This window comes from Bolinopsis microptera, chromosome 5, assembly GCF_026151205.1.
Source record: "Bolinopsis microptera isolate Bmic1 chromosome 5, MBARI_Bmic_1.0, whole genome shotgun sequence".
In the NCBI taxonomy this organism is placed as follows: Eukaryota; Metazoa; Ctenophora; class Tentaculata; order Lobata; family Bolinopsidae; genus Bolinopsis; species Bolinopsis microptera.
The window spans coordinates 18,544,722-18,650,918 of NC_087076.1; the positions used below are offsets into that span (position 1 = coordinate 18,544,722).

At 37.8% G+C, this 106,197-nt stretch overlaps 9 protein-coding genes across 10 annotated transcripts; 3 read left to right on the forward strand and 6 right to left on the reverse strand.

Moving 5' to 3' along the window:
- The first annotated feature begins 1,980 nt into the window (after positions 1-1,980).
- On the forward strand, positions 1,981-8,071 carry LOC134815279 (uncharacterized). Of its 2 annotated transcripts, none has more exons than XM_063823790.1 (3): positions 1,981-2,141; positions 3,602-3,671; positions 4,298-8,071. In XM_063823790.1, the coding sequence occupies exons 1-3, from the start codon at positions 2,034-2,036 to the stop codon at positions 5,164-5,166; spliced, it is 1,047 nt and encodes a 348-aa protein (XP_063679860.1). In that variant the 5' UTR covers positions 1,981-2,033; the 3' UTR covers positions 5,167-8,071. The 2 variants fall into 2 exon arrangements, with proteins under 2 accessions (XP_063679860.1, XP_063679861.1); XM_063823791.1 differs by having other exon boundaries at positions 1,986-2,141; positions 5,689-8,071.
- A 54-nt stretch (positions 8,072-8,125) lies between these two features.
- Positions 8,126-91,861, reverse strand: LOC134814757 (uncharacterized). Its single transcript, XM_063822963.1, has 15 exons — positions 91,843-91,861; positions 22,051-22,088; positions 21,557-21,666; positions 21,206-21,280; positions 20,847-20,985; positions 20,279-20,347; positions 19,899-19,941; positions 19,722-19,753; positions 19,403-19,501; positions 15,525-15,666; positions 14,656-14,777; positions 14,177-14,354; positions 13,875-13,949; positions 13,233-13,573; positions 8,126-9,085 (listed from the first exon to the last, which is right to left on the reverse strand). Exons 2-14 carry the CDS (start codon positions 22,084-22,086, stop codon positions 13,497-13,499), a joined length of 1,197 nt encoding a protein of 398 aa, XP_063679033.1. The 5' UTR covers positions 22,087-22,088; positions 91,843-91,861; the 3' UTR covers positions 8,126-9,085; positions 13,233-13,496.
- LOC134814758 (uncharacterized) lies at positions 10,430-12,884 on the forward strand. The gene is made up of 2 exons (XM_063822964.1): positions 10,430-10,575; positions 11,476-12,884. Exons 1-2 carry the CDS (start codon positions 10,492-10,494, stop codon positions 12,541-12,543), a joined length of 1,152 nt encoding a protein of 383 aa, XP_063679034.1. The 5' UTR covers positions 10,430-10,491; the 3' UTR covers positions 12,544-12,884.
- On the reverse strand, positions 34,298-35,309 carry LOC134814759 (lipid droplet localized protein-like). The gene is made up of 4 exons (XM_063822965.1): positions 35,126-35,309; positions 34,914-34,965; positions 34,623-34,715; positions 34,298-34,384 (listed from the first exon to the last, which is right to left on the reverse strand). The coding sequence occupies exons 1-3, from the start codon at positions 35,307-35,309 to the stop codon at positions 34,676-34,678; spliced, it is 276 nt and encodes a 91-aa protein (XP_063679035.1). The 3' UTR covers positions 34,298-34,384; positions 34,623-34,675.
- On the forward strand, positions 51,716-57,497 carry LOC134815239 (uncharacterized). The gene is made up of 8 exons (XM_063823753.1): positions 51,716-51,915; positions 52,499-52,596; positions 52,696-52,790; positions 52,907-53,052; positions 53,160-53,269; positions 53,686-54,359; positions 55,392-55,466; positions 55,765-57,497. Exons 1-8 carry the CDS (start codon positions 51,720-51,722, stop codon positions 55,823-55,825), a joined length of 1,455 nt encoding a protein of 484 aa, XP_063679823.1. The 5' UTR covers positions 51,716-51,719; the 3' UTR covers positions 55,826-57,497.
- On the reverse strand, positions 59,330-63,185 carry LOC134815678 (uncharacterized). Its single transcript, XM_063824239.1, has 4 exons — positions 62,132-63,185; positions 60,632-61,980; positions 60,301-60,461; positions 59,330-60,101 (listed from the first exon to the last, which is right to left on the reverse strand). The coding sequence occupies exons 1-4, from the start codon at positions 63,161-63,163 to the stop codon at positions 59,926-59,928; spliced, it is 2,718 nt and encodes a 905-aa protein (XP_063680309.1). The 5' UTR covers positions 63,164-63,185; the 3' UTR covers positions 59,330-59,925.
- On the reverse strand, positions 62,132-68,507 carry LOC134815679 (uncharacterized). Its single transcript, XM_063824240.1, has 4 exons — positions 67,480-68,507; positions 65,986-67,331; positions 65,687-65,847; positions 62,132-65,551 (listed from the first exon to the last, which is right to left on the reverse strand). The coding sequence occupies exons 1-4, from the start codon at positions 68,299-68,301 to the stop codon at positions 65,358-65,360; spliced, it is 2,523 nt and encodes an 840-aa protein (XP_063680310.1). The 5' UTR covers positions 68,302-68,507; the 3' UTR covers positions 62,132-65,357.
- Positions 69,359-72,320, reverse strand: LOC134815125 (uncharacterized). Its single transcript, XM_063823617.1, has 3 exons — positions 71,320-72,320; positions 71,021-71,181; positions 69,359-70,884 (listed from the first exon to the last, which is right to left on the reverse strand). The coding sequence occupies exons 1-3, from the start codon at positions 72,258-72,260 to the stop codon at positions 70,691-70,693; spliced, it is 1,296 nt and encodes a 431-aa protein (XP_063679687.1). The 5' UTR covers positions 72,261-72,320; the 3' UTR covers positions 69,359-70,690.
- Positions 91,862-97,889: 6,028 nt separating the features above from the next.
- LOC134815629 (pyruvate dehydrogenase (acetyl-transferring) kinase, mitochondrial-like) lies at positions 97,890-103,992 on the reverse strand. Its single transcript, XM_063824178.1, has 4 exons — positions 103,965-103,992; positions 99,954-100,127; positions 99,660-99,803; positions 97,890-99,432 (listed from the first exon to the last, which is right to left on the reverse strand). Exons 1-4 carry the CDS (start codon positions 103,983-103,985, stop codon positions 99,307-99,309), a joined length of 465 nt encoding a protein of 154 aa, XP_063680248.1. The 5' UTR covers positions 103,986-103,992; the 3' UTR covers positions 97,890-99,306.
- Between the last annotated feature and the right edge of the window lie 2,205 nt (positions 103,993-106,197).

The following is a 106,197-nucleotide window of genomic DNA, read 5'->3' on the forward strand; positions in this document are numbered from 1 at the left end:
CAGCTGTAGTATTATTCGTTTGATCACCTTGAATTGAGGTCACTTTTAAGCATGTTATACAAGCACTGATGTGATCGTCATGCATTATGAGTACCATATGCATTTGTCACGCGCCGTTCTAGTATCAATTTAAACACTTTTCACAAGTTGCTGCTACTGCTGCTACTTAACTTTGACCACTGAAAATATGATGATATGCGCCTTTTAAAGAGCGATCTTTTAAAAGGTAGACGTCAGTCAAGATCTCGTATTAATTATTCGGTCAATAGTTTTAGCAGAGCTACCAACATGATAGTGTTCAGTCTCTCGGAGTAGGAGAGTACATCAAGCACCGCCATTCTAATTCAATACTTCATGTTGATTAAATTGTACTTAGTCTTCAAAGATTAATCGTGTAGATATTTGCTCTTTTAAAAGTCTGCCGAGAAATACGGCACAGTTTTTGCTGCTTTTCGTTTGATGTAGTATGTCGTCTAAACAGAGTTTGATTTATTACAGCACTTGATTCACGATTCTAGATCAATTTCAAGATGACCCATTTTCTGTATTTAGTCGTTAGATCAAATCATTTTAAAATTTGGTAACTCTTGAGGACATGCTTCATTTCCGCATTCTAAAATATCGTGTTGGTGTTACCTAATACTCCATTTTTCGAAGGTATGCCTGCTATGCCAGGACGCAGGGTTTTGGATTTCCTTATCATACTGATTGGATCCTTAAATTGGATTTTATGGTCACGTTATGTTTTTTGCACCTTTAAGGAAGAAATTTTTCATTCCTAAGAATAGCTGACTCTCATTCGTAATTGTATTATTTCATATATTGCAAAGAGTTTTACAAGAATTTTCTTTTTTTGCGAGATTTGATCCTAAAACTTTCAGCTCGCTTTATAGCTTTGAATATTTTTATATTACGATTCACAAATACCTAAAACAAATACCTAAAAAAACGATTATAGTTAATCCGATCCAAACAGACACAATATAGTCAGGCAATTCCTGGTTTAAATTTACATTGTCACTCCCAACAAATTGCATTTTAAGACAGACAAGCTTTGTTCAGGGCTCCATTTCTCAACTTTATCTCCATTACCGTGCGTGATCCTGTAAGATTTTCTGCGTTTAGAATCAGGTATTATTTTATTCATGCAACAGTCTCATCCGTCCACGTAATTATTGTACAGCTAACCTGAAACCTTGCTGCAATCCCAAATCTCTGGTTACAATACATTACAAGTGTCTGCCAGCAGCGGTTCATGCTCAGCTAGATACTTGTTCCGGAAAACAATGTAAATGTAGGTTCCGACTATACTACCGCCCTATTCAGAGAGCTGCTCTAATGACTAATTTGAGTGTGTGGAGAGAGTGAGAGGACGGGAGAAGTGCCCCCAATTAGGGGTATTGGGGACTCGGAAATATTTCGAACAGATTATCGGCTATCATTACATTGTGTTCACTTGAAAAGAAACAATTGTCATGTTAATGACAGGAAAGGAGGATGGACCTAGTAGAACGGGGGTTAGGGGGTCCCTCTCCTCCAACTATCCACTCCTCCATTTAATTGTGAGTTTGTATGTGTGTGACCATATGTTCGGGTAATTTGATTCACCCGGAATCATCGTCATCGTCCTGGTCGCGGCAGCAGCAGCCGATATTAAATTGTATTTATAGTACTCGGACCTCTAATTATGTGTATTTTATGTTTGTTATTAGTGAACCGAACGTTGTTTAGGGTTCACCTTATTTTAGTATTAATCTTCGACATTTCATCAGACGGTTAGATCATGTTAACCTTTGGTTGTGCGCTGTGGGAAGGGTGGTGACTTATGGTTATTGTACTTGTAGGAGTAAGGGTTGGCAGGATTTTAGGATGTTTGTTAGGCATTGAGGAGGGTAAGATATCGGAGTTAAGATAAAGGGTAAGAGAGGGTAAATGTAAGAATTGTTGAACTTGATGCTTACCCATTCATGTTTAATCGAACTTGTCATTCCTGACGACTAACCAAAATTGATTTTACCAGCAATTGCGATGGAATGCATGGAAGACACGTGACTAACTATAAGATGTTCTACCTGATACTACTCCTGCCCCTTCTCCCTCGTCCCGCCTACCAAGTCTGCTTACCCCAGTACGATTACATGGTAAGTACAACATCTACCACTTTGGCCATTTGGCTTATTCTCTACATGATTCTTTACACTTTACTCCGACAAATACTTCCCCACCAAACCCTCACGCTCAACTCAAGTTCACCCCTTTTACCTTTACCACTTTACAGCACAACCCAATATAGATTATAGAACTCAATATTATCCTTCACTCACATCTCCACCTCGATCCTCGGCACGATTACCCGATCAGTACAACCCCCTACAGATCAGTACTTTACATCCTTCCCCTCTCATCTCCCTCGTGGTCGACCTGTCCGTACCAACCGCAAATGGTTGGGTTTAATCCCAGGATGAATTTTTAACTATTTATGATTTAAGACAAATTATGCAAATTTGAGGGCGTTTTTGTTCGCTCCGTTCTGTCGCTCCCAAAAGAAAGTTCTAGGAATGGGAAACATTTTTTCACACTTAAAAAGCGTTCAGAGACAAAATCACCGGAAGGGTCCCACCGGAAGATGAGTAATTGAGGTTTAATTCTGCAAAGAACCAGCTGCCGGTTGGCAACGGTCCCTCATTCAAATAATGACGTTTATTACCTTCCTAACACCCAGACGTAGGACAAGCTCACAGGGGCAGGGAGGGAGGGAGGCGGAAGCGACTTAGTCTACTAGTCTACAGTCAATTACCCTTCACCCGCTCCACCCAGCTCTACCACAACTATTTTGTGCATCTCTTCATTAGCCGGGAGGCGGTAGAAATACCAGGAATATGCTGTGACACCAGGAGCCATGAAACGGCTTTAAGGGTTTGAAGGGACAAGCAGAGGGTAGGAAATTTGCTGGTAGATGGGATTTGTGGTCATTTTCTGGGATGTTGTGGACCCTGCCCAGTGCGCAAATGTTGCCAAATGGAGAGGTCATTGGGGATTCGTGATCTAATTTCAGAGTAGGTTGACCCTGTAAAGATGATGAAGTAACCAATTGGGGCTAGTCAATCAAAGTACCGTAGTTCTTAGTTTGGGGTATGAATAGCAAACGCGTTGCGAGTAGCTGAGTAGATTGCCAAACAACTATTAGCCGCCCTTATAAGTTTATATGTGATTCCATCCAAAATTTATTCGATCACAAAGCTGCTGGAGCATAGAAACTACTATGTTTTCTGGTATCCAATTTCACAAATTTCTAATTTTCTTAGGCCTCTGACCTAATATTAATATAAAATCATGCCTTTTAAGTGAATAATCAAAATTATTTTCATCCATCAAAATCATATACCATTATTATTCATGATCCGACACAGATTTCTTCTTTTATACCGACATGGCGAAACTGCAATATGACCGTAAAATCTAGCTGTTTATTTGCCAGTACGTGGATACGTGATATATAGCTATTAATTTGTCATCACTATTACGACTTGGATATAACAACTAAATTAACTTCTAATTTACTATATACAACGACATTTTCTCACACAATCTCCCTTTTCAGGTTAACCTTTACGAAGAATCCCAAGACAACACCTCCTCAAAGACCAAAGTCCACAGTTTTGCCAGCAACGGTAAGTGCACACTTTTACCCGTTTCACTTGTACATCATGCATGGCGTGTCGTCAGTGTTTTGTAGTATATCTCGCAATGATGACGTCATTTGACCCTGTATTCTCTAAATGATGACGTCACAGATCGTGGGTTCCTCCCTTGTACTATATTTGACAACTCTATGATCGTTTGAACTATTTCTACTGATGATCGTTTTAAACTCAGAGCTGGCCAATCCTCACGTGCGATTTTTATTCAAACAATTATTGAACATACTGATACATGGTCTTAAAACTTCATTGAATAAGATCGCATTTAAAACAACCACAGCTTTTGAATCGCGAAGCTCTCTCCGCATAATAAAACTATAGATTAATATTATGTCGTCGGCACTGGGGAGGAACCTGCGATTCTTATATTAGCGGGTGTATTGTGATGTAGCATGCTGCACGCTTGTGCTGATGAATACAACTTAATAGTTTAACTTAGATTTAAAGACTGTGAAAATGACCTCAGATTTTATGTCACACCATCTCTAAATCTCTTGAGGACATTTTATCCCACGAGAAATTGTAAGAGTAAAAGTAGGGGGAAACTGTGCCGGGGTCCGATTGTGCGATTTTTCAACCCCGACCCGCACTTTCAGGCAAGAGTCGCAATAAAAACAACATAATATTCTCGTTTGAGAACGACTGGAAGATTCCCATGAGCTCGATGGTGGGTGCGGATCTGCACGTCATCTCAGTTTCAGATCTCCGGAGTAAGCTAGCCCAGTATCAGCTCCCTGAACCAGAGTTCGTCGTGGTGGAACTCTTCTTCAAGAAACGGGGCTTCAGGACCTTCCCCCGCCGAATATCCTCCACTGTGGTGGATCTAAGGAACTCTAGTACTATCAGTGTGAACGTGATGGACTATTTGTCCCGGGTCATGAACCGACCCTACCCTCAACCCAAGCTCATCCTCTCCCTGGCTTTTATGGGAGGAGACGCTCTTCCTTCAAAGTTCCTCATAAACCGGGGCTGTGTGACACCCTTCCTGATCGTCCGAACCAGGGAGAATCTCGACACAGACGTGGTGAACGAGATCCAGAAACCCTTCATCACTACTGGAGACAGACCCTGGGTTGGAGACAACAAGAGGACCAAGAGACGGGCCAAGAACTGGGCCACACCTCTCCTTTACCGAGACGTGACAGAGCTGGAGAAAGTCAACTACCACTGCAGGAGACAGGACCTGTGGATCAACTTCGACGAGATAGGCTGGGACTTTGTGATCACGCCTAAAGACGTAAACATAGGGGACTGTGGCGGGCAGTGTCTGGACGCTGATAACAATATTGCTCATGCAGTGGTCAAGCAGCTCCTTCAGAAAATGCACCCTGCTAGAAACGCGGGCATCTTGTGCTGCCAGGGGGCCAATTACAAGGAAATATCGGCCCTGTATTTCAAGAGCAAACACGAAATCGTTATTGGGAGCATGCCTAAAATAATTGTAAAGGAATGTAGATGCCGCTGAAAACTTTCTTTTTACATTATGAGTTTATACTATTCCTAACACTAGAGAATATTTATTGTATATTTGTGTAAAATACTAGTTGGATGTGAGCAGTGCATGTCACGTGGGACCACCCATTATTGACTTATGTTGAAAACAATGAATAGCTTTTGTCAGATGTTAGTGGATTTAAATATTTACATCGAGATCTTATAAGATGTTGCGTAAAATGTTTGTTATATTACTTCACGTGACATAAAACTGTTTCTTTGAAAGTACCTTTGAATATATATACGCTACTCAGATATGTTGGGTTCTTTGAGAAATATCGAGATCTTTATGTCACACAACTCACCCACATACCTTTGTAATACTACCCGAACACTCCCAGTCTCTTAAAATCTTAAATGTGGAGGCGGGTGGCATGTTCTAGTTCTGCATGATACGTGCGATGACGTCACGTGACATTCCAGCAGTCCCCACGTGACGTCATCATCCCAAATACAAGGTGAGGCATGTTTTGATCCCTACCTCTCCTCTCAGGGCAGCATTGGACGGGGAACTCACTGGACTTCACCTTCTACATCGGCTCCAAGGAAAGCGACCTGACAGTTCTGAAGGCGGAGCTGGTGGTCATATCCCATGAGAAGTTGAAGGAAGTCCTGATGCTGAGTGCTGGAGAAAGGGTCAGGGTAACGGTAATTATACACTTCCTTAGGAGGGGTCACCAGCAGGAGTTCAAGTTCCCGATCTTTAACGAGACCTTCATGGTGTCCGGAGAGGACTCCACCATGCCGTCCGGGTACATCAGTGCCAATCTGACCCCGTACATGAGACGAGAGTCTCTGGATTTCCCGCGGTTCCGGGTCAAAGTGCTGGTCCACGACGTGTCCAGACAGAGACTACCGTACACAGCCCAGGATATCCTACAGGAGGACACCAGCTGTACCACGCCCTTCATTGTTATCACTACTAGCAAGAAACAGGAACTAGCTTACGTAACCAACATCATCGAGAGGAAGAAAAGAGGTGCTACCGGCTTCACTCCTGACTCTCAGCGTACCATCCAATACAAGGACGTCACTCCTCTGGAAATACCGGCTTTCCCCTGTCAGAAAGTTAAGTTTGACCTGAACCTGGCTGACATAGGCTGGGACTCCTGGATGTTGATACCTAAGATGGTGGATATTGGAGTGTGTCAAGGGACCTGCACCAACATGGACATGCTCATCCCTCACGCTCTAGCCAAACACAAGATCGCCCAGATGATGCCCAATGAGAAGATAGGTAAGATTTGCTGTCAGGAGGCCTCTTACAAGGAGATTGTGGCGCTCTACCAGATAGACGGCTCCCTGGTAAAGTCCATCCTGCCCCAGTTTGTGGTAAATGCCTGCAGATGCAGGTAAACTTTCTAACATCGGGTGATACGTAGAATGTACCTGATAAGGACTGATTGAAGCTTGAGAAAGATGGAAGCTGGAGTGGCTGAGCGGCTAGCCAGGACGAGAAGTTGGTGCTGGCAGATTGAAAAGAGAGAGATGGAGAGCGATACGGCAGATTTATAGGACTAGGACTACACTACATTACTTGACGCAGAATATCCGAAAAGACTTGAATTACAACAACTACGGCATGAGCTCTATTTATCGAGAAAATGTCTGCTGGAATCACATGATAAACGATTGTTAATGACTGTATGGTGATTTTCACGCGTAATAATATGATTGCTGCACCCCGAACATGCCACCTTGCCCCATAAACATTTCCTTTTTTAATCGATTCCAAATTCTTGGACCCTAAAATTCGGTTCCCAAAGTACACCCTTTTAAAAATTGCGTTTCATTACGTCAATAATAAGTTTGTTTTTTTCTGAGTCAGATAGGTTTGTGAAAGGCGTATTACTATTCGCGTGATTTGTGATGTAACATTTTGTTGATTTGAAAATATGTTTTTGAGTTAGGAACATTCGATATGTTATTCAAATGCTGATGAACGGCTGATTACTAGTCTAGCTTTGAAAACTCGAAGGAAAAATAAGCAACAAATTTAATTTTAACGAGATATTTTAGTCAACATTTGATTAAAAAATTCCATATGACGTTGCTCCTTTTTCCTTCTCGCTTCAAATAGTCAAACTTTAATTCAATATTCATGTTCACTAAATTGTTAACTAAAACTAAACAGTGGTTTACTAATTTTATACGTTTTTAGGCGGGAGTTTGATAAAGCTGAATTGCATAACTTAAGATGCAATCAAGAGGATTTTTCATGGTTTATAATCGCATTTCCATCTTTCATTTCTTAAATAAAACCGAGAGAACATTCGAGATTCGGTCCAACATTACCATATTTAGTATTACCGGATGCTTGAGTTACTATTTTGAGCTGTACATGTACGCAACAATTTACACACTAAAATTTATATTCGTCACGATGCCGTGAAATTCGTCACATCCCTATTGATATCCAGTTCCAAGGATTCCGCGTACATTCAGAGATTAATTTAAACGCATATTATACTTGGGTAACGAGTAGTAATTTAATCCTATTTGTAGATTAGATTAGCTGATGTCACCCTCCTAAATAGTGGCTATGATGATGATATGTCGTGTATACCTAGAATCTGAAAACCGATGCGGACTTGGAAAATTATTTGTTCACACACAGATGGACAATGTCATTATATAACGAGGAAGGGGATTATTATACCGTAATATTTGAAATTTAAGACGGTAGTGTTACTGTAAACCGCGTGCCATGAGCTGTTGTGTCCTTAGTTTTTGTTTGAATGGTCGCTCACACATCAGGCCAGGATATGGATATTTCAGATTCTTTGAATTAATGCATTTAAACAGTCACTGGAGAGGACTATTTGGAATGTTAATTCAAATATTTTTTTTCAAAATTGTTGTTTTTTCTCATTTAACTTCGCGTGTTTTACTTTGTGTCAGGAGAAGAAATCAAGGAAAATACATGGAATTATAACAAACGCTAAAAAATTATCGCTTACAGCATAATTTCACAAATTTAATCCTTATTACATCACTAAAATATTAATAAAGCTCCAGCAAATACATCACAGATGTCTAAATCATTATCAACGCTATATATACATGCAATTTTATATTTCCATCCATCTAAACCAGATATAATACTGTACTAAGCTACAAAAACGTCCTCACGCAGCTATCAAATTTGTATAATTTAACTCTTAATTTACACACACATTGGTGGTCAAATACTGCAAAACGGAAAGATTTTGTGCGATCATCACTTAATTTGTACGGGTTAAAATGTCATAATTATACAGAAAGAATTGCAACAAAATGGAACGGGGGGTTCCTTCTTAAAGTCTGTCATCACATTATGTTGGGGAGGATTTGTTATTTAACCGGTGCTCTAAAATTCTTACGTCTTATTAGGAATGCCGTGGATCCAATTATTGAGTCCCCAGACGGCGCCACAATAATTTTCTCTTTAAAAAATCTCTTGAGTTCCGGTAGCCGTTAGGCTTTATAATTTATATGTCAGAGAGAAAAACTCACTGTCACACTACAGTAGAGTTGTTACTGTCACACTACAGTAGAGTTGTTACTGTCACACTACAGTAGAGTAGTTACTGTCACACTACAGTATAGTTGTTAATAACAAGATAAATACTCTTTATTCTTACCTTTCTGAGATCATAAACAAACAATAATATTAAAATCTTTATTAGTTTTGCTCAGAAAATGTCTTTGTTATATCAAACGTCAAGAAAATTAACTGCACCAGCAGCGTCACATGGGCTCTTAAAGTTCGCTACTTGATGACTGGAAAGTGGAAATCCAGTTCTTACTCCGCAAGCTTTCAACTTGTTACTCCGCAATTATTCTACTTCGTAATCCGCATATATTTTGGAGATTTCACTCGTTTACCACCACGTACTCGTCAGCTGCATCTAGAAAATGGTAGAAATATAGTCAAAATTGACAGTTCACACTGAAAGACCATAAGATGTTAAAATAATGAAATTCATAACCTTGGTAGGATATCTGATATGATTGTCACATGATAGTCGACCAGTAGGAAAGTGCCAAGTGTGATATTTCAGATAATGCTATAGAAATATGTTGATAAATCGAGAAGCACATTGCACATAGAGCAATAAATATCTTGTTATTTTCAGATCTCCCAATTTCTGGGGAATTATCGATCTGTAGTTAGACTGATTTGGAGTTTAAAATTTCACTAAATTTTACGCTTGTGAATGTGAACTATTTAATACGGTCAAACTTGAAGGATCTGTTTAAGATGAAAGTTTCTATTTGAACTTATTATCAAGACTTTTAAACTTTTGCCTGTTTTGATACTTTCAATACTGGCTCAAAACAAATAGTCTAAATCTTTGTGCCAGGATGCATTAAAAATCAAATACTTGTCGTATCATCCCACGCCAACAAATTCTAGATTTTAAACTCATCTTCATCTGTTAAACAACAGATTTAAATAACTTCTGACAAATGCACGTACAGCATCTTGGTAACAATTCTGTAATTCTCAATTGGAAATAACACGAAATGAGACTAATAAGTAATATTATATATGATAACATGATTTTTTCACGCTTTTTTCTTGTATGAAATTCACGGACAAGTGAACACGTTCAATATTACCTTTTACTTTGACAAACCCAACCCACAAATAACATTTTTGGATTATCTTTATCGGGTTTAAGAAATTTACATTTTCTCACATTCAAGCTGCAACCCTCATCTTCAACTAAAGACGATTATTTCAAACATTTTTCACCAAACATCTAGATATGTAATATTACTTCTATCTCTAATATACCCTCGAACATGTATATGCATTGTTTAAAACACTTGAACTAGATTATGCAGCATTAGAAAGTTAGAATGTATACTGTATGTATATCGAGAGAGTAGTAAATGTAACAGAAGACGGTACAATCCCCGGCAACCTGGATCAACTGCACACCATACCATGATGAACACACCCCCACATCAACCATTTCACCTCTCTTTAAAAGGTTTTAATCCACTGTAGTGTGTCCCACCCTAAGTGTAAATCTAACCCAGAATACCCCCGTATCTCCCACCTTACATCTTGTTTGAAAGAAGCCTGCCAGTACAATTATATTCTATATCCCCAATCTCCAGCACAGTATCTATACACAACACATTACACAGTACCACGTGACAGTACCACATGACTAATACACTCGGATAAAGAGCGAGCAGGACCACACCAAGTAACGTAGGTTTAGCTCCCCGAGCTCGCACCTCCCCACCGGTCAGGGGGTGTTGCTAGTTAATTACTGTAGTAGTCTCTGAGTGTACAAACATGTTGTTGTCGGCGGTTTTATTGGTGTTTTGTAGTGTGGCCATCACAGGTTCGGAGGCCAATACTGAAGAGATCTTCAATCAGGTTTGTGCGGTTTTACATATTTCCACAAAACTTCCAGACCACAGTCGAATTTGTTCATACTTCACAGTTCACCGCAAATTTTGGAAAATATTTTGACATGAAAAGAACGACTTTCATCAGAAATTTTCAGCCAACCTGAAATGGGCAGCACATAGGAAGTACCTAAAGAGCGAGGGAGGACAGCGCTCTAAAATTGCATGTCTGTGAAAAATTAAAATGTTAAAACTGCCCCGGCCTCGCTAGCTGTTCCTCATGACATACAAGTCTTCAGTGTTTGCCCTAAACACGAGTGACCCGTGACGAGCACGCCGGACTATTCCTGCCACATTCTCACTACGTTGCTTGTTGCTCGCAAACTTGAAACATCTTTGCTACTTAAAAACGTTAAAACACTGTGAACTAACTGACACCGTACATCGCAACTTAGACCGGATGGGGTGGTGGGAATTTATCAGTGTGGTGGCAAATATTCGGTTCTAAATTCCAGTTTAATTTGAGAGAACACTTTTGGGGCAGGTGGCCACTGAAAAGTCATGAGTTGAAATTATAATAGTAGCGACCAAAACACAAATACCGGCCCTAAGTTTGCCGCCTTTTAGTTCTCCGTTTCTGACTTCAGTGGAAACAGTCGACGAAAAACAAAAGGCTGCAAGAAATCAAACCATGCTTACAAAAATAGAATTTTGTAAAGATATTGTATCCATGCACAGGAGTCCATAATTAAATCACCCGGTTCTTCATCAAAATATAATTTGTCAAATTTCTGCAGATTTGGAAAACATAATATTTTTTTGAGTGCATCTAAAGCCTATAATATAAGCCTATTTCAGTATTTCTAGCAGAAATCAAGATCATATTTCCAAAACCAATTTAAGTCCATAACCCATCAAATTACTACAGATTCAAGAGTTGCTGCGAACAAGGCGGTCAGTTTTAGGAGAAAGCGACTACCAGTGCTTTACCTCGGGAGAATGTGTATCCGAATACCAAATGGAAGGTCTGGTGACCTACAAAGAGGAAGCTTTGTGTACCCGAAGTGAGGAGGGCTGTGGAGAAGGAGTCATGGTTCTGGAACGAGCCAAGAGGGAGGAAATGTGCATGAACATGGATGAGGATATGGAGTTGTGCAAGAGATCAGTTGAACCACAACCAGCCTGCGGTATGGTTATGGAGAAGATCGAGGAGATGGGTTGTGGAGAGATTATTGTGGAGAGAAAAGTGAGGAGGAAGAGAGATATGTGTGTTGCTTTAAAGAAGAGGTTCTCTGGACTCTGTAGTGGACGGAGAAAGAGAGCTATCAGTGATGGGTGTAATAGAGTCATGGAAGCAATGGAAAGTAGTGACTGTGCCAGTGAAGTTGAGTTTCTCAGTAAGAGACAGTCAGGATGTCCAGATGGGTGGACAGCAAGACAAGGTGTATGTTACAAGTACTTCAAGGACCCACTGAACTTTGCAAAGGCCAACAACTTATGTAAAGGAGCAGCTGCGGACTCGAGCTCTAGGTTGGCTACAATCCAGTCAATGTCGGTGGACACACTGGAAGACAGGAAGTTCTTTGACTCTCTGATTGAGAGTTCCGGAGCAGTGGAGCACATCGATTCTGTCCTCTCCACAATGGACGACATGTTCGAGGGTAAGAACTGGAAGGAAGTGATTGAGTATTATGATAACTGGGCTTGGATTGGAGTGAAGAGCTCAGGGGACGACTGGAAATGGGCGGTACCCAGTCAGAAAGAGGCTGATTGGTCCCCAGTTAAGATAGGTCAAGATGATTGGAGGAAGAGCGAACCTTCTCAAGACCATGACCTGAGAATGGATAACGGAAACTGTGGGGTTTACTTCCACAACCGTAAGGAAAGGATAGACAGCTCTTTATCGGACAAAACAGACGAGGGAGAAGTCAAGGCCTGGTGGAACGCTAACTGTGAACTGGAGCTGCCTTTCCTCTGTGAAGTCAGAGCTAACTAATTGGTTGTCAATTAATTAGTTGATAATTTGACGAACAGCAGTCAACAGACATGGTAGAAGTTTTGTTTATTTCACAGAATATTACCAAATTTTGTCCGTGTTCTTGTGTTTACACTTTAAATTCAGTTTCACTTTATTACTACTAAAAAACTTTTAGTTGCACGAGTAATTTCTTTAGCAATAGAAAAATAAATTGAGAATTTCTGAAGAAACTTTTAAAAATGTTGTTATTCTAAAATTATTATTTCGTATTTATAACTTTTTGGAGACGATTTAAAGAATTTAACCCAGATGACAACATGTAATATAGATACTAAAATAGACATGCTCAGAATAGTAAATATTGTTTAACGTGCAGTTTACTAGCTATAAGTAAATTGTATGATAACATTAACATATAAGGCGCCGATTTTTATTATTTTCAACTTGAGCTTGAGTCATTTTAAACACTAAGCGGTAAAGCCATAATACCTAAGATGCAGATGAATGAATACGGAACCGTTTTTGAGAACTAATTCTTCTAGCTTAATCGAATAATGATAGGATAAAAATAAAAAACCCGCTACAGCTAGCCGTAAAGTCTATAGAGAAGTCGGACAGAATCTCTTGCACATTAAACCGACCCGGCTTATCAAAATCTGCTAACATGAGTCGTTACATATTATATTATGGAGATATATCACGCTAACCTGGGTCATTAGATATAGATATTATCTGAATATCTCGTTCGTTGAGCACTTCACCTCTCTCTGCCGGCACATGTTCGAGGCTGATATCCACCAATTCCTCTTTTTCTGATGTACTTTCTTCCGGAGACGATATAAGGTCCACTTCAGGCGAGTTAATTTCCTCGGGGGACGATATAACGTACACTTCTGCTAGCGTTACGTCTACTTCTGTCTGTGTAACGTTTACTAGAGAAGGTGTCAGGTCCACTTGTGGTGGTTTGGATTCTATGACTGGGGTAGGATATTCTCCAGCGGGTCCTGTATCTCGGCCATGCTGTCTTGATCTTCTAATGCTGCAGTTCCTACACGATCTTTATGTTAGTGTGACTAGTTAGTGTGACTAGTGATAACAGATGTAAACACTTAGGCACCACACTGAAACCGTGCAGCTTATAATAATTGTATACGGTAGTGATGTTATTGAGGGAAGGTGAACTTTATCTTTCCGTTAAATTATACACAACAGTTAACCACACATATTACAGAAGGTCTTGAAATGGCAACGCCCAATGATCAAATAAAAATATGAAAGTAAAAGGGCAATTTGACGTGAAGGGTTACAGCTAAGTGTAAAAGTTGAAGTGCTTCTGAAGTTCTGATCACCTTTCACAATTCCCGGGTCCAGGATATCTTCGTCTTCAGGATCAAGCAGGGCATCGTCAGCTGTGTCAAGATCCTCTGGATTAATTACGGATTAGAATTGGAGAGGGAACAACACAATTGAACATTAGGGGCGATACAATTAAACAATTCATTCTAAAAAATGTATACTAATTTGAAATTCCTCCCCGCTACGTCCAGTTTTCGATATTATTTTAAATTCGTTGTGAGTTATGTTAACTTAAGTTGAATACAGGCTACCAAATTCTTTGAAATTCTAGCTGTCTTGAAAAAACTGAAATAACCTTGAGGTGTCTCGATGAGGTTTCCAGATAGAGTTCTAGTCCTAATATTAGACCACATAGTGGCAACCTTCTGTGAAATATCCCTCAGTGGACTGTTGAGATTATCATTATCAGAGCCTACTCTTTCTCTCATCGGGTTCATGTTACCCAACATGTTACCCACAGGAAACACTCTTTCCTGGAGAGAGGAGATTGTTTCTTCTAAAACACACACACACTAGAGACAAGTCGACGAGCGACCTGGTGTCGGGTACAATGGCAATCTAATTTTAAAAGTTTTCCCAGTGCCGTAATGTCGTGAAATCACTAATTCTCACAGGAGCACAGATCACACAAAACTATTTAACATCTCACGTCCACAGTTTGTTACTAATAAAACTGATTTGATGTTGCATTAAAAAACACTAATGCGACTAAGGACACACACACACAGCTGTATTTCTAGCTGTCCAGCACCTCCGGGGCATCATGCTACGCACCTGGATGTTGTTGAAAAACTTCTTGGCTGGCGTTTGACAGTACTGCATCATTTCCGACCGGGACATGTTGAGTCCGAGGTCTCCAGGGGGCTCGGGGGAACTGCATGACATACTGTACCGCACTGAGTTGGAGGGTGGTGTGTTAAATACTGTGGAGGTTGCAGGTAGCACAATGTTTAGAGAATTAGAGGGGTCATGTGCAAATAATGACACTGTTAGAGGGGGAGAGGGGTTTCCGGAGTTGGTGGACTAAGGTTGGAGAGGGGTTCATTTCAAGTGTTAAATCCATCATTTTCTCTCGACTGTGCAGAAGGTGCTATAACAAAATAGCTCTTTTTCGCATTACTAGATGTTACATTGTACAATATAAAATTATTATAATATAATATAGATATATCCGTGGCAGAGTTCATTTGTTGTACTGTGAACGTAGCAAACAAAGAATAGTTTGGGTTGTTGTAACAATATTAGATGAAGAGATGAAGATTATGAAAAGCATTTAAAATGTGGGCGTTATGTCTGACCGCCCCCGAGAGCAGGTAATATTAATTTCTTGTTAAAATATAGCGTATAAATAAATAAATAGGTATAATCTATCGTGTACCGATAAGGTCCTAGCTCAACACTTCCTTGTTCGAAATTTGTCTGACAGACACCGCCTAAATTAAACGTCAGATGGTGTCACGTCATTTAGTCATGTAATTTGTTATGTAATTTGGGAGCAGCCGCTGTATTACGTGATGCACGAGACATTAAATAGTGAATTATTAACCAAGAATAACGCTAAAATATTCAAAGTATTCAGATTTCAGATGACTGCGTGTTGGGGTGGGTTTGCCCAGGAATGTGGGTTATGTCTGAAATGTTACCTGATTCTGCAGCAGACTGAGCGGCGAGGAGGGTGGATGAAGTGGTAGAGAAGGAGGTGGAAGTGGAGGTGATGAGAGAGGTGAAGTGACCCACTGAGTCGCAGACAGCTTCCACTCGCCGTACTGACGTGTTGTTGAGCTCCTGATGAAAGAGGGGGATAAGTTACTGATACAAATAACTGATCGTGTAATTGGACAATTAGTGGAACAAATCTCATTGGTAAATCATATATGAGTGAATTACATTTTTTCAGTTGCTGACCCTGTTTTGGAAAATTATTACTGAACGGATATCAAGCACAGTTTAATTACACGTAAAGTGTGAACGTGGTCCAGTACAGTTCAGAACCAGCGACCAGTGTTAGCACTATGTATCCTAAAAACCTTGTCTGCTCTAACCACCATACCCTAAGTATGTGTTAGGGCAGTACTCGGAGTTCAAAGAGGGTTTATAACTTAACGCTAGGTATGGGGAGACAATGTTGGGAAGTGGGCGAAAAAAAGTGGGATACAAAGTACCAGGCCCGGAGGAGGTAGTTAGGAAAAGGATCTGGGGACCCAAGTACACTGTACAGAAGTACTGGGCCTGAAGGGGATAGTGTATCTAAACCTTTTTACAGTACGTGACAATTAGATTCAAGAAAACTCAGTCATCTGATTGATCTTGTCTGCAGCAGAGGATTTATGATTGATTTGTCCTTGAGAATTATAATTTATTCCATGCTAAAAATGTTTGGTCCCTCGCCGAGTGCATCCACATTCCGATACTTCAAATCAAGATGTAATGATGGTGTGTCTATCCCTGTCTACAGTGTAGCCTCTACTCTGCAATGCAGATTAAATACACTGAATATTAACTTTATTCTTGGTACTCAGATAGCTGGACCAGTAAAGTGTATCTAGCATCATTAGACATGCTGATTGTGCTGTCTGTACGCTTTAATATGCAATCGATCAGACCAGCTTGTAGCTTGCATATCATTATTATATGCCAGCATTCCCAATGATTAGCAAATTATCACAAGCCCTTTTCAATCGACGTGACGATTAAACTGTCGAGTGAGTGCGTGGTGTCCTCAACTTGGCCACTACTGGTTGGTTGGATTTTTGGGCATCTACTTTACCTCCCATGAGAGGATATGTGACGTCTATTGGGATCCCTGGTACTTGGATGAGAGCCAAACCATTTCCTGGGCTAACCTGAAAATCAGCTCCAGAGGCCACTACCGCATTCAATAATCTTCGATAAATTCACAAATTCTCCACATTTGGTATCAAAAGCGGGCGGCATGTGAGAAACAAATATTCTCCTCCCTGCAGCAGCTCCAATACAGTTCTGAGGCAGGAGTCTAGGCTGGATCTCCTTCAAACCCTGCTTGCAATAATATTGCTAACTCTGGTTCTACCCAAAAAGAGGGCAACTACCCTTAAAGAGGGCAACATCTTGTCTGGGCACCAAAACTGACCAGACAGGGTATCCAGACGATTCTCAGGATCTATTCTTGTATTTAGCAGACTCCTCTCGGAGCTCTGTCTGGTCCTGTGGTTTATTCACCAGGTTTTATAGGTATTACAATGCTGACTAGAATGTTGGCTCCGCATGCTAGAACGGAATGCAGGGCTCGACAAACCACATTCTATCAACTTAAAGTTAGGGCATCGGTCAGGGCAGCGAAACAAGGATGTCACTTTCGACTGTAACCTTAGGTTAGCAAGTAAAAGTAAGCAAGATGTCCTGATGTGATAATTAGCAACCACTAATTTTCTTTCTAACTAAAACTCTTCCCAGGCATTGTCCGCAGACACAAAGAGGTGGTCTTAAAATGTAACGGCATATTTTACTTGCGGGGAGGAGTAGTAAGCCATATTTGTTATGACACGTGACAGCTATTAACCAATCAGCTTCCAGCAGTGTCCTATCAAAGAATCAATCCACCACGTGTCAAAACAAATATGGCTTATTTATCACCATTAACCAAGTCTACACTTTCGTCTCTCACGATGGTTAAATGGGTGAAACTTTTAAAACCACAGATGGATTTCAAATACGTGAAAAGAAATCCGTTACAAGCGGAACTAGCAGTTCCAGTGGCGTAACGAAGGGCGCCATTTTGACAATTTTGAAAAACTTAACTGAGGTACTAGCTTTTTCGGCGGGATGCACCAACATGCAACGTTACGCCACTGAGCAGTTCCTGCTAAAGTTTATATCACGAATATTATGTATGTCATGCCCGACCAAAGAAGAGATAAGTTGTTTTCATGACAGGAAGATTATCCACTATATTAGAGAGTGTAAGTAGTAGGGTTCCGAGGATCTCACGTGCTCATGTATTGGAATATACGGGCTAGCCTGTACTCTAGTCCAGACAAGGACTAGTTCCAGTGATTATAATACTAAACTGAGTAGCATCACCCCGTCACGTGATTCATTTCTGTGCAACAGTCCCTGAATGGCAGGAGCAGATAATATGGTGATTTGCGGAACTTTAGAACTTCTGGAATTTTCGATTTGATGATATTGAATTGAGTAGCTGTTGCAGAAAAAGGGATCATTAGGTTATGAACAACTGCTTATGTCGTGGTAGAGGAAGCTGAAAAGGCTACCCTAGATCTTTGAAACTTCAGATATTGACTCTCCCTCGGGTTCACATTTGCTGAGTATTAGAATACTTTACAAATAACAGTCTACCTTTTTTGGACGTCATTTTTTACTATGAAGTCGCTAAAGTATATAAGCCATTCAGATCAGAACAATAAAACATCTAACAACAAGACATGGGATAACACATGACACTGAGCGATAAATTCTAATTCTATGGAGCACTATAGTTCTTCTCATATCTCTAATAGGGGACAGCATAATCCTCATAGCTACCATAAAATACAAGGCTATCAGCGACACAAGGTGATATTAGCCGTGATACAGCACTTGGCAATCTGTGATCTTCTGGAGACTGTTTTCAGAGTGTTTCACTCTAGTGCTGATACATGATGGTTAGGTGATGGGAACACTGTTCTGTCACCTCGGAAGAGATTGTTAGTAATGTGGGTAATATACAGGCACTTCTTCTGCCCTGCACACTTACGACTGTGGTGAAGTTCTCCCTCAGAACCCTAGCTTGGTCTTTTAGGTTCAGACCAGATCACATATCATCAGATCTACAGTGTGGGTTATAACGGTGTGTTGCCCCAACTCTAGTGATGCTCATGATACACGTGATACACACTTAAGTTACCGAGAGTACCAGTGTAACTATGGTTACAGCTCGCACGATCTCATTCTCCCAACATGGTTTCTACGGTTGTTATCGGGTTATCTTATCAGTCCTCCTCTCTTATTCCATACTTCTCATCACATCAATACTCTTGCTAGTGGTAGCAAAGAAGGCACGGTAAGAGACTAAGGTAGGAGGGGATGAGCTGCTAACTGTGGGGGTGCTGTTACTATCCTATCTGCCATGGAGCGTGATACTCTTTACAGGGGTTTACAGTGGGATACAGCACTGTTACCACCCGAGCAGTTCGATACCTGGCTAACTTCTTCGTTTACTCTCTTGCCGTTCGAAGTTTTAGAAAATTTCTTAAACTGAAGATATCCAAACTAGTTCTCATCATGATCCAACAACAACACAGCAGAGACGAGGAACGATTTCAAGACAGAGGTGCCCAGAAGTACAGGATGAAGTTGCCCTGACTGCAGCAGTTTTAAATCAAGCAGACAATCTCGTGTATATACAGGATAAGAAAATAAAGGATAAGAATGTTTATTAATACGTGTTCACAATTTCTGATCAAGATGATGACTCATTCCGAAAATAAACCACTGTACAACATCTTCCAACACACAGAAATGTAATTAATGTAGAAAGTCGTACCTCTAGGATTGAGGGCATGGTAACACTGAAGGCATGAGCGTGACTATCTTTACTTCTGATCCAGAGTTTTTGTAACTGCTTCGTCTTACTTACATTGTCCTGTAACGGTTTATTTTTGTTACTTATAGAAGCAGTTAGTTTCACTTATAATTACTTGAATAAGTCACGGTGTGTTTTACAGAAATGCTTAACGACGCCTGACTGTCGCCTCAAAAATCCATAATTATTAATTATTGTTACTTTTTATTATTAAGTAGTTTAAACAGCAACTTATTGTCGAATCGATACATCTTCTAATTAAATGTTAGGTTTAACATACGTTTACATCGTCGCTTATCTCTTTCATCTCTTCTGAAATTAAATTTTCTATTCATTAACCTTATTTGTGAAGTCGGCGGTAAATAAATTTAGTTACATTAATGCTTCGTAAATCTAACGAAATCTCAATCACAAAAGAATAATGTTTAAAAGCAAATATTTTTCTTAAAATAGTAACCTGCATTTTCGGACAACATCGTTTTATACACTTTCTTTCGTTCCTGGAGAGAGTGTGTGAATTATGGTACACATTTGACATAACACAGGTATATTGTCACTGCACATTGACTTCCTAAATTTAGGTAATTTAAATAACCTCATCAGACTACTATTCAGCACAATGATATTTAAGTTCACATTATGCCTTATGGGAAGGAGTCTCACCTTTGATCCACCTCCCCTCCCCCGACCCCCACAATGGTAGTTTTGACAATTCTGACTTATAACTCTTATAGAATAATTCATGAGCTTAAACGGCCAACTACAGCAACTAGCCAATCATTTATTTTAAATCTGTGTAAAATTTGTCTAAATCAGAAATAAGGAGTTCGTTCTTACCCCGTCAAGTTTGCCCAAGTCGTCTTTAAGACCAGTCATAACCTTCTTACCGTGAACTGCGACCTCAATCTGAAGTTACATTTATTAGGATGTATATTCTTAACTCTCAGTAGGATAGACAAAATTATTGATTTTAATTGACTTACGCTGTTAGAGTCACTCATCAGCAAGGTCGTGATGAGTACAGAAATGTATTTCAATCTCGGTTAATGGTGGTAAATATTAATTGCGCTACGTAAGTCATAAGTGGCCACATGCAATGTCGGCTTTACAATGCATTACATGTTACGGTAGCCAGAATTCGATGATAGGGACAAGATAGACTTCCAAATCTGCCTGTACTCCTCTAGGATTCAAGTCTAGTACACGCCCGCGCGCGCAAAAATAAACACTCGTGTGCGCGAACATATTAATAATTAGTTACACAGCGCCTTCCAAAATTAATTTGAGAAGACTCTCCACAAACGTAAACAATCCGTGTTACAGCCTGAAGAATTATCCGTGTCGACTGTATAATAACCTAATCAGTTATAATGACCTGATAATATTGTTATAACCGTGCATGCACCTGTTTAGCCAAGTCTTCTTGGCTGAATGAGCTGAGAGCAGGCTTCACTTCTCGTTGCAATGTGTATGCCACATTTAGATGAGATTCAGAGTACGTTAACATATCTTCTAGCACTGCACCCCACAGACTTTGCAATGGCCTGAAAATGTTGCAATGCAGATGGTGGCCAGTGAATATTAAAAAACTGTTTTAACAGTTTGCTTAATATATCTGATTACATTATACTAGAAAATGAGAAGATCGACAAATTGCAATTATAACATGTCATAACTACCAGAAAATAATGATTCTTCTAATAACTTGTGTTTTAAACACTATTCGAAGGAAAAAACAAGGTCTAAAACTGATGATAACCTTACCTGAAACACTCAGATGGTTTATCGTTGAACATTTTGAATAGTTTACCCTGTCTACTGTTACACAGTTGAGCAATACTGAAGTGGAAATATTGTTGAGATGTACATTTTAAAAGTGAGCCCTTACTAACGTCGCTGGAATAATGCCAGTAACAAAAAAGTGTCTTTAAAAGTGCTGGGCACTGTTACTGCTATACTAATATCGATATATTCGATAGAAATCCAATTATTTAGCAGTCTGCATGAGATACGTGCATATTTACAGATCATCAAGATTTTTGTGGGTGTACGACCTAATCCGTCAAATAGAGCACTGTAAACTAAAAGTTCAAATAGAGCACATAGTTGCCATACCTTCTTGCATAGTTGTACTCGATGTGGGCAAGCTTATCCCAAAACTCACTGATCATGTCCACTGCATCTTTATCGTTAACAAGTCGCTCGGTCAATATGGAATACTCCGCCTGAGAGAATGGAAATACTGATTCCTTAATTGTCAGGATCCTTCGCACATTACATAAGAGGGGGGGGGGGGGCAGGGGGTCTAAAATGGCTTAAATCTAGCTTCTGTAATATGTAATATGTAAATAATCCCTGAACATCTTTTAGTTCATCTACACTTATGGTAGAGTTCTAGTACCTATCATAATAAATCAGTAGAGAAATTTTGATTCTAATTTTAATGGACTGAATACTGAGAAATGTTATTTAGTACGTACTATACACACATGTATAGGCACACATGTATAGGCACATAAATTTCAAAGTTTATTAAGCCTTTTTTATCACATTTAAGTTATACCAACATTGCATAAGATGTATAATCATTTTGAAACTAAACTACTTACAAAGTATATGCTTGGCTGGTCCATGACCTTCGCCATCCTATAAGGAAAAACGTTTGTTCAACAAAATAAAATACAACACAATATTGGATATTATCGTAAAGTAACTGGTTAAATTCGCACCGATTGCTAAGGGCACTGCTCGTAAAACATTTCATTAGCAAACTGCGTGTAGATTAATACAGGACAAGGAAAGCAGCCTATATAATACTATTATAACAACAATATGTCTCGGATAATAACAGGAGATACTTTAACACAATGTTACTTTACTTTCAGTAGTGTGCAAAGGAAACGTAGTGAATTGCACAATTTGTAGAAATATGATGTACTACCATTATATGCTACCAGCGCTAATATACTATCAATGTATTATTTGAAAGTGAATGCACTCAATGCCTTGATAATTAAGATATGGTCACATTTTATATTATGTAAAGTTGTTATTCATGAGCTATTACTGAATTTAATTGAGATAATTTGTTTCAGGTTCTTTGTTAACTGTTGATAACCTTGATTATTTAGTTCTAAGTTGGCAAAAATAACACTTACAATGATACTCAAATGATACTCAAATGGACGACTCAGAAGTTCAAAATTACTAAAAATTATCACATTAATAATTTAATCAAAAGATTTACACAAAGAAGCTGTAATCAAAAACATCTGTTCAGTACACTTCATTCACATATCCATTATTCAAGAACACCTGGTAAACATGTAAGTAACTGTAGTTAAAACTGATATTATTCTGTGTCTGATCCTCTAATATTATATCAGGATTCAGGATGGTTTGACCGAACTGGTGATCTCGAATGAGATGCCACGCTGTTGTAGCCTGGCAACATACTCGGGAATGTCCAGCATAGCACCGGGTGTTATAACTCCAACATTCCTGACAAAATTGTATTCATTAATACAATTAATTAAAAAGTTAGTAAATTAAAAACTGGTTACACTCGTTGCCATTAATTATATGTTGATTACTAGTTGATAATGTGTATTACTGACTCTTTTCATTATTAAGCTATTAACCTAGGGTATTACATATGTGTACGATGCACTCTAAGTAGAGCTTCAGAGCTTGTAAAGGCTATATTTAATCAGCTATTTGAGACAGTGTTCAGTGAATTTTACAGATAGCCGTGTTGGATAAGTGGTAGAGAAAACCTGTAACTTAAAGAGCAAGTAAGAGCCCCAAACCCAGTGATTTAAATGTGTTTAATTGTTGTATGTAATATCCGGGTAAGGAAATTATTTGTTAGTCGCATTGTTTTGATGTTTCTGATAATTCCGTATTATATGCGACCAAGGGAAAATGCTCTTTTCAGGTAAAGGAAACTGAACTTCAACGTTTCAACACAATCCATATTACCGCTGCAGTCTGCACAATGCATGTCACGTTCATTTTATGTATTCATGCAAAGTATTTCTTAGTCTTGTATTTATTTTGGGTTGCATAATTTTCTAGAAAGGTGTTTAGTCGTATCATGTTCATTGATTGTTCAATGTAAAATCTGGAGTGACCATATCGATGACAATCATAACGCTGTGATTTGTGAAAGGTATGGTTTCGTTAAAATAACTTTTTTGTCTGATCTGTCTGAACCTGTACTGCACTGCTGACTGCATATTTGATCGCATCCTAAAACCGCTGTAAATTCCCAACTATCTGAATAAAAGTTGTAATAAAGCTAAGTTTCTTCCAATTACAGTAAAGGTATCGACCACACGACACCAATAAAACCGCATGCGGTTAAATTCAATTATGCCTCCTCATCCTGGTTGACAGCTAATGAATTGTGCCAACACCTTGAAACTATACCATGTTGGCAGTAGATTGGCAGTCATGAATCAGTATTACAAATACAAGACTCATATAATTTCCAAGAATCGGTCTGCGTCTTCTCATCGTCTCTAGAGATTAAATTGGCAGTTGTTCCTCCAAGGATTTCTGTCTACATATATACATTGTCCGGTTCTTTTTGCTATTGTTAGTTCGTTTAAACAACATTTTGAAAATCATGTATAAGGGCTGATGAAGGTTAGGTTGTTTTCGCTTAAACCCTGGATGAGCTTATAACAATAGCTTCAGCCAAACCCTACATCGACTTTAGTATACGCCGTGTCGTCTTTGATTTCCCAATGAACTGAATTTATAATCAATCAATTGTTCAGTAGTTCGAATTGTGATGTTTTGCGTCCAGAAATTTCTCCCCATCGTGCTGCTAATCTCACATACTGTGGCAGCACCACAAAGCTCCAGAAAGTGCTCGAAAACATTCAATGTCTTCGCAGAACAGGCAAACGCCCGACCCGAGAAAGTGGATGGCTCCCAAGTGTGTGATATGTTCACAAAGAGCTGCTGTAACGAGAATACGGACCAGCTGATGAGAGACCTTGTCTCAACTGATTTCAAGGACCTGCTCCACACAGAGCTTCAGAACACGTTACACGTGCTAGGCAATTTAGTTGAGAGCTCACTAATTCCGACTTTGTTTCGGAAGGAGTTTAATGCTATGCTGAAGAACGACGAAAACCTGACCTACGAGGATCTTGCGAGAGCAGCAATTCCCTTGATGATTCGTGAGTCTTGTCTGGAGAAGCCTCATACGAGCCTGTTTGTAAGGGAACTTGCTCCAAGCATCAGGACAGCAACTGACCGGCTAAAAGTGCTTTACAATGGTCTTGAGGTGATAAAGGAGACTCTTGAAGCTGCCAGAGATATGGACCTTACTGAGGACTGTGTCTTGGCAGTGATGAAAAACGGTCTGTATTCTGGGCAAAACTTTGAGCTAAAGATGTGCCAGGTTTGCTCTAAAGAAACTGCAGGGGCTAAGCCATGTATCAGTACTTGTAAAAATGTGGCACGTGGATGTCTTCACCAGTTTACAGAAATTTCATACCTGTTAAACGAACTGACTTTACGGCTGGACAGACACCGCTCGCATCTCAACAGCGACGTTGAAAGTATCTTTGAAGCGTTGGAGGATTGGAGGACAGATATAAGGAACTCAGCATACCTTAGAGAGTGTTCAACAGGTAGTGAGTTAAGTTTTTATCTCGAGGAGGCAGCTTCCATGGTCTTCTCAGGAAAGCCTCTAGAGCTGAGAGATATCTTTAGAAAGACTGCCGACACTGCCTGCCTGCGCTCTGAAGTTTACGAATTGGTAAACAAAGATTGTTGGACTGCAGAGGGTCTCACTGCAGTGGATACAGGAAATGTGGCCCCATTTACGACCCACGACCAGACCCATGGAAACCTCATTTTTCCCCGACCGGTGAACGTCGGCATGACCGTCACTGTCGCAGTGGAGTCGTTGAGGGATGCTATCGAAATGTCAGACAAAGTGGATCGAGAAAAGAATCTGTTGCTTATAAGGAGATCTGATAACACGGAAATTCCAACAGGAGTAACTGAACGAACATCACAAAGTGCTCAACAGCCTACAATGTCTTTACGAGCACCGCCAGATGTCTCTACGTCTGAAATTGTACCGCCAGATGTCTCTACAACGTCTGAAATCGTACCGCCAGATGTCTCTACAACGTCTGAAATCGTACCGCCAGATGTCTCTACAACGTCTGAAATCGTACCGCCAGATGTCTCTACAACGTCTGAAATCGTACCTCCAGATGTCTCTACAACGTCTGAAATCGTACCTCCAGATGTCTCTACAACGTCTGAAATCGTACCTCCAGATGTCTCTACAACGTCTGAAATCGTACCTCCAGATGTTTCAATAACTTCTTCCAAAGGCATCATCCTTTTTAAAACAACAATAACGCCAGTTTCATCAGTGGACTCTAAACGAGAACGCTTAACTGTCGGACAGACATCTGAGAGTACAGGAGGTACCATTCCTCCGACAACAACATTTAAAGTAGATGTCTCAGAAGAACGGGAAACAACAACAATTCTCCAACCTCCCACCACCAAGGATTCTAAAGACCATCAAAAATCTGATGAGCAGCTCGATATATCAACAACGCAAGCAGTTGAACAGACATCTTCAGAGATTGTGCCTCCCAAAGATTTATCTACTTCTCCAGAAAGACAAGCTTTAACAGAGATTACTGCTCCAGTAACAGAAGATTCAACCGAGATTACTGCTCCAGTAACAGAAGATTCAACCGAGATTACTGCTCCAGTAACAGAAGTTTCAACAGAAGTTTCTAAAGAATTACCGCCAACAGTTGAACAGACTTCTTCTCAATTTGCGCTTGTTACTGCAACTGACCGTTCTACCACTCATGATTCAGCCGAGATTACTGCTCCAGTAACAGAAGATTCAACAGAGATTACTGCTCCAGTAACAGAAGATTCAATAGAGATTACTGCTCCAGTAAAAGAAGATTCAACAGAGATTACTGCTCCAGTAAAAGAAGATTCAACAGAGATTACTGCTCCAGTAACAGAAGATTCAACCGAGATTACTGCTCCAGTAACAGAAGATTCAACAGAGATTACTGCTCCAGTAACAGAAGATTCAACAGAGATTACTGCTCCAGTAAAAGAAGATTCAACACAGATTACTGCTCCAGTAACAGAAGATTCAATAGAGATTACTGCTCCAGTAAAAGAAGATTCAACCGAGATTACTGCTCCAGTAACAGAAGATTCAACAGAGATTACTGCTCCAGTAACAGAAGATTCAATAGAGATTACTGCTCCAGTAACAGAAGATTCAACCGAGATTACTGCTCCAGTAAAAGAAGATTCAGCAGAGATTACTGCTCCAGTAACAAAAGATTCAACAGAGATTACAGCTCCAGTAACAGAAGATTCAACAGAGATTACTGCTCCAGTAACAGAAGATTCAACCGAGATTACTGCTCCAGTAACAGAAGATTCAATAGAGATTACTGATCCAGTAACAGAAGATTCAGCAGAAGTTTCTAAAGAATTACCGCCAACAGTTGAACAGACTTCTTCTCAATTTGCGCTTGTTACTGCAACTGACCATTCTACCACTGATGATTCAGCCGAGATTACTGCTCCAGTAACAGAAGATTCAACAGAGATTACTGCTCCAGTAACAGAAGATTCAACCGAGATTACAGCTCCAGTAACAGAAGATTCAACCGAGATTACTGCTCCAGTAAAAGAAGATTCAACAGAGATTACTGCTCCAGTAAAAGAAGATTCAACCAAGATTACTGCTCCAGTAAGAGAAGATTCAACCGAGATTACTGCTCCAGTAACAGAAGATTCAACAGAGATTACTGCTCCAGTAACAGAAGATTCAACCGAGATTACAGCTCCAGTAACAGAAGATTCAACCGAGATTACTGCTCCAGTAAAAGAAGATTCAACAGAGATTACTGCTCCAGTTAAAGAAGATTCAACCAAGATTACTGCTCCAGTAAGAGAAGATTCAACCGAGATTACTGCTCCAGTAACAAAAGATTCAACAGAGATTACAGCTCCAGTAACAGAAGATTCAACCGAGATTACTGCTCCAGTAACAGAAGATTCAGCAGAAGTTTCTAAAGAATTACCGCCAACAGTTGAACAGACTTCTTCTCAATTTGCGCTTGTTACTGCAACTGACCATTCTACCACTGATGATTCAGCCGAGATTACTGCTCCAGTAACAGAAGATTCAACAGAGATTACTGCTCCAGTAACAGAAGATTCAACCGAGATTACAGCTCCAGTAACAGAAGATTCAACCGAGATTACTGCTCCAGTAAAAGAAGATTCAACAGAGATTACTGCTCCAGTAAAAGAAGATTCAACCAAGATTACTGCTCCAGTAAGAGAAGATTCAACCGAGATTACTGCTCCAGTAACAGAAGATTCAGCAGAAGTTTCTAAAGAATTACCGCCAACAGTTGAACAGACTTCTTCTCAATTTGCGCTTGTTACTGCAACTGTCCATTCTACCACTGATGATTCAACAGAGATTACCGCTCCAGTAAAAGAAGATTCAACAGAGATTACTGCTCCAGTAACAGAAGATTCAACAGAGATTACTGCTCCAGTAAAAGAAGATTCGACAGAGATTACTGCTCCAGTAAAAGAAGATTCAACAGAGATTACTGCTCCAGTAACAGAACATTTAACAGAGATTGCTGCTCCAGTAACAGAAGATTTAACAGAGATTGCTGCTCCAGTAACAGAAGATTCAACCGAGATTACTGCTCCAGTAACAGAAGATTCAACAGAGATTGCTGCTCCAGTAACAGAAGTTTCAGCAGAAGTTTCTAAAGAATTACCGTCAACAGTTGAACAGACTTCTTCTCAATTTGCGCTTGTTACTGCAACTGTCCATTCTACCACCGACGATACTGAAGGTAATCAAGAACCTACTGTACCAGTTACGGAACAAAAAGAAGCAACAACAATGAAAACAGATCCGCAGCCACTAACCACGAAATTCACAAATAAGCAAGAGAAACCTTCAACGGAACAGAAAGAAACTGATCAGATGGCAAAGACAGATCCTCAAGAATCTGAATGATAACTGAAGAAGCTCCAGAGGTACCAGTTGAGGCATCAGAAGGAGATCAAGATGATATTGAGTCGACCGAACAAAGTCTAAACAACCTAATAAGACAGTTCCAAAAGATTCTACTGAGATAAAGGAGGAGTCAACCGCTCAAAAGACTGATAATGAATCAGATGGTTCAACCGAAGGAACTGGTATTTCTGATAATGAGGAAACTGATGAAGAATATAATAATGAATCCACTGAAGTGGATTCTAATGAGACATCCCATTTATCTCCAAAAGAATCTGAAGAAACAACACAAGAATCTTTAGTCGATAAGCAAGAAACAACAACTACAGAAGTACTTGAAGAGTCTGATATGGCAACTGATGAATCTCCTCAGGAAATTGATGAGACATTAAAGACAGTTCAGAAGGATTCTGATGAAATAACGGTTAAATCATCAACTGACAAACCTGATCAAGGATATGATGGTTCAACAGAGGAAACTGATGAATCTGAAAAGAAAACAGAGAAAGCTTCTGAAAAGAACTCCCGATGACGTATCAGAATTAGATGAAAAGAGTGCCGATGAAAAAGCAGATCAGACTCCTGAAGAAACTAGTGGGCCAATTGTAGAAACTGATGAGGGATCTGGTGGATCAACGGATAAAATTGATCACCAAATGAATAAGCCAACTGAAGAAACTGACACAGAATTTGAAACGAAAACTGAAGTAGCTCCAAATGTATCGGATGAAGAATCTGGTATGGCAACTGACGAACCTCCCCAAGAGCTTGATGGTGCATCTGAGACAATTCTTGAAGATTCAGATGAAATAACAGTTGACTCAACCGGCGAAACTGAACGAGGATCTGATGGTTCAATTGAAGAAACTAATGAATCTGAAATGATAACGGAGGAAGCTCCAGATGTAACAGATAAGCCAACTGAGGGAACTTATGAAGAGTCTGAGAAGGAAATGAAAGAAGCTTCAGAGACATCAGATGAAGCGACCGAGTTGGATCAAGAATCCAACGAAACATATGATCTAACGGAATCATATGAGACAACTAAAGAAACTCTGCCCGAATCTACATCAAACACTGTTACTGGCGCCGGGATTGACAACTTAAAGGTAACTTTAGCGCCTGATAATCAAGTTGTGATTGAAACAGAAAAACCTATAATCAAAAAAACGACACATGACTCTGATAAGGCAACAGAGGGCGTTACAGAGAGTTCCGATGTTGAAGATTCTAATGAGACCATTGAGGCGAGTCCAGAAAAATCTAATGAAGCAGCAGTTTTAGTTCCAGACGAATCTGTCCCACATGACGTTGTTCCTGGTGAAACTGTAACAGATGAAACTGTTACAGAAGAGAATGTTACAGAGGAGGCTGTTACAGAGGAGACTGTTACAGAGGAGACTTTTACAGAGAAGACTGTTACAGAGGAGACTGTTACAGAGAAGACTGTTACAGAGAAGACTGTTACAGAGGAGACTGTTCCAGAGGAGACTGTTACAGAGGAGACTGTTACAGAGGAGACTGTTCCAGAGGAGACTGTTCCAGAGGAGACTGTTACAGAGGAGACTGTTACAGAGGAGACTGTTACAGAGGAGACTGTTACAGAGGAGACTGTTACAGAGAAGACTGTTACAGAGGAGACTGTTACAGAGAAGACTGTTCCAGAGGAGACTGTTACAGAGGAGACTGTTCCAGAGGAGACTGTTCCAGAGGAGACTGTTACAGAAGAGACTGTTACAGAGGAGACTGTTCCAGAGGAGACTGTTACAGAGAAGAATGTTACAGAGAAGACTGTTACAGAGGAGACTGTTACAGAGGAGACTGTTACAGAGGAGACTGTTCCAGAGGAGACTGTTACAGAGGAGACTGTTCCAGAGGAGACTGTTACAGAGGAGACTGTTACAGAGGAGACTGTTCCAGAGGAGACTGTTACAGAGAAGAATGTTACAGAGAAGACTGTTACAGAGGAGACTGTTACAGAGAAGACTGTTCCAGAGGAGACTGTTACAGAGGAGACTGTTCCAGAGGAGACTGTTCCAGAGGAGACTGTTCCAGAGGAGACTGTTACAGAAGAGACTGTTCCAGAGGAGACTGTTCCAGAGGAGACTGTTACAGAGAAGAATGTTACAGAGAAGACTGTTACAGAGGAGACTGTTACAGAGAAGACTGTTCCAGAGGAGACTGTTACAGAGGAGACTGTTCCAGAGGAGACTGTTCCAGAGGAGACTGTTCCAGAGGAGACTGTTACAGAAGAGACTGTTCCAGAGGAGACTGTTACAGAGGAGACTGTTGCAGAGGAGACTGCTCCAGAGGAGACTGTTACAAAGGAGACTGTTACAGAAGAGAATGTTACAGAAGAGACTGCTTCAGAGGAGACTGTTACAGAGGAGACTGTTACAGAGGAAACTGTTACAGAGGAGATTGTTACAGAGGAGACTGTTCCAGAGGAGACTGTTACAGAGGAGACTGTTCCAGAGGAGACTGTTCCAGAGGAGACTGTTCCAGAGGAGACTGTTCCAGAGGAGACTGTTCCAGAGGAGACTGTTCCAGAGGAGACTGTTCCAGAGGAGACTGTTCCAGAGGAGACTGTTCCAGAGGAGACTGTTACAGAGGAGACTGTTCCAGAGGAGACTGTTACAGAGGAGACTGTTCCAGAGGAGACTGTTCCAGAGGAGACTGTTACAGAGGAGACTGTTACAGAAGAGACTGTTCCAGAGGAGACTGTTCCAGAGGAGACTGTTCCAGAGGAGACTGTTCCTGAGGAGACTGTTACAGAGGAGACTGTTCCAGAGGAGACTGTTACAAAGGAGACTGCTCCAGAGGAGACTGCTCCAGACGACTCATCATCATTTGGTGTGGCTCATAAACAAAACATTATATTGACAATCTTAAATGTAGTTTTTGTATGTTACTTGTTTAGATTGGTGTAGTAAATTTTTCAGAGTTTCAGGGATTTGAAGGGATTGAAATTGCAAACGGGTCTAAGTATGAAAGCATTATTGCAAGTTTACTTTAAATCTTTTACGTTAAGGGACGTTTTATAGTCCAACATTTGGCAGCTTATGTGTAGTTATACCTAAGTGCATATCTTTCAAGTCGATAAAATATGTATATGTAAGTTATGTTTGTCTTTTGATTAATTCGAAAGTTTTATTCTTATCGGCAGTGACTTACTATTTGCATTCTGATTCCAGACAATTCAAAAATGTATAAATGAATGGGTCCACCAAGCCATACACAAAAGTAAATTTACTAAAATAGAAAAGATATTATATAAAATATCAAATCTGACAACAAAAGTGTATTTCCTCAAACCTAGGGCCGTGTTTTAGAACTGAATAAGCTGCCTGAGCAACAAAGCGACTGCAAGATACGTATCCAGGGTCAGGCCCAGAGACTTGACCCTCCACTGTGATGTCAGGATCTCCCTCTACAGCACCACTGTATCTGCCAAATTAAATCATTAGATCATTGAATTGATGCACATTGAATAATCTGTAGAGGTTTTTACAAGATTCCACTCGGTCCTCGGAAAAAAGCCTTGCTTAATTTTTGTGGTACACTTTTAGGAAGTACGATGGATTGGGTTGGAGTTAGCATTAAAGAGAAAGGGTCTCAGTACAGCCTAAGAACTTTGAATAGAGTGAAATTTTATCGGGTGGGATAATGCTCTTCTGCCCTATCTAGGCAGCAATTTTTGACCTGCACTAACATGAAAATTATAAATTATACAGGGTGGGCCAAAAGTCAGTGGGCATACGTTGGCCTTAATAGCTCAGTCACTGAGTGCCCAATTGAAATGATTCTTTCTGGTATGACTTAGGTTCGAGGAATTTGTTAAATCGAAAAATATTCGAGTTCATTTTTTTCAAATGAAGGTTCATTTTTGCATTTATTTGATAGTTTGGATAGTCGGATCGAGCTAAATTTTATTGAATTGTGTTTGGCCATTCGAATTACGTTTGTCCTGAAAAAATTAGAATTATAGCTTCTTAGATGACCGAGATATGAAGCATAACGACTAACGAGTTTATTCATTACGTGTGATCAGGTGATTGGTTTACCTAATCACGTGATAAGGTGACCCCGTTAAACATTATGGGAATTGTTAAGGGTGCCCAATTAAGGTGTCGTGTCACGGTGTCACATAATAACCTAGTCAATTTTGTTAACGAGATACAGAAAATGCTTGATAACTTCGTCATTTCTAATCCGTTTTGCCTCATGTTTTCAGATCATATGCAACATTTAATAATCTACCGTCTCTAAAAAAAATTAGGCGTTCAGCATGTTCAGAAAAATCAATATAGATGTTTTAATATTGAATGGGCGTGGTCTAAAATATTCGAATTTTCAAATTTTGATGAAGGAATCCCCCCCAATCCTCGAACCAGTAAGTACAGTATGCCATCTGCAAAGCAACAGCTCTCAGATATAAAACACGACGGAGCTGTTAAGACTTAAGGCCAACGTATGCCCACTGACTTTTGGCCCACCCTGTATTATAATTTTACACTCTTTTCACTATTCCTTATTAGAAACTGTATTAAAATCCTGTATAAAATAAAATACCTACCCGCGCCCTTTAAGAGTGATAGAGAAAGAAGCTTGCTCGACTTGTTCAGGAGAGGCTCCTTCTGCAGAAACCAAACCCAAAGTGAAGATTTTAGGGTATTTTAGCAGTAGCTTTCTGGTCAAAATGGAGTGTCAAAAGTCGGTGCTACAAATCATGTGTATGATTGTGCTATACTATATGCATTATGGCTACACATAACCTACCATATCATGATAAAATGACTTCCACTACTATGGAAACACTATTTAAAATTGAAATATCTTCGTATCATAGTACATTTCATCTGCTCCGTGCACGAACCTGCCTAACTTTGTGTGAACCAGAACAATGAAAAATATGCCAAAGACACAAAGGTAAAGGAACAAAGCTGTACTCTGAAATGTCATATACACTCCAGCTTGTACCTGTGGGAATGTTGTGCATTACTTACATTATGCTGGGAAGATTTTTTGGTCTGCCATGTGGGAATATCGAAGATTCAAAATGTGCCGCGCAAGAACAGTCTTTATAGTTATTGCTCATTGGTGGAATAAAATCCTATTTGTAGGGCGTTCCATATTCTATAGGTATAGAATATTATATTACTTCTACGTTCTATTGTACTAGTATTGCGAACTTACAGGTACAACTTGCTCCTTTTCATGAAGATACCTCTGACTCCGAGCAATCACTGATCTATCTGACCCCGCAAACGGTGAACAAAACACCCCATTTTCCCTCCAGACACCGGACTTTGGTCTAAATGGGGCTCCAAACTTGGGTAGCTTCGGTAGGTTACGTTCCTTTCTGAGCTTTATTAATGATGATCGGTCGGAGAAGCCATTAACAACACATTGAAATGTGGGAAGATGAACTGAAAACCCTGCCGAAAATAAACAGTGTCAACTTATTGAACTATTTGAATTTAAAGTGGAACGTTTAATTCTTTAACCTAGTAACAACGCAAACGATTGAAATTGATGGACAAAAAATTTGTTTGCAGATAATGACATTATAACTTGAATGCCAAACATCAGTGCTTTCTCTAGGAAATTAGAAACGCTCATTAGAAACGATGCAACTCGATGCTACATCAATGTAATATTACATAAATTCAGAGTACAACTTAGATCCTCACACTCCTACCTTTCTCTCCAACTTTAGCATTAATATAAGTTTCAATTGAGGTCATGGTTCCAGGGAAGTTGGTCTGAACAAACCTCACACCGATATCAGCCGGAACACTGTCGAACCCACACGCGCTGACTATCACTAAACCTAACTCGGCAGCTTTGTCATGGTAATCAGCTTCCATCTGACAGAGGATACGAAATTAAAGCAATACTAACACCATGTCCTGTAATTAAACTCGCTATGATCTGATTTACACTCAGACATCATCAAAATTATTAGCCATACTGTGTCGTATCAAGTTAGTTTTTGTCCAACCATAGAAAAAGTAACAACATTCAAGGTGGTAAATAAAATTCACGACAAGCATGAAGAATTCAACATGACGAGTATGGCAGAGAACTGTTTGAGTGGTAAGTAACCTGTTCCATGAAGAGTGGCTCCCCACTTATGTCCAGATAGTGAGTATTACCGGCTAGACATCCCTCCACCACTTGGCGTCCCCAAAGGTAGTACTGGAGAAATACACTGTCAACAATTTATACCTTTAAACGTGTGCATAATATATACAGTGGATACTTCTAATGTAGAATTTATTATTATACATATTGTTATATTCTTTTTCACCTAACTGTACACTTTTACTTGGATTAAAAAACCATTAAAAATTCACCGGTCCAACACAGTTTATCAAAAGTTTAGCTTTAACGCACATCTGTTCTATAGAGTCCAAATCGTCCACGTTAGCTATAATAACACCCACTTCTGGAAAAGTCAAATGGTAAGACATCATTATTACAACGAATTCTTGGAAATTTTCCAGGAGCATGGCGAAAATGGCAAAAATTGCGAAACATTTATCTAGGTCTAATTTTTGCCATGACTCCCACCAACAGACAGCCAGATCTTCCTTCTAAACACTTACGAGAGTAATCAGTTACACCTGTTTCTCCGGCTACATCCTGTAGAACTCTCCTCATTTTCTGATCTGACCGGCCAGCCAAGGCCCATGACAATCCCTCCTTCTCAGATGTGAGAAACAGCTCTCTTACAACATGAACCCCAGTGTAACCAGTGCCTCCAAATACTATAATGTCAAATTCTTTCATCCTAGTCAATAATATTGGGTTCAGAACAGGTGATAAATTTTGCAAATCAATCACGTTTTTTATTTTTACAGCACCTACTTAGCATGCAATCCTACATTGCTAACAGAAAAAAGGTTATAATCTAAATGTTCATTGACTTTCAATAGTACAGATAAGCGATTTAGAGATTATAGATTACAATTGGATCATTAATCACTATTAACACAATAAATAGGTTATGGGGGTTTAAACGTTATAAAAAGATACTGATATCTGGATATTATCCGGTTGGAAGAGACAAGGACAAGTGAAACAAGGAAGTTAGGAGTAAGGGCAAATTTTCGGCGTCAACGCCATCTTCAGGCTAAAATTGTTATAAATGTTAGTATATAATAAATGCTTCTATACTAGTTAAAATGCTAAATTAAAATTACACACACTGAATACAGGTTACATCAAATGGTATTGTACATTACATTGAAAATAGTGATGTACACACGTTTTACACTCTGTCCAAGTACATAATATCTACTGAACAGCAGGGTCGTGTGCTATTTGTTTAAATTTGTCTTTGAATATGTTGTAAAAGAAATCCCTTAAGCTTCTCGCACTCTTCTTTGTTATTGATACTAGGTTTAAATAAATTAATGTAGTAAGCTTCTGTCACTTTACGTTTAATGGTGCTATATAAGTTAATTTCTAAAATATCGAAGGAAATATCTGGTTCTATGTTATCGTGAAACTCTGAATAATGAGCAGCCAACGCATTATCAGGATAGGTTAAAGGCCTGTTGACTGCTCTTCGATGCTCTGAAAATCTATCGTGTGCTGTTCTACTCGTTTCCCCTATATATAGCTCTTGACATAATTTACACGTAACTTTGTATATGACACATTTTGGTTTGCAGTCGTGATTTGTTGTGATGAGTGGACATATGATACAGTTTGGTATGGTGCAGTGTGGTTTGTCGTGTGGTCGTGATGAACATAAGATCTCTGAGAGTTTCTTACCTGGTGTGAATATGAATTTGACCGGTAAGTTGTGTGAGAGGGCAAATTGAGTGACTTCTTTGGAAAATGGCTCGTTGATGAATGGTAGAGTGCATGTTACGTGGTCGGTATCTTGTATGTTTGATGATGAAGGGTTATGACGTGTTGTAGGTGAGAGAGGGTGAAGTCGTCCTGTTTTGTTTATACGTCGTGGGTCTTGGTAACCGTTGTTGACCAACAAGTTGTCTACTATCTTCATGGACTCTTCTTTATACTCTGGTGTTGATGAGCAAAAAGCAGCCGTTTTGTAGAAGTTCTTGATGGTTGCTACTTTAGTTCCCTCATTGTGGTGGCTGTTGGCGTGCAGTGTGATATTCTTTTTCTGCTATTAAATTAGTAAATTATGTCAAGAGCTATATATAGGGGAAACGAGTAGAACAGCACACGATAGATTTTCAGAGCATCGAAGAGCAGTCAACAGGCCTTTAACCTATCCTGATAATGCGTTGGCTGCTCATTATTCAGAGTTTCACGATAACATAGAACCAGATATTTCCTTCGATATTTTAGAAATTAACTTATATAGCACCATTAAACGTAAAGTGACAGAAGCTTACTACATTAATTTATTTAAACCTAGTATCAATAACAAAGAAGAGTGCGAGAAGCTTAAGGGATTTCTTTTACAACATATTCAAAGACAAATTTAAACAAATAGCACACGACCCTGCTGTTCAGTAGATATTGTGTACTTGGACAGAGTGTAAAACGTGTGTACATCACTATTTTCAATGTAATGTACAATACCATTTGATGTAACCTGTATTCAGTGTGTGTAATTTTAATTTAGCATTTTAACTAGTATAGAAGCATTTATTATATACTAACATTTATAACAATTTTAGCCTGAAGATGGCGTTGACGCCGAAAATTTGCCCTTACTCCTAACTTCCTTGTTTCACTTGTCCTTGTCTCTTCCAACCGGATAATATCCAGATATCAGTATTTCAATCATGAGACTAATAAACAGCGAACTACTCCGTTATTTGTTATAAAAAGATAGAAGAGATTTAAAAAGTTATAAAAAGGTTGAGTGGAGTTGGGTTAAAAACATATAAGAGATACGATGATTTAACTTGTAGAAGCTTTCAATAAACATGTGTTAATCGTCGTCAGCTGAATGTGATGTGGTGGACAATGCTTATATGTGATTGAGTGGTGTCAGGGATGGAGGGTGGGGGAGGTGTGGGTGGGAAAGTGAAAATTACAGTACAATGTCAATAAAAATTTAGTCTTCTGTTGAGGTTGAGAAGGAAATGCCAGATGGTCTGGACTTTAAGGATTTGGCAATTTTAGGAAGAATGGGGTCCCAGAGGGAACTACATTTGGGTGCGCGGTCTGTTCTGTTCATTAACAGTAAATAAATATCGAATTAATGTTTTACAATATTACTTCAACAGAAATGCCTCCTTCAAAGAAGAAATGAAATTAATCGGAATCGTCCCATGTATCAGGAACATCGTCATCACAAACCTCAAATCCACCTCGATCAATTGAATCACCCTTGAGTTTAATAACGTGTTCAAATTTTTCTGTGATCGCTTTCTTGAACTCACGGTTATTACCGGGGGTTAATCTGATGAAACCATCCCCCACACCAATTAAATTAAACATGGAAGCCTCTTCGCTGTCCAACTTAGATTTTATCCACTCTTCACCACGCTTGTTGCGAACTGTGTTTTTGTTTAGCTTTTCTTTTAACCAGCTCAGGAAGTTGTCCAGAAACGTAAGAATATCGTTGGGTGTCCAATAATTCTTGCCAATCGCAGCTAATTCATCCATGCTGTACTTCTTTACGTCGATCAGCATCCCTTCCACGGTTCTGACTCCACAATAAACGGTATCAACCCCAAGCAAGGCGCAATGTATCCATAATTTGCAAGATTTGTACCTTGCAAATGTCTCCCTTTTCATAGGAAGCATGGTTTTAATTTCTACATAATTCTCTTGTTCGTCAATGGGACCATCAGGAAATTGGCAGCTTATTCTCGTTGCTGTAAAAATAGTGTGACTCTCCAGGGTTGCAAGCTTGATGCACCTTATATCAGTATCCTCGCCTCTGTATAGTGGGTTTCCTGGCCCTCCACTTTTCATTACATCCTCAAACTTCTTCCCGTGTTTCATCAGTTCCTTGTCTTTCAAAGCAGCTGTCTTTAAAGCTACATGAGGAAAAAAACCAAATTTCTTATGAAGCAGTGATAGATCAGTAATAATCTTTCCATGATCAGAATCTGGCTCATGGAAACCTTCTAACCAGTATTTCAACTCCCTTTTCATTTGTCCGCCCATGAATATTTTCCCCTTATAATGCAGTAAAGATATTTTCCATGGTGTGGATTTAGGCTGGTATGCAGCCATAGCAAATGTTCTTAAAACAAGGCCACCTGCAAAGAATTCAACATGACTGAGACTGACTTTCTCCCTCAGTGCCCAAGTGAGACACTTTTCTATGGCAAAAAAGTCGGGCAAAAACGCTGGCATATCCACAGGAGGGATTTTAATGTTGAAATCGTTACGGTGAGGATTTGTTTCATCCGAATAATATTGATTGTCATCCTCGACCCATGTGTCCATTTTAAGGCTTAGTGGTAATGATAAAGGACGAGGAGGTCTAACAAAAGGTATTTGACATTGCTCTGGTATCGGTTGACCTGATTTCTTTGACCATGTTTCTATGTCAACTGGATGAGATTTGAAGGTTCGTCCAATTTCTTGTATATGGAATTTACAGGAACTTCTCTGGTGATCTACTCTCTCAACTGGAAACTTTAAACAGTCCTTGCTATTCATTATATATTGAACTGAAAGTCATGCGACTGGCCTGGGTTGAAATTTGAATTATATGGAAATGAATAGTTCGATAGGAATTAAAGAATTATAAAAGCTGTTAGGGTAATAATTAACCTATCTATTTTAGAAGTTGAAGTTAAAGGTGATCTTAATATTTCATTGATTATGGTTTTTGAATAAACTTTATTATTTATTATATGAATTTAAGAAATTACATCATTACATGGCCTTTTTGGAGTTTTAATCATTTTGACAAGAAATGTTGTAAAACTTTGAGTAGTTGGAACTGAAGATAGCCAACATGATGCAACATTAAAGAAAAAAGTTAAAATATTCGAGAAAAAAGGTGATACAGTTTATTATTATCCAGAGCATTTGACATCATTGCCATTGGGACTCTTTAAACAAGCTAAAACTTTAAATGATTACATTATCATATCGATTATACTTTTATCAATCTCCATATCAATCACTAAAAATGCAGTCACTGCCTTAAGAGCTTATGTTTAGGTCAAAAATTTGTTGAATGTTTTAAATGTAATTGCATTATACATGAAAAATGTTTCAAAAACTCTGAAGCAACCGTGATCAACTCAAATTACTTTTGTAGTCAGTGCAAAGCGCTAATCCTTAAACAGTACAACCCGTTTAAAGATATGATTAGTAAGTCGGATAACAATAACAACGACCCCTTGATTCTGAAAATGTCACAAGTTCTAGAATATTGTAAGCCTTACTCCACCAACAAATTTAATAACGAACTTAGTGCCGATCTTCATAAAAATGGTGGCTCTTTCTTCCTGAATATCGACGGCAACAAAAGCAACTTCGACCATCTCATATCTGAATTAGAGTGCCTCAAACACAATTTCCCTATCATAGGCCTTGCCGAAACCAATATGAGCCCAGAAGAGAGTTCCGTTTACCCTATTAATGGATTCAATAGTTTCTACCAGACTACAATGCATAACAAATCGAAAGGAACGGGCGTTGCAGTTTATGTTCACAATGCTTTTAATGCAGTCGTTAATGTAGATGTATCAAACGTCACCAGTAATTTAGAAAGCCTCTTTGTGACTATTCATCAAGAATCTAAAACTATAAACGTAGGAGTAATCTATAGACCCCCTAGTGGAGACATTGACGAGTTTCTCGCTGAGCTACAAGTAATTATGGGTAAACTCCCAAAGTTAAATGTACATGTAATGGGTGATTTTAATATTAACCTCCATAACGGCAATAGAAGATGCACACAAGAATTAGAAAACATAATGCTCGGATTAGGGTACTCACCAACGATATCTATCCAAACACACGAAAAGCCTGGATGTAAACCATCCTGTATTGATAATATTTTCACTAATGAAATCGAAAGCACGTTGTTTACAGGAACGTTGCAACTCAATGTTTCTCACCACCATGCCATCTTTCAAATCAATAGTTGTCTTAATTTTGTAGCTGATGAACCTAAACTTAAACACGCACAATATTACGACTATAGCACCTCAAATGTAGACGCCTTTCTCACATCAATTAATAATGAACTACATACCAATCCTCCTGAAAACTTCAGTAGTTTCTGCACTACTTTTCAGAAGCACCTAGACGAGGCATTCAAACTTGACAAACCGAAATTATCTAAACGTAACGCTTTGAACAACCCATGGATTACTAGTGGTATTGTTACCTCAATTCGAACGAAAGACTCGCTCTATGATTTGTGGAAAAAGTCTCAGAAGAAAAAATGTTTATTGCTAACTAATAATAATAATATTAAACGCGAGGAGTGTAATTGCCTCACTTGTATGAATATAGCAAAAAGATACCTTGAATATAAGGATTACAGGAAGCATCTCAAGGTACTTATTGACCGTGTCAAGAAGAATCATTATGCAGGTAAATTAACTGACTGCTCTGGTGATAGTAAGAAAACGTGGGAAATCATAAACACTATTCGTGGAAAATCCAGGCGTGAAATAAAGCCATGTTTTATCCTTAACGATCAAAAAATAATAAATCGTAGGATGATTGCTAATGAATTCAATAAATATTTTCAGTCGATTGCATCCAAACTAAATGAAAATTATTCTGAAGATTATATAACCCTGGATGCAATTCCCTCATTCTCAAACTTCTTACCTAAAACCTGTGAGTCAAGTATATATCTTAGTGATTGTACACAGTATGAAATTATAGATATTATTAATGAGTTCACAAATGGTAAATCTAGTGACATTCCAATTCACGTTATAAAAAAGTCTGCTAGAATAATATCTCCCTTTTTAGCCAAGCACTTTAACCATTGCATGCAACAGGGGATATTCCCAGATGAACTTAAATTAGGAAAGATAAGTCCCATCTATAAAAAAGATAATCAGGAACTATTTGAAAACTATAGGCCAATATCAACCTTACCAGTATTTGGAAAAATTTTAGAGAAACTTATTTATAAACGTATGTACAGCTTCCTAATTGCTAAAAGAATCATTTATGAGAACCAATTTGGATTTAGAAAGGGTCACTCAACAAGCCACGCACTGAACTTATCTGTTAGCCATATCGAATCACACTTAAAAGACAGGAAACACGTTCTTGGCATTTTCATTGATTTAAGTAAGGCTTTCGACACGATATCTCACGAGAAGCTTTTATTCAAATTAAATAATTACGGAATTAGGGGCAACGCACTGAATTTGATAAAAAGTTACCTGTCAAACCGGAGCCAATATGTTCACGTCTTAAATGAAAACTCCGATAAACTTCCTGTTGAGTGGGGAGTTCCCCAAGGCTCTGTTCTTGGTCCCTTACTATTCCTCCTGTATATAAATGACCTATGCAACGTATCTAATAAAGGCAAGTTTATCTTATTTGCTGACGACACTAACCTATTCGTTTCTGCAGACTCGAAAAAAGACGTTTATAATGTAGCTAACGATATTCTTTCTTCTATTTCTAGATACATGAAATGTAATCTACTACATATTAACGCTAAGAAGAGCTGTTATATGTATTTCTCCCCAAACAAACGTGTAAATGAATCGTCTACATGCAGTACACCCGATGATTTAAATCTCTCCATAGACGGCTCCATAATAATACGTGTTAAAACAACTAAGTTTCTAGGTGTGCTGATTGATGATAAACTGAACTGGAAACCTCACATCGAATCACTAAATAAGAAACTAAGAAGTGCTTGTGGACGTATTTACCGCATAAAAAACTGTCTACCTATAAAACTGCACAAGCAGATATACCACACACTATTTGAATCACACCTTACGTTCGCCATCTCAGTATGGGGTGGTGTCTCTAACCAAGTTATCAACCCTGTATTCTTAACACAGAAGAGATGTATTAGAATAATTTTTGGAGATGCAAACTCATATCAAAACAAATTCAAAACATGTGCTCGTTCTAGACCTATTCAATGTAAAATACTGGGTAAATATGAGTCTAATGTTAATAACTCTGTTAATCCACGTATTAAACCATGTGCAAAGTGTGTCCGCTCTAAATCGGTAGTTCATAATAAACTTGTTAGACCCTTATGTTGTCAAAAACTAGGAGCTGAATTCTATTCCAAGGAATCAACCAAACCATTATTTAACAGTCATAAACTCCTTACTGTTCATAATCTTTACAAACTTCGTACTATAACTGAACTTTTTAAAATAGTGAAATATAGGGTACCCATATCTCTCTACTCTTTACTTAACATGTCTGAACTGAGGGATGACCGTCTAATACCACCAAAGCCAAGCCATAACTTTATTTATAAATCTTCTTGGCTTTGGAATCAATTCAAGGACTCCAATCCACAGAATAAACCTGACTTTGTGAACACATCCTGTAACTCAATCAAATCAAGGCTAAACCGATCTCTTCTAGATGCCCAAAGCAGGTTCGATAATGAGTGGCATAATGACAACTTTAACAGTTTTGGACCATGCTAGATTATTGATAAAAACGTGGAATTTATGTAAACAAATACTTAATTACTTAAATATTGCCGTTTCCGTACGGCGCTATACGTAATATATGTTAAAAGCGCGCCGCAGCTACTCCCTACCTCAACATTTGCGCGGGTTTCTTAAGCGCGCACGTACGTTTATTCTTGGCCGTTAATCAGACCCATGACATAACGCTATAGGTGGCAGTGACTGTAATTTTCTTCAACAATTACTGAATTATCCATCCATAAAGTGATTTACAAAATGACACCTAAACCTCGTGTTTCGGTGTTCACTTAAACGGTACTTGGCGGCTGAACTGTGGTGTCTGACGTTTGCAGCTAGATCGGACTCTGCATGATATTGTATTAGCAAATTTGTATAGTGTATAATTGTTTAGTGTTTATAATACTCTGCAACCTGGTAGCACGGCTGACACAAAAACAAAATGTTGGCCTGGCTTGTGCATAACCAAGTAAATAACACGCACTCCGATAAAAGCCGTCTGGAGAAACTCCGCAAAATGTTCATTGTAGTCAACGGGCACAAAGAAGCACTACTAGCAATTGTGTCCTTTACCCTCCTACATAATTTGAACATTTTTGTGGCTAACTTATTGAGCGACATCTGAATTAAAATGTGTCTAGTATTAAAAGATTCAGTAAGTAATTTTTTCATGTACGCTGTATTTAGTACACTGTAGTTAGTAAATCAAATCAAACTTTTTCGATCAGCCGCGCGCTGAACCAGTGTTGCACTAGGTAAAAATTGTGTATATTTTGTTCATTTTTGAGTGTAAATTAATTTATTAATTTATCACAAATTATTTTATTATAATATAACCACTTATGTGAAATGGTTATTTTGACTTTAAATATTTGAACTAAATATGAATTGATTGTGGGTATAAAATAAAATTTGTTTTACTAAAATTTGTTTTACACTATGTCAATCAAATTACTAAAAATGTCTACAAATTTACAAAAGATTAAAAGGGTCACCTAAGTTAACGGAATTTTTAAAAAAGGGGATCCCAACCAATGAAGCTGAAACACCTCACAGCAAACAGACGTAGACCAAGGTGGCACTTGTTTGAAGAACGTGCATCAACTACCTTGCTGAATCACAACATTATCAAAATAATTCAAAAGTCTCCCAAAATTGATTTCTAATCAGAATCATCCCAATTATCTGGAACATTGTAATCACTATCCTCAGAAACACTGGTTGATTTCCTATGATCACACTTAATGCTTTCCTGGTTTTTAAGAGCCCAGTCAAATTTTTCAGTTATAACCTTCTTAAACTCTGGATAGTAACCAGGAGTAAGTCTAATGAATCCATCTTCAGCACAGCTGAGGGTAAGAGTACTACCCTCTTCATAATCCAATTCTGATTTCAGCCACTCTTCCCCATGTTTAGTGCGAGTAGAATTTGTATTTAACTTTGTTTTCAGCCAATTTAAAACAGTGGCCAAGTATGTCAAAATTTCATTGGGCTTCCAAAAATCCTTGCCAATCTCAGCCAACTCTTTGGTGGTATATTTCTTTATTTCCTTTAGGATGCCATCAGCTGTTCGGAATCCACAATAAACAGCACTAGCACCAGTTAAGGTACAGTTTAACCAAAGACTGCACGATTTAAACTTCTTAAATTTCTCCCACAAGAGAGGATCCCAAGGATACATTGTTTCAATCTGAACACTGTTATTCTCATATCCATCAGAACAAGGAATGTAACAGCTTCTCTTGGAAGAAGTAAGTACCAACATGTCTTCCAGATTTAACAGAATGACACTGCTGACATCAGTATCTTCTCCATTATACAGGGAGTTTCCAGGATCCCCACATGTCATTAGATCTTCAAACCTTTTATTGTATTTTTCAAGGTCTTGTAGCTGAAGAAAATGCGCACTAAAATGACAGTGTGGAATCGAGCTATCTGATTTAGAATTGTGATAATGAAAGTTGAAGACTGCATTTGAATCAAGAGGGTTGAGAGGTTTCTTACAATTACTAACAATTGCTGACTTGCTCAAACCCTTCAACCAGAATCTGTCATCCTCCTTAATGTATCCGTCATCAATAAAAATCTTGCCCTTGTAAAAAATCACAGACCATTCCCAAGATGAATGTTTACGATGGTAACAACTAGAGGCAATTTTCCTAAGGGCATCATTTGCAATAAAGAATTGAACATGATCCAGATCAATTTTTTCACGCATTGCCCAAGTAAGGGATTTCTCTATGGAAAACAAAGCTGGTAAACATTCAGGAATTTCTTTTGGCGGAAGTTTTACTTCATAGTTGTTTGTGACGTGTAGATTGGTTATGTCAAGACACAGATGTGTATTATTGTTAACCCCCCTATTCAGCTTCAAACTCAGCGGTAAGGAAATGGGAGCATTCACGATGGGCACACTACATTCGTTTGGTAAGCGATCTCCCGATTCTTTTGACCATGTTTCTATGTCGACAAGATTTTTCTTTGAATACCTTCCTATTTCTTTAACCGAACATTTCGTTTGTTTCTTCACTTTGTAGTCCTTTCGCCACTTAATCGTAAAGCAAGCAGAACGATTGAAGTCTGTCATGGTTAGATGATACCATTTACACCTGCAATGTCGAATCGTTGAGAAAAGACAATTTTATTATTTATCACCAATTCAATACATAATCAATAAATATATATCCAAATAAATTTGATTTAAAATTAAATGAAACAAGTATGCTAGCAGCTAGCGCGCTTGTATTTAATAAATATTCACGCTGTTAAAAATGGGTCTTACCACACCGCCACTCACATTAGCACAGTTGGTGAACGGACCCAGGCGCTGTTAAGCTTTTATGAGCCCTGGTTGACTGCTGAGAGTGGCGACGGGTCTGACATTAATTTTATTTTAGTTTTCCCTATATTCCAATAAAATTTTAGTTTTGAGTTAAATGATTTTTATGCGATATTTAAGTTGAAGCTGCTTGCAATACATTATTGCTTGAAAATTGTTTAAATATGCTCGCTATACGCATAATTTTTGATTGAATAGTTTATATTTCTTAGGTTAGGTAACACAATATGACTTGCAGTCATTATATCATATCAGTAACTATAAAAGCCGAAGGGAAATATTAAGCAAATGGATAGCCAGCAGCCACAGATAAGTTAAAAATATTAAATGATAAAAAATAAAAGTCAAAAAGTTAAATATCAAGTTAAATATTAAATTAAATGATAAGTTGATAAATAAATTAAGAATTGTATTAAAAAGATTGATTGTGTTTGATGGGATGACTATGTAAGAAAAAGGAATGAGGAAAAATGTTTTAAAAAGTAATGATGTTTATTGATTGACGATGTCAATCCGTCGAGAGCAACGATGCGACGATGCGACAATGCGACGATGCGACAATGCGACGATGCGACGATGCGACAATGCGACAATGCGACAATGCGACAATGCGACGATGCGACGATGCGACGATGCGAAGCAAGAATGCTAGTTTGCACGGCGCGTCGAAGAGGCGAAGTCCTCCAATGATGTTTAATGTTAATGTTGTTAAGGGTCGTTTTTACATATTACGTAATAACTTTTTGGCTCATTTTAAACTCTTCTCCTTAATATAAGTTTTACCCATACAACATAGGTCATAAGGTCATGTGTAAAATTAACTAGCGCAGTCATTAGCAAGCTCTTTTAGCTGGATGGGGTGTGATTAGGATAATGATTAATCACTCTACACTCGACTGTCACGTGACTTTTTCAACCCGTTCTCTAGCTGACCCTGAACGACTATTTGAAACCCTAACCCTCTAATCTGATCCTAACCCTAACCCAAACTTGTATCACGTTGTGACCCCCACGGTCGTTTCACTATGGCGGGGGCCCTTTTGGAACAATCTTAAAGATCGACTGTAGAGTTCACATAGCCATGTGTTGTCATACGTTGTATGACCCGCCGCGCACGAGTGCGCAGCTCCCGCCTGTATTGTGTATCGTCAAAACTCTATAGGGGTTCACTATAGTGAAGCGACCGTGGGGTCACCACGTGATACAAGCCATGTGTATACGCGTACTGCGTGACGCGCTTGTTTTGGTGGTCGCGCGCTACTGCAAGCGATAGGGCTCTGGTTAGAGCAAACTGTACAGTGCAATTTAGCACGCTCGGTGCGATTCAATTCTGACCGTTCTATAAAAGAAATCGTTCACATATTACGTAATATGTGAACGATTTCTTTTATAGAACGGTCAAAATTTAAAATAAAAACAAAATTTTGCAATACGTAATTTACTGGGCCGCGCTCAGCCTGTCATTCCGCCTAATCGATCTATGTTAACGAACATAATAGCCTGGGGTCCTCAGGTAATACGTACGTATTACCTTATAGTAGAGGCTCTTACGGGCAAAAAGACGTGTTTTCTGCTACGATTTTAGAGACCTAACCGCTAATTGGACACAATAGTATGATGTCTAAGGATCGATAATATGTTAAGAAGTATAAATTTGGCCTTATTAGTCACGTGCTATACCAATGCGCGTTTTAAACTTTGACAGTCTATTACTCTAAGGCAAATAGAGTAATTATATTCATATTTTGTCAGCAATAAGATCACATTATTTTCTAGTTAGTGTGAAAATATGAGCTAGAATGGACATAATCTCGCTGAGTTATAGCTGTTTGAAATTTATGATGAACGCGCAGGTGCCAATTGATAACAACTAAATGCTTTTGCGCGTAGTGCGCGTCGAAAATTTGGCAAAAACGCTTGCGGAGTGACAATATTCAAACTTCGATAAAGTATATGGAGTGGGTACTTCTCGGAAAGGAAAAATTTAGGCAAACACGATGTGACTATTTTTGGGTTGATTTAATACAACTGCAAAAAATTATTCAAACTTCAAGCAAAAAAGTCAAATTTTTACCACTTTTTTGGATTTTTACCCCCAAAAAAATAGAGGGATTTTTCAAATTTTTATATCATCTTGTGCGGCTGTGTTTTAGCTATCTCCATGCAAGTTTTGCCGACATGCCAACAAAATTAACTTGTTCAAAATATCAAAAAACATGGTTTTTTGGCCTATTTTTGGCCCAAAAATCGGTTTTTTGCAATTTTACCCCCAAAAAGTCAGTCCAATCATCTTAAAACTACTTTTAATCGATTCTACGGTCAAAAATACGTTTAGTAAGGTGTATCTGGGGTCTCTAGCGTATCGAGCAGACAATGCCCGTAAGAGCCTCTACTATTAGGACCCCAGGCTATTATGTTCGTTAACATAGAGATTAGGCGGAATGACAGGCTGAGCGCGGCCCAGTAAATTACGTATTGCAAAATTTTGTTTCTATTTAAAGTATTTGAAATTACAATTTGCTTTCAATCACTGTTTGTAGCGCAATGCACTACTGGGCCGCGCCGCCCATCTTCTCGCAACCCCAGTATATAGTAGATCGGCGAGATCGAAGATGCAACATTAACGTCGTGAAACAAACCCACTGCACAACCAAAATATTTGATTCACGATGTCAATCCTTCGCATCTCGCCGAGAAGCATTATTGGATGCGCGCGCGCGACCCAGTAGTGCATCGCGCTACAACCAAAATATATATAAAGAACAATATCTAAAATATACCAAGACAACAATGTTTTTTTTAAAATCAACTGTAAAAAATAACATATTTTTTGAACGTGCGTTTGTAAATCAAATTTAAAATGTTGTACATATAAAAGTAAAACAAATTTTAGTGAAACAAATTTAAAATGTTACCTTTTACACTTTATTTTACAATCATAATATAATAATATTTATAAGCCTCCCTTTTGAAAGTTTTAAATTTTAATATATTAACATTTCTATTTAAAATTCAATTTTATGTATAATTCAATAACTGGCCGCCAAAGCCGCGCATTCTTGAAAACATGATTAACTTGTTTACAGTTGTACGACAACGTAAATTTAAAACTATCCGTGGTTTTTTTAAATAAATAAATTATAATTTAACCTAATTCCAAAGCCAGCTTTGTAAAATTTACTATTAGATCATGATTTACTGGGCCGCGCTCAGCCTGTCATTCCGCCTAATCTCTATTATATTTACCAACATTAAAGCCTGGGGTCCTCAGGTAAATCATGATGAATCCGAGATTTTGGAACCATTCAAAGTGCAATATATTCCCTTGGTTCATGAAATGAACGAAATGGACACAAAATGAACATTTTCCTTGAATCACCCGAGCTACAACCGATTTCGTTCATTCCATTGAACCAGGGGAATATTTTGCACTTATAAATGGCTGGAAATGTTGGTACATCTGTCCCTCTACCATATCAGATAGATTCCAAATCAGTAAAAGCAAGTATGCAAAAGGGGTGGGTATGTATCTCTCCGCCACAATTCATTGAGAGATGTGATAGCAGAGCTATTAGAAACTGCTGGCTGTAAAGATGTTACCACTGAACCTCTCCTCATTCCTGTCAACGGGAGAGAACTTCCTGCAGGGGCCAACAAAGCAGATGGAGCTAGATTAGATGTTAGTGCTAGGAGTGTATGGAACCCATTGGAAAGGGCATTTTTAGATGTAAGAGTATTTCATGCTCAAGCTCCTTCCAATAAGGCTCTTGGATCTCCAACCACTATGTACAATAGCCATGTGAGACAGAAAAAGAATTTATACAATAAAAGGATTGTAGAAGTCGAACATGGGACGTTTACACCGATAGTCCTATCAACCACTGGGGGTATGGGAAGGGAAGCAAATAAGTTCTTCAAGAAGTTAGCGGATAAACTATCTAGCAAATCAGGCCAACGATATAGTGAGGCAATGACATTTATTAGGAAGAGAGTAAGATTTGACCTATTGAGAACAACAATCATAGCTATTAGAGGAGAGAGAGGGTTTAAAAGTAGTAGTGCAGTAAAAATAGCAGAATTAGATATAAATTTGGAGCCAGTTCTTTAAACTGGCTTACTTATACTACTTAAAGGGTGTTCAAGGGTTTTCTATTGAATTTATATTGAATTTTATATAGGGTAATTGTTATATTATGTGTATATTGTTTGAATAATTGCCAATTCGTAAAAGCACAAATACGGCTACAAAAGCCATGTCTCACTTTTGTCTCAACTCTGTCTCATGGCTCCAAAATCTCGGATTCATGAACTCGTCAGAAGTGGGTCTATAATAAAAAGAAGACTCCCCACAAATACTCCCCACTGCAACTGAATATTGAGCCATCTTTATCTTGAACTTAGCACCCATTGACTTACTTGATCGGACTTATCAATCATTGACTTATTAACTCACTCCAATCAGATGTTGAATGAACGATATCTTCTAACCCTCCTATTTCTCCTCCCCCTCTCCCTCTCAGAGGAATGTAAAACTTGTTTCGAGCTCTCCACTGACAACATGTTCATCCAGAGCCTCTTCACTAACCTCCTTGACGCCCAGATCAAGTGCACCGAGCCTGTCCTACAGGAATGTTCAGGACTGAAACCAGACTGTGTCAGTGCCATGTTTTCAGTTTCAGATCACGTGCTGGGTGCTAAGTTCAAGATAAATATAGCTCAATGTTCAGTGAGGAGTATTTGGGAGAGTCTTCTCTACAGATCTAGTTTGGGGGACACAGTGGGAGATATGGATGTAAGAGGGGCTGTGGATGTGGATGTTTGGGATGAGGGAAACTCTACTGATCATGATAGTCCAATAAATAGTCAGTAGAACAAAATTCGCTGTTATATTCTTCACAGCTGATTTTTTTCCCTACTCTTGCCGAAGGCAAAAAGATCGTAGGGAATAAGTAATCGGGTTTGGATATATGAGGTGGCCCGATGGACCTGCGATGATGACAAAAGTCTGCTCCTTCGCAATATAGACCACTCCCCTAGAACTAAGTGTATAGGAAGCGTCTGTTATGCTGCGCGCGACGCTAGCCATGTGTTAATTAATTACAGTGAAATTCCTCCTTCGCAAAGTTATTTTCCGGAATTTTCTGGATTCATTTATTGTTGATGCGCGGCGCTGCATTGGTAAAATAAATCGTCAATTTTTACCATGTACGAATCCCACTCATTTATAAAAAACATAGTTATATGTAAATATGGTCACACTTTTCACTCAAAAGAATTAATGGTACAAGTACATCGTAGGGAAAATTGATCGTGCGTGGTTTAACCGCGGCGAAATTCTTGTTTAAATTGAATTTTACCTTTATCATTCATATTGTTGATATTTCAAATAATATTGGTAGCAATGGACCATTTCAGTTACTTGCCTATGGTGCTCTGCCAATTGCAACACTTGATTTGATTGAATGTATATATTGTTAGAATGAAAAAATTATGATTGATCAGTTAATGGAATTTTTGGTCGAGGCACAATCATTATTCCTCGACTATACTGCAGCCGAGGCCTCCAGTCGATCACTGGCTTGAATATCTTGGACAGAATTTGAATGAGTCACGATTAAATGTATTGAAAATTCAATTAGTTTTGATAGTAATATACTATTTTCGTTGCTTGAGATGTGCGCTGCCAAATGCATCACTTGATTAAACTGATGTACAATTTTTTATTTCTATTCTTTGAATATGTGAAATTTTTCAGCACAACATTTTATTAACCTCCTTAATAACTTAGCTGATATCATGATCATGATGGAGCCTCCTTTCAATGCACTGATTAAACAAATTTTTACTGATCCCAAAGATCAGAATCGTTTATTCAGTGCCCTAAAGGACGGCACCTTGAAGTTCCCCAACTCGGTCAGCAGCACCACTAAGAAAGTGGCTCTTCTCAAGGTTTCCAAGCAGAACTATGTCGGAATGATTGTGGGTAAAAAAGGTATGTTATCTTCTTAGCATTTATCAGTATCAAGTTTTCATAATTTTATGTAAGACTTGTAACTTTTTGTTGAGCTTAAAACTAAAAGTCAGACACGATTATTTTACAGGTAGCTTCTTTATGTGATTTAGTTTTTGAGCGTAGCATGATACAGGGAGTTTTAAAAGTCTTGTAAGGGTGTACTTTTTATCCATTTGTCTAAACTTAATTCTGTAATCAGTTTTTGGTAGTTCTAAGGTTTAGTGGCAACTTCTGAATTTTCGACGTTGCCATGGCCACCATAGCAACCAAGGATAAGTTGGGTAAATTTTTCTCTTATTGACCAATTTATGAAAGTCCACTATTGTCTAAAAATAATATTTTATTTGATGTATGCAATATATATTATACAAGACTTTTGAAACACCCTGTATTGTACTCCTGCACTGTAGCATATCATAGTAAAGTCTACAGTACACTTTAATGTACATGCACTAAAGGGGTACCATAGTAAGATTCTTGTATTTTTTAGTCCGAAAAGACATTACACAGATATTATAAGACTAGAGCGAATATATAATGGTATTTATTTGTTGTTATTCAGGTTCAAACATCATGCAAATGCGCAACCAAACAAATACAGACGTTCAAAATCCTCAGCAGGGAGATGAACCTTTCCGTGTGTACGGAGAAAGCTATAAGGTATGAATCCTGCTGAAATATTATGCATGTAGCTAAAATCTCATAAAAGTTTTAAGTTGGATCAAAGACGTTTTAATAAGTCTTGTTGTCCGCTTACAGGATTTGGCTAAGATGGCACTGTGGATATTACAGCAAGATGACAGACTTAGCGGAATTGAAAGTGGAAAAGAACCCAACGATGGAAGCTTTAAAATGTAAGTACGAGTTTATAAGTCACTCTTAAATAATGAAATGTGATAGAAATTGAGAGTTCAAAGTACTATTGTTAACAAGGTAACTGTTATAGTTCCTTCACCGATTCACTACTTAGGGAAGCACGTATATGGTGTTGTTCGCGGTATGTTGGGTTATTAGTTGGACCCAACGGAGGAACAATCAGACAGATAAAGGAAGACTCCGGGTGCTGCATTCAGTCTCCTCCTCGTAACGAGAAAATGAAATACTTCACTCTCACTGGTAATATTAACTTACTAATTTTGACTCAGTTTTTCATCGTGACCAAAGAACAGATAACACAATTGCAAGAATTGTAACTTCTTGTTGAGAGTTTGAACACTATTCAGGTTCCTGGGATGAGATAACTTGTGCGTATATGAAGATGGAGATGTTAATCAACAAGAAGTACAACAGTGGACATTACAACTCCTGTAAAACATGTGATTGTGCTAACAATGTGAGTAGTTAATTAGTTAATTAGTTAATTAGTTAATTAGTTAATTAGTTAATTAGTTAATTAGTTAATTAGTTAATTAGTTAATTAGTTAATTAGTTAATTAGTTCTTTAATTCGGCTAAACTTTACTGTTCTAATCGCTGGAGAAATAGGAACTGTTTTGAAAAAGTACAGAACAATTCGTTTTAAAATGCAATGGAAGTGTAATAATGGTATGATGTCATGACTCATGGGTGCATTAATTGATAAGCTTTCTGTTTCATTTCATTTTTCTATGTTCCTTATTATATCTGATCACAATGAACGGAAAATTGAAATATTTCTATAATATACTTGTTAGATTTCATCACTAATTAGTAATTACACTATTCTCATTACTCTACACTAATTGTGCTCACTCTCATTTTCCGTCCACAGGTGTGCGAGAAACTGAAATTGTGTCACCCTGAAGGTGGATTACCATCAGTTCCGCAGACCCATATGAACAATCAAATGAACAATCACATGAACATGCCACTCAACTCCATGCAGCACCTCTCTCCACCCCCATCCTACCACAGATACCCCATCCCCACTCCTTACAGTCCAAATACCACAGATCAGCTATCCAGGGAGCAGTACAGGGACTCAGATAATTTCCAGCTCAGTCCAACCAACACTGGTATGGCGCAGTTCAGAGAGACATATAATTTGGCGGTAGACAGACACCACAGAGAGTTCAGCCAAACCAGAGCTCCTGCAATAGCTGGTTCTAGAGTGTTCTCTGGGAGTAATGACAGCAGTCCCAACAGTGATAACCCACTCAGCGCTGTGAGTGTTACCACTAACTCCTCGCCCTACGACAGCCCACCCAATCAGCTGCCAGCCAACCTCAACAGATCTTCCTATGATACCTCCCTGAACAGAGACCAGAGAGAATTCTCCCAGAACTGTAACTACGAGGAACTTATTCAGATACTGCTGGCGTTCCATGATCTTCAAGTAAACCGGGAGGGTAATTTGAAGCCTGGTGTAAATGATATGTTATCGAGCCCTCGCCGTACCCAATCTATGCAGAATGGACTTATTAGCCCTAGAAACAATGTTCGCAGGTATTTATAGCTGTATTTATTGATAAAGACGGGGGGAATGCAACGTCAATTAATGTCAGTATTCCATAAAAACCCCAAACTGACATTGACATTAATTGACATTAATTGACATTAATTGACATTAATTGACATTAATTGACATTAATTGACATTAATTGACATTAATTGACATTAATTTGTCTTGAAATTTGAGATTATCATTATTCGATAGATATTCACGTCTATGTAAGTTAGACCGGTTCAAAAAAACAAAATGTCCTTGAATAATTATGATTATGTTCTTATCTGTTGATCCTGAGGTTCAAAGACCACCAAAAAAAAATTTAGCTTCCAACTCTTCCATCTTCGGTCCCCACCGGCCACGCCCATATTTTATTGGTTTCTTATACAGGTAAAATATCTAGAATCGGCTTTTTTAGCATGAAGGAGTAATGTTAGCTGTTTAAGATTCGTTATTCAAATATAAATGTCATGAAGGCATTTCGTTTAATGTGGGTTTTAAGTTCTGATGATGTTGAGAACCACGCCCTTGGATGGCCACGCCCATTTAAGAAAATTAAATTTCAGAAAACCGTTTTATTTTAGTTTTATTGTTTAATGATCTGAATTTTTCACATTTCACATTTCCATATGTGAAAGTAGTGAATAAATTGATGATATAAACGTTCTAAAGTGCTAAAAATATGGTAGAACTACATAATCTCTGGTCGAAAAATATCGTGTCAATTAATGTCAGTATTCCAAAATTTTGCAAAACTGACATTGACATTAATTGACATTAATTGACATTAATTGACATTAATTGACATTAATTGACATTAATTGACGTTGCATCACCCCCATAAAGACTGCATATGTACCTAAATGCTAAAAATCAAATTTCATTCTTGTGCTTTGAATGTGGTTATAATTAATGATGAAAATTTTCAGTATGGTTTCAATTCTTCAATTTGTTGTTTATTCTCAGAAATATGGAATTGACTTCTCCTCACTTAACTACTAAACATAATGATAACCCCATGATAACTTCAGATATGCGGACCCAGTTGACCAGTACCCTGCTGACTATTTCCCTGATATGTCCTGGCTCCCACCCAACCCCGGAATGTAAGCTATTTAAACACACCATCGTCAGAGAATAACATAATAGCCTAACTTCGGAACCTTGATATAGCGTGAACCTAAATTTACCACAGAAACTTAAATAAGTTCCCGAACCGTACCTAGTACGGTTCGGGAACTAGTATTCATAACCATTGATGACCATTTTCTTCCCTTAATGCCAAAATTAAATGCCTTTACCAGCAAAGTTTGAGTAAATGACTATGGACGGATCACTTCAGTAATGCTTAGTGAAAGTTCCAGTTGGAGTCTTGTTATACTATATTAGAGTATTATCTTTCAGGAACAGAGGAGTCGTGTCACCTCGTTTACCACAGAGTTTCTATAACAACGCTACCTTCTAAAGAGAAATCTTTTGCCGTTCAATGCCTCTCCAGACAACTTGAGTGTTTAATTTTGGGGCCAGTTACCTTATTATCTCAAATTGTAATCCCTTACATCATTATCATAGTATTATAGTATTATTATTGACTTTTTGATCGTAGTGCAGTTGAAAGATATTGCAATATTTATGTCTTAATGTGTTTTACGTGATTGTTATTTAAGTTTTAGTTGACGTTTGCCTTGATAGATTGTAGCTGTCAGAGAGCTATTTATTAAAGAAAGATCGCTATCTGTTATAGATGCACCATGAATCATGATAGATTATAATTGCCGGAGCTATTTAATATTTATTTAACTATCCGAAATATTTGCCACATCACTCACTATTCAGTCATCACTCACTATTCAGTCATCACTCACTATTCATTCACTATTCAGACAATTCATTCACTTTTCACGCACTATTCATTAATCACTATTCACACATTCACTCACTTGAAACTATTCATTATTCAATCACTGTGTTATTCAATATTAATTGACTATTATAATATATTCCAAATACATTTTGTTTGGCGATGTTTTGTATCATCAAGGACCGACATAAGACTTTTTCACCGGTTAATAGTTTCGATCTTTCTGAAGATTTTTTGCTAAATTGTGCAAAATGGTCTTTGGAATATTCTTTAATTATAATAATAAATCACTCTTCATTCAATATAATATAATATTCATTCACTAATCACTTGCACTATTTGTTCACTATTTAAGCACGATTCATTCATCACTCCTTCAACTAGCTTGTTTCTCTTCTTTTTCAAGTAGCATAGTGGAGGGCTAGGGGACAGTTTATAAATGTATAGAAGCACTAATTATGTGGCTTTTCTATAATAATTAGAAAAACAGTCACAACTCATTATTTAATCTTGGTCCCTCTGCAGTCTGCTATGTGAATTGTAAAGTGATAGTTAAAGTTTAATACCCTCTATGTTTTAAATTCGCTACGCTTTGCAGCTGAGATATACTTAAAATTTAAAATTCTTCACAAAGGAAATAGTAACTATGGAAAATTAAGAAAATTGTCGCTACTATAAAAATAAATACCGTTATCCATGATAATCCATGGGTGGTAATACCTGAAACGTTAATTCTCGACCATAGTGTACAATAATTATAAGTATCTCTCTTGCTGCAACTTAATTCTTAACTTGTTGTTATCTTCTATTTATTACTAATAAGTATAATTATCTTTCATGGCAACGAATGGATGATTAGTATTATTATCCTTTATTTCATTTATATTTATTAATATAAAATTATTATCATGATACATACTCACCATCGACTTAGAATTCATTTGTATCAAGTCGCGAGGACAAATTGACTTTTAAAAGAAAGTTTCAAAATCCTTTCAATTCATTTCTTACTAAATCTATTTCCATCAAATTTAGAGTGTTGTAATATTCAGATAATATTTAATTGGATCAAGGTTTTTCATAAAAACTTGATATAAATATCATGACATATATATGGCCACTGCAGCGCCTATACAATAGCTTGTGGATACCTTTCCTAGTATCGAAAGATTTGTGCTTTGGAAAATATTTGAGCGTTTATACTTTCTTCATCGGCATGAATATGTTGAACTGTCACTGCTTTAAAAATTCGCAATATTTTATCTCTATAAATCAATAAACACCTAAAAATATTAGGACAAACCCTACATTCTACAAGGGGTGGGGTGGTCTGAAAATCCAAGATTTTGGCGGACATCCTAAGTAGATGGCGCCTAACTCTTTGAATTATTTGCCTAAACTATGATCATTACAAGCAGTGGCTGTTGTTTCAATTTTGCTGTGTATTTTGTGTATTTTTCGAGTGGTATCCATTGATGAGCGGATAATAAATTATTTATTACAATTATGATCACACTTCAATTATTGATTTTTTTTTCTTCTTGACTCAATGACTGAATTAAATTGGGTGTTTACAAAAAAAATGTAAAACAAAATATTTTCGGTACTTACATAGCAGGATATAGACAAAATGAAGCAAACTATTCGCATATAATGAACATAGCGTTAACAAGAGATCTAAATTACTAAACATTTACCATAGAAAGTACTGCTGATATTACTACTGAAAAAGCTTCAATTGTCTAAAGGATTGTGATATTTATCCTTAAATCAGTTTATCCTGGCTCGGTTCTCTGCCCTTTATATTTCTAATTATCCTAAAAATTGAGCCTGCTTTACTTAGATAATATTTCCATTTAATGAGGTCATCGAGTCAATTAAAAAGAAAACTTGTAAAGTCAACATTTTGATCACTTTAACCTTTGACTGACGATATTACGATTTGTACTAACGCCATATTTAACATACTCTAACTTATTACTATCCCAATAATTCTCAGTTTTATTTGTTTCTTCGTCCCAATTTAGATTGACAATCGAAAAGTAAATAATTCAACCATTTAAATCATTTTGATACCAAGGTTCATATCAGTGTCAATGTTTGTATGAATGTTGTGTTAGACGTTCGGGTCTGGAATTTGATTCAATGAGGTAGAGGTTAGCATTTTTTAAGTCCAGTAAATTCGTGTTCCGTTTCGCATTTCGGCGGGACGGACAAATTTTTTGAGATATTTTGAATACAAAGTACATAATGAAATATCGACTGTAACATAAAATGGTGCGCGCTACCATGGTGCACGTGCTGATGCTGCGCGCGCACTATTCATAATTCTTCCTTCGGCCCGAATGTTCTACAAACTTCAGTCAAAAACGGTTTTCGGAAAACCTTGGCACTTGTCTGAAGTTTTTTGGTGGTTCCCTAAATGTTAAAAACTGGAAAAATCGACAGAGCTCCTATCTTTTTGATCACCCATCGTAAAAAAGTAGATCTAGATTGTGCTAGAACCATTGTGTTAGATTTACATACTGCTCAACCATGAGAGCCCATTTTTGTCACATTTCAAACAATCCAAAAGAACGACCAGAACCTTACTCTATTCGGATAACTTGGCTCAATTACTGAGTTAGCCAGCGGTCTGTAGAAACCTGTCAAGGAGAAAGTTGCACCTGAACAATATGAACCGGTTCTTACATAACCAGCTACACTTTTATCAATCTTCTAAGTTCTAATAGAAAATTTAAGATTCCTTTTTTAACGGCGGAAACAAGCTCTCATATTTTTTAATGAACCTTTGTCCTCTTTTACCAAATGTGGCAAATTAGATAGTGAAAATTAAACAAGTAAAAATCGTAATTTATAGCAGAAAATATTTTTAACGACAAAACAAATACGTAATTGTCAGGTTTAGGTCATCCGTTACAACAAATTTACATGCATTATCTCCCCATCAGTAGCAAACTTTATAATAGAAAATTGCAGTAGGTACCATTTACATTCATGATTCAGGTGCTACCGCAATTATGGTTCTCAAAACTATCTATCGATTCTATTTTATTCCAAGTTTGATCTAAGATAAACTTAATTAGTCAGTAAATGGTAATAAAATCGATATAATTATAAATCCACACATAATTTAAATGAATTTGAGATACGATATACAGTATGGACACAGGTCACAGTATAGTCGATATAGTCGATCATCTAAAAGATACAAGCGGCAGGAAATGCTACCTAAACTTTGAAGTTAGTCTGTACTGACTATATTATATGCAAAAGAATTCTATTTTACGATACCCTTTTACAACAAAGTCACATTAAACACTAAAAATTAACTTTATACAAGACATACAAAATAAAGAAAATAAACTCGATCTAAATCAACAACAGTTTACAAATGAAGATGAATCAAACAATGAATTATGGATCATGATTTAAACAAGATCCTGGCTCATGATTAAGACTAGTTATTTCCTTGCCAATTTCTGCGCATATTTAATTTTAGGCACATTTAAGCTAAGCTTGATCGAACAGAGCTCAACCTTTTCTAGATACATTATCGCTCGAGAAATGAGAGTATCAATGTGACATAGATGCAAAATTTACAATTGAAATTCACTATGATACAAATTGTCCCTAAAACAAGATTTCGCCGATCACAAGAGTCCAGAAACCCCCCCCCCCCCCCCACCCCCTATGGCTATATCCTAGCGGGCTCGTTGCTTTTCGCGTTCCCGCAGAGTTATTTCCCGTGCTACACTTACCATGTTCTTAATCTCTACCTGACCATCGGGTGACTTGTCGGAGTGAGAATAGTCTCTCATTGTACTCACCACTTCGTCTGATACGAAGGATTCAGCAAACCAGCTCTGACCAACACGACCTGTGGAAAGTGGAAACGAGGAAAATTTGGCAAAGCCAACAGATATCCTGACAGTCTATATCATCAATTGAATAGTAAGTTTGACGAATGGTGATGATGACCTCCAACCAAACATCTTGTGATAATTTATTCGTTTTAAGAGTTAGATTCTAGTTACCCAACACACAACATAACCGTGCTCTTCAGATTATTAACTAACCTGCTCGAGACATGAGTTGAAAGACGGTGTTCATGCTATGTTCTGCAGTGAAATCATCACACACTATCGTCCGGGAGAAGGGGAAGTTAACTCCGTATGCTATATTATGGTCCGCTACCAGATACGCCAATCTTCCTGTTTTTGCTAGTGATATCACTTGCCTGAGGCGATGCAGGTTTTAAGTTAGATCGAATGAATGTAGAGTTGTATGAATTTGAGTTAGACTCGATAAACCAGACGAGAAGTCAAAATAAAATAAAAGATCAGAAATCTAATTATATATGATAATAACATACGGATCGCCATCAATTAAAAAAAAGGATTGACTTACTCGAGGTAACCGCCACTGTTGACTCTATCATCTCCAGGAGCATATATTCCCACGCCACAACATAATAGAAGCAAAACATCTTGAGGAGCATTCACAGTTTTCTCAATCAGAAAACTAAAATCACGATTGGGGATCCTTTCCACATCAACTTTACCGTTCGGAGAGAATTTTTTAGCGTGCAGTCGGGTGTTAATTTGATAATATTCTGGAATTGACAAAAACGGTTTGTTTGCAACCAGATCCATCTCTTGTTGCTCATACTCTCCTTTTTCTTCTTTTTCTACCTCTCCAGTGGAGTTTCGTCTTTTCGATGAGGCTGGGGTTTTTTTCTTTCGCTTCTTCTTCTTCATCTTCTCGATCTCGCTCGACCACTGCTCTTGAACTTTCCAATATTGAGATACCAGCTTCTCAATATTGTACAACTTAGAGACATTGATTTCCTCAATCAAGTTAGCGAATGCTTCCAGAGCAAAATCTAACGGATTTACACAAGCAATAAGACTCATCTGGGAAAACTTAGAAGCACTTGCTGTGCCAAGGTTAGAAAATTCTACACTCCTTCCGGAGCACTTAATGGGTTTGGAGCATATTTCTTTGGTCGTAGAGTCGTCAGTTTTGGATACCTGGTCCAGAATCTTGAGCCCAAATAATCTCACTGCATCGGCACTGAGATTATCTATTTTGGAAAAGTGATCGCCAATCTTTGGTACGCCAGGTATTTCAGACTCCGTGGCGAAGTTACACAGCTCTGACACGGACAAGGGAGTGTACGAACGGCTCAGGAACATGTTGTCCTTTATATTTGTCAAACATTCGGTAAGTTCGTCCGTTGAACCGCTACCCAAGTGGGGCAAGAATGAGGTACCATTATGGGAATATATGTCACAGCCAATGTTTATTTTGGTCGAAGCTACATTTCCGATGTGACCCGAGGGATTCATTCTTTTGAACCTCTTCATAAATGGGTCGAGTTCGACCTCTGTAGGAAGGGTGGCGGAAGACACGATTGTCCATCTAGGTGGGTACATCATTAATTCAACATTTTGGGCCAGGGAGCGACTTTCCCGATTATCAGCTCCGATAGTTGGTTCATCGTGGAACAAGATGAATGGAGTTATGTGGCTACGTTCTTTAATTACTCTCATAGCAATATGTGGAGAGCAGATTATGACCAGTCTGTCATTTGGCTTATCTTTACAGAAATAACTGTTTCGAATCACCAACTCCCCGTCCGGCCTTTCAAATGCTATAGCGAACGGGAGATCAGGGATTGAGCTGATGTGGGTAGTGTTTTGCAGCCACTGACCAGCAGTATCTGTTACAGACTTGATGTTACAGCAGAAAATGATCTGAAATGACAAAAAAAAATTAATATCATGATAAATTTAAAGAAATTGTTCTTAAATCGATCTGTCAAGACTGTTTCAGCATATGATTATTATATAAACATTGGTAAACATTGAAGAAGATTTAATCCACTAAAGTCTAATGATAAAATACCGTTAGCTTAGCGAGGGGGTCTTTTTCATGTCGAGTATTTCTAATCTTCTGGACCGTAGCAGCCAACATTGCAATGGTAGTAGTTTTACCAGCATTAGTGATAGCACGGTACATTATATAACATCCATTTTCAATGTTTTCCTCTAGGATTTTACATATTTTGGATTGATGTGGATAAGGTTTGACTGCTGAAACTGGGAGGACAGCGTCAAAGTCACTGAAAATTAACAATTGTGGAGATGTACGGTATAGTTTCTCGCCACTGAATTCGAATTTCTCTTTTAGCTCCGCCAATTTATCTCTCAAATCATTTATTAGGGTAACTGAAACGATGTCGTCTTTCAAAGAATCAAGATGCGACTTCCCTTTCAGTTTTTCCGTTACCTTGATAAATCTTTCTAATGACACAATGATACTGCAAGTTAAGGCAGTCAATTCCTGACTTTTCTGCTTTGTCAACAAGAACCATGCACAACATAGAAAACCAATTCCCCGCATCTCCACGATCTTTTCCAAAAACAGTTTCGGGCGTCGGAAGTCGTCATTACCGGCAAATGCGGATAAAGCTCCTTCAACTTTCGAGTTTAAGCTACCGATTGAATTTTGTATTCTAATCTGATCAGCTTTCGAAGGCCCTTTAGCTCCTTTCGCCTTATTCGCTCCACCACCTTTCCGACCACCTTTTCTGTTTTTATTTTGTTTAATACTCCCTCCTATACTAGGAGTACTACCACTAGCTGAGTCGTCACCATTTAGTAGCTTCATTTTACCTAAGATCAAGGAGGGACGAACCGCTTGATACAGATAATCACCCATCACTGTGCTAACTGATTCATAATCAATATCATTTGTAACAGCACAAACCAAATTCTTCAGAACCAACAAGTCAAAATCGCTTAACTTAACTTCCGTATTAAGCCAATCAGTTATGGACCATTTTACGTCTACTCCCGAAGCAGTTAGGGTGTTTTTAACTGAAGATGAACCTTTGTTAAATGTTGTGACAATCGTACTGGGCTGTGTTGCAGCCATGCTACCTGAATGGATACAATTTGTTATAGAGCCCTTTAACGTTTTCTGATAATACTCCTTACTCTAAGCTGAGCACAATCCTATCCCTAAAAGTTTTTGTTTTTTACTAGCCTGTCACGTGGCGAAGACCGTTTTTCGCCCATGACTCATAGTCATAAAGGAAGTGCTTTTACCCTAGATTTCATAGACTCATAGAGAAAATTTGGAATCAGTGCCCAAAATATCCATCGATAGAATTTACTTTCTTACCCTCAGGGCCTTTCTTATAAATACCAATTTCTGAAACCCACGATTTGAGTCATTCTCGACAATTACCAGACCCTAGGAACATACTCTAATATATCTTGTCTTGAATTATTGAAACAAATTGCCTCACGATGGTTTCTACCCCATAACATGTAGTTTAACAGATATATCTACTATCTAGTAATACTGATTATAACTATAATAAGTTTAATGCATATTGTATTTAAACTAAGCCATCTGTAATAAGCTCATAATACTTTACTCTGAAACGCAATTCCGATCCCACAACAATGAATTTATTTGATCTCAGTGCATCGGGCACGCATTAATGTCATGCATAGTATTTACGGTGATTACTTGAAATTAATGATCCCCATTTTTTGGGAATTTGATAGGAAATCATTAAATCGTCACATGAATTATGGTTACAATCATTAGATTTTTGACATGCGGACATGCTAACATGCTGGTCACAATTGAGATAGAGAATCAGAGATCAAAGACAAGACCGGGCTACTTAATTTGTTACTCAATATGAGACCAGAAGGATTAATCGTTTCATTTTCCACTGTCACTATTATGATTATGTGTACTGACAGACAAGTGAAAATCTTATCTTGGAGCAGAAAAATTTGAAAGTGAAAATCCAAAAATGGATCAATATAGACAACTACGAATGATAAAACATGTTCTCTAATCAAATAAAGCTTATAAAGGGCAGCTCAAACTTACAGACTAGACTACCGGAGGGGAGGAGACACAAATGTAATTTAATAACAGCTCGATTAACCAATCAGCGATCAAATTAGTAATTCGTTCAAGTCACAGGTCAACTGTTATATCACATTTACATCATCTTCCCATCAGTAGCAAAGTTTAGAGTTATAGAAAATCACAGGGGCTATTTAGGTGCTATCAATGATAGTTCTTAAAACGAACTCTATCGATTCTATTGAACCAAGTTTGATCTATGATGGATATTAAAAAGATGGCAATCACATCATATCAATATAATTTAAATTATAAACCCACACAGAATTTAAATAAATTTGAGATAGGATAAAGTTGATCATCTAACATATGCGAGTGGCAAGAAGGGTTATCTGAACTTAACTAGTATCTTTTGTTTAAGTAAATGCAATATAATTCTTTTTACAATCATTCCAAACCAAGGATAGCGCAATACAAATTAGGTCACCCTAACAATTGACGTTACACTACAAATAAAAATTAAACATGATCCCAATGCCCAAATTGACACCAGCTTTACAAATAGAGATGAACCAGAAATGAGAATTGATCGTAATCGTTGTGTCCTTAACATTAAAATATTTGTGAAACTTTTAAAATTTAGGAGGCGATGTGACTAAAAATAACCTAATCTGAAAAAGATTTTTCCTCTGCCAACATATTTTTTCACGTCATCAGGACGTTTCAAAATAAAAGTATTGTTGAAAACTTGAGATATAAAAGCCATGCCGGGAAACTCACTAATACCAATTTAGACCAAGCCAATATTCTAAAACCAGAAATCACAAGGTTTCGAAGTATTAACTTTAAAGTGCATTAAAATATATGAAAGACATTCCATAAAATAAATTTCTTTCCCTGCTTCGCCTATTTTACCTACAAACAATTCACAATATAATATGATTAACACAACTAGCTATAAGCTACCTCCCTATCAATCTGCAAAAAAGCAAATTTTAAGAAGGAAAAGAACGGACACGCTATCCAACAATTTGATGGATAACTTCACTACACTAAACCTTCATCGATTACCAGCATACCGACCCATTACTTGACCAAACAAAGATTTTAAATATATAGTATCATGAGAAATGAGAATATCAATGTTACGTAGATGCAAAATTTACAATACCCCTCAGTAAACAACAATACAAATTGTCCCTAAAACAAGACTTCACCTAAATATCCTGCCCTATAATCACAGACCCCCTATACCCTCACGGGCTTGCCTCTGTTCACGGTCTCTTATCGTTATTTCCCGTGCTACACTTATCATGTTCTTAATCTCCACCTGACCATCGGGTGACTTATCGGAGTGAGAATAGTCTCTCATTGTAATCACCACTTCGTCTGATACGAAGGATTCTGCAAACCAGCTCTGACCAACACGACCTGAGCAAAGGGGTAATAAGAAAATTGGGGGAATTTGGTAACACCTAAAGGCCATTGGAGCCTGGAGGCGAAAATTCGGAATTAATCATCTCGACAAATGTTTTGACCCTCATATTATAAAATAATAAAACTAACCTGCTCGAGACATGAGTTGAAAGACGGTGTTCATGCTATGTTCTGCAGTGAAATCATCACACACTATCGTCCGGGAGAAGGGGAAGTTGACTCCGTATGCTATATTATGGTCCGCTACCAGATACGCCAATCTTCCTGTTTTTGCTAGTGATATCACTTGCCTGAGGTGACGATAGGGTAAATTCTAGATCAAAATGACAAGATAAGCAACAAATTCCAAGGAGCATGTATCAATAAGCTTGTTATTATAAGTTCATAATAAATAACGCGAACGGTTTTTTAGAAAAAAAGGAACTTACTCGAGGTAACCGCCACTGTTGACTCTAGAATCTTCAGGAGCATATATTCCCACACCACAACATAATAGAAGCAGAACATCTCCAGGTACATTCAGATTTTTCTTCGAATCAGTCAGAAAACTAAAATCAGGGTTGGGGTACCTCTCCACATCTATTTTACCGTTCGGAGAGTATTTTTCAGCGTGCAGCCGGGTGTTAATTTGATAATATTCGGGGAAGGACAGGAACGGTTTGTTTGCGAGCAGATCCATTTCTTGTTGCTCATAGTCTACCTTTTCTTCTTTTTCTGCCTCTCCAGTGGAGTTTCGTCTTTTCGATGAGGCTGGGGGTTTTTTCTTTCGCTTCTTTATCTTCTCGATCTCGCTCGACCACTGTTCCTGAACTTTCCAATATTGAGATACAAGCTTTTCAATACTGTACACCTTAGTATCGTTGATTTCTTCAATGAAGTCGGCGAAGGTCTCCAGTGCAAATGCTAATGGATCTCCACTTGCAATGAGACTCATCTGGGAAAACTTAGAAGCACTTGTTGTGCCAAGGTTAGCAAATTCTACACTCCTTCCGGAGCATTTGATGGGTTTGGAGCATATTTCTTTGGTCGTAGAGTCGTCAGTTTTGGATACCTGGTCCAAAATCTTGAGCCCGAATAATCTCACTGCATCGGCACTGAGATTATCTATTTTGGAAAAGTGATCGCCAATCTTTGGTACGCCAGGTATTTCAGACTCCGTGGCGAAGTTACACAGCTCTGACACGGACAAGGGAGTGTACGAACGGCTCAGGAACATGTTGTCCTTTATATTTGTCAAACATTCGGTAAGTTCGTCCGTTGAACCGCTACCCAAGTGGGGCAAGAATGAGGTACCATTATGGGAATATATGTCACAGCCAATGTTAATTTTGGCCGAAGCTACATTTTCGATGTGACCCGAGAGGTTCATTCTTTTGAACCTCTTTATAAATGGGTCGAGTTCGACCTCTGTGGGAAGGGTGGCGGAAGACACGATTGTCCATCTAGGAGGGTACATCATTATTTCAACATTTTGAGCCAGGGAGCGACTTTCCCGATTATCAGCTCCGATAGTTGGTTCATCGTGGAACAATATGAATGGAGTTATGTAGCTACGTTCTTTAATTACTCTCATAGCAATATGTGGAGAGCAGATTATGACCAGTCTGTCTGTTATATCTTTACAGAAATAACTGTTTCGAATCACCAACTCCCCGTCCGGCCTTTCAAATGCTATAGCGAACGGGAGATCAGGGATTGAGCTGATGTGGGTAGTGTTTTGCAGCCACTGACCAGCAGTATCTGTTACAGACTTGATGTTACAGCAGAAAATGATCTGAAATGACAAAAAAACATTATAATGATAAATTTAAAGAAATTGTTCTTAAATCGATCAGTCAAGACTGTTTCAGCATATGATTATTATATAAACATTGGTAAACATTGAAGAAGATTTAATCCACTAAAGTCTAATGATAAAATACCGTCAGCTTAGCGAGGGGGTCTTTTTCATGTCGAGTATTTCTAATCTTCTGGACCGTAGCAGCCAACATTGCAATGGTAGTAGTTTTACCAGCATTAGTGATAGCACGGTACATTATATAACATCCATTTTCAATGTTTTCCTCCAGTATTTTACATATTCTGGCTTGATGTGGATAAGGCTTGACTGCTGAAACTGGGAGGACAGTATCAAAGTCACTGAAAATTAACAATTGTGGAGATGTACGGTATAGTTTCTCGCCACTAAATTCGAATTTCTCTTTTAGCTCCGCCAATTTATCTCTCAAATCATTTATTAGGGTAACTGAAACGATGTCGTCTTTCAAAGAATCAAGATGCGACTTCCCTTTCAGTTTTTCCGTTACCTTGATGAATCTTTCTAATGACACAATGATACTGTAAGTTAAGGCAGTCAATTCGTGACTTTTCTGCTTTGTCAACAAGAACCATGCACAACATAGAAAACCAATCCCTCGCATCTCCACGATCTTTTCCAAAAACAGTTTCGGGCGTCGAAAGTCGTCATTACCGGCAAATGCGGATAAAGCTCCTTCAACTTTCGAGTTTAAGCTACCGATTGAATTTTGCATTCTAATCTGATCAGCTTTCGAAGGCCCTTTAGCTCCTTTCGCCTTATTCGCTCCCCCACCTTTCCGACCACCTTTTCTGTTTTTGTTTTGTTTAACACTACCGCCTATACTAGGAGTACTACTACTACCACTAGCTGAGTCGTCACCTTTTAGTAGCTTCATTTTACCTAAGATCAAGGAGGGACGAACCGCTTGATACAGATAATCACCCATCACTGTGCAAACTGATTCATAATCAATATCATTTGTAACAGCACAAACCAAATTCTTCAGAACCAACAAGTCAAAATCGCTTAACTTAACTTCCGTATTAAGCCAATCAGTTTTGGACCATTTTACGTCTACTCCCGAAGCAGTTAAGGTGTTTTTAACTGAAGATGAACCTTTGTTAAATGTTGTGACAATCGTACTGGGCTGTGTCGCAGCCATGCTACCTGAATGGATACAATTTGTTATAGAGCCCTTTAATGTTTTTTGAGAATACTCCTTACTCTAAGCTGACCACAATCCTATCACTAAAAGTTTTTGTTTTTTTTACTAGCCTGTCACGTGGCGAAGACCGTTTTTTCGCCCATGACTCATAGTCATAAAGGAAGTGCTTTTACCCTAGATTTCATTGAGAAAATTTGGAATCAGTGTCCAAAAAATCCATCGATAGAATTTACTTTCTTACCCTCAGGGCCTTTCTTATCAATACCAATTTCTGAAACCCACGATTTGAGTCATTCCCGACAATTACCAGACCCTAGGAACATGCTCTAATATATCTTGTCTTGAATTATTGAAACAAATTGCCTCACGATGGTTCCTACCCCATAACATGTAGTTTCACAGATATATTCAGTAATACTGATTATACTGACTATAACAATAATAAGTTAAATATAACTAAGCCATCTGTAATAAGCTCAAAATTATACTTTACTCTGAAACGCAATTCCGATCCCACAACAATGAATTTATTTGATCTTAGTACATCGAGCACGCATTAATTTCATGCATTTAGTATTTACGGTGATTACTTGAAATTAATGATCCCCAATTTTTGGGAATTCGATTGGAAATCATAAAATCGTCATATGAATTATGGTTACAATCATTAGAGCTTTGACATGCGGACATGCTAACATGCTGGTCACAATTGAGATCAAAGACAAAACCGCGCTACTTAATTTGTTACTCAATATGAGACCAGAAGGATTAATCGTTTCATTTTCCACTGTCATTATCATGATGATGTGTACTGACAGACAAGTGAAAATCTTATCTTGGAGCAGAAAAATTTGAAAGTGAAAATCCAAAAATGGATCAATATAGACAACTACGAATGATAAAACATGTTCTCTAATCAAATAAAGCTTATAAAGGGCAGCTCAAACTTACAGACTAGACTACCGGAGGGGAGGAGACACAAATGTAATTTGATAACAGCTCGATTAACTAATCAGCGATCAAATTAGTAATTCGTTCAAGTCACAGGTCAAATGTTGTCTGTTATATCACATTTACATCATCTTCCCATCAGTAGCAAAGTTTAGAGTTATAGAAAATCACAGGGGCTATTTAGGTGCGATCAATGATAGTTCTTAAAACGAACTCTATCGATTCTATTGAACCAAGTTTGATCTATGATGGATATTAAAAAGATGGCAATCACATCATATCAATATAATTTAAATTATAAACCCACACAGAATTTAAATAAATTTGAGATAGGATAAAGTTGATCATCTAACATATGCGAGTGGCAAGAAGGGTTATCTGAACTTAACTAGTATCTTTTGTTTAAGTAAATGCAATATAATTCTTTTTACAATCATTCCAAACCAAGGATAGCGCAATACAAATTAGGTCACCCTAACAATTGATGTTACACTACAAATAAAAAATAAACATGATCCCAATGCCCAAATTGAAACCAGCTTTACAAATAGAGATGAACTAGAAATGAGAATTGATTGTGATCGCTGTGGCTTTAACATTAAAATATTAATGATACTTTTAAAACTTAGGAGGTGATGTGACTAAAAATAACCTAATCTGAAAAAGATTTTTCCTCTGCCAACATATTTTTTCACGTCATCAGGACATTTCAAAATAAAAAGTATTGTGGAAAACTTGAGATATAGAAGCCATGCCGGGAAACTCACTAATACCAATTTAGACCTAGCCAATATTCTAAAACCAGAATCACAAGGTTTCGAAGTATTAACTTTAAAGTGCATTAAAATATATGAAAGACATTCCATAAAATAAATTACTTTCCCTGCTTCGCCTATTTTACCTACAAACAATTCACAATATATTATGATTAACACAACTGGCTACTTCCCTATAATCAATCTGCAAAAAAGCAAATTTTAAGAAGGAAAATAACGGACACGTTATCCAACAATTTGATGGACAACTTCACTACACTAAACCTTCATCGACTACCCGAAAAACGACCCAATACTTGACCAAACAAAGATTTTAAATATATAGTATCATGAGAAATGAGAATATCAATGTTACGTAGATGCAAAATTTACAATACCCCTCAGTAAACAACAATACAAATTGTCCCTAAAACAAGACTTCACCTAAATATCCTGCCCTATCATCACAGACCCCCTATACCCTCGCGGGCTTGCCTCTGTTCACGGTCTCTTATCGTTATTTCCCGTGCTACACTTATCATGTTCTTAATCTCCACCTGACCATCGGGTGACTTATCGGAGTGAGAATAGTCTCTCATTGTACTCACCACTTCGTCTGATACGAAGGATTCTGCAAACCAGCTCTGACCAACACGACCTGTGGAAGGTGAGCATAAGAAAAATAGGGAGAATTTGGTAACACTTAAAGGCCATTGGAGCCTGGAGGCGAAAATTCGGAATTAATCATCTCGACAAATGTTTTGACCCTCATAATATAAACTAATAAAACTAACCTGCTCGAGACATGAGTTGAAAGACGGTGTTCATGCTATGATCTGCAGTGAAATCATCACACACTATCGTCCGGGAGAAGGGGAAGTTGACTCCGTATGCTATGTTATGGTCCGCTACCAGATACGCCAATCTTCCTGTTTTTGCTAGTGATATCACTTGCCTGAGGTGACGATAGGGTAAATTCTAGATCAAAATGACAAGATAAGCAACAAATTCCAAGGAGCATGTATCAATAAGCTTGTTATTATAAGTTCATAATAAATAACGCGAACGGTTTTTTAGAAAAAAAGGAACTTACTCGAGGTAACCGCCACTGTTGACTCTAGAATCTTCAGGAGCATATATTCCCACACCACAACATAATAGAAGCAGAACATCTCCAGGTACATTCAGATTTTTCTTAGAATCAGTCAGAAAACTAAAATCAGGGTTGGGGTACCTCTCCACATCTATTTTCCCGTTCGGAGAGTATTTTTCAGCGTGCAGCCGGGTGTTAATTTGATAATATTCGGGGAAGGACAGGAACGGTTTGTTTGCGAGCAGATCCATTTCTTGTTGCTCATAGTCTACCTTTTCTTCTTTTTCTGCCTCTCCAGTGGAGTTTCGTCTTTTCGATGAGGCTGGGGGTTTTTTCTTTCGCTTCTTTATCTTCTCGATCTCGCTCGACCACTGTTCCTGAACTTTCCAATATTGAGATACAAGCTTTTCAATACTGTACACCTTAGTATCGTTGATTTCTTCAATGAAGTCGGCGAAGGTCTCCAGTGCAAATGCTAATGGATCTCCACTTGCAATAAGACTCATCTGGGAAAACTTAGAAGCACTTGTTGTGCCAAGGTTAGAAAATTCTACACTCCTTCCGGAGCATTTGATGGGTTTGGAGCATATTTCTTTGGTCGTAGAGTCGTCAGTTTTGGATACCTGGTCCAAAATCTTGAGCCCGAATAATCTCACTGCATCGGCACTGAGATTATCTATTTTGGAAAAGTGATCGCCAATCTTTGGTACGCCAGGTACTTCATACTCCGTGGCGAAGTTACACAGCTCTGACACGGACAAGGGAGTGTACGAACGGCTCAGGAACATGTTGTCCTTAATATTTGTCAAACATTCGGTAAGTTCGTCCGTTGAACCGCTACCCAAGTGGGGCAAGAATGAGGTACCATTATGGGAATATATGTCGCAGCCAATGTTTATTTTGGCAGAAGCTACATTTTCAATGTGACCCGAGGGGTTCATTCTTTTGAACTTTTTTATAAATGGTTCGAGTTCGACCTCTGTGGGAAGGGTGGCGGAAGACACGATTGTCCATCTAGTTGGGTACATCATTATTTCAACATTTTGGTGAAGGTAACTGCTTTCCCGATTCTCAGCTCCGGAAGTTGGTTCATCATGGAACAAAATGTATGGAGCTGTGCCGCTACGTTCTTTAATTACCCTCATAGCAATATGTGGAGAGCAGATTATGACCAGTCTGTCATCTTGCTTGGTGCACATAAAACTGTTACGAATCACCAACTCCCCGTCCGGCCTATCAAATGCTATAGCAAACGGAAGTTGATCTATAGAGTTGATGTTGGCTGAGTTGTACAGCCATTGACCAGCAGCATCTTTTACAGGGTTGACGTTGCAGCAGAAGATTATCTGAAACGATTGTAATATTATTATTAACCACTGATGAGAGAATGTAAAATCAATCTTTAATAATTAAGACTGTTTCAGGATATGATTCCCTTATTAATTTTCCCTTTCTGTAGTAGAATGAATTGAATAACTAACTAACTAATAAATGAAAGCCTAGCTTATACTACGGGTGAGCGGACTGAATCCCTACTACTTAATACCAGTAGGCAATAGGGTTGGGGATCCTCAACCACGCGACACGCACCAAAAATTGAAAGAATTGAGATAAAATTTGAAACATATTTAAATATTACCGTCAGCTTAGCGAGGGGGTCCTTTTCATGCCGAGTATTTCTAATCTTCTGGACCGTAGCAGCCAACATTGCAATGGTAGTAGTTTTACCCGCATTAGTGATAGCACGGTACATAATATAACATCCATTGTCAATGTTATCCTCCAGTATTTTACATATTTTGGATTGATGTGGATAAGGTTTGACTGCTGAAACTGGGAGGACAGTGTCAAAGTCACTGAAAATTAACAATTGTGGAGATGTACGGTATAGTTTCTCGCCACTGAATTCGAATTTCTCTTTTAGCTCCGCCAATTTGTCCTTCAAATCGTTTATTAGGGTAACTGAAACGATGTCGTCTTTCAAAGAATCAAGATGCGACTTCCCTTTCAGTTTTTCCGTTACCTTGATGAATCTTTCTAGGGACACAATGATACTGTAAGTTAAGGCAGTCAATTCCTGGTCCCAAGACAGACTTTTCCGCTTTGTCAACAAGAACCATGCACAACATAGAAAACCAATCCCTCGCATCTCCACGATCTTTTCCAAAAACAGTTTCGGGCGTCGAAAGTCGTCATTACCGGCAAATGCGGATAAAGCTCCTTCAACTTTCGAGTTTAAGCTACCGATTGAATTTTGCATTCTAATCTGATCAGCTTTCGAAGGCCCTTTAGCTCCTTTCGCCTTATTCGCTCCCCCACCTTTCCGACCACCTTTTCGGTTTTTAGTTTGTTTAATACTACCTCCTATACCAGGAGTACTTGCTCTAGACTCATTTATCTCTAACAGCTTCATCTTATCAGAATTCAGGCAGGCCCGAACCGCTTGATACAGATAATCACCCATTACCGTGCAAACTGAATCGTTATCAAGCTTATCACTAACAGCACCCACCAGATTCTTTAGGACCAACAAGTCGAAATCATTCAACCTAACTTCAGTCTTTGCCCACGTGTCTCTGGACCATTTGGTGTCGACACCGGCGGCAGTTAAAGTCAAGCCAACTGTAGCTGAACTAGTGGCTACTTTTGTAGTCGCCATACTACCTGTGCGGATAACAGCTGTGATTTCGTGTAATACATAATTTCAAAGCAATATAAGAATAGCCACCATGAATAAAAAAACTAAGATGAAATGTAAGGATATCGGAATCGAAAGCTTCCTGCTTATTAGTAGAGCGGACTGCAGTGATGCCATTACATCACTTTTCATTTTCGACTTCTAGCTTCAGCTCAGAAAATTAAGAACGCGCGTGGCCAAAAAGTACTAAATTTCGCAAGGCGCGTTACATAAAAACTAGTCTGAAGAAAATAATCTGTGACAATGCGACGAAAATCGCGTCCATCGGCCTTTTGTCTCGTCAGGGCTTTCCTAAAAGCCACTCAAACTGAGAAATGCTTGTGTTAGTGAGAAGACATGTCAGTAGCAAGCTAATATAATATTTAGATAAGTTAGATAAGATTATAAATATTGATAAAGATACATTTGTCCTCTGAAATCCCGTTAAGGGTCGTCACATATTACGTAATCATTTTATGGCCAATTTTACCCCCACCCTCCTCCGTAGTCGCTTAAACACATGGCTATTGTGTTAAAATAACACTAGCGTAATAATTTAGAAACCCTTCCACCCCTTAGTGATCACGCAATATGTGAACGACCCCTTAGTTTAGGTAAATGAAAGGTTCAACGCGACGTCATATAATAGGCATCAAATCCCATTCTGTGTTTCATTTAATTCTGTAATCTTTTGTTAATTTTGATTGATGAACTGCATAACATGATAACGGAGAATAGATAGAAACTTTAACGGTTTTAACTACTATGCTGTAAATCTGATTTACCAAGCCCATTCATAGAATAATTAGAATAACCTGTTCCTTTTCAGCATAATATATAATATAGCTTAATCATAAATGGGATGATAGAGCAGAAATAAATGTTGCCAAAATAATATTGGAAATTAAAGTAAGCAAAATGGAGGGTAGCACTTGAATCATTATTTAAAGGAGACCTGACACTATGTAGGAAATTAAGCATATTTTTTAAAGTATAACTGTATCTGTAAACATTCTGACTTTAACATGCAATAATTTGCATATTGGGTATCTATATCAGAGAAAAAGTTTCTTCAGACCGATTTGTCTGCCCGGTCAACTCAGTTGAATAAACGGAAAAGGGATTGAGGATCAAAAGAGGAGCTCTAGTAGTGTATCAAAGTACCGCAGACAAGGAGTGCACAGCGTGGTCAGGAATTAGCAGCAAGCGAATTAAATAGACGGATTGTAGTTGACCTGAGGTTCGGCCCCATATTATCTAATTCAGGGCCACCCAGCTCAGTATGATATTGCGATATCAGTGCATTAATATTCTGCATTTCGCCTGTCAAATTAACTATATTATAGCTGGTCGTATCCGATAATAAAGTTATATACCATTTTTATTACAAATTTACGTAATTTAACAAGATAATCAGTTATTTGGTGAATGACTATCGAAGTATCAAAGTGCAAGTCAAGCTTTTAAAGTTTAGTAATTTGTTTTCAAGTTAATGGTACAATAAAATCATAAAATTTTACAAAGTCTGTTTCACATTGCGAAACTTTCACAAAAACTGTTTTTAAAGCTTGTGCGTGACCAGTGGTCGACCGGGGCCCCGGCCAAAATCACAACCCCCGGCCCTTCCCGGCCCCGGCCAAAATTTGGCAATTCGCCGGGGGTAAACCCCGGCCCCGGCCAATAAATTTACCCCCCGGCCCCGGCCAAAAACCATGCATTTACCGGGGGCACAGCCGGGGATTTCATGAATGATTTTGGCACACTTTTGAAAAAAATCAAACACAATTTAATGGTAATTATGAGATTTCAAAGTTGAAACAATTGGCTTAAATTAGACTACGGCTAGTAACATAATAACCGTGGTTCTTCCTCAGTATCAGACTTTTCAATTAATCGTCTCCGAGAAATTAGCGATAAAACATACGTCGAAACTAGAAAGTAAAAATACTGCACTGCAGCTAAAACTACGGCTCAACGTAAACTACAAAGCCTAACATTAAAACCATGGTAAAAAGTAAACATTTTGCTACTATCCAGTAGCAAAATTTTACCATGGTCCAGATTAAGTAGCAGCTGAGGGTTATCCTCAGTTCCGAGTTGAGGATTAGAAATTAAGTATGACCTGAGGATTATCCTGAGTTGGTTCACAGCACGAAGTTGCGGTTTAATCCTCAAGTCGGTGAGGATAAGCCGTACCTCGAGTTTAATCCTTCCCGATTGCATCACACCAGCCTAAATTATTATCAAATTCATGTTTCAATTTCTGACTACAGTTCGGTAAACTACCCCCGGCCCCTGCCCCGGCCCCGGCAAAATGGAAGATTTCCCGGCTCCGGCCCCGGCCAATTCTCAGTGGCCAGCCCCGGCCCCGGCTATATTGGGGCTCCCCTGCCCCCGATCGACCACTGTGCGTGACACAGGGATGAACATTGCTCATTGAACAAACATTCGGATTAAACAGCAGGTTGTCTACTCAAAAACATTATGAGTATTAATAATCATTTATGAAGGAAGTAAATTGTTAACCATAATTGATAACTTGCCCAATCTAGGGTCGGGTTGAGCACAGTTGAAAACAAATTACGGTGGCATAAGAAATGATGTTTAAAGGGGTTGTATTGTCCATTCATTACGTAATCATTAAATGGGTTTCGAAATAATTATGCGAGTGTTATTTCCACACAATAGCTATGTATAATATTGATTACGGAGGGAAAGGTGTCTAAAAGTGGTCACAATAGATTGTGTAATAAGTGTCCCAAATAACAAAATTATAGTGACATGAAATTCAATGCATATTACGTGACCTCCCAGTCCTTGAACAGGCACTGATCACATTACGTCCTACATTTTATCATGTTTTAACCTTAATAGCCCTAAAATATCACGAAAGGCTAATATATGGTCGTTTCAGGGTTCATACTGATTAGATGGCTAGATTATACTGATTATGTATATATAATATTACATCTTAATGAGGAATGTTAAGGACAGGATCAGTGATAAAAATTAAAAAGCTTTGAACTGTAAAATCTGTGCTACGGCTTGTTCCTCAGTTTAGATTGAAAAACCTTTGTTAATTTTAAATTCAGATGACTTTAGAGGTTACGTTTAGCCTTACCAATTTTTTAAAAATCTTACCTCACTGAGGGCTACTGGCACGTCCTCTCACTGACAGACTTAGGTAATCTGCATAAAGTTCTTTTTTACAGTTTACTTGTGATCTAAAAAGAGTTAGAAAACCCTTACAATCCTGAAAATAAATTTTACATTTATACTAGTTTGAAGGTACAGAACAATTCAATAAGTGACATTTTACTTGGATTTAGGAATGAGTTATTGGTCACTAAAAAGTGAATGTCCTATTTATTTGTCATTATATCAGAATAGAACAAACGTGATAAATTAGAAGTACCCAAATCTAGCAAACACAAAACAATTCCCTTAACCAAGAATTGGACGAACGAGTTTGTTTGCTCTAACTGATAGACAAATTCAGCATCAAAATATCCTATCACGAATTAATGAAGCAACAAGACCTCAAAGAAAAGTCATGGTATTACACAGGTCATGTTTCCAAAGAATTTTATTCAAGGGCACTGCTGTGTGCTGTACAAACTATGAGCTTATTGTTTGAGTATGAAATCGAGTATGAATTCTAGTAATATGGGTTTAATTTAATTTAATTTAAAACTTTCAAGGAATACTACTAGAGTACAGAAATATCAAATCAAAATACTAGGTATCTTTCTGAACATCCCTACATAATATAAAAGCAATTAAAGATAATTTTGCATACCAGTCATACTGCAGATGGACTGATAGTTGACAGGGCAAAGCTAAAGGGGCACTCTACACAATGGCAACTATATTATTGGGGGGAATGCAACGTCAATTAATGTCAATTAATGTCAATTAATGTCAATTAATGTCAATTAATGTCAATGTCAGTTTTGCAAAATTTTGGAATACTGACATTAATTGACACGATATTTTTCGACCAGAGATTATGTAGTTCTACCATATTTTTAGCACTTTAGAACGTTTATATCATCAATTTATCCACTACTATCACATATGGAAATGTGAAATGTGAAAAAAATTCAGATCATTAAACAATAAAACTAAAATAATACGGTTTCCCGAAATTTAATTTTCTTAAATGGGCGTGGCCATCCAAGGGCGTGGTTCTCAACATCATCAGAACTTAAAACCCACATTAAACGAAATGCCTTCATGACATTTATATTTGAATAACGAATCTTAAACAGCTAACATTACTCCTTCATACTAAAAAAGCCGATTCTAGATATTTTACCTGTATAAGAAACCAATAAAATATGGGCGTGGCCGGTGGGGACCGAAGATGGAAGAGTTGGAAGCTGAAATTTTTTTTTGTGGTCTTTGAACCTAAGGATCAACAGATAAGAACATACTCATAATTATTCAAGGACATTTTGTTTTTTTGAACCGGTCTAACTTACATAGACGTGAATATCTTGAATATTTATCGAATAATGATAATCTCAAATTTCAAGACATATTAATGTCAATTAATGTCAATTAATGTCAATGTCAGTTTGGGGTTTTTATGGAATACTGACATTAATTGACGTTGCATTCCCCCCATATTATTGTGGGTTTCAGAGAGGAAGTGTCCGGGTTATGGGGGTCATGGACCAAGGAAGGACAGCGATCAGTATCAAGAGACAGTAATATGATGACATAACTGGTTTCTTTTAGGCAAGAGTCGAGCTGTCGTTTTTTGTAAGTTCAAGGAAATTACAGAGGCCAATTTTATTTGCACGTTGCTGCTTAACATATGAACATTACACATGTGAACAATCAAAACACCGATTTACCAGACCCTGATTTTTCTGTCCCCAGATTATGCATTAAATGGGGGTTTAACTGTATATATAATATATAATAAATAATAACTAGAAGTTTATACATCGCTTTATAGCCAAAAAGAACTCAAAATCCAAAGATTCAGTTCAAGCCATTTAAACCGACTCATGAATATGTACATAAGAACTTAGAATTTTATGAAGTATAATGGTTTTTATGAGAAAGATATTATATGATACTGATATTTTTTTTAAAAGATGAGTCTTTAGTCTCTTATTAAACAAGACAATATCGGTCAATGTTCTCCACTGATAAGGAAGCTGATTCCATACGGAGGGTCCGCAGTGACTAAAACTTCTCTCAGTTTTACTATAATTTGAGACAGGAGGAACATTTAGGAGGAAATATATAATGGACCATAAATTAATAACCATAATTTGTAATTTATTTTAGAGTAATCTTCTCTACATGGTAGATACAAGTTAACAGTAAGAGTTGCGAGGGTCACAACAATGTTCATTGTTCAAGAACTAGAATGAACGATAAATGAATATCATGCACATAACTATTATCCACTATTTAAATGTGTAATCATAATGTAATACAATAATTCTAAAGTTATATTATGATTGATTTATTATTTTTTCGTGAATACACAGAGTAATATCGTCTGCTATAAAGTCCACAGCAGTAGGCCACTTCTCCAATAAGTTCATAGTATCAACCAACTCAAAACCAAACTTGCGATAAAATGCTGGCATTTGGACTTTATTCCAGTCATCAGGTTTGTGGGTTAGATATAGAGTTGTCAGAAGCATCCGCTTACATGATTTGTTTGACAAAGCTAATTGTGTTGTGTAGTCCATCAAACGTCGCCCAATTCCTTGCTTTTGTAAATCTTCTCTGACAACCAACATTCCAACTTTCACGGCATCCTCACCTTCAGGACTCATTGTTACACATCCAATGATACTTCCATTTATTTTAGCAACAAAAAGTTCCCCTTTCTCATGATAAGTTTGGAAGCCTTCATCAGACAAACGATCTTTTTCTCTTGCCCACATATGTCCTGAATATTTCTTGAAGACTGGGTTGACTAACTTTCTAATAATTTCTCTTTCAGACTCTTTACTTGGTCTAATTATAATGTCATCACAATTGTTCTCCATTCCTTGTGAACTAATCAATGGGCTTAGGAGAAGAATTTAGGGATTAATATAATATATGTAAAATAGCATGTGTGTATGTTGCCATTTTACTGGCACTACGACACCAATTTAAACATGAATTTCAGCAAAAACCTGGTAAGATATACTATCGAAACGTTTTTGGCTTGGGTCAAATTCTTTTTTGGCAGTTGACCAGAATGAAGGAATATAAATTTTGTTTTTCTTATTCAAAAATGTCTGCAATGTTTAGAAGCTGAGATAACTAAGTATGAACATAATATAAATGAGAGTGGCCTAAAGCCAATTTTCCAGTCTGAATTTCTGGGCCATTAAAAACCTTCTTAGAATACCCCTTCTGTACATCTACATTTTAGTGTACTGCAAACATTGTGATATACTATACTATTGGAGTGGGGTATATGAGATGCTTGAGAGGCTATTTGAGAGGCTACAGATACTGAGGAATGGGGTCAGGTGAACCTCTTCTATACCATGCACTTTTCGTTCCCCAGTATACAAATATTTACCTGTATAAGATCAAAAGTAGGATAAGAGTAGCAAAATAGTCATCACCTTTTGAGACAGCTTATAAAATAATTAATCCATTGCCTGGAAGGTTTTGAGAAATGTGCAGTGGTGCTAGACTATTGAACATTTGAAGTTCAAGATAATCAATAATACAAACCTGGCACACACAGGTCCTTGCGCTACGTTGTATACTCGAGGAATGCAAGATCGGAAATCGCTCAGCCACAATTGTGTTTGTCGATTTTTCGAAAGCATTCGACAGCATTAACCGTGATGCCCTTTTCCACATCCTCTCCCTCTATGGTATCACTGCTCCACTAGTAGATGCTATCAGGCTACTTTATGACTCATTGTTCTTTCGTGTCCAGACCATCGATGACCTTACTGACTTTTTTAGGACACTTATTGGAGTTCTTCAAGGGAACACTCTAGCACCCTTTCTCTTCAACATCGTCATTGACTATGTCCTCAGAAGCTGCATGGTCTTACCATCGTGCCTAGGAAAAGTCAAAGAGTGCCTGCGGTCAAAATCACAGACCTTGACTTTGCTGATGATTTGGCCTTAATTTCAGACACCATAATAGAGCAAGTCCAACTTCTGCTGACAGACCTTGAAAATGCGGCCTCACAAGTTGGTCTTGCTATGAATGCTTCTAAGACCGAGTTCATGACCATCAACATCCTTGACACTGTCGACCTACATCCCATCTCAGGCCGCCAGATTAAACAGGTTGATGACTTTAAATACCTTGGCTCTTTCATTGCGGACAGTAGAAAGGATTTCAACACAAGGAAAGGAATGGCCTGGTCAGCTTGTATTAAACTGTAAAAAGTCTGGTCCTCTGGCATTTCCGAACAACTGAAAGTCAAGTTCTTTAGAGCCTGTGTCGAACCAGTATTGCTCTATGGATCAGAGACATGGACCATTGTAAACAAGCAGCTCGAGAAGCGCCTCAACGGATGCTACACCCGTCTTTTGATGAAAGCCAAGAACATCCTGTGGAAGATTTTTTTTTTTATCAAGACACTTATTTTACTTCGGTGTATTCCAACAGCCACATTGTTACACAAGTGCAACCAGCCAATTACAGGAAGCCGAAGGATCTTTTTGGCCAGTGACGGTTAAGGTAGTGTGTACCATACTTTCTTCGCCCGAGACTTTGCTGCAATGTGCAGCTCCTCATTTAACCCTCACACCCGATTTCTCGAGTATTCGGCTGAGTAGACCGGGGGGCTGCATAGACCACTCATGATCCTTAGCTGAACGTCGACGACGCTCACCCCACGACCAGGCAGTCAGTGGGATTCGAACTCGCAATCTAACGATTGTAAGACAGGCGTTCTAACCAACTGCGCTACCTGGCCGTTATGCATTCAACCCTCAAGCAGATCTATGGCAACCTTCCATCTATTGCTTCAGTGGTTGAATATATATATATATATATATGCGTCAAGGCGTTCCAAATTTGCTGGGCACTGCATGAGAGCTTCTGACCAAGTTATCTCCTCTATACTCCCTTGGCGACTTGCCCAGTCCGGCCGTGGAAGGAGACCACTCACCTTCCTGGACGTAGTAGCTCGTGACACTGGGCTCCAGTTGGACGACCTTCAAACTGTTATGTGCGATAGAGACGTGTGGAGGCAGACAGTGAATGGGATTTCGATCGAGGATCGACCAAAGTAAAGTAAGTATTTAATATTTGTCATATTCAGAGCAGTTCAACTTTCAAGATATGAAATATGGGTTTAAATTTTTAAATGACAGTTACATTCTAACAAGCAGTAGCCAATGAGTCTTTATTAACGCCCATCAATCTCAATTGATTCAGTTCTGTAACACGTTGTGTTTTTAAGATCTTCAGAATCTCATTAATCGCCTGTGATAACTCCTTTCCAACTCTTAAACTATGGTTTAAAACGATTAAATTGCATCACTTGATTTAATTGGATATATATACTATTGTTAAAATGACATTTTCACAATTAAGCTGTTGTGAGAGCTAAAATAAATTAGTGTAACTTTTATCATCCGTCAAGGTGCTTAGAGTAGACTGTTGCTAATTTGAAATATCTCCTTCTCCCAAACAAATGGAAATATGATATTTAATCAACAATGACAAATGATAGCTTTGCTGCTTCTACTTATTTGCATAGCTGATAGCAACGATATCAAGTGAAGCATTAAGCATTTAAGCAAGCTAGGCAATGCGCGCGAAGCAAAAACGTCAATCAAATATGCTTTCAATTTGAATTCTCGCATTGCAAATGCATCCTACCATAACTGAAAAAGCGCGCAGAGTTAAACTGATCGTCGACGATCTTATTTTGAAACAAATATATTTGAAACAAATATATTTTGTCGCTATGCGCTACTATGCCGCGCCGCGCATCAAACAATGTTTCTGTTTTCTATAGCATTGTATCTGTCGTACGTTGTATTGTAAGAATATTAGTGAAACACGACCGTGAGGGTCACGACGTGATTTCACCTAACCACGTGCTTTCGCGCTACTGCGGGCGCGCTTGTTTCACAAGTATGAAGTAGGGAGGCAGGCGCGCGCTACTGCAAGCGCAAGGGCTCTAGAAAGAGCAACGACGTGATCGACGTAAGGTTCAATTCTTACGATACAATGGGAGCCGCGTTCACATAGCCATGTGCCTACGCGTACTGCGTGACGCGCTTGTTTCACAAGTAGGATAGGACCGCCTCCGGCGGTCGCGCGCTACTGCAAGCGAGAGGGCTCTGGTTAGAGCAAGGAGCCGCGCACTCGTGCACGGCGGGTCATACAACGTATGCAGTATGACAAATATAGCATGCATAGATTTTTTAATTTAACGAAATTTTAAATATTATCAATTATAATCACTTTTCAATACATATTATATATATGTCATTTAGTTCTTTTTTGTGTATTTTTAAAAATTGGTCCTTTGCACTTTGATTATTGCATTGTTATTTTGGTATCAAAATTTTGTCTGACCAAAATTAAATAATTACAATCATGAATCATGTAAAAATGATTTTGAAATATTTGATATCTTAAAAGTTATTGGCATTTTAATATAAGGGAGAAATTGTTTATATTTCGTCAATTTTGCACATTTTCAATTTTAATAATGCACACTGTACAGGCATTGGAAGACTTTACCCCTTTGACGCATGTAGATAGTGCACTGGGCCTTTTGAGCTGCCATCCTTCAGCTTCTGTCGAATGGGAAAACAAATTTTAGGAAAACAAATTTAAATTTTGGTATTTATTAATAACAATCAAAACATATTATATCATAAAAATAAAGCCGCGCGTTGGTTGACTGCCTCAGTAAGGTGAATAATTTAAGCTTGAAGGTGCCCTGCGCATTTACAGAACCTTATGCGGCGATCACATATTCATGAGGACCTGTGAGCGCCAAATTTAATTTAAAGTTTCTAGAAATCATACATCACTACGAGTTACTCATGCTTTTGTTTGAAATCATCATTTATAATCCAAATTGAGGGAATTAGCCTTGTCATACGTTGTATGACCCGCCGCGCACGAGTGCGCGGTTCCCATGTCACATGTATCGTAGAAACTCTATAGTGAAACGATAATGGGGGTCACGACGTGGTAAAAAATTAACCGATGCGCGGCTTATATGATTATGTATGGTTTTTTTGGCCGGGACCAAAAATTCTCTCACAAAGAGAATAAAATGGATTGCTCTTGCTGGGATGATGATTAATCACTCTACACTCGACTGTCACGTGACTTTTTCAACCCGTTCTCTAGCTGGTCCTGAACGACTATTCGAAACCCTAACCCTCTTATCTGATCCCAACCCTAACTCTAACCCAATCCTTAACAAAAGCATATGCTGAAACCCTAACCCTAACGAGAAATTAGACTAACTTCCTTATACGGTCATATCACGTGATCGAGACAGTTTTTCGACAATATCTCGTCAGGGGAGCATTTTAACCCTATGTCATGGGGGGTGATTCGGAATCAGCGTCCGAAAATACAACGAATGAAGTTGGTTTTAACTTTCGGGGGCCCTTTTAGAACAATCTTGAAGATCGACTGTAGAGTGATTTAGCACGCTCGCTCTTGCTGTGGCACTAAATTTGGTAGGATCTACAGTTTTGTTGGAGAGCAGACCGGCTAGGTCAGTGATGTTTTTGGGATGGGAGTTTAATTTTTCCCTAATTGGGAAGTAAAGCAAACAGTCAATTAATACCGGACTTTCGTCCTCAATTATAGGCTTGAGCCCTTAGCTGAAAAATAAGTAAGTGCACCAACGTTCTTCTCTTGGTACAAGGGGGGGGGGGGGGGGGGGGGGGGGGGGGGGGGGGGGGGGGGGGGGGGGGGGGGGGGCGGTGGTTCATATCTGCCCCTTTCGATGTAGAGGTTGTCATGCTTGTTTGTTGTTCCAACATCAGGTATTTTGATAATTCGTAGATATGCCTCTGGTTCGAAATCATGTTTAATTGAATTATAGAATTCTAGTTTTGGCGGGGAGGCCTTGGCAGATTTCCAGGTATTCACGAATTTTTCCCTCATATTATGACTGATCTGGGTGGAGAGCTTAGATTTTAGGGAAGATGAGCGGGGGAAGTTGTATTTGGTGAGAAGCTTTGAGATGTTGGTATGAAGGCCCAGCATGATCTGCTCGTGAAATGCAGCAGAGAGTAGTTCGTTTTCAGTGCTTTCAAGGCAACTACAGTAATCTATCACAAGTTTGCAGGCTTCAAAGAATAGGGGGTGGCACCCGCTTTCGCCCCAGCAACCTATTATTTGATGCTTTTGAATGTACGGACAAAGACTCAACCACTTGATAAACTTTAGGTGGAATTTTTCATAGTGGTCTTGTGCAATGTACTTCAGGGTATGCTGGGGGCTGGCTTTGTCATCTATTTTTGAAAGATATCTCATGGTTTTTGAGTGGGGGCATAAGACTTCACAGCCATAAAGCAGGATTATATTGCCTTTGAGGCCATAGAGAGCACGGAGAGCCTTGGCCCTCAGCTCAGTATTTGCTGCTGTCAATGATCCATTTCTGTAGAATATTATGCCAAGATAGCAGTAATTTTCGGTGTGGTGGATGGGCTGACCTCCCAATGTGAACGTTTCATAGGACTGCTTTCTTTTGGGAGGGCTGAATATAACAATCTTAGTTTTTTAAATATTCACTTCAAGGCCCATGGAGTTACAGAAATCAAATAGAATGTTGATATTGACTTGCAAGGCCTTGGGACTTAGAGCAAGAAGGACAATATCGTCAGCCCAGAGCAGATGTGATATTAGAACATCAGCAAGAACTGGATAGTCACCAGCAGATTTCAGGAGATATGAAAAGTCATTAATATAGATTTTAAAAAGGTCTGGTGATAGGGGGTGTCTTTGTATGGTAGTAATTGCAAGATCTTGTTCCTTTGATGAAGAACTGTTTGTCCTTTAAGACATGGTAATTCCTGCCATGGGATTTCTCGAGCAACAAAATGATCATGAGATTAGCGATTTTCAATCACACACCCTGAAGGGCTGAAAATCGAGTCTAAAAATCATCTTCGTCTACATTTTTTAGCAATCACCATGAAACTTTCAGGATATGTTCTAAGGACCATTTAAAAGATTCAATTCGAACAGAATTTTAAGATAGGCCTTAGAAAATTTTTAATTCGATTTTGAAAATCTTGGACCTGGAAAAATCGTCAAAAACGAGGTCCAAGATTTTTAAAATTGAATAAAAATTTTTTAAGGCCTATCTTAAAATTCTGATCGAACACAATAACAGTGATTATAACATTATGTGGATTTGTGGCCATTGTGACCCTGCCAATTCCTGTCTATACCAGTCCAATAGAAGTGTCATCCTACCAAAACAACACCGTTAAGAGTGGCTGGGGTCATTTCTGTCAAAACACTTTTCATAGTGCCATAGTTTTAAAATATTCCCATATGCTAAATATAGATTAGATATTAGATACGTATTCCTAACGAAGTTTATTATTGTTCGATTGCTTTCATATTTTAGAAAGTGTGATAACCACTTTGTAGGTACCTACCATTGATTTCTATGTATCCTTACCCATGATTAGTCAGTGTACAGTGAATAATAGTCATCATTAATAGGAATGAGCGCTGTTGAAGCTGTTGTTTCCGCACTGAGAAATTCAGAAGACGACATAGAGACAACAAGACATTGTCATACGATCTTGAAGATTCTCAAAAATAATACAGGTATATCACAAATGTCCTCATCCGAGGAAATCACAAAACACTCCACTTCTCAATCTAGTGTAGCAATTGACGATTCAGAGCTTCACGAGAAATCATCTGCTGCTGCGCAGGAGAGAATTTGTGAGAAGTACAAGCGTGGAAAGTGTCCTCATGGTCTCAAGGGGAAGAAGAAACATAATGGTCAGATTTGTGAGTTTGAACACCCGAAGTATTGTAACAGATTCTGTCAATACGGAAATCAGCACAAGTTTGGTTGCAGTAAAGGTCCAGACTGCAAGTTTCTTCACCCTGTGTTGTGCAAGTTTTCAGTTAAGAATAAACTTTGCACGAAGTCTGACTGCACTTTTATTCATTTGAAGGGTACCCGCCGTCAGACAAGCAACTCTGCTGTTGGACACAAGAAGGGAAAAGCAGAGAATAAGAAATCCATGCCATCAAAAGGTGTAACGGCGGCGAATCAGGATTTTTTAGAGTTACGGAGACTGTTGGAAACGATGCAAACCAGGATCGGACTCCTATCAGAAATAGTCGACCACCGGTCCAGCCTCCCTCAAACTCAAATGCCCTACCACTACCCCAGACCACCTCCACCTCTTCAGCCAGGAACAGCGCTCCCACTATACCACTACCAGTACCCGCAGTTCCTACCGCCTCACAGGACACACGTGCCCCTTATTCCTCATGCCTCGTCTTAAATGTCCAGTCCATGAATCCTAGTGCATCAAGTACGAGTAGATGGAAAGTGCCAGAAATCTCAGCTCTTATTCAGGATGAGAAATCCAGAAACCACTCGTTACCGTTTATAGCACTTACAGAAACGTGGCTCAAGTCCTATATGTCAGACGCACAACTGCGAGATATTCGGTATCTCGCAGCGACCGTGATGCAAGGGTGGGAGGGGGTGTTCTACTCTACTCTCATGTCAACTTACCGGTCAGTGAGTGTAACACGTTTGATGACGGCACGTGTGAGGGACTTTTCTGTAGTTTCAGCACTATAAAGACATGTGTTGCTGTGGCTTATCGTCCGCCTAATGCATCCTTGTCAAGCTTTAAAGCACTCCTCAGTTTTTTCTCCGTATGTATCAGTAGTATTAATGACGACAGCTACGATATCATGATGACTGGAGACTTTAACTTACCCTCAATTGACTGGCAGACAAATTGTGTTCAATCTGGAGGCACGCAAGAAATTCAGCAGTCAGCACAGCATTTCTTAACTTTCATGTCTGATCATCTGCTGAGTCAGTACGTAATGTGTCCAACGAGAGGAAACAATGTTTTGGACCTGTTTATTACTAACAACAACCGAGTTGTTACAAATGTTGAATGCAAAACCACAACAATGTCAGACCATCACGTGGTAGATGTTATGCTAGCATATAATCCACTTGAACAGGAGAAATCAGCAGTGCCGAAGTTTGATGAAAACTCGTACAGATGCCTTGATTTTCTCCAAGCAGACTTCAGCTCGCTCAGAGACGAGATAGAAGACACTAACTGGTCTCAACTTCGTTCTTCATGCTCTTTTGAAGACTTCCCAGCCTTGTTTACTGAGACCCTCTTTCAGATATGCTCGTCTTATGTTCCCCGCAAGGCTAAACCTTCTGGGTGCCCAAAACATACCAATGCTTTGCGGCGTAAAAGGAACCAACTCCAGGCAAGGCTGAATGCCTTAGTCAACAATGGTGCACCTGACGATCACATCAGAAATGTTAGGAACAAGGTTGCACTCCTACAGTATGATATTCGATGTGCCCATACCAAGAGACTTGATGAAAAGGAATCCAGGGCAGTAGAAAAGATCAAAACAAATCCCAAGTTCTTTTTCAGTTATGCTAAGTCTCTGTCGAAGATCAAATCCAGTATTAACATGCTCTTTGATAGCAACCAGGAGATAACCACAGACCCCAAGAAAATGGCCGATCTGCTGCAGGAACAGTTCAGCTCTGTGTTTAGCGATCCGACCTCTCCTGATGTTAAGGATCCGGTTTTCTCCCCTCCCTCTATCCAGCACCCACAAGAACTAGAGGACTTTAGAATTAGTGACGAAGATATCATTTCAGCTATAAAAAGTATCTCTACAGATTCTGCTTGTGGACCGGACGGAATACCTACAACTCTCTTGAAAAACTGTGCTAAGGAGTTGTGTTCTCCTATACGTATTATTTGGGAGGAATCATTTGAAAACGGTACAGTGCCATCGTTCTACAAAGACACCTACATTACACCACTATTTAAAAAGGGTGACAGGGCCAAGGCAGTCAACTACAGACCAGTTGCTCTCACTTCGCACATCATCAAAGTGTATGAACGTATCCTCCGTGGTGTTATGGTTGACTTTATTGAGAAAAATCAGTTACTCTGCAACAACCAGCACGGGTTCCGCTCAGGAAGAAGCTGCCTTACCCAGCTGTTAAGTCACGTAGACGATATAGTTCAAGGTCTTACTAGAAATGCAGACACTGACGCTATATATCTGGATTTTGCCAAAGCCTTTGATAAGGTCGACCATCGGTTACTGCTTCTGAAAATGAAGAGATTGGGGTTTCATGAGAAGGTGGTAAACTGGATCCAATCCTTCCTGACTGAAAGGAAGCAATGTGTTGTGTTAAATGGTGTATCATCGTTTGCTGCCGCAATCCTCAGTGGAGTTCCACAAGGCACCGTTCTTGGGCCACTGTTATTCATTCTGTTCATAAATGATATGAAGCTATGTGTTAAAGGGTCTGTCATCAGATTCTTTGCTGATGACACTAGGATTCTTAAGCATATCTACAGTTTGGCCGACAAAGATGTCCTGCAGGATGATCTCAACTCTGTTGTTAATTGGGCTAAGTGCAACAACATGGCCCTTCATGAGGATAAGTTCGAGCTTCTTGTTCACAAGCATTGTCCAAAGAATTCCTTGTTTGATCATCCATTCGCCATCCAAGCTCAAACATATGAAGTGTCTAACGGAAACATGCTGTACCCCACTCAAACGGTGAAAGATCTAGGAGTGACGGTTTCCGCTGATTTGTCCTGGACCCCACACGTCAACAGGATAGCTGAACGCGCAGGAAAAGTTGCTTCTTGGGTGCTAAGTGCGTTCAAAACGAGAGACAAAGCCACCATGATGACTCTGTACAAGTCTCTCGTTAGAAGCCATCTGGAGTATTGCTGTCCTCTGTGGAATTGCTCTAAGAACAAGGACATCCAACAGCTAGAAGGGATTCAGCGTACGTTTACATTGAAAATAGATGGCACCCAGCACCTCAACTACTGGCAGAGATTAAAGGCCCTAGATCTGATGTCATTGCAAAGAAGAAGAGAACGGTATTTAATCATCAACATGTGGAAAGTTCTGCATTGCAAGTGCCCTAATGATATTGGTATCCAGTTCTCGGTGACTCTCAGACATGGTCAAAAGGCAGTTGTGCCCAGTATAGCTAAGTCCAGCAGTCAACGTAATCAAGCACTACATGACAACTCATTTGCAGTCACTGGACCTCGATTATGGAATGTAATCCCAACACATATGCACACCATCGAGGATCCTATGCAATTCAAAGCGGCTTTAACGAACTTTGTGAAGTCATTTCCGGACGAGCCTCCAGCTCCAGGATACAGCCGTCGGAATGGAAACTCCTTGCTTGATTGGAGTGGTGATAAAACAGTTTCTACACTGTCCGGGGGGTCGACTTTTTCGATGGCCCGATAGAGGATTCTATGAAACCCTACAAAGTAACAAAGTAAGTAAGTATGCCGTATGACTAATGGTGTTCAGTGTTGGGTGAAAACCAATAGTTTGCCTCAATTTTTTACGTCACATTGATTGCTTATTCACAAAGGTAAACCAAATTCAAAATTACATACATTACATTTTTGATTTTTGATAAGGCTAAATCACGCAAAACTTTTAATGCTTGAAAATTAAATGTTACTTTCAATTTCAGAATCCACTCATCTGGATTTCGACCTAGAAGATGACGACAAACTCTTCCTTAAGATTTGGAGACAGATTGGCAAAGTGAACGTTTTACCGTTTAGTACTATATATAATACAGACAGATCCGTCTGAAAAAATCGATCTGCTGACACACGAAGCTTTCAGAGGATTTTTGACGTTTTTGAGTCCCATTAGGTGCCCTTTATGGCTGACCAACTTTTCCAAACTTTTCCACTTGTCTTAAGGCCACTTTTTGCCACTTTACCACTTTTTACCACCTTTCTTGTTTGTCGAATATCTTTAGTTGTGAACATCGTAAAAGGTTGCAGATCAATCGAGTGTGTTCATATTATCAGGAAGAAAAACTTTTGTTCAAACAATTTTTACGTCAGATAATAAGTTAATTGGATAATTATCAATTAACTAATTAGCAAAATTCTAAAAATTTTTTATTGGCTCAAAATGATCGGAATAGCTTAAAACACGGAGAAAAGTAGTTTTTAGAAAAAATTTGAAAATTTTTCACTTACATTTTTTTTCGAGACTTCAAAAATTTTGAAAATTCAAAATATTTTTTCCGCCAAAAGTGATCAAACCGCATGAAACACGGAGAAAAATGCCTTTCAAAAAAACTTAGAGAATTTTTCGTTTCAAGAATACTTAGATTTTAGTAATCAGGAATTACTAAGTGAAGAGGTCTGAAACTGAAAAACGTTAACCATACGATCGCGCGGCGATATAAGAGTTTCATAAACTAATTTTCGCATAAACTGCACCAATGGCACAGTCAAGATCGAAACGATAGCCTGCTGTACTGTCATTTTATTGATTTCAATGATGAATCAGTGGGGTTAAGATAATCACATTTGTAATAAATAAACATCTCTGTACCGTCAATTGTGCTAATCTAAACCAGCCTACCTGTATTACCAGACCTCTTCTTTTCCTCGACAATCAAACCAAGTTGTTCATATTGCATTTGGTGGGTGATGTATGTAGTAATGCGCTTAGTCAATAAAGACACCGTTATTTTTATTAAAAGGAGATGATGAAGCAAGTATTCATGACACAAAGAAGAATGGTCGGTGGGGATTGGGACCCACTTAAATCACCTTAACACAGTGCCCTCAGTAATCCATCCTGTCATTCAAATTATTTGTTATATAGTAGTGTTGAAAGTATTGAAACTAATACATATCGAGCTGTATTCAATCAGACTACGACACAATACGTGTATATTATATGGCTCTTAATGACTAACGCTTTATACCGTGAGAAACCCGGTATAGAGACGTTTTAAAGTTTATCACGAAAACGTATACTTGACCTCATGGCTCATTTACAGTTCGAAGAAGGCAAGAACAGATCAGGGAAACTAAGGAACAGCCAGGTCCAGGAAGCAAGTGTAAATACACCTTCCAACATCAACTGTGACTTGTTTTGTATTGTATTGCATACCGCTTCATTTACTATGCTGGATCGGTGGTTACCTCAAATCACCCCCATATGTCATCGTCAGGGTCGGCTAAACGTAAAATCAGCAAGAGTAACATACTGGCAAGGGTAAGATGTAGATACGAGTGACGGGCAAGGGGTAGTAAAGAACCGGTAATAATTAATTCAGTGAAATGCTCCACGAGAGTCAGGATATTTTGGAAATTGCTAATAGAGACAGATTCTGATCAGGAAGGATTGTTAATGTTATTGAGGGTGTTGATTTGAAATCCGGACGTCGTGAGGTAAAGATACAGGTTCTTCCCGTAGGATATTCGGGGCCATGATGATCAGCTCAGATTTAATGTGGGACAGATCGAAGAGCATTGAAAAGAGCGAGTTGAAATTTTAAGCTTTCTGGTCTTTTCTTGCCTTCTTTGAGCTGTCAAAGAGCCATGAGGCCAAGTAGACGTTTTCGTGCTAAACTGTAAAACCTCTCCATACTGGGCCTCTCACAGGAGAAACGAGAAGTGTACGGTATAGAACGTTTCATATACCTCATTAAGGGCCATAATATAATATACACGTATTGCATTGTGTCGTATTGTGATTGAATACAATCACGATATGTATTACTACTTACATCACCCACCAAATGCAATATGAACAACTTGGTTTGATTGTCGAGGAAAAGAAGAGGTCTGGTAATACAGGTAGGCTGGTTTAGATTAGCACAATTGACGGTACAGAGATGTTTATTTATTACAAATGTGATTATCTTAACCCCACTGATTCATCATTGAAATCAATAAAATGACAGTACAGCAGGCTATCGTTTCGATCTTGACTGTGCCATTGGTGCAGTTTCTGCGTAAAATAGTTTATGAAACTCTTATATCGCCGCGCGATCGTATGGTTAACGTTTTTCAGTTTCAGACCTCTTCACTTAGTAATTCCTGATTACTAAAATCTGCCGAGATTTACTGAACTCCAACTACAAATATTGGCTATTTAAGTATTCTTGAAACGAAAAATTCACTAAGTTTTTTTGAAAGGCATTTTTCTCCGTGTTTCATGCGGTTTGATCACTTTTGGCGGAAAAAATATTTTGAATTTTCGAAATTTTTTCCAAGTCTCGAAAAAAAATGTAAGTGAAAAATTTTCAAATTTTTTCTAAAAACTACTTTTCTCCGTGTTTTAAGCTATTCCGATCATTTTGAGCCAATAAAAAATTTTTAGAATTTTGCTAATTAGTTAATTGATAATTATCCAATTAACTTATTATCTGACGTAAAAATTGTTTGAACAAAAGTTTTTCTTCCTGATAATATGAACACACTCGATTGATCTGCAACCTTTTACGATGTTCACAACTAAAGATATTCGACAAACAAGAAAGGTGGTAAAAAGTGGTAAAGTGGCAAAAAGTGGCCTTAAGACAAGTGGAAAAGTTTGGAAAAATTGGTCAGCCATAAAGGGCACCTAATGGGACTCAAAAACGTCAAAAATCCTCTTAAAGCTTCGTGTGTCAGCAGATCGATTTTTTCAGACGGATCTGTCTGTAGCTGTACTAGTTGTTGTCTACTTTTAGACACAAGCGAAAAGATCTCAAAGATGCAAGATTTTTCCAAGCTAAACTCATGAAAAAGGAGCCGTTCAAAAGCACAACGTTCTGGAAAGATCTTTTGGCTCTGGGTACAGACCTGGAAAACCTGGCGTCAGTAACTGAGATAATGTTCTTTGTTTCGGACATGAGAATTATTCCTCTGCTAAAAGATCTGATGAAAAAGGTTAAGATGTATTGGGAACACGAGGAGCTTTTGGGCAGAGTCCTGAAATTGATAAATGAACAATATTTCATGACACACTCGGAGGTAACTTGTGACAATATTGATATCAGCGTTCTTTCAACTGTATCTGTTTTACTCAGTCTCCTGTTCAAAAAATGTCCATCGTCAATGGATCTTCGTATGAAAAGTCTTTCTCTTCCTTCCTTGTGGTTGGAAGTGATATCTGATATGGCTGGTTGTTATAAGTGCAAGCAAGATCTGCAGCCCATTGTCAAAATTGTGCGCCAAACATTTCCCATAACAGTAAATGTGGTGGGTCAATTGAGCACAAATTATAGGCTTGCTGAAGAGATGATCAGTGATCGATTCTTTGATACGTTATTGACAGCTGTAGGGACATTCCTCGCTAGTTCAAACCGCAAGAATGACCTTAGCCTCGTTATTGAATCGGACATTATGGCTAAATTATTGCAGCTTGTCGGGAATCGTTCGAAGGAAAGTGATTTCAAGAAATCAAACGAGTACGATTATCTCGTTGCAGTAATTGAAAGATACATTTTAATACTTACACAGACATCATCCAGTCTGTCATCTGATAATAGAGTTGCAGTAATGCCACTTATTGCTACACTCATCAGCACAGAATGGCTTTACATGTGTGACATTCTTTATTGACATGATAGTGGATCATTGCATTTGTGTTGTTGTGGATATCGCAGATGCAGAAAATGGTTCTGAACGGTTTGTGAATGCGCTCTGTGGACCCAACCACAACGTTTTGAAAGCAATGATCGAGTATGCAACGAGTCAGAACTTTCCACAGAAACTGGAATTTGTAGCTATGAGGATACACATAATTGTTGCCCTCTGCAGTGGTAAATTGCCCAAGTTGACCCAACACCTCAAACCTCTACTTTCTATATGCTTGAATCACGTGGTGAAAACAAATGAGATAAATCGACTGCGGCAAAAAAGCGGTACGTACGGTAACCAGGTAAGAGAAGAACAAATAGAGAGATTTGATAAATGCTACAATCTCAGCACTGCAACGATGGAAATTTACAAATGTATTGTCTTGGGCGGTACAATCGATGAACTGAAAAAACTGGAGACGGAATTCAAAATACTGGAAACTTTTTTCAAAGCTATCTCCATGAGCAAAAGGTCTGAAATCTTAGTTATTTCATTTGAGATTATCTCAGAAATTTTGGAAGCTCATCACTTTGACTTCATATCGTCACAACAGCTGGTGGAGCATATGCCTCTGATTTGGAGGAAAATGAAAGTATCACAAACTGAACTTGTAGATCCTGTCGCTAAAATCACGTACAGACTGGCACTATTCCTCCCCAGCATCCACTACCCTCTTAACTTCACTGAGTGGGAACATACCCTGGTTCAACACGCAAAATCAATCTTGCAGATGAAACCCATTTCTCCAGGATTTTTCCGACTCGCATGGGAAATGATAAGGTCAGGTAATCGTGAACAGCTTTTTGACGAACTTCTTACATTGGCTTCTGATCGAACAGTTGGTTATGCTGCACCGGGAAAATCTGATCTCGCAAAAATATTCAGGCTTATTTCGGAGCTTCTTATTGGGTATTTGGAGAATGATCCGCCCTTTAATACAAGATATTTAACACATTTGACACACTGCATGGTGGAGATTGCTAGATCTAGCACACTTGATGAGGAATTATATGTCCTGGAAGATATGGTTTCTCCGGCCATGTGGCTCCTCGAGAAACAGAGTGACGAGAAGATTGTGGCAAAGGTTAAAGAGTTTATCAACATTTTACACTGATAAGGGTTAAGAACAGTAACATTAGTTTCTTGTTGCAGTTAACTTGGTTGTTTTTATAACCCACGCGATTGAACGTTACCCATTAAATTATCCAATTAGTATTATTTGTAACTAATATTTAATGTTATGACACAATATTCGGTGTGAATGCTGAATGATGTATTAATATAGTTTTTATAATTGTTTACGAAACCCGTTTTTAACTTTGATGTTTTGTTAAGGGAGCATTGGTTGTGTTTTTACAAATAGATTTATAAATTTTATCATTGAATTTTCAAATTAATATTATATTCGTAGTTTTGTCGGTGTAAATGCGTTATAGTTTATTTATTAGAGCTAAAAGAAAAACTATAATAGCTTGAGGATCTTTATTATTGTTTGCAAAACCTCATTGTACCATTTAATTTGTATTGTTTAGCAATGTTGACTCATATCATATTTATGCGAAATTTCTATTGAAATTCGTTATTCAATTTGCAAATGTATTGAACCTACAAAATTACTTATAACATCATTTACATTGTATATGCTTCTTTTAAATTAACGATAATAAGGTTCGTTTTAATGTCGTCAGGTGATTAATATTACCTGAGTCACTAATGTATAGTTTAATCTGACCAACTGTGTATTAACTTAAGTTTGTGTAAACAATGCTAATATCTCTTATTTCGTTTGAAGTACCCGTCATACTTCGTGAGCTATCAATTTAAAAATAATTATCTTATACAAAACGACGTTGCCAAATTCTAAACACAAGGAAATACTTTTGTGTTTGATTTAATAAGCTTCACCATTCCCCAATAGCCTTGCTATATATCGTCATCTTCTGGTGTTCGTATTAGCGCTCGATTTTAAAATTATATTTGGCAGGGCAGCTGGTTAGCTTGCTAACTACGCAACCCTTTCCAGGAAAATCATAACTAGGAAAGTGTATACTGTAAAACACAGGTAATAGTTGAGCACTAACAAGAAAAATTTGAATTTTAAATGGTTTTGTTATGTAACCAACAGGGAAATTGGTATTGTCGAGTAGATTTAATACGTCCAGAAGTTTTAAAAAAATACCAATCTCGACTTAATTGAGTTAGTAGTGAGGACATGTCCCTATTGGTTACAAATTTGTTTGGAAATGGAAATGTTCTAAATTTGTATTGATCAGTAAAAGTGTGATGTTAGAACTGGAAAATATTTTCCAGGCGATGACAAATATTATCCGTCATCGCCATGAGAGGAGCACTTTTTTCTTGGGCAATTTGTCGCAAGCTATTTGGTAATCGGCTTATTAGATAATTTTTTAAAATTGTATGCAATTTAACAAGGGTACGGTATTGGTAATGAATGGGTGTTATTGAGCCCAAACTCTAAAATTGTGCCTTCTTTCATATCTCCAACTATGAGTCGAAAATACAAATCTCACCATCAATTCATCGCGCCAAAAAAGTTAAATTGCCACATTTGGTCACATCTTAAAAAGTTTTGGCGAAATTTGTAGGGCGCGAACAAAAAACGACGGTACGCACGAAGCTGTAAAATATACAATTATAGAATTTAGGATCCAGCATGTGCCATGTGTGTACGAAACTGAGCTAATGGCCTTACAAATTAGAATCTTTCACTAATAGTCTGGAAACCCCTTCAAAAAATTCTTTAGTTGGTGACCTAAATATCCTGCTCATTTAGTTTTGAGCCTATATGATCTAACAGGAAATATTAACGATTTCTACAGATTTTTAGTTGTCAGAGCTTCATCAAGAGATTGATATCCGCACTTAACGAAAAATAAAACAAATCGATAACATAAAAATGTTAAATTTAAAAAATTACAGAGCTGAATTGTATCTAAAGCCAATAGTACATAAATCCCATGAAGGGACCGTTCAAATATTACGCCATTATTTCAGGTATGGGGGGGGGGGGGGGGGGGGGGTTGTCTACATTAGCGAAATGCTGGCTCTTATGTGATTTTTACATAATATAGCAATGTGTAATCTTGCTAATATGGGGAAGTAAAGAGAATTTGAAATCTTGCTGACGTAATATGTGAAAACTGTTCGACCCATATTCATTTGGACCTTTATTTCTGGTTCAGATTACGGAGGGAGATTTCCTGAACGCTAAAATATTTTACAAACATAGGTCTATGAAAATCAAAGATGTTGGTGTGATAAATCAATATCGATAAATTTGATAATCATTCTTGTCTAAAATCTATAAATTACAGTCTAAGAATCGTTTCATAACAAATCTCCTGAAATTGGCTCGATTTGTGAAATGAACTACAGATAAACAGAATTGATCATACGCCAAAACACCAAGGAAATAAAAAAACGGAATATGCTTGAAAAAAAACTTGGTTTTATTTTTATAATATAATATGACCCTACACTTTTTTAATTGTTTTAACTTTAAAGAGACGAACATGTCACCTACATAGCAACAATTTTCAAAACTAGTATTAACTGGGAATCAGTTTACAATGATTATGAGAATATGCACTTGTTGCCATACCATTTCCCAATGACAACTTTCAACAAGCTTTGTGAAAACATTTCCAATCAATAACCTCAAAAATTCGTTGTTATATTGGTTCCATCTTGTGTAAGATTTTAGCACAACATATTGCAGAAGTGGTCTTGACATCACAGTTTTTTACCTTTGGTCAGCTTAAAAAGTCACAAAACGTAATTGAAAAATCTCTGATAATAGTCATGCTTAATTAAAATAATTTACACACAAATCGAACCTACGTTTGTAATAAACTGTCCAGTATCTAAAATCGAGAATGAATCATACAGGATTTTCGCAATCCTTTAATTAAAGTTAATTTTGTAATATATTTTAACATGGAACGATCAAAGTGTTTCAGTTAAATCATTATAAAGTAAGAAAGTTAATTTTGCATGAACGGAACTAATTTTGATGTAAAACTTGCTAATGCATCAAAATTTTCTTTGCATTGCTATACTAAAAATCACGGAATCTAAATTCTAAAATCGTACTAAGGATTCGTAAGGATACTAAGGATCGTACTAAGGATCAAGATATCGACCAAACAGATTAATTCTGTGGAGTAGGCCTGGAAGTGGCAGAATAACTTACAACCATATTTAAACAGGTATTAATAAACGTACGTACTACATTTTACTGACACCAACATAAAGCCAACTTCACTGAACTTCAGTCGTTATTATCATTGGTTGAAGTTGGCTGCATGTTGGTGACTGTGGTTTCCTGGATATTAAAAATGTAAAGAAATTTTTACCCAGGCTAATGTTGATCAAACTTTGTTCATATTTTCATTGAAAGGACCAGAACATATAACCAACTTTAGTTTTCAGAGCTAAGCTTTAATATAAACAGTGATAATAAGAGCCACATCAGATGCCAATCAGCCCATTGTACCCTCTAGCTATGTTTTTCAGATAGGATCTTTCTGTCGGTTTTTGGTGGATAGCAGAAATAAAATCAACAAAATCTGGTTCCTATCGTGCAGTAATAGTTATTTTAGCAAACTTTCAGTTCGTTGAGAAGGGAGAAGGTATTTTTAGCGATGGTCTTGCTACAGTCGAGGGTTTTACGTCTATGACCAGATTGGTCGTGATTTGCCGGCGACATTCCAGTCTTGAACCATGGTTCCAATCTGATACTTCGCCTGACTCGTCTTGTTGAACAGAGGCAGAACTTCGCTGGCATTCTCCGATAAATTCTAAGGAATAGAAATGTGTCACAGTATGGTTGATGAGTCTGACGTGTATTTTCTTGGTTTCTAGACCATCCTGTAACTTTATTTATGTATATTGTATAATTGTACAAATACTACCATATTTAATTTATCTCAATTATATACCCTGATGTATCATTGAACTGCATAAAAGAACATTTTATAATTATACATACATAACACACAATAAAATTAATGTCCACATAATTAACCTGTAGATAAATAACAGCATCAGTCCCGTATCCCTCCACACTCACTAACCGAATGTTACCGTTCAGGTACCGGGCATACAGCCGAGAAAGGGGTAATCCGTACCCAAAGCCGGCCAAGGGCGGTATTCTCGAGTCTTTCTCTGGCTACAAATAAAAAACAGTGAGCTCTTCAGAACTACCTACCTATTCTAAGCTAAAATACAACAAAAAACTCAAAAGTCAAGATAATAATATAGAACTGTGGGAAGTAGGAACTTGTTAACACATTATCTCCATATTCAATCTACAACTAACCTCTGGGGCTGTTGAGTAATGGTAGTCGAATAGTTGGTCCTGCTCAGACATAGGAATTCCTCGGCCTCTATCAGACACTTTAATACTGATGTCTTTTTTCCCTTGAACTATGCAAATTTGAACTGGGTGCTTTTCTCCGGTGAACGGATTTTCAACTGACGCCCTCAGTGCGTTCTGAAGAGAATAACATTAACATGATTATAGTGTAAGAACAGTTTACAAAATCATGATAATGATATGATCATGATCATTGCACACGGTAAAGTCGTTCCTGCCAGTAAATGTAGATATAACTATAATAGGTACATACTCGGTTAAAAGCTACAATTAATAATAACATATTTCTACGCGTGTCTATTTTAATTAAACACCCTAATATATCAAATGATAGAGTAGTTCGCTGTTTATTAGTCTCATGATTGAAATTCTGATAGTTAGATAATATCCGGATATATATCCAATATTATATTAACTACCCGCACAAAACCCTTAAATAACTAACTCACGTAATTGGCATCCGAATTGCTTAAAAATTTCAGAGAATATAGATATGGGTCAAACTTAAATTTCCTGAAATTTTCGTAAAATTTCATCAATTACATCACTCCCTCTTTTTCTCTTTTGTTACCATAAAGTGAGAACGTTTTGAGTTAGGAACTCCAAAATTTCCAGGCACATGTGGTTTAATAATAGAAGAGCTTTCTCAAAATTTCAAGTTGGTTGTTTACAGCTTCGAATACGTTATCTCGGCACTTAATCTGTGATTTCGTCACCCAATTAGGAGCTATTCAGTAGCAGGCAATAATGAGCCTCATTAGGCAGTACCGAGCATGTTGGGGGATGACAATCTGATCACTTTGAGTGAATACCTTAAAATCAAAGAAATTCTCGTTATAGCGCTTCGGTTGCTGTCCTATGAGCAGGTTCTAACCAATCAGACCATTGATTAAGTGAAGAAATCACAGATTAAGTGCCGAGATCATGTATTCGCCATATCTTAAAATGGTCATAACTCAGTTTAGTTGTTAACAACCATCTTGAAATTTTGGAAAACACTTCAATTATCAAACCACATCTGTCTGGAAATTTTTGGAGTTCCTAACGTTCTCACTTTATGGCGACAAAAGAGAAAATGAAATTTTACGAGACTTTCAGGAAATTTAAGTTTTACCCATATCTATATTATCTGAAATGTTTAAGCAATTCTGATGCCAATTACGTGAGTTATTTAAGGGTAGTTAATTTTGGGCCACCCTCTATATATAACTGATAAGATGTACGTCTGCATATTGCTGTCACCATAAAGTATGGATAACCACATGCACCAACGGAGATTGTGACGTCACAATGGTTGTTCACCAAATTCGACTTCAAAATTGAAATTTGCCACTAATTAACGGAATGCGCTGGTCTAATTATTGTTTGGCAACATGATATTTGTGCGCGCGAGAAAGTCTTTAATTTTTATACGCCACCGCAACATATTTTAATCATTGTAGGAACTCCACGATGCTTGTTAATGTTGCAGGAATGAATTCCCCATGCTCATGAAATGCAATGGGACTGTTTTCCCAGATAAAATACGACCAAAACAACAGAAGTTATGAAAACAATATGACAATATGTAATAGATCGGAATGCCTGCATCTGTCCTACTCCTAGCTGTTCTCCGTGTGGGTAAACCATGATAACGATATTCAATATGATCATAACCAATTAGTGTGTCAATTTCAACCATTTTATGGTGCATGCAGCGTGTTTGAGAACACCACAGAAGAAAAATGATCCATAGGAATGACCGGGTAACAGTAAACATTAGGTGCGCCAATTATTGTGTCCACATTACAGTGATCAGTAGATTCCTGTCATCATAAAGTATGAACAACCACGTCACACGCACCAACGTTATAATGTAAAGAGATTAGAATTCATACCATGTTATTATATCACATTACCTGTACTAAAGGGGTTATTGTCATGTGTTTTCGATTATCGTGCGATATCAGTGCGACATAACAATTATCGTGCGATGACAGTACGACATCACAATTATCGTGCGATAAAAAAACGATCCTGCGATAATCACGCGTTTATCGTCAAGTACCGCGATAATCGTACGATAATCGTGCACCACAAACGATAATCGTCTCGCATGCGATAAACGCGCGATAATCGTTGCAAGATTAAAATCTGCGAAATGGTCAATATTTTCCACCGTGGCATGATCTAGCTCTGGCCTGGCTGCATGCATCCTGTGCGCGGCGCGGCTTGAAATGCGCGCGTTATATAATTAATTCGCCGACGCGATCGGCGGGATAAGTCGTGACGACTGCAAATTTGTAAGTGCATTTATACCGCAATGACGCTCTCTAACTTGGCGTATTCACCTGTTGCGTATTGTACTATCACCACACCTGGGAACTGGCTTACAATTGTGCAGGAGACAAAAGATTAATACACAGTACAGTATGTGGACATCTATTATATTTGTCACTTCTGGTCGCGACAATACGGACACGGGACAGTATAAAACCACATTTTCACAGAGCCTTAATTTTGAGAAATTTTATTACAGCCCCAAACAGACAATAAACATGACTTGATAAACTTGTTAACTAAATTCATGGCTAAACCGGTCGGACTGGTTACAATGGTACTTTTTTTGTTGCCAATTTTCTTATCTGATAAATTCCAAATTCCAATGCTACTGGACCGGTACGAAGAATTTTCCTGGCCTAGACACTGAAGAGATAAAACATAAATACATAATGCATATGGTAAATTTGTCTATAGCCCTCATTGAATTAGGCACCTATAAATCTAATCCGAACTTTTCCAAAACATCAACAAAACATCAACTGTAATTCCCTGTGAGGATAACATACGGCACTCACTGAATCCTGTTATTCAGGGCAACATCAACTGTAATTCCCTGTGAAGATAACAGACGCACTCACTGACTCCTGGTTTACTTATATCATATTACTCTGTCTCGTGCCCACTGCCCAGTGCGCTGCAAATCGATTGCAAAACTTTTGCGAAAGAAACTGTACTAAAACTGTTTTACAAATATCTTAACATGTGCTTTATGATCATTTACTGGATTAATTTCTACCTTTTTTCAACCTATTTTGAAGGAACAGTAGCAGTTTTGGTGAGAGTGCTCTTATAGCTGAATAGTTGAATTCTGTTATTGAGTATATTTTACTGTGTATAATGTAAAATTCTACCAGTCATTAGTAACCATATTAGGCATAAATACCTGACAGATCTAATGTTACACATTCTTATGCCGTATTATAAACATTATATTAGACTCATAATATGTACGTTTCACTAGCACAAGTTGATAACTTTTAAAATGTATTATATGACAAGCTAAGGCTTCTTAGTTAAAAATTCATACAGTTTCACAAATTTGCGGCATGATTGTAGCATGATTTTAACATGATTGCAGCATGATTTTCGTGAAGGATAATCTGCATTTTCGTTTCTATTATTAGTTTTTTGTAATCGCTATGAAATAAGGGGACTTATAAGTGCAGTAAAATAGTATTACGATCAAAGAATCACTGCACATACAATTTGTGAAAGGAGTATTAACGGATCTAAAGGATGGTTTCGGTCACGGCAGTGAGTTTTAACTTAAAGGCTGTTAAAATCACATACCAACTTGGCTTTTATAAATTAGTTTGCCAACTTTCTTTCTGGCTGATTTACTTTGTAATTGCTTGCTTCTTGAAACCACTTTATATGTGCTTGTTTGTGACTCAATAGCTACAAGCATAGTAATACAACGTGTAACTGCAAGGATCTATCTAAAGCATTAATTTACTCTACTGTTAGTGTATTTTTAGAGGCAGTAATAGAATCAAATATCAATTCAAAATCATTACAATATCCACTCACATGTTTCCTAACTATTCACTATAGATTTTCACCAAAGGCAAAAAGTCATAGGAAAGAACACGCTTGGTTATTGAGATGAAAGTAAACATAATTATGATTTACCTTAATAAGTTCAAAGACCATGTGATGTAAGTGAAAACCCCCAAATTAAATTTTAAAAAAAAAAATTTTGGGGGGGAAAAAAAACCCCCGGGGAATTTTTTAAAATTTTTCCCCCCTTTTTAAAAAATTTTTAAAAAAAACTTTCATTTTTTTTCAAATTTTTTTTTTTCCCTTTTAAAATTTTTTAAAAAATTTTTTTTTCCCCCAAATTAAAATTTAAAACTTTGGTTTTTTTTGGGTTTTTAAAAACCCCAAGAATTAAAAAAAAAAAAAACCCCTTAATGAAAAAAAAAAAAAATTTTTTTTTTTTTTTTAAAAAAAACTTTTTTTAAAACCCTAAAAAAAATTTAAAAAAAAAACCCCCCAAAAAACCCCCTTTTTTAAAAAACCCAAAAAAAAAAAAAACCCCAAAAAAAAAAAAAAAAAGGGGGGTTTTTTTTTTTTTTTTTAAAAAAAAAAGGGGGAAAAAGGGGGGAAAAAGGAAAAAAAAAAAAAATTTTTTTTTAAAAAAATTTAAAAAAAAAAGGGGGGGGGGGGAAATTTGGGGGGTTTTTTGGGGGTTTTTTAAAGGGGGTTTTTTGGGGGGTTTTGGGGGGTTTTTTTTTTTTTTTTTTTAAAAAAAAGGGGGGGGGGGGGGGGGGGGGGGGAAAGGGGGGGGGGGGGGGGGGGGGGGGGGGGGGGGGGGGGGGGGGGGGGGGGGGGGGGGGGGGGGGGGGGGGGGGGGGGGGGTTTTTTGGGGGGGTTTTGGGGGGGGGGGGGGGGGGGTTTTTGGGGGGGGGGTTTTTTTTTTTTTTTGGGGGGGGGGGGGGGGGGGGTTTTTTTTTTTTTTTTTTTTTTTTTTTTTTTTTTTTTTTTTTTTTTTTTTTTTTTTTTTTTTTTTTTTTTTTTTTTTTTTTTTTTTTTTTTTTTTTTTTTTTTTTTTTTTTTTTTTTTTTTTTTTTTTTTTTTTTTTTTTTTTTTTTTTTTAAATTTTTTTTTTTTTTTTTTTTTTTTTTTTTTTTTTTTTTTTTTTTTTTTTTTTTTTTTTTTTTTTTTTTTTTTTTTTTTTTTTTTTTTTTTTTTTTTTTTTTTTTTAAATTTTTTTTTTTTTTTTTTTTTTTTTTTTTTTTTTTTTTTTTTTTTTTTTTTTTTTTTTTTTTTTTTTTTTTAAAAAAAAATTTTTTTTTTTTTTTTTTTTTTTTAAAAAATTTTTTTTTTTTTTTTTTTTTTTTTTTTTTTTTTTTTTTTTTAATTTTTTTTTTTTTTTTTTTTTTTTTTTTTTTTTTTTTTTTTTTTTTTTTTTTTTTTTTTAAAAAATTTTTTTGGGAAAAAAAAAACCCCCTTTTTTTTTCCCCCCCCCCCAAAAAACCCCCAAAAACCCCCGGGAAAAAAAAAAAAGAAAGGAAAAATTTTTTTCCCCCCCCCCCTTTTTTTTTCCCCCTTTTTGAAAAACCCAAAAAAACCCCCCCCCCTTTTTTTTTTTAAAACCTTTTTAAAAAAAAAAATTTACAAAAAGGGGTTAAAAGGGGGGGCCCGGGGGGAAAAGGAAAACCCCCCGGGGCCCCGGGTTTTAAAATTTTTTAAAAAACCAAGGGGGTTTTGGGGAAAAAAAATTTTTTAAAGGGGTTTTAAAAAAATTCGGGTTTAAGGGGGGGGGGGGGGAAAAAAAAAAAAAAAATTTTTTTAAAAAGGGGGGGGTTTGGGGAAGGGGAAAAAGGGGGGTTTCCTTTTTGGGGGGTTTTGGGGAAATTTATCCCTTTTTTGGGGAAAAAAAAATTTTTAAAAAAAACCCAAAAAACCCCCCTTTTAAAAAAAAATTTTAAAAAAAAAAAAAGGGGGGAAAAAAGGGAAAAATTTCCAAAAGGGGAAAGGGTTTTAAAAAAAGGGGGGTTTTTTAAAAAATTTTTTTAAATTTTAAAAAAAAAAAAGGGGTTTTTTCCCAAAAAGGAAAAAAAAAAAATTTTTTTTTGGGGGTTTTTTTAAAAAAATTTTTTTTTTAAAATTTTTTTTAATTTTTAAAAAAAAAAAAAATTTTTTTTTTTTTTTAAAAAAAAAACCAAAAAAAAAAAAAAATTCCTTTAAATAAAGAATTTTTAAAAAATTTTAAAATTTTTTTAAAAAAAAAACCCCCCCCCCCTTTTAAAAAATTTTTCCCCCCCCAAAAAAAACCCCAAGAAAAAATTCCCAAAAATTCCCCTTCCCCGCCCAAAAAAATTTTTTTTTTAAAAAATTTTTTTGGGGGGTTTTTTTTTAA

Bases quoted from the DNA above. Each gene is read 5' to 3' on its own strand.
- LOC134815279 (XM_063823790.1), top strand. From the start codon at position 2,034: ATGCATGGAAGACACGTGACTAACTATAAGATGTTCTACCTGATACTA. The intron at 2,142-3,601 runs GTAAGTACAACA...CTCCCTTTTCAG, and splicing joins TACCCCAGTACGATTACATG to GTTAACCTTTACGAAGAATC. The intron at 3,672-4,297 runs GTAAGTGCACAC...CCGCACTTTCAG, and splicing joins CCACAGTTTTGCCAGCAACG to GCAAGAGTCGCAATAAAAAC.
- LOC134814758 (XM_063822964.1), top strand. From the start codon at position 10,492: ATGTTGTTGTCGGCGGTTTTATTGGTGTTTTGTAGTGTGGCCATCACA. The intron at 10,576-11,475 runs GTTTGTGCGGTT...AAATTACTACAG, and splicing joins CTGAAGAGATCTTCAATCAG to ATTCAAGAGTTGCTGCGAAC.
- LOC134814757 (XM_063822963.1), bottom strand. From the start codon at position 22,086: ATGGCGAAGGTCATGGACCAGCCAAGCATATACTTT. The intron at 20,348-20,846 runs GTGCATGCACGG...ATGTAACTTCAG, and splicing joins AAGAAGACTTGGCTAAACAG to ATTGAGGTCGCAGTTCACGG. The intron at 15,667-19,402 runs GTACGACTTTCT...CTCTTTCATCAG, and splicing joins CCATGCCCTCAATCCTAGAG to GAGCTCAACAACACGTCAGT.
- LOC134814759 (XM_063822965.1), bottom strand. From the start codon at position 35,309: ATGAAAGAATTTGACATTATAGTATTTGGAGGCACTGGTTACACTGGG. The intron at 34,966-35,125 runs GTAAGTGTTTAG...TGACTTTTCCAG, and splicing joins AGGTGTAACTGATTACTCTC to AAGTGGGTGTTATTATAGCT. The intron at 34,716-34,913 runs GTGCGTTAAAGC...GTATTTCTCCAG, and splicing joins TTGGACTCTATAGAACAGAT to TACTACCTTTGGGGACGCCA.
- LOC134815239 (XM_063823753.1), top strand. From the start codon at position 51,720: ATGATCATGATGGAGCCTCCTTTCAATGCACTGATTAAACAAATTTTT. The intron at 52,597-52,695 runs GTATGAATCCTG...GTCCGCTTACAG, and splicing joins TGTACGGAGAAAGCTATAAG to GATTTGGCTAAGATGGCACT. The intron at 53,270-53,685 runs GTGAGTAGTTAA...TTCCGTCCACAG, and splicing joins CATGTGATTGTGCTAACAAT to GTGTGCGAGAAACTGAAATT.
- LOC134815678 (XM_063824239.1), bottom strand. From the start codon at position 63,163: ATGGCTGCAACACAGCCCAGTACGATTGTCACAACATTTAACAAAGGT. The intron at 60,462-60,631 runs GTAAGTCAATCC...GCATCGCCTCAG, and splicing joins AACAGTGGCGGTTACCTCGA to GCAAGTGATATCACTAGCAA. The intron at 60,102-60,300 runs GTTAGTTAATAA...CACTTTCCACAG, and splicing joins TCAACTCATGTCTCGAGCAG to GTCGTGTTGGTCAGAGCTGG.
- LOC134815679 (XM_063824240.1), bottom strand. From the start codon at position 68,301: ATGGGTGATTATCTGTATCAAGCGGTTCGTCCCTCCTTGATCTTAGGT. The intron at 67,332-67,479 runs GTATTTTATCAT...TTGTCATTTCAG, and splicing joins ACCCCCTCGCTAAGCTGACG to ATCATTTTCTGCTGTAACAT. The intron at 65,552-65,686 runs GTTAGTTTTATT...CCCTTTGCTCAG, and splicing joins TCAACTCATGTCTCGAGCAG to GTCGTGTTGGTCAGAGCTGG.
- LOC134815125 (XM_063823617.1), bottom strand. From the start codon at position 72,260: ATGAACCCCTCGGGTCACATTGAAAATGTAGCTTCTGCCAAAATAAAC. The intron at 71,182-71,319 runs GTAAGTTCCTTT...TCGTCACCTCAG, and splicing joins AACAGTGGCGGTTACCTCGA to GCAAGTGATATCACTAGCAA. The intron at 70,885-71,020 runs GTTAGTTTTATT...CACCTTCCACAG, and splicing joins TCAACTCATGTCTCGAGCAG to GTCGTGTTGGTCAGAGCTGG.
- LOC134815629 (XM_063824178.1), bottom strand. From the start codon at position 103,985: ATGGTCTTTGAACTTATTAAG. The intron at 100,128-103,964 runs GTAAATCATAAT...TATTCTCTTCAG, and splicing joins TGGTCTTTGAACTTATTAAG to AACGCACTGAGGGCGTCAGT. The intron at 99,433-99,659 runs GTTAATTATGTG...TCTATTCCTTAG, and splicing joins ATGCTGTTATTTATCTACAG to AATTTATCGGAGAATGCCAG.